Raw genomic sequence first — 144,179 nt, 5'->3', positions numbered from 1 at the left:
CGTGGAGAGGGGGAGGGAACAGCCCGGCCCCGCGTCCCTCTGGCTTTCTAGTAACGAACTCAGGCGAACTCTGTGCTGGGGCGACGGCGCGCGTGCCCACAGAGAGGGCTCTGAGTGCCCCCTCTGGCACGCGTGCCATAGGTTCGCCACCACTGGCCTAGAGCATCCCTGACAAGTGCTTGTCCAGCCTCTGCCAGGGAGGGGGAGCTCACCGCTTCCCTAGGGAGCCGATTCCACTGTCAAACAACTCTTACTGTAAAAAAAATTTCCTAATATCCAGCCAGTACCTTTCCGCCCTCAATTTAAACCCATCATTGTGTGTCCTATATTCTGCTGCCAACAGGAACAGCTCCCTGCCCTCCTCTAAGTGGCAGCCCTTCAAATATGTCAAGAGAGCCATCCTGTCCCCCCTCAACCTCCTCTTCTCCAGACTGAACATTCCCTTCCCACCTTCCTCATCCTTTCCTCGCAGGGCTTGGTCTCCAGGCCCCTGATCATTCTCGTCGCTCTCCTCTGCACCAGGTCCATTCTGTCCACATCCATATATATATATATATATATAATTTTATTGATTTTTCAAATGTATATATCACAATTTGACAACAACTATAACAAAGAAAAAATAGTAATAAGAGAAGAAAAAAAATCAAAAATGGTTGTTAAGAAAGTAAATTAATTAATTAATATATTGACTTCCCCATCACCTTCTTCTACCTCAAAATAAAATTCTAAGTTCTAGCGTTGATTATTTTCTGATCCTAACATTATCATTGCACATCCTTTTTGAAGTGAAAAGAGGAGGTTCAAGAATTCACCCATTCAGGACATGGGCAGTTCGGCTCCAGGAAGCATTGCCTTCAGCAGATTGGCCTTAGCTGCCTTCAAGTGAGATCATAATGTCATCAAAGCTAATTGGCTATCTTATGGGCAACATCATGACATTTGTTATGTGGTCCCTGTTAGCCTGGGACTGTGTAGGGAAGTAGAAAGAGGGCAGGGGCAAGTAATGTTGCAGGAGCCACAGACCTGGGGATGGAAACTGCAAACACGTGCGAAAAGCATTCTGTGAGGTCAAGGGTTTTTCAACTAGAATTATGGGATTCTTCAATGGCTTGCTCCCCCCACCCCGATCCAGAGCAGTCAAATGTTCCGCCCTAAACAAAACAATATGAAACAGAGAAGTCACATACTGGAAAGACATCACGGCTGTTGTAGACCACTCTCGTTGCTGTCTTCACACTCCGAATCCCTAGGGTTGCCGGGTCCCTCTTCGCTACTGGCGGGAGGTTTTTGGGGTGGAGCCTGAAGAGGGCAGGGTTTGGAGAGGGGAGGGTCTTCAATGCCATAGAGTCCAACTGCCAAAGCGGCCATTTCCTCCAGGGGAACAGATCTCTGTCGCCTGGAGCTGAGTTGAAATGAAAGAGTGTCTGGAAAAGAAAAGAAAAGAAAAAAGAAAAGAAAAGAAAAGAAAAGAGGGTGTGCTGGAAACGGAAAGGAAAGGAAAGAGTGTCTGGAAAAGAAAAGAAAAGAAAAGAAAAGAAAAAAGAGAAGAAAAGAAAAGAAAAGAGGGTGTGCTGGAAACGGAAAGGAAAGGAAAGAGTGTCTGGAAAAGAAAAGAAAAGAAAAGAAAAGAAAAAAGAGAAGAAAAGAAAAGAAAAGAGGGTGTCCTGGAAACGGAAAGGAAAGGAAAGAGTGTCCTGGAAAAGAAAGAGTGTTTGGAAAAGAAACCTGTGAGCAACACTCAGTTTACACCCTACCAACTCTTAAACCGTATTAGAAAGGTTCCAGGCAACTACAGAGGACCATGAGGGAAGTGAATACAACATAATCCCAAACATAACAAAACCCTGAGTCTAGGATCTAGTTGCCTCAGAGCTTCATCCTACTCAGCCTCCTCCCATAACAGCCACAGCTTGGTACAACAATTTGCCAGCAACATGGACTTTGCCTCAAGAGAAACAGTTTGAAGAACAGCAGTTAGGAGTCTAACAGCTTCGCAGGCAACCAAATCACACAAAGAAGGGCAATTTGCACATAAGAGTTTGATTCCCTGTTTTTTTTTTTAAAACGCAACCTAGACAGATTGCAGTGTTAAATTCCAGAACAATTGAAGCCACGCTCGGTGTCTAATGCCTCGGCTATTTTGATAGAACCCAAGGGATTATAAAACGCAAATCATTGTAGGCTGGTTTTTCATTGCTTTCAAATAGGATTATAATTTGTAAAGGCCCTCTGCGTTGGGGGGCATAGCCATGTCAGGCAGCAAGATAAAGAATAAAAGGGAATGGCTGATGTTCTTGAACTCGGGGGAGGAGTTGGGTTACTTCGAAAGGGCAGTGCTGAAGGACTAGCCGGAGCACAAAGGAGACAAAAGGGAATACGGTTGCTCGGTTTCAAAGCAAGGGCAAAAGGGGGATTGATCAGATACAGGAGGGAAGGATCATGGAACATACAGCTTTTCCCCTGCTGGCCGTGGCTCTTCTTCGCAGATCAGAGGATCGCACGGACACAGAGAGAAGAGATAACACCAGCCTCTCTGTCACCATCTGGAAACTCTTTCCCTTTCTTTGCATCGGACAAAAGGCGACTAACCGTTTGTTTATTTCATTTATCGATCCGGATATATTATCACCCCCTCCTTTCAACGGTGGAGAAGAAAAGGACCTGGAGAAAAGGAAATGGTTACTTCAGCCATGAAGAGAGCCAGTCGCAGCACCAGAGAGGCGTTGTTCCATCTTCATAGATAAGAGGGAATTTTGGAAAGAATGATGCTCCTTCCATTGCCAGACACATACAAGGGAGGGGCTGTGGCTCAATAGTAGAGCATCTGCTTGGCATGAAGAAGGTACCAGGTTCAATCCCCGGCATCTCCAGTTAAAGGGACTAGGCAAGGAGGTGATGTGAAAGACCTCTGCCTGAGACCCTGGAGAGCCACTGCCAGTCTGAGTAGACAATACTGACTTTGATGGACTAAGGGTCTGATTCAGTACAAGGCAGCTACATGTGTTTCATGTGTTCATCCCAGAGATGTCAGCACACAGTGAATCAGCAGCTCCTTTGACACATAAAATGACAGAGAACAGAAGATCATGGAGAATTTTAAGTCACCCAAGTCTGTCTGATTGATGAGTGGGGAGAAGTGATGGTTTAAAAGGGCTCTGCTATATCACACCCACAGTCCCCGTGGGGTTTCTGCCACTTCCCCACGTCTGGGGAGGGGCGGTGGTGATAGCAATCTCAGAGGCCTCTAAGACAGGGATCAGCAACCTCAAGAGCCAGCATGGTGTAGTGGTTAAGAGCGGTGAGTTGGAGTGGTGGACTCTAATCTGGAGAACAAAGGTTTGATTCCCCACTCCTCCACAGGAGCAACAGACTCTAATCCGGTGAACCAGGTTGGTTTCCCCACTCCTCCATATGAAGCCAGCTGGATGACCTTGGGGTAGTCAGTTCTCTTAGAGCTTTTTCAGCCCCCCCCCTACCTCACAGGGTATATGTTGTGGGGAGGGGAAGGGAAGGTAATTGTAAGCTAGTTTGATTCTTCCTTAAGTGGTAGAGAAAGTCAGCATATAAAAACCAACTCCTTCTTCTTCTTCTTCTTCTTCTTCTTTGATAATTAAAGAGTCTCACCATCCCAGAATTCATATCAAGAGACCATCAAAGAGCTACTATAAGAAAGCCCGTTTGCTAATGGAAAGTATACATCACTGATAAATGACTTGTGGATTAATGATCCCTAAAAATTCCACAGCTCAGACAGTGGTTGCTGCCAGTCCTTTATTAGGAAGCAGCACACACACAGTCTCATGATAAGTAGCAAAAATACACAGGAGCCCCCTGTGCAATGGTTTTAGTTCAATGATATAAATCTACACATGATTTGCTCTTTGATCACTGGGAACTGTTCATCTCTATCCTGTCTCTTTCTGCAAAGCATCTCTAAGAACCCCTTTGTGTGTGTAAAGTGCCGTCAAATTGCAAACGACTTGTGGCAACCCCAGCAAGGGTGAGAAGCAGAGGTGGAGGGGACCGCCAGGGTCATCTAGTCCAACCCCCTGCACAATGCAGGAAAGTCACAACTACCTCCCCCCCACACACACACACACCCAGTGACCCCTACTCCATGCCCAGAAGATGGCCAAGATGCCCTCCCTCTCATGAACAGCCTAAGGTCACAGAATCAGCATTGCTGACAGATGGCCATCAAAAACCTCCAGGGAAGGAGAGCTCACCACCTCCCAAGGAAGCCTGTTCCGCTGAGGAACCACTCTGTTAGAAACTGTTTCTAACTGTTAGAAAATTCTTCCTAATGTCTAGACAGAAACTCTTTTGTGACAAGATACAAGATGTGACAAGGTCAGGCTATACCATGCCGCCTTCCCTCCAAGAACCCCTTTAATGTCATAACAATCATTATCTGCCATTCCTTTCACATGCTGTTGATTCTAGTACCCAACCTACCCTTCCAATGTACCTTAACTTAAAGACTTTATTTTTCTTTTTAAATAGCTATATTTGGTTCTGTACTGAGCCATATTTGATTCTGGGATGTAGCATTGTTATTGAGAGTGGAAACCCTATAGGTTTCACCATAAGGTGAGTGATAAGCAGAGGTGGTTTGCAACCGGCTGCCTCTGCGTAGCAACCCTGGACTTTCCTGGTGGTTTCCCATCCAAGTACTAACCAGGGTCAACCCTGCTTAGCAGCTGAGATCCAGTTCAGGACTGCCTTGCATTGGTAGGGTTGCCAACCTCCAGGTATTGTATTCAAAATAGTAAAAGCAACTGTTAACAATTGGTAGTCAAAAACAAATAGTTGTGGCTATATTTTATATTTTACAACATCTATATAACTGAAACAATGTTAATAGATGGTCTTGAGTATGAAAAGAAAATATTTAAAGGTGCCTTGTACCAAGAAAAATTCTTTTATTTTCTGAATCAGTGTCACAATTCTTAACAAGTTATTTAACAATATTAACAGACAGCGTGATACATATATTCAAACTTCATATATATATAAATTATATTTCAATCCTTATAAAGGTAGATAATCTGCTTGGCAGTAGAACAGGTTGTTGAATAGTTGCCTGTTTAAAATTCTTCATCAGCTACCCCAAATTATGCGGAAAAAATCATGCAGGCTAGCTACAACGTCTGTGATGAGAGGGGTAGCATTATTTGGGGTAGCTGATGAAGAATTTGAAACAGGCAACTATCCGGCAACCTGTTCTACTGCCAAGCGGATTGTCTACGTTTATAAGGACTGAAATATCCTTTTTATATATATATATGAAGTTTGAATATATGTATCACGCTGCCTGTTAATATTGTTAAATAACGTGTTAAGAATTGTGACACTGATTCAGAAAAAAGTAAACGAATTTTTCTTGGTACAAGGCACCTTTAAATATGTTCTTTTCATACTCAAGACTATTAACATTGCTTCAATTATATAGATGTTATATATATAGATTATATAGATGTTGTAATTATATAGATGTTGTAAAATATAAAATATAGCCACAACTGTTTGTTTTTGACTAACCTCCAGGTATTAGCAGGAGATCTCCCACTATTACAACTGATCTCCAGCCGATAGAGATAAGTTCACCTGGAGAAAATGGCTGCTTTGGCCATTGGACTCTATGGCATTGAAGTTACTCCCCTCCCCAAACCCCACCCTTCTCAGGCTCTGCCCCAAAAACCTCCTGCTGGTGGCCAAGAGGGACCTGGCAACGCTATGTATTGGGGTACAGCTTTGCAAACAAAAGGAATTTGTGTTCTAAGCTCCTGCCATTCCAACTGTGCCTCCTTCTTTCACAATGGACTGAGGTCTGCGCTGCTTCCGTCAATGGCTCAGCCCTTTCCTGCCTCAGTAACTACTGATTTACAGCCGCAGTTTTACAGTTGTTGTGGTTTGGAGGTAGGGTTGCCAACAGTCAGTTGGGAAATTCTTGGAGGTTTGGAAGTGAAGCCTAGGCAGAGCAGATATGGGCCCGAGAGGGAGCCGGACGTCCGCCCTCCAAAGCAGCCATTTTCTTCAGAGGAACTGATCTCTGTAGTCTGGAGATCAGTTGTAATTACATAGGGTTGCTAGGTCCCTCTTCACCACCGTCGGGACGTTTTTAGAGCAGAGCTTGAGGAGGGTGGGGTTTGGGGAGGGACTTCAATGCCATAGAGTCCCATTGCCAAAGCGGCCATTTTCTCCAGGGGAACTGATCAGTTGCAATAGCAGGAGATCTCCAGCTAGTACCTGGAGGTTGGCAACCCTTTAATTACAGGAGATCTTCAAGCCCCACCTGGAGGTTGGCAACCGTATTTGGAGGTAATGCTTGTGTGGGTTTCAGGTTTAATGCTGCCTTAAGCTGTAGAGGAAAACAGGAGAGAAAGGTTTTAAAAAACTGCCTCCGCGTCAGAAACAAGTCATGTGTGAACCAGCCATCTTGGAACCCTGTGGGAGCTAGCCTGTGCGGGGCATTTAGAATCTGCCATAGTAGCAATGTGTCGATGATAACGATAATATGTCTCTGTGGGTCCCTGAGTCCCAGCCTCTATTAAGAGAGAGGGTAAACCCTCCAGAGTGTTGTGAGGATTAATTAGCTAATGTTTGTACAAGTGCTAACTATTAATTATTAAGTCCGTCTGCTGCTAAAGGGAACAGAAGACTTTTGACTCTCTGGAAAGCAGTGGGGGAGGTCCATTTTGTGGAAAACTCCCACAGCTTCTTAGACAGATGTGTAGCATGAGGCGGCATCTGAACAAAAGGGAGAATGAGCTCATGCTCATTAAGAGAAGCCACAAACTTTGTGTTTTGTTGGTGGGAAGGCATTATGCAACTCTGATTTCCAATGCAGGCTTGGGTAGAAGCACAAACCCACCGATTCAGAGATGGCATCCTGTGAATCACCTAACAAAGGAGAAGAAGGGTTGATTTTTATATGCCAACTTTCTCTGCCTTTTAAGGAGAATCATACCGGCTTGCAATTGTCTTCCCTTCCTCTGCCCTCAACAGACACCTTGTGAATAGAGTTGCCAGCTCTGCGTTGGGAAATACCTGGAGCTTTTGGGGGTGGAGCCTGAGGAGGGTGGGATTTGGGGAGGGGAGGAACTTCAATGCTATAGAGTCCAATGGCCAAAGCGGCCATTTTCTCCAGGGGAATCCCATAAAATAACTGAGAAAGCACTTTGACTTTATAAAAGCATCCTTCCTCTCATGTAGGTGCCAGTGAATATTATTGCAAACTGATTATCCTTCGCTACCTGAACGAATGTTTGAATGCTCTTCTTCTCCATCTCCTTCTCTCTCTCCGTCAACCAAACCTTTCTTTCTAAACACCAAACCCTGTACATTGATTAACATGACCTGATTAACTTTGTTTTATTCAGCAGTTATACTTATTTGTTCGCATACACAGGCACACATTTTCCAGCTTCTTTCAACTGGAAGGTGTGACCTTCTCCATGTTCCCATAGATACTTGACACGAGCATTAATGAACTGTCTCTGAGTAATTACTGCCCATGGAGAGTATAACAACCAATCATTTTGACCCATTAACTTTAAAAAGGCACAATTATCCAATAACTACAGCAACACTATTACATGTCACAACTGGATACGTGGTATATGGAAACACACTCAGCTGGCGGAGAATCAAATCAGCTTACAATCTCAGAGAGAACTGTGACTAGCCCAAGGTCACCCAGCTGGATTCATGTGTAGGAGTGGAGAAACCAACCCAGTTCACCAGACTGGAGTCCATCACTCATGTGGAGGAGTGGGGAATCAAACCCGGTTCTCCAGATTAGAGTCCACCGCTCTTAACCACTACAGCACACTGGTGGAAGAATGGAGAACCATGTGATAGCACACTCTGATTATGGAGACAAATGGGCTGTAAACAAACAAACAAACAAACAAAAATAATGCAATCCATCTGGCCTTAAATGAACACAAGGCCTTTAAGAAATGACATCCAGTGTTTGAAACTTGTAAGATTAAATATAATGGAATCCCTGCAAAAAGTGAAAAGTCTTTTGGGTATTGAGAGCATTTGAATCTGTTAATGTTGAAAATTTAATTCATTTACACCATGGTCAGATAGGAGCAATAGAGCAATGTAGATTCGGCTTCCCTCAGGAAGAAACTTGGAGACTAATCAAATCATCAGTCTTTATCCAGGTCTTATCATCAGCTGAAATTCCTAAACATTTTCCCTATAAATATTTAAAAGGGGGTTTTTAATATCAAAATTCCTTATCAATATGTATAGTGGAAAGAGTACATCCCCTTTCCTTAGAGTGAGCGTCAAGACTTCCCATGGAGAATATCTTCTCTAAATTGTTTGGGGAACTAATCTTTGGAAGAGAAACAGTACAATCCTGAGCAAAGTTACTCCGGTATTCAGACCATTGATTTAAATAAACTCATACTGAAGTAAGTCTGCATAGGATTGCAGTGAAAACGGCGTACCCAAAGATATTGACATCAGAGTGGAACCCAGCCCTGCAGTATCAATCCAATATCCTTTTGTGTGACGAAGCAGCTGTTTATCATAACATCCATTAATCTGGAGATGTTTTCCCAATTACAAAATTCTCCAAGGTTGCCATCTAGATTCAATTTACCCAGGCTTAATTATTTCTTTATTTATCCTGTGTTTTTTAATAATTGGTGGGGCACAACCCTTCTAAATCTAATGTCGCTATAATTTTCATCCAACCATGGGATCGCACCTGGAGCTGTCAAAACAAATGTTAGCTGTAATTTATACCAGACGGCTTTCTTCTCTTGTCTGACCCATTGTCCTGGCCAACAAAGATGAGCAACATCTTAATGATACGTGAAATTAGAGACTACTACAGCTCCTAGATCATTTTTTGCTGGTTGGTACTGTTGTTTCTCTTCGCTATTCTAGCTCCATTGCCTTTCACTCCATTCTCCCTGCTCCTTTCTTCTTCCTGGATTGCCCACATGGATGATTCTCAGCCAATCATAAGATTGACAGCTGAAAAGGTTTATGTCGTAGAATCATAGGATCATAGAGTTGGAAGGGACCACCAGGGTCATCTAGTCCAATCCCCTACGCAATGCAGGAAATTCACAACTACCTCCCCCCCACCGCACACCCCAAGTGATCCCTACTCCATGCCCTGAAGATGGCCAAGAGGCCCTCCCTCTCATGATCTGCCTAAGGTCATATAATCAGCATTGCTGACAGATGGCCATCTACCCTCTGCTTCAGAACCTCCAAAGAAGGAGAGCCCACCACCTCCCGAGAGATCCTGTTCCACTGAGGAACTGCTCTGTTAGAAAGTTCTTCCTAATGTTTAGCCAGAAACTCTTTTGATTTAATTTCTAAGTAGCCAATCAGGACAGCTACGCTTATTTCTTTGAACTGTGGGCTGCTTTTCCCCAAGCAGTGGGCAAGAGCCATTCACAGCATATGTAGGGGAGGAAATTATAACTTCTTCCATCCTTTGCAGTCACTGGGTTATTGGTTCTGTAGGTAGAGAGCCCCATGGCACAGAGTGGTAAGATGCAGTACTGCAGTCAAAAGCTCTGCTCATTACCTGAGTTCGATCCCGATGGAAGTCGGGTTCAGGTAGCCGGCTCAAGGTTGACTCAGCCTTCCATCCTTCCGAGGTTGGTAAAATGAGTACCCAGCTTGCTGGGAGTAAAGTGTAGATGACTGGGGAAGGCAGTGGCAAACCACCCCATAAACATAGTCTGCCTAGAAAACGTCATGATATGACGTCACTGCATGGGTCAGTACTGACCTGGTGTTTTATCTTTTTTTTTAGGTAACTTCTATGGGCTACTGAGAGGCAGCAAAAAGTAAAAAGTATTATTAGACATTTCTCCCAGTCTGTGCTATGAAGTATCTCTCTAAGCTGTCGGAGCTTTGACTGCTTGCGCTAAATTTTTCTACAAATGAGCAGGGCAAAATCCGCCCTTAAATTACATTTTCTTTCATGCCAACTTTGCATAGATATATTTATTATTGTGAGCATTCGTGTTAATGTTATTATTAGTATTGTTTTCTGTGAATTATACTCTTTTCTATCCTTCTGATGAGTTCTGGAAGGTTACCTACAATTACAAGAGGTAATATGTCTTATTGATAGTACGATTGAGGGGGGGAGTTTCTCTCCAAAGTATTTTTAAAAAACTTTGGAATAGATGTCATTTTTGAGCAAGAGTTATTTTTATCCAAGCTTTACTTTGAGTATCAAGACATTTTCAAATAAAGAAACATTTGTAAGCTCCGGTCCGCAGTTTTGAAATTTGAGGTGCTTTCTTTCTGTGCAATTCCATGTCTTCTCTTCCCCTTATTTGCACTGTTTATTGTATCCTATATTCCACATTTTTTAAATCTCTCATTCTCAGTTTTTTAAAAAAAAATCCTAGAAGGATTTACAAAAGATGCATATATGGAAAATTTAGGGGAGGGGCTGTGGCTCAGTGGTAGACCATCTGCTTGGCATGCAGTTGGTCCCAGAGGCAGCGAGGTATAGTGGTTAAGAGCAGTGGTTTGGAGCGGTGGAGTCTGATCTGGAGAACAGAGTTTGATTTCCCTCTCCTACTCCTGAGCAGCAGAGGCTAATCTGGTGAGCTGGATTTGTTTTCCCACTCTGACACATGAAGCCAGCTGAGTGACCTTGGGCTAGTCACAGCTCTCTCAGCCCCACCTACCTCACAGGGTGTCTTTTGTAGGGAGTGGAAGGGAAGGTGATTGTAAGCAGGTTTGAGTCTCCCTTAAGTCTCCCTTAAGTGCCCCGTGCTGCAGAGTGGTAAGCTGCAGTACTGCAGTCCAAGCTCTGCTCATGACCTGAGTTCGATCCCGATAGAAGTTGGTTTCAGGTAGCCGCCTCAAGGTTAACTCAGCCTTCCATCCTTCCAAGGTCGGTAAAATGAGTACCCAGCTTGGTGGGGGTAAAGGGAAGATGACTGGGGAAGACATTGGCAAACCACTCTGCAAACAAAGTCTGCTTAGAAAATGTCGTGATGTGGTGTCACCCCATGGGTCAGGAATGACCCAGTGCTTTCACAGGAAACCTTTACCTTTTAAGTGGTAGAGAAAGTCAGCATATAAAAAACAACTCTTCTTCTTCTTCTCTCCACGGCATCTCCAGTTAAAGGGATGAGGCCGGTCGGGGATGTGAAAGACCCCTGCCTGAGACTCTGGAGAGCCGCTGCCGGTCTGAGCAGACAATACTGACTTCGATGGACCAAGGGTCTGATTCAGTAAAAGGCAGCTTCATGTGTTCATACTGGCAATAGCAAAGAACATTTCTAAGCATTCGCTTCGTTTGACCTCTGTTAGTTCTGTTTGGAGTCAGGTCTCGCTGGCCATATGGCCACTTTGCTGTTTGCAGGAAGAGAAGAGGTGTATTTGAACAGAAAAATGTCAGTGCAGCAGATGATCTGGGGCTTTTGTAGGCAGGGTTTTTGATGCAGCTCAGCCTTTTTACTGCACCGGCTTTCCCCTGTCCTGACAGACTGTTTGCTAGTTGCTCTGCTGTTGTGGGGGGGGGGGGTTTTCACACCGTTTCAGATGGTTTGAAAAAACATGGGGGAAACTCGAAGAAAAATCAAGAGAGCAGCAAGCAATAATGTTTGTAAGGGAAGGGGGAAGCTGATGCAGTTAAAAAGTCGAGCTGCATCAAATACCCTGTGTAGAAAAACCCTCAGGATGAAGAGAGAAAAAAGACTGTTGTATGCAGTATCACCACCTCCCGAATAGATGAGAGTTTTGCCACAGCCCAGAACTTTCTTCTTGAACATTGTCAAGTTGGGGACACTTCCAGTCGGGTGCAGGTTGTACAGTATGACAATATTGTTAGACATGTCTCCCCCCTCCTTAATTCAGTTCAAGCCCCCTCAAACATAAACTTGAATGAAAATGGCTAGGGAAATCTCAACACTCAAAACAGTAATGAAAAGGAACACTTCCAAAATTCTCATCATCCAAATTTCTCCAAGGCTCTAAATTGCTTGATGTGTCTTCCGAAGTGGAAACAACTTTTGATACAGAGAATGCTATCCTAAAAAATTACAACAGTATTGATTTAGTTGTAGGTAGAAGTGCACAAACACACACTGGTTTGGCTCACACTCTGCTGGTAAGCAAGCAGGGAGCTAATTTTTTCTTCAAGCAGTTTGTGTGTTCATGAGCAGCTTGCGCCTGTTTGGCAGGTTGGTGGTGGGAAGGGCCATCAAGTCATGGCCATCTTATGGCGACTTCTAGTTTTTGAAACAAGAGATGAACAGTGTGTGTGGGGGGGAGGGTTGCCATTGCCTGCTTCTGCATAGCAACCCTTGTCTTCCTTGGTGGTCTCCCATCCAAGTACTAAACAAGGCCAACCCTGCTTAGCTTCTGAGATCTGATGAGATTGGGCTAACCTGATCAGAAGAAAAAGAAGAGTTGGTTTTTATATGCCAACTTTCTCCACCTTTTAAGGAGAATCGAACCAGTTTACAATCTCCTTCCCTTCCTCTCCCCTCGACAGACACCTTATGAGGCGGGGCTGAGAGAAATTGAAGAGATTTGTGACTACGCCAAGGTCACCCACTTGGCTTCATGCGAAGGAGTAGGGAAACCAACCCGGTTCGCCTGATTAGAGTCTGCTGCTCATGTGGTGGAGTGGGGAATCAAACCCAGTTCTCCAGATTAGAGTACACCACTATCCATGAAAGAAAAGCAGGACTGAAACAAAGGTCATTCTCAGTTCTTTACAGCCCCCTTTTCTATGTGCAAGATTTGAAGCCTTTTTTTAAAAAAAAAGTGCAAACCTCTCCAAATCCCCCCTCATGCTTCATGCGCATTCCAGCACAAAGCACATCGGCAAACAAGTCCGACTGTTGTGTTTTGAATGAGAATGTTTTTTTTTCCTTGCGCTTTGCCACAGTGCAGGGTAATGTTATGAGTATTGATTTCTTGAAAGCCTGAAGCGAAGGACAGGGACAAATCCTTTCTCCTCCACCCCACTCCAATTTTAACTCCTGTTTTCTTTTTTTATCCCTGCAGCCTCCTGCTCAGTTCCCTGCATGCCACACAGAATGTACTGACTACGAACCTCAGGAATGAGCCACCTTCCCGTGAGCTTCTTTTTTTAGAGCCATTCACTCCGCCTCGCTTTTTATCTCATCCGACTGACTCCATCGGCTGAGGTTAATTCCTGCAGGGGCTCTGGGAAAGCGTTGCCCTTTTCCTCTAAACAGGGAGGCAGAAACTGCGATCTTCAGATCTCATAAAAGCAGAGCAATTTCAGTTCTTCTAAATACAAGAGGAGTAGTCATGGGGGGGAGCAAAGAATTGAATATGTTAATTTATGCTAAAAGCCAACGCTGTGGTTTCAGTGTCCCAGGTGCAGTTGTATTGGCCTGTGCTTGTGGTGATGAAGCTTTTGACCTCAGTTGCCTGAGTGGTGTGAGGGTATGGAACTTTCACAAACATTCCAGCTTCTCAGAGGACAAAGTTGCCAGCACATTTGAAGACACACTTCTATAGCCCTGTTCACATGTTACAGCACATGTGCGTATATCCTACCTCTTTCTAAGAAAGAGCCAACACATGTTCACATTACAAATGAAACTGGTGACCAGTACCTGGATTAGGGTTGTGCATATCGATGAAACCGAACCAAAAATAAACCCGTAATTAGTCATTTTCGCAATATTTGAGTTTCAGGTATACCAAACGCCAAAACCTGGGGATCTCCCCGAAACCGAATAAGCAAATCCTGAAAAAGCCAAATAAATATTTGGCTTTTTGGGGTTCGGCTATTCTCCTTTGCACAGCGGCACAGCTTTGTGCTTTCTCCCATTTTTCTATCTTTTTTTTTAATTGGTTTTATTAGGGCCCCATAGTTGGGGCCCTTTTGAGGTCGTGTAATTGGAGCCAACTTGGTCTGACCAACCATTCAGTGGGTTGATATGGATCAAGCATAAGGGTTTTATAAAAGACGGGGCTTACCTAGTCCCATCCCGAGGGATATACCTTCCAACTAGAAAGTACCAGCTTCACCAGCTGCTGCTACCATCAGTTGGATGATCTTGGGCTAATCATAGCTCTTAGAGCTCTCTCAGCCCCGCCTACCTCACAGGGTGTCTGTTGTGGGGAGGGGAAGGGAAGGTGATTGTAAACCAGTTTGATTCTTCCTTATTAAGTGGTAGAGAAAATTGGCATATAAAAACCAATCCCTCTTCTTCTTTTAGATGAAATTCAGGAGCAACTCAATTTCTCTCTCTGCAAGCTCATTTCAGTGCCAATTTAATGATGCTGACCTAACTGCCCCCAAATAATTCCTGAGATGCAAATTATGATGGGGTTTTTTTTAGAGATCTCTGGTCCCTTGAGCAGAATGTACAGTTCCTAGGGTTCCTGCTCTGGCCATCTTTGTAACCATTATGGTGATCATATTATGGTAGGCCAGGGCCCCCCAACTAGGGTTGCCAGCTCTGGGTTGGGAAATACCTAGAGATTTCTGGGGCAGAGCCTGAGTAGGGTGGGGTTTGGGGAGGGGAGGGACTTCAATGCCATAGAGTCCAGTTGCCAAAACGGCCATTTTCCCCAGGTGAACTGATCTCTATTGGCTGGAGATCAGTTGTAATACCAGGAGATCTCCAGCTAGTACCTGGAGGTTGGTAACCCTACCCCCAACATGGACTGCCACCGACTCCTTTCGTGACACTCACCAAGTGTTTTTAAAAGTGGGTGGGTGGGGCCTAATGGGGCTTTCGGTCAGCAAGACTTCTGATTGGCCATTGTAGATTTGACTGGCGGTGCAGATTAAAAAAAAACATTGCTTTGGCAAAAGCTGACACTACAGAACAAGGATCTTCACTGTGTGACTGAAGCGAAGCCATTTTGTGGCTGTCCCCACCACCCTGTGTCAGAATTCCTAAGGAGCCCACATGGTCAAAAAAGTTGAGGATCCCCATGGGAGGCACTATATTGGCTCTTGACTAGCTGTCTGCAAATTCTTCTTGCCAGTAATTCCTTGAGCTGCTGTAATGTCATAGAAGTACAAAAAGAGGAGGCGTTTTCCACCTCCATGGGGAAAACGACCAACAGAAGGCTAACAAGTATGACCTCGTCTACATATGAAATGAATGGCCGCTTTGAATGACACAAAGACTTCCAAGAGGACCAAAGCACAGGGAAAGCTGTGTTTTGTTAGCAGGAAGGGAAGACAGAAAGATGTGACAGTCAGGTAAGCAGATATTTGAATTTTAGTGATTCAGGAAAACAGAGAGTTAAGGAGGAGAGGAACGGCAGTTGAAAGCTGATGTTTGTCTGCATCTTGAAATGGGTTTCAAAACAACATGAGTTAAGTCTGCTTGGCGTGCAGAAGGCCCCAGGTTTGATCCCCGACATCTCCAGTTAAAGGGACCAGGCAAATAGGTGATGTGGAAGACCTCTACCTGAGACCCTGGAGAGCTGCTGCCGGTCTGAGTAGACAGTACTGACAGTACTGACCAGGGGTCTGATTCAGAATAAGGCAGCTTCATGTGTTCAAATCTATGTCATAAATCTTTATCTCACCCTTCCAGGGCAGCATATGTTGTTCTTCCTTCTCCATTTTATGCTCACAGCATCCCTGAAAGGTAGGAGAGGCTGAAAAAGAAAGAGACTGGTCCAAGGTCACCCTGGTTGCTTCATGGATGAGCAGGAATTGGAACTGATAAATGCAGTCATTATTATTATTATTATTATTATTATTATTATTATTATTATTATTATTATTATTTGAACACCCATCCCTTGGTTTCCAGAGCATCTCTTACTTGGAAGCATACTGCTTTTGAACATGGAGGTTCCATAAGCCCTTCCTTGATTGACCTGATTTGTGGGTCTCACTCTATATAAGGCAGCTCCATATATATCTGCAAGATCCCACTCTTTTGAATTGATTACTTAGACTGTCTCAGGTCTGATTTCTTTGGGAGCAAAAATAACGGATAGGGTTGCCAAAAAAAAATTGCAGAGGAGTATGTATTTTTAAAGCTTCTTATTGTACCCCCTCCCCAGACATTTCTTCGACATTGTTGTGTAGATCTTGTCGTTACATTTTCATTACTCTGAAGATTCTAGTTAATATTTCTTTCTCCAGCATCCATTCTTGGTACCACATTGGGACATTGCCATGGAAACCGTCATAATCGGGAAATAAAGGCAAACTTGCTTTTCTTATTTTTCAGAGGAATGCTCATAGAAGTATTTTTTTTTAAAAAAAAAACCTCTCATCCCATAATCATATTTCAAATCAAATAGGATTATTTCTTTCTCACGTAATGCTCTCTCCATAATTTCAGGTGCGTTTAGGTCCAAGGCAAGGCACAGCTCTTGTCTGAGGAGCTCTTTGCAGATTGCATTTTCAGGTACAGATATGAAAATGTGAAGCTTAATGTTTATTTGTTTTCTCGCATTTACTGAATTCAGCAAGTATGAGCTTTAAAAAATCCTATCTGTGCAGACAGACTTAGCAGAGGCTAGCTTCCGAATGTGTAACCTGGTGGCAAACCCTGTGTCTTTTTATGTGTGTGTGTATGTGTGTGTACCGTCAAGAGCCAGCGTGGTGTAGTGGTTAAGAGAGGTGGACTCTAATCTGGAGAACCGGGTTTGATTCCCTACTCCTCCTCATGAACGGTGGACTCCAATCTGGTGAACTGGGTTGGTTTCCCCACTCCTCCACATGAAGCCAGCTGGGTGACCTTGGGCTAGTCACAGTTCTCTTCGAGCTCTCTCAGCCTCATCTACCTCACAAGGTGTCTGTTGTGGGGAGATTGTAAACCAGTTTGATTCTCCTTAAAAGGTAGAGAAAGTTGGCATATAAAAACCAACTCATCTTTTTCTTCACAGCTGACTTACGGGGACCCCATTGGGTTTTCAAGGCAAGAGACATTCAGAGGTGGTTTGCCATTGCCTGCCTCTGCATGGGCAGAGAGTGTTCTGGAAGAACTGTGACAGGCCCAAGGTCACCCAGAAGGTGGAGGAGGAGTGGGGACTCAAACCTGGTACTCTAGATTAGAGTCCACCATTCATAACCACTACACCACACTGGCTCTTTGTGTCCTGTTATGGAATGTGTGAATTGGCAATCAAGCTTGTGATGTAGTTCAGCAGAGGTATCCTCCTACATTCTTATGGTCTACAATGGAGGTCAAGCCAGGGAGTGCAGTGAAAGGGCAGGAAATACAAGCTGTCCATGTGGTAGTAGAAAGTGCCATCAAGTCACAGCCGACTTGTAGTAACCCTGTAGGGTTTTCAAGGCAAGAGACATTCAGAGGTGGTTTGCCATTGTCTGCCTCTGCATAGCAACCCTGGACTTCCTTGGTGGTCTCCCACCCAAGGACTAACCCAGGCTGACCCTGCTTAGTTTCTGAGATCTAACAAGGCCATCCAGGTCAGGATCCAGCTGTCTTTAATTTGCATTGAACCACCCAATTCCTATCCCAACATGGTTGTCAAGACAATCTGCATATCTAAAGTCCAGAATATTGCCAAAGCAGCCATTTTCTCCAGGGGAACGGATCTCTGTTGGCTGGAGATCAGTTGTAATAGCGGGAGATCTCCAGCTACTGCCTGGAGGTTGGCAACCCTACACAGCGTCCAATTGCCAAAGTGGCCATTTTCTCCAGGGGAACTGATCTCGTTCACCTGGAGATCAGTGGTAATAGCGGGAGATCTCCAGCCACTACCTGGAGGTTGGCAAGCCTAGGTTGCACTGGATGGCCTCTTGGTCGATTTCAACTGTATATCTCCATCAGGCTGCAGACGACCTGGGGGACTTCGACAGGTCTTGTCCATCCTGCTCTTGATTAAAGGCTTTTTTGTTATCCTTTGGGTGCCAGCTGCAACTGTATACTACAGTCTCTGTTGTAATCAGACAACCGTCCTAATGATCCACATGCCCTTACTGCTATGACAAGTGATTATCGGTGGTGGCTGTGAGAACAAAAGCCCCCAAAAGTCCCAAATGCTCAGTCATCCGTGGTTCGGCAGTCTTGAATGATTAATGTCTATTTGTGCTTGTAAGAGTCAAAGTATAACACTCCTTAGGAGGCCTCAGTGCCTGCAGGCAAAGTGTGACAGGCAAAATGGATGGATCCCAGTGGGATATGGGCACATGGGTGGTTGGAGCATGAAAAGCCCCCACAAACTCTGTCGTAGGGGAAGAAATACAGCAAAGTTGGCTGGAGCTGTAGAACTTAGAATCACAGAATCATAGAATTGGAAGGGACCACCAGGGTCATTTCTAGTCCGACCCCCTGGACAACGCAGGAAATTCATAACTACCTCCCCCCACACACACACACAAACACATCTCGGGTGACCCCTACTCCATGCTCAGAAGATGGAGGGAACCCCTCCAGGATCCCTGGCCAAACAGGCCTGGAGGAAAATTGCTTCCTGACCCCATAGTGGCAATCAGCATTACCCTGGGCATGAACCACACTGGCATATTGGACTTACAATCACAAGGCATATTGGTAGGGTTGCCAGATCTCTCTTTCTCTACCACTTAAGGCAGAAACAAACCGGCTTGCAATCACCTTCCCTTTCCCCACAACAGCCACCCTGTGAGGTAGGTGGGGCTGAGAGAACTGTGACTAGCCCAAGATCACCCAGCTGGCTTCATATGTAGGAGTGGGGAAACAAATCCAGTTCACCAGATTAACATCCGCCGCTCATGTGGAGTGGGGATTGGAATCAAACCCGGTTCTCCAGATCAGAGTCCACCGCTCCAAATCACCGTTCTTAACCGCTACACCACACTGGCTCTCCCTCGGTGGGAGGTTTTTGGGGTTGAACCTGAGGAAGGTGGGGTTTGGGGAGGGGAGGGACTCCAATGGCCAAAGCGGCCGTTTTCTCCAGATGAACTGATCTCTATCAGCTGGGGATCAGTTGTAACAGCAGGCGATCTCCAGCTAGAACCTGGAGGTGGGCAACCCTACATATTGGACTTAAAATCACATAACCCCAAAGGTCAATGGAAACGCCTTCAAGTTGCATCATTAGGTAGAGGGATAAAACTTGGTTAAAACTTGGTGGCATTAATTAATATATGGTCAAAAGAATTGTAAGCAGCCTTCAAGCTGGGACGCTGTTGAGAGAAGAAGGCTTCTTTTGGCATTCAATGAGTAAGGAAGGAGGAAATAAAGGAGGGGGTCAGGTTGGAGAAAGGGCTGGAATTCTCCAGCCTCCACCTCCCACTCATTTGTCAAGCTCTGACATCCCCTCACACTGAATTAGCCCTCAGAGATGTCATTACATAGCCAGAATGATTCACTTGTTCGTAGGAGGAAAAAGTCATATACATTTTTAAAAAAATGGTGCAGCAACCAATCAGGGCTGCAAAAATTCTCCTTGCAGAGCAATGTTTTTCAGCCTTCCCAGACCCGGGCAACAGCAAAGCGCCCAGTGAGCTGCAAGCATGGCAGAGGAAGTGATGTGGCATCACAGCCACCTGACAGGAAGACATGTGATGTCACAGACCTACGGCCCCACTTTAACATCCTGGGAGAAGTAGCGTTGAGGACAGGTGTTTGTCAAGATCTGGACCACTGGCCACAAACGGAGAGAGCTGGGGACAGGAAACATAAGACCAGTGCCAAGAGGTGTACCATACTGATAGGGTTGCCAGGTCCCTCTTCGCCACCAGCGGGAGGTTTTTGGGGCGGAGCCTGGGGAGGGAGGGGTTTCGGGAGGGGAGGGACTTCAATGCCATAGAGTCTAATTGCCAACGTGGCCATTTTCTCCTGCTGAACTGATCTCTGCCAGCTGGAGATGAGTTGTAACAGTGGGAGATCTCCAACTAGTACCTGGAGGTTGGCAACCCTACGTACTGAAGAACAAGCTGGTACAGACAGATTCAGAGAAACCATGAAAAAATTGTCCTTTGTCTCCTCTTGGTCCGCATCCAGCTCAGCCAGAACTGCCCCTCTCCCCCCCCCCCAAGACATGTTTTCAATGCTCCGATATGCACTTCTGGTGCAGAAACCGGGTTTGATTCCCCACTCCTCCACATGAGTGGCAGATGCTAATCTGGTGAACTGGGTTGTTTTCCCCACTCCTCCACATGAAGCCAGCTGGGTGACCTTGGGCTAGTCCCAATCTCTCAGCCCCACCTACCTCACAGGTTGTCTGTTGTGGGTAGGGAGGGGGAAGGGAAGGTGATGGTAAGCCAGTTTGATTTTTCCTTAAGTGGTAGAGAAAGTCAGTGTATAAAAAGCAACTTGAAATCGAAAAGGATCTGAGTCCCAGCCAGACATCTTCAGCTTTACGGTCATCATCGTCATTTTTCTTGGATGGTTACTGTAGATAGCCAGCATGGCACAGTGGCTAACAGCGATGGACTCTGATCTGGAGAACCGAGTTCGATTCCCCGCTCCTCCTCATGAAGCCTACTGGGTGACCTTGGGCTAGTGACAGTTCTCTCAGAACTCTCTCAGCCCCACCCACCTCACAAAGTACCTGTTGTGGGGTGGGGGAAGGCAAGGCAATTGTAAGCTGCATTGAGACTCCTTATGGTAGAGAAAAGCAGGGTATAAAAACCAATTTTTCTTCTTCTAGATTTTTCCATGTAATTTTATCCTAGTGTGGTACGGTTTTCTTTTTTACAGCATCGCCTCTACTCATTCCACTTGCCTAGATTTGCAAATGAGCTGCCATAGATCAACCACAAAGAGAACTTTGATATCACATCACATAATCTCCATACATAATGCTTCCTAACTCCATCATCAGCATTCAGTTCTGAGCAGTGGTGTTATGGGGAAGAGAACTTCTTTTTCCAAATGTTGCTGTTTTAGGTATAGCCACTGATATCTCTTTTTCTTGTGTTTCTTTGTTTTAAAAGAGGGACTTCTCTTTCATTTCTCTTTGAAGAGAAATCAAGGCAAGCTTTTTGTAAGTTCAGCTCCTGTAGCAGTTTAATGTTACACAGGATGGTGCTGTACCAGGAGCACAGGAAGGTTTGGGAAGACGTTGCCTGCCTCTGAGCATCTACTGAGTGAAATTCTGTAATTTTGCAGAAACTTCCCCTTGCCCCTCCCTTCTTTAAATTTCTCTTTGATCAAAGCCAAATTTATTAGAAACGTATATATTTACTGGAAATTTATTAGAAAATTTATTAGAAACTTTGTTCTGGTTAGACATCACCTAGAGTATTGCGTTCACTTTTGGGCACTGCAAGCTGGAACGTGTCCAGAGGAGGACAACAAAGATGGTGGGCGTCTGGAGACCAGGTCCTATGAGAAAAGGCTGAAGGAGCTGGGTATGTTTAGCCTGAAGAGGAGAAGACTGAAAGGGGATATAATAACCATCTTCAAGTACTTGAAGGACTGTCATATAGAGGAGGGTGCCAAGTTGTTTTCTGTTACCCCAGAAGGTTCAATTGCCAACTCTGGGTTTAGAAATACCTAGAGATTTGAGGGTGGGGCCTGGGAGAGTGGGGTTTAGGGAGGGTAGGGGCCTTGGTAGGGCTTAGCGCCATGCAGTCCATTTTCTCAAACATCCGTTTTCTCCAGGAGACGTGGAATACATGTTTTAGACAGATAATTAAGTGATTTATGTAGTCTGGAGATCAGTGGTCTAATAACATCACTTCTTATGCCCACCAATACATAATACAACAAGCGAAACAGTGTTGTAGCAGGATTATAACCACCCAGGTATGTATGCAGGGATGTATTCCAATTTGACTCTGTGCCCAATATTTTCTATAAAATTTATAAAATTAAAGAGCCCACTGGCGTGGAATACTTTCTGATGGTTCTTTTCTGGGCTGTGTTAGCCTTCCATAAAAGGTGTGCCTACCAGTATCAACCAGATTAAATAAGCACCTTAAATTTATATATATGTCTATACATAATTGAGTCTTTTTCCACCCAACCTTTGGCTGGTAACCCTAGGACCGGTCAAAGTCCAATTCCCTTTAAGTGTGACTGGAACATTCAGGGAGCTAGTAACAGCCAATCAGGGACCTTGAAACCTTGACGAGCAGATGGTGGGGGGAGCTGAAGCCATTAAACCCCCATTTTTCTTCAAGTTAGAGGTTTAGCTACCCACAAGGCATCTTTGGTGTTAGGAGACAGTGTTTATCTCAGTGTGTCTTCAAGGGAAGCAGGATGCAAAACACACACACACACCAAAATTCCCTTGGCCTAGCCCTCCTATCTTGAACAAAAGTTGGTGCTGACTTTGTGTTTCCACTCTCATTGCTGGATCCAGCCCATAGACATCTACTCACCATGGAAAGACTTGTCTTGAACAAAGCATATTAGTGCTAGAAGTAGTTAAGGGGAGACATGATAGAGGTCAATAAAATTATGCATGGTATGGAGAGAGTGGTATGGAAACGGTTTTCTCCCTCTCTCATAATACCAGAATGCGGGGTCATCTGCTGAAGCTGGAGGGTGAGAGATTCAAAACAGATAAAAGGAAGTGTTTCTTCAAAAAAGGCATAGCTAAATTTTGGAACTCCCTGCCCCAGGATGTGGTGATGGCTGCCAACTTGGAAGGCTTTAAGAGGGGAGTGGACATGTTCACAGAGGAGAGGGCTATCCATGGCGACTAGTCAAAATGAATACTAGTCAGGATACATATCTATTCTCATCAGGATCAGAGGAGCTGTTAGGTGCTGTGGAGCACAGGCAGGACGGTGCTGCTGCAGTCGTCTTGTTTGGGGGCTTCCTAGAGGCACCTGGTTGGCCACTGTGTGAACAGACTGCTGGACTTGATGGGCCTTCGTCTGATCCAGCAAGGCTTTTCTTGTGTTCTTATGTTGTCCGCAGTTTCGTTACCATTTCCTTTGCATCTGTTATATAAAAAAACCATAGCCATTTGAAAACGTGCCATAGGATTTTTAATGAAAAAATTAGAAAAAGTGCATTTATTTTACAACACTACAGTAAATGATTTCTCTCTGTGTATATTATTTTTTTCTCTCGTTTTGTAAAGACATTGTAAAATATATACAGGGTTGCTTAGTGCATTTATTACAAAAAAAGAAAGAGGCAATCCCTTGCATAAATTACATATATTTTACAGGGGTTTGCTGTCTGCTTGGACTTGTAAACATTGGTGTGGTATAGTTTTCATTCTTTAGCTAAGCTGCAATACATCATTTTGTGTTTGTCCGCCCGTTAAGCCACTCTGCTGAATCAAGTATGGCATTCAAAGGCCGTGTGTGCAAGCCCCTCTCCCATCGGGGAGGAGACCAGCAAAAGGAAATGAAATCGAGAACTTAGCATCACTGAATTTGGTTCACATGCTAACATGACTCCACTTATTGCAGTCGGATGCATCTGACCTGATTCTCCACCACTGAAAGGATCACCTCAATATTAATTTTGAATAATGCAAAAAAAAAAAAAGAAAGAAAGAAACCACCCAACAACAAAAGCAAACCCCAAATGGTGGATCTCTTTCTCCAGCTTGGTTGCTTCCTGGAAAGCAAAATTGACCGAAGAGACCTGGTGGCATCTCAAAGACAAACAAACGTATTGTGATGACAACTTACATAAGCTACACAAGTGGGCAGGATCACCCTCAGAAATTGGTGACACCTTTTTGAACCTTTCTTCCACCTTCTTTCAAAATCTTTGGATGTTCCCTCTGAGAAGGATTCATCACATTTTGCCTTGAAGTTTCATCATAGGCAAAACTCATTGGCAACCCAAAGATCTGTCAAGGATATGCCTGAACAGAAGCTTCCAAATTCACCTTGAAATTTTGCTGTAGTCAAAATTCAGCAGCAGCTCTCCAACCCACATAACAACGTTTGCAATGGCCCATGATACCTTCCACCACAATGTGTTTGTTTGTCTTTCAGGAACCTAGAGATTCTTCTGCTGTTTTTGCCCCACAGGCGAAGAGTTAGGCTCCATGATATACGTGCCATGGAGAAAATGGTGTCCTCACTGGCAGGTTCTCTCCCCCAGAACATCTAGGAGCGCCCACTGCATGGATCAGAGCCATCGTAGTGCAAGCTTTGTGAGCTGTGGCTTGGTGGTAGAGCATGTGCTCTTGCATGCAGAAGGCCACAGTTTCAATCAATGGCATCTCCGTCAAAAGATCTCAAGCAAGCGTGTGTTGGGAAAGACCTGAGATCCTGGAGAGATATGACAAGTCAAAGGAGACAAAAACAGATGGACCAATGGTCTGACTCAGTATAAGGCAGCATCATATGTTGACGTTTCCCCACCCTTGCCCTGTGCCATTGGCACAGGTGATGCTCTGATCCATGCAGTGAGCGTTGCTGATGTTGAGAAGGGAAGAACAAAACGGGAAGGCTGTTTTCGTCACCAACCTGTGTGTAGCCTAGCTCTAAGATGGCCGCCCTTCTGAAATGTGTTCCTGGGTATAGATTTCCACACAGTTCATGATAGGGTTGCCAGTTCTCTCTTTGCCACTGGTGGGAGGTTTTTGGGGTGGAACCTTAGGAGGGTGGGGTTTGGGGAGGGGAGGTACTTCAATGCCATAGAGTCCAATTGCCAAAGAGGCCATTTTCTCTATAGAATTGATCTCTGTCAGCTAGAGATCAGTTGTAATAGAAGGAGATCTCCAGCTACTTCCCCGAGATTGGCAACCCTAGTTCATGATCCCACATTCCACCCCCCCAGATCAGTGGTTTCCATACTTTTCGGGCCACTGCCCCCTTGGTTCAAAAAACTCAACCCCAGTGCCCCCTACCCTATCCTATCAAAAGCATTATTCAAAATAGGGGTTTGCATGACTCACTAAAGAAGATAATAACAATAAAATTTCAAACCAGTAACAATTAATTCCACATCTTTTCAAAATCAAATTAAAACTTTTTAGTTGAAATTTATTCAACAAAACCAATGAGCTTGATGCAGTGGTACCAGCTCTTCAAAGTCTGGAGGGGGGGGGGAATCTGATAGTTTCCACCAAATTTGCCAGCATGGGGCCATAGCTTGATCTATTGTAAATTAGTAAACAACACAGTTGAAGGGGCCCACCTCTAGCGCCCCCTCTTGCCTCTTGGTGCCCCCCTAGGTAATCCCACCACCTCCCAGGGGGTGGTACGGCCCACTTTGGGAACCACTGCCCTAGATTCTGTGCAGAAAATTTACCACTCAGGTTTGGTCAAGTGATTCAACAATGCCATTTCTCAGGCTGCCTTCCACACACATTTTGCTGGAAGGACAAAAATGCACCCAGAGAGTCAAGGGAGACAGAGTCAGCACATATATGTGCACACGCACCCTCACACCCCACACGTAGAATACTTGCAGGCTCCGCCAGGAGCATGACATCTCTCCATTCAGTTGTGTGTTTGTTTAGGAAGAAATCCAAGAACGTCTGTATAAAGCTCATTTGGGACACAATGGGAGCACTTTTTATCCCTGCTTCTCCTAGAAACTACAGTAAACAGATAGAAGAAATTGCACCTTAAAGAGACAGTATCTCTGTGCTTTTGGCCTTCTGGAAACGACCACCCATAAACTGCTATACTGACCACTAATACTCAATATCATTATCCTTCACACTAACGTATAATGATAGCAACAGAACACAAGAGAACAGAAGTTGTTCACTGGGAATAATAATTGGAAGAAGAAGAAGAAGAAGAAGAAGAAGAAGAAGAAGAAGAAGAAGAAGAAGAAGAAGAAGAAGAAGAAGAAGAAGAACAACAACAACAACAACAACAACAACAACAACAACAACAACAACTTCCTGGTGGGGAAACTCGTGGAGATATGGGAGTGGAGCATGGGGAGGGTGGCATTTGGAGAAAGGACAGAGCTCAGCAGGGTATATCGTCATAGAGTCCACCCTCCAAAGCAGTCATTCTCTCCAAGGGAATTGATCTCCATAGTCTGGAGATCAGTGGTCAATCCAGAAGATCTCCAACCCCTGCCTAGAGGTTGGGTTGCCCCAGCTGGAAGCAATCAGAGCTCTGTTTCCTGGTCAGGGAGAAGAATAAGAGTTGGTTTTTAAATGCCGACTGTCTCTACTTCTTAAGGAAGAACCAAACTGGCATACAATCACCTTCCCTTCCCCTCCCCACAACAGACACCCTGTGAGGTAGGTGGGGCTGAGAGAGCTGTGACTAGCCCAAGGTCACCCAGCTGGCTTCACATGTAGGAGTGGGGAAACAAATCCAGTTCACGAGATTAGCCTCCGCCACTCATGTGGGGGAGTGGAGAATCAAACCAGAGTCTCTCCAGATCAGAGTCCTTCACTCTAAACCACCACTCTTAACCGCTACACCACACTGTCAAGCACAGCCAACTTGTAGCAATCCCATAGGGTTTTCAAGGCTAGAAATAAACTGAGGCAGTTTGCCATTTGCCTGCCTCTAAATTAGGGTTGCCAGATCTGGGCTGGGAAATTCCTGGAGATTTGTGGTTGGAGCCTTGGGGAAGGCAGGGTTTGGGGAGGGGAAGGACCTCAGCAATTATAATGCCAAAGTTGCCATTGTCCAAAGCAGCCATTTTCTTCAGGGGAACTGATCCCTGTTCACTGGAGATAGTTGTACAGAATGATATAGTGCTTATAGTTAGGGTTACCAGGTCCCTCTTCGCCACCGGCAAAGGTGAGGTTTGGGGAGGGACTTCAATGCCAAATGGCGAAAGCGTCCATTTTCTCCAGGTGAACTGAACTCTATCAGCTGGAGAGCAGTTGTAATAGCAGGAGATCTCCAGTTACTACCTGGAGGTTGGCAACCCTACTTAGAGTGGTGGACTAGGATCTGGGAGATCCATGTTCAAATCACCATTCCAGCATGAAATTTGGGCCACATACTCTTGCAGCCTAGCCTACCTTGCAAGACTGTTGTGAGGACAAAATGGGAGAAGGAGAACCAACTTTACTGCTCTAAGCTTCATGGATGTTGGGATTAAAATGTCCTAGATGGAGAATTCTCTTCCCTCAGGAGCTCATTCCAGATGACATTCATAGATGAAGGTGTGGGGCAGGAACCACAAAAATATAAATGTAATGTAATAGGGAGAATGTTAGGCCCAGATAGAGAATGAGTTCAAATCCTGACTTGGTAGACATGTGTGCATGTCATTGTCTCTTAGCATGGCCTATCTCATGGGTTTATTTGGAAGATAAAATTTGGGGGAATTCATGAATGAAATAAAATTCTGGTACTTCCTGCTGGGGGAAAAAAAGATTGTGTCAATAGCTTTGTTGTTGATTAAAATATGTTTTCTTATAGGTTTGGCAGTGTATTCAGGACACCTCTCTCAGTATGAGCCAACAGGTCAATTCAGGTCAAGCCAACAAGGATTCTTCTTGGTTCCATTTTTGCATCAGGTTGTCAAAACGTGCCAGTCAAAGAGCATTTCCAGCCCTCTGGAAATCTCTTACAGAGGCAGTTAGAAGGTTTTTTTTTCCTCCTGTGAATTTTCACAGCCTTTTTGTTTCAGTCTAGCTTTTCACTGATTTGCTTTTATGCATCCTAACAAGTAATTTTTTTGCCCCTGAGGCCGAATCAGGCTGTTTCCGTGTTATGTTTGTGTTTTTAAAGATTTTGTTGCCAATTTTTTAATCTGCTAAGAATTGGTTCTTGTAGGTTATCCGGGTTGTGTAACCGTGGTCTTGGTATTTTCTTTCCTGACGTTTCGCCAGCAGCTGTGGCAGGCATCTTCAGAGGAGTAACACTGAAGGACAGTGTCTCTCAGTGTCAAGTGTGTAGGAAGAGTAATATATAGTCAGAAAGGGGTTGGGTTTGAGCTGAATCATTGTCCTGCAAAAAGTATCAAAGGTAATGTGCTAATCATTGTCCTGTAAGTACCAAGATAATGTGCTAATGAGGGTATGGTATGTTAATATGGAACCATTGTATCCTGAAGTGATCTGTTAATGTGTGAAATCCAAAGCTAATCTGCATGGCTATTGTTGACTGTAGTCTTTGTTAGTCTGGAGGTTTTCAGGACAGGAAGCAAGCCTTATTCATTCTTAAACTCTCTTTTTTCTGTTAAAGTTGTGCTGATGTTTATGACAACTTTAACAGAAAAGAAGAGAGTTTAAGAATGAATAAGGCTTGGCTTCCTGTCCTGAAAAACTCCAGACTAACAAAGACTACAGTCAACAATAGCCATGCAGATTAGCTTTGGATTTCACACACTAACAGATCACTTCAGGATACAATGGTTCCATATTAACATACCACACCCTCATTAGCACATTATCTTGATACTTACAGGACAATGATTAGCACATTACCTTTGATACTTTTTGCAGGACAATGATTCAGCTCAACCCAACCCCTTTCTGACTATATATTACTCTTCCTACACACTTGACACTGAGAGACCCTGTCCTTCAGTGTTACTCCTCTGAAGATGCCTGTCACAGCTGCTGGCAAAACGTCAGGAAAGAAAATACCAAGACCACGGTTACACAGCCCGGATAACCTACAAGAACCAATGAACTCTGACCGTGAAAGCCTTCGACAATATTCTGCTAAGAATTGTTTTCCGCGTTGGTCAGACTGGAATCCCTTAGGCAGAGCTGCTCCTATTGAAATCAATGGTCTTCGAATGGAATAACTTTGCCTAGTACTGTCATGCCAATTGCCTTGATTTTAAGAAAGGCAACATATTTTAAAAGGAAGTCCATTGTTACACAACATGGCTGCGGCTTAGTGGTAGAGCATCTGCTTGGCATACAGAAGGTCCCGGGTTCAATCCCAGTTTAAAAGATCAGGAAATAAGTAAAGATTGCAAGCAGTTTGGATTGCAAATGTAGTTTGGTCAAGAGAAAGGGGGGGGGACAGCTGAACGTATGAAGCTGCCTTATACTGAATCAGACACTTTCTCCATCATCTATGATTCTAAGATCAGGAAGTAAAACGATCAGGAGAGCCAGCATTGTGTAGTGGTTAAGAGCAGTGGTCTCTAATCTGGAAAACCAGGATTGATTCCCCGCTCCTCCATATGAAGTTCACCAGATTAGCCTCTGCCGCTCATGTGGAGGAGTGGGGAATCAAACCCAACTCTCCAGATCAGAGTCCACAGCTCCAAACCACCACTCTTAAGCACCACACTACACAGGGTTAAGAGGAAGGTGCCAAAAGCAAGGATTATATAAAACCCCACATTGTTACTTTTGCTTACATGGCTTGCTTTCATCTGAGCTCTGCAAAACACATCAAAAAGGCCTCCAGACAAGTCACATTCGATCCCTCTGATGCGATGCTATGATGTGAACTGGATTTGGAAACGTCATGCTGAAAATGTCTTTTCCTTAACCAAAAACAAACCCACCCCCCAGTAATATAGAATAGGCATTAGTAATAATGGCAAAACAAATTAGGAAGTGACAATCCTCTCCGGGATGGTTTGTTCACCTGTGTAGCATATCCTCTTAAACTGCACTTATCTAGTGCGGTGGTTTGGAGCGGCGGACTCTCATCTGGAGAACCGGTTTTGATTTCCCACTCCTCCACATGAGTGGTTGACACGGGTGAACATGGTTGGTTTCCCCACTCCTCCACATGAAGCCAGCTGGGTGACCCGTAGAGAAAGTCAGCATATAAAAAACCAACTCTTCTTCTTCTTAAGTGGAGATGCCGGGGTTTGAAAGTGGAAACTTCTGCCTGCAAAGATGATAAATGCTTACACTTTGGACATGAGGGCCATCCCAGACACAAATGGACACACTTCTTCCCATCGGGGATGGCACATGAAGGTGGGGATCTTGTTCTTTGTGGTTAGCAAGGCGTACAAGTGATCCTTGTGTGGCTGGCAAAATATTTTATTGAATATTGGCCAAGTGTACATATGTGCATAAGTACTGTCTAGTTGCAACTGACCTATGGTGACCCCAGCAAGGGTCTTTCAAGGCAAGTGAGAAGCAGAGGTGGTTTTCCATCACCTTTCCCTGCAGAGTCTTCCTTGGTGGTCTCCCATGGCATGGGAGGGCCTGATCTCCTCAGGTCTCGGAAGCTATGCACGGTCAGCACTTGGATGGGAGACCACCAAAGAAGGCTCTTCCAGGGGAAGGCAATGGCGAACCACCTCAGCTTCTCATTTGCCTTGAAGGCCCCTTGCTGGGGTCATCAGAAGTTGGAAGCTAAGCAGGGCCAGTTCTTGGATGAGAGACCACCAAGGAAGACTCTGCAGAGGAAGGCAATGGCCAACCACCTCGGCTTCTCATTTGCCTTGAAGGCCCCTTGCTGGGGTCACCATAAGTCCGTTGTGACTTGACAGCAAGTAGAGGGAAAGGAGAGAGAAAGACAGAGGTGGGCAAAAAGGGGATAAAGAAAAAAATGTGTCTAGTCCCACCTCCGTTTAACAAAGCATGCATGCAAATGCATCTGAAGAAGAACTGAGGCAAAGCTAAGGAACAACCAGGCGGGCATGGAAAATAGCCAAGCATGAAACAAAGCGACAGTTGGTAACCTGGTTAAAAGAATCTGCCTTTCACCTCCCTGAGCTCCCACTGGACGCCTTTCAGCAAGCTCTCCAGCATGCCGAAATGGGGTCTTTATCAAAGCTACCAGACTAGTAGGATCAGAAGTTAGGTCAGGAAAAGATGCGTTTCAGAACACATTTTCAATTACAGGAGACGCAGCTCCATCTACTCCCAAAGAGCCAGCAATGATAAATCCCATCACTCTGCCGGATTGGATCCGCTTTCTCAAACTGAGCCTAGACATCACGCCTTGCAACGGCAAATATTAAATCACCAATGAGACTGCGCCATTAATCTCCGTTTAAATTCTTTTCCTCTCCCTCTCTCTTTCTCTCTCAAGAAAAAAATGTCTGACCTGGGCCTCCATGATCCGCTCACAAGGTGGAAACAGGTTGACACAACAATTAAGCAAAAATGAAATGCACGGAGATGAGATCTTGGTTAATTACAATATCCATTCATCATAGACGTAAGGAGGAGAGGGAAGAATAGACAGTACGGAGAGGCGGCAGGCTCCAGGGAAAATATTTCCAGTACTCTTGCTAGATTTGAGGTGGTCTTTTTTGAGGAGGAGGAGGAGGAGGAGGAGGAGGAGAAGAAGAAGAAGAAGAAGAAGAAGAAGAAGAAGAGTTGGTTTTTACATACTGACTTTCTCTACCACTTAAGGAAGAATCAAACTGGCTTACAATCACCTTCCTTTCCCCTCCCCACAACAGACACCCTGTGCAGTAGGAGAGGCTGAGAGAGCTCTAAGAGAGCTGAGACTAGTACAAGGTAACCCAGCTGGCTTCATGTGGAAGAGTGGGGAAACCAACACGGTTTACCAGATTAGCATCTGCTGCTCATGTGGAGGAGTGGGGAATCCAAACTCAGTTCTCCAGATTAGAGTCCACCACTCCAAACCACTACTCCAAACCACTACCTCATGCTGGCTATCCATGGTTTTCTTTTTAGTGTGTTTCCAGTTTCCTCTAAAATCATGAGGACTAGTAACATACATTGTTTGGAATGACAGCTAGTGTTCTCATAGAATCATAGAATCGTAGCGTTAGAAGGGACCACCAGGGTCATCTAGTCCAGCTCCCTGCACAGTAACACGAGATTTTTTAAAACCACATGTCTGCTTTTTCACTGAATATTTCCAAGCAAATATCAGTGCTATTTAAATGATAATTCCATTTCTGTCTCAATTTATTGTCGAAGGCTTTCACGGGCAGAGTTCATTGGTTCTTGTAGGTTATCCGGGCTGTGTGACCATGGTCTTGGTATTTTCTTTCCTGACGTTTCGCCAGCAGCTGTGGCCGGCATCTTCAGATCTTCTCCTCTGAAGATGTCTGTCTCAATTATCCACAATTTATAAGAAGAATATATTTTTCAATATTCAGACTAAATAGCAAAGGATTCATGGTATATTTAATTTTTAATCAAATTTTCTCTATTCTCTGTTATGATTCTTGCAAAGTTTATCTCCTATCATTTCCAATAAAAGACTGATATTTTACACGGATGCTGTTATGCGAGCTATTTCTCTTTTGTTGCTTCAAATCCTGAAATTATATTACGTTCCACATTGCGGAAATTAGCAACGCTTTGATTTAAATTTGTGTAATATCCCAGTCAGCAACAGAACCTCATTAAAACCTAAATTAGAAAGTCCATAACATTAGCACGATGGACACATTCCAGCATCTCCTTCCTATCTGCCATTCCCGAGTAAAAGGTTTTAAATGTCTTAATTAGACCCCAGATATTAGGAAGAACATTACACAAAGTGAAATTGTGCCATAAACATCAGATCTGGTCTATTTCCCTAAAAATCTTCTACTGCCCTCTATGATTTTAATAGCTGGACAAAATTTCTCTTCTCTCCAGACTATCTATTGTCATCAATCTTTCTAGTTTTTCATTATAACCACTTTGATTTTGATCAATGGCCCATCTGACAGCAATGCTGATTCTCTGAATTTAGGCAGATCATGAGAGGAAGGACAGGAAGGGTTGTGTCAGTGGTTGACTCTTTGTGGACCCTCCTTACATGCCCAGGGAAATGCCAATCTCCATTTTGGGGTCAGGAAGCAATTTTCCTCCAAGCCAGTTTGGCCAGGGATCCTGGAGGTTGTTTTTGTTTTTTGCCATCTTCTGGGCATGGAGTTGGGGTCACTGGGGGTGTGGGGGGGTAGTTGTGAATTTCCTGCCTTGTGCAGGGGGTTGGACTAGATGACCCTGGAGGTACCTTCCAACAACTCCATGATTGTATGAGGCAGCAGGAACCCTGAACTGGTGCTTGGAGAACTTAAATAGTTTTATGTGGATAACCAAACCAAACCCAAAAAAGATGGACAGGTTATAGATCAGGATTTGTTGAAGAAAAGCATGTCAGTAAGGGTTGTAACTGAAACCAATCAATGTTGCATCAACTCCCCTCGTCCTCAGTTTCTTCATGGGTTATGGTTGCCAACTTCCAGGTACTAGCTGGAGATCTCCTGCTATTACTACTGATCTCCAGCCAACAGAGATCAGTTCACCAGGAGAAAATGGCCACTTTGGCAATTGGGCTCTATGGTATTGAAGTCTCTCCCCTCCCCAAACCCCGCCCTCCTCAGGCTCCACCCAAAGAAAATCCCGCCGGTGGCGAAGAGGGACCTGGCAACCCTATCATGGGTCCAGTGTAAAGTGCTGGCATTGAGCTTTAAAGGATCAGAAGTCACAGCGATGCCTGCCATTCAAAGTTTTAAAAAGAGACAGGGTGGAGTTGATGAAGGGTACTTTTTCTCCCTCTCCCGAAATGCTAGAACTCCAATGAAGCTGATGGGTAGTAGACTCAGGACGGACAAAAGAAAATACTTCTTTATGCTGTGACTGATTAAAATGTAGAGTTCCCTGCCAGAGGATGTGGTGATGGCCACAGGCATAGATGGCTTTAAAAAGGGGATTAGACAGGTTCATGGAGGATAGGGCTATCAGTGACTACTAGCCATGGTAACTATACGGAACATTAGGGTTGCCAGGTCCCTCTTGGAAACTGGCGGGATGTTTTAGGGATGGTGCCTGAGGAAAGGGGTTGGGGAGGGGAGGGACTTCAATGCCATAGAGTCCAATTGCCCAAGCAGCCATTTTCTCTAGGTGAATTGATCTCTCTCGGAGGGAAATCAGTTGTAATAGCAGGAGATCTCCAGCTAGTACCTGGAGGTTGGCAACCCTAGGGAACATCCACGTTAGAGGTAGTCAGTCTCCGAATACCAATGCCAGGAGGAAACACCAAGGGAAGGTCTCAGCCACTATGCCCTCTTTTTAGCCCTTCAGATTAAATGGTTGGCCACTGTGTGAAGGAAGATGCTGGACTAGATAGACCACTGGTCTGATCCAGCAGGGCTCTTCTGATCTTATAGGCAAAGATGACAAGCACATGAGACAGGACGTTCTCAGCTGTTGCTGGAGGGTCGCCAGGTCCCCCCTGGCCACCAGTGGGAGATGGGGGTAGGGTTGCCATATCCAGATTGGGAAACTCCCAGAGATCTGGGGATGGAGCCTGGGGAGGACAGGGGCCTCAGTGGGGTACAATGCTATAGAGTCCAATTGCCAAAGCAGTCATTTTCTCCAGGGGAACTGATAGGGTTCCCAACCTCCAGGTACTAGCTGGAGATCTCCTGCTATTACAACTGATCTCCAGCCGATAGAGATCAGTTCACCTGGAGAAAATGGCCGCTTTGGCCATTGAACTCCAGGGCATTGAAGTCCCTCCCCTCCCCAAACCCTGCCCTCCTCAGGCTCCACCTCAATAATCTCCAGGTATTCCCCAGCCTGGAGCTGGCAACCCTAAGAACTGATCTTTATAGTCTGGAGAGGAGCTGCAATTCCAGGAGATCCCCCGGTCCCACCTGGAGGCCGGCATCCCTATGTTGCTCCCAGGCTATGGAAACTTTACCAACTGAGGTTCATTTGGCTCTCTTCCTCTTAGAAATGTGAAGGCTTTTTTGTTCCCAGAAGCCTTTGCTGAGGGGCAACATCTCTTGTCTTCTGATTCTGATGGCCACTGATTTGATTCTTTATGATCGAGGCCTGCTTGTTACGGCTTTAATTGCAGATGTTTTGACTGATTACAAATAGCATTTTTCTGATTGCAAGCCAACGGAGAGGATTTTGGCATAGCAGAAGGCAGAATGAAAAATGGCCTGGATATAATTAAATCGAAGAAAACATCGACATAAAGAAGATATTATTGGTCTTAGAAATAAGGGTTGGATTTTAAGCTTCCACACATATAAAGTGCATTTCTGTCTATGCAAGATTCCCATCCTTTTCTTCCTTCTACCGCAGACCCCCATGATGTACCACTACACTGATTCTGAGTGTCCACTGAGCCCTATGAGCAGGGCCGTAACTGGGGGGGGGCGAGGAGGGCAGCAACTGATCTCCTGCCAATAAAGATCAGTTCGCCTGGAGAAAAGGGCCGCTTTGGCAATTGGACTCTATGGCATTGAAGTCCCTCCCCTCTCCAAACCACACCCTCCTCAGGCTCCACCCCCAAAATCTCCAGGTATTTCCAAACCCAGAGCTGGTGACCCTATGTCCAGCCCAGTTAGGGTTGCCAGGTCCCCCTTCGCCACTGGCAGGTGGTTTTGGGGACAGAGCCTGAGGAGGGCGAGGTTTGGTGAGATGAGGGACTTCAATACCATAGAGTCCAATTTCCAAACTGGCCATTTTCTCCAGGGGAACTGATCTCTATCAGCTGGAGATCAGTTGTGATAGCAGGAGATCTCTAGCTACCACCTGGAGGTGGGCAACCCTAACTGGACAGGAGATCTCCGGGTCAGTGAAATGCCACAGGAAAGGCCAGGATACTGGGCTGGACATAGGGTTGCCAACCTCCAGGTGTTTAGCAAACAAAAACAGCAACAAATTGCACAATACAAGGAAAGTAACAATAGTGGCATTAATATATCATAGCCACTGTTACATATAAGCACATATACAACAAATTCTGTGCATAACACTCTGATACAAACAGTATCTAAAGGTACAGTCCTTTCAGGGATGTCAAATATGTTCCATTTTTCCGGAAAATTACTAAGCAAAAATGCAAGTGTTGCACATCCCTTGTCCAAGAGGTATGTTTCAGGTTCATTCTACAGAAGTCCGGTAACCATCTGTTTCGGCAAGTTATTAACAGCAAGCATTGGTCCCTGAGGAAGGCTTTTATAAGCTGAAACAGACTGTACCTTTAGATACTGTTTGTATCAGAGTGTTATGCACAGAATTTGTTGTATATGTGCTTATATGTAACAGTGGCTATGATATATTAATACCACTATTGTTACTTTCCTTGTATTGTGCAATTTGTTGCTGTTTTTGTTTGCTAAGTTCTTTTCAGCACGCTAACCTTAGTTTGCCAAACCTCCAGGTGTTAGCTGTAGATCTATTACAACATCTCCAGCCAATAGAGATTCGTTCACCTGGAGAAAATAGCCACTTTGGCATTTGGACTCTATGGCATTGAAGTCCCTCCCCTCCCCAAACCCCACCCTCCTCAAGCTCTGCCCCAAAAACCTCCCACCGGTGGAAAGGACCTGGTAACCCTAACTGGACAACCCACTAGTCTGATCTGGCATGGCTATCCCTATGTCCTTATACATCGATGACATAAAAAAAAATGTTAGCAGAAGAAAACAGAAAAATAGCACAAAATTAAAGACCCGTGGGTTTAATTTGCACAGGGGGACAAATAACACAGCTGGGATTTTTTTTTTCAAGCGGAAAGAGTGAGGCCATGAAGCTTCCCTACTTCTGAGAGGGAGAACGGTGGTTTCTTTTCCCTAACCTTCAAGCCTCCATCTTTACCCAGTGAAAAAGATAAAACTGGCCATTTGTTACAAAGCCCCCTGAAAGCCTTTGGCGGGTGCCGAGATTCCAGCAGCTGGTGTAGCTGTCTGCCCACCAAGTTTCATTACACTTCGCCTCTGGTTGCCATATTACAGCTTCCTCGTCGGTCGTAGCTATTTCAGTCCTGCCTTGAGCAAACTGATTTCCTCCCCTCTTGGATGCCGGCGTCTAGTACGAGAGGGTAAACAGGAACGTTATGTAAGCATTCGCGTCCGGCCCCTCGATGCAAAAGCAGAGCTGGTAAGACAAACTAGACAATAGGGCCTGCAACAGAGTTAGGGTTGCCAACCTCCAGGTACTAGCTGGAGATCTCCTGCTATTACAACTGATCTCCAGCCAACAGAGATCAGTTCCCCTGGAGAAAATGGCCTCTTTGGCCATTGGACTCTATGGCATTGAAGTCCCTCCCCTCCCCAAACTCCACCCTCAACAGGCTCCACCCCAAAACCTCCCGCTGAGGGTGAAGAGGGGCCTGGCAACCCTAAGCAGAGTCCTGTCCAGTGTAATTTTGGCTGACTTTTCTTTGATGTAGGGTTGCCAACTTCCAGGCAAGACCTGGAGGTCTCTCAAAATTACAACTGATCACCACATGGCGGAGATCCATTCTCCTGGAGAAAATGGCTGCTTTGGAGGGTGGATTCTATGGCATTATACCAGACTGAGGTCCCTTTTCTCTCCAAACCCTGCCCTCCCCAGGCTCCACCTCCAAATCTTCCAGTATTTTTCAACCTGAAACTGGCAGATTAATATACCGTATGGTACCATAATGGGCATCAGTAGGGTTGCCAACTCCAACTTGGGATACTCGTGGACATTTGGGGGTAGAACCTGGGATAGGCAGGGTTTGGGGAGGGAGAAGAAGTTCAGCAGTGATTTAATTCCATAGAGTCCTTCCTCAAAGCTGCCATTTCCTCCAGGTAGGGTTGCCTGGTTCCCCCTTGCCACCGGTGGGAGTTTCGTGGTGGTGGAGCTGGGGGGGGGGTGATCCACACGTAACATCACTTCCACGTTTACCCCAAAGTAACAGGGATGCTCTAGCACATTCCTCCAAAAGAGTTTTTTTGCAGGAATGTGCTAGACCATCCCCATCACTTTGGGGTAAACCCGGAAGTGACATAAACCACCCGAATTCTAAGACAATGTGCTTCTAGATGATTGCTCTTGGCTGACGGTCTTCGGGACAACTTGCTTATTACCAAATCTGGATTAAAAGCTATAGTTGCCTTATATATATTTTTGGAGCTGAAGAAAGCCTTTGAAATGTGCACCAACGACTAGCCACACGTTCTCCTTTGTTTCCTTCTTTTGGATTTATATATTGCCACTACGGACTCTTAAAACTTGAGACTTGGACTTTGATGACGGGAACATCCCGTCCGTCTTTGACTTTAACTTTCAACATCGGGAGCCTCCTGCCCCGCTTGATATTTTGCGTTTTTGCTGCTCTGGTTCATGTTTATATTGAATGTTTGTGCTGAGCATGTTTATTTTTTTCTTTTTCTGTACTGTTTATGCATGAGGTAATGCTGTTCAGTATAATATATGATTTCTGTTAAAACTCCAGTGTGGTTTTGTATTTGAGCCCTCGTGCCGCCATTTTCTTTAACGTAGTTAAATACGGCACAGGTGTATTCATTATTGTAGTACCTGGAGGTTGGCAACCCTAGAGGACCAGCAGGCAGCCCCCTTCATTGGCAGGCAATTGCCCGCCGTTACCAGGCATCTGGCAACCCTACCTCTATGAGAACGAATCTCTGTGGTCTGGAGATTAACTGCAATTCTGGGAGATCTCCAGGCCCCACATGGCGGTTGGCAATCGTATGTAAATTGCTGCTTGAGCTCGCTTAATTGAATGCTCCTTCTCACCAACATATAATCCCTGCATACAGAAAAGTAGCTTATCATGCAGAAATCTGGAATAGAACTTGCTAATTTTATACGGGGGTGGGATTTTTGTACGGACCACTGATCAGCCATGTCATCCCCTCCCAAAGCACCCCCACAGACAGCCCTGGTGCACATTTAGCTCCTCAGTGAGAACTATGCACCTGATGGCAAGATGGCAGAAATATCCGTGCAAATTGTGACATGCCTCCTCCTGGCCCTGAAATTATCCCTTCATTTAAAAAACAACATTTATTCCAACCTTCCATGTCTCTTTCATACTTGCAAAGTTAGTGTTCAGCCAAAGCCAGCAGCCTCCCTTGGCACCTTTTAAAAAGTTGACAATTTTAACACCTAAGATCTCGATGAAACGCTGCTGCTTGCTGAAATTCACTTAAGGATTTTTTGTAAATATAATTATTATAAACAGAGCTGCTGCTGCTGCCCCCTTCTCCTCCTTTGAAAGGGGTTCTGTCCGGCAAATCCAAAGCATGGAGGAAAGGCATCATGGCAAAAAAAAAAAAAAAAATACACACCGAAAGAAAGGAAGCATAGCACATACCTCCACACTACAATCCCCATGTTGCAGCACGAGAGCATGCAAAAGCAAAAATAAAACGGCAAACAGATTTAGAGCTTTTGATCAAAAGCCATCTTTAGTTTACAAAAAAAAAAAACATTAGCAGATTCTGCTAGAAGTGTCTGATCTAATTACAATTAGAGCTGCAGAACGGTCACTGGGTCGTCTCACAACTGCATGAGCTACAGGGTCGAAATGAGAATGGAAAGACGTCATTCCAGTCACTGCACAAACAGACATCAACAAGGGAGCAGCTGCAAAAAGCCTTGTGGATATGGCTGTTATCTAGGGTAGCCAGCTCCGGGTTGGGAAATACCTGGAAATTTTTAGGGCAGAGCCTGAGGAGGGCGGGATTTGGGGAGTGGAGGGACTGCAATGCCATAGAGTCCAATTGCCAAAGCGGCCATTTTCTCCAGCTGAACTGATCTCTGTTGGCTGGAGATCAGTTGTAATAGCAGGAGATCTCCAGCTAGTACCTGGAAGTTGGCAACCATAGCCCATGAAGAAACTGAGGATGAAGGGAGTTGATGCAACATTGGATGGTCCCTCTGCGCCACCGGCGGGAGGTTTTTGGGGTGGAGGCTGAGCATGCCGGGGTTTGGGGAGGAGAGGGACTTCAATACCATAGAGCCCAATTGCCAAAGCGGCCATTTTCTCCAGGTGAACTGATCTCTATCGGCTGCAGATCAGTTGTAATAGCAGGAGATCTCCAGCTAGTACCTAGAGGCTGGCATCCCTATGGTAATCAGGGATCATGGCTCAATCATTAGTACAGATAACCTTTAGAATCTGTATGGTTTCTTTTCAAAATCCATAGGTCCAATGGCTGCTGTTTGACATAGCAATTAGCTCTAACCAAATAGCTTATTGACCCCCAGCCACCGCTGTGCTGAACAGGATCGTCAACTCTGGGTTGGAAAATTCCTGAAGATTTGCAGCTGGAGCCTGGAGAGGGGAGGGGAAGGGCTACAGCAGGAAGGACCAGTTCTGCAATGGAGAACTGCACGGCAAAAATAGTTCAAAATCCAAGCCATAGATATTTGCAGCATTTGTATTTAGCACTATTGAAGGAGACTTCCTTATCAGTTGGGGAGCAGGATTGGAAGTGCTATTGGTTTACAGGAATGCCTAATTCCTTTGAAATGTAGATTCCTTTGAAATGTGGTGTTGGAGGACAGTGTTACAGATACCGTGGACTGCCAAAAACAACGAATCAGTGGGTTATAGATCAAATCAAGCCTGAACTGACCCTGGAAGCTAAAATGACTCAACTGAGGCTGTCGTACTTTGGTCACATTATGAGAAGACAAGAGTCACTGGAAAAGACAATCATGCTAGGAAAAGTGGAAGGCAGCAGGAAAAGAGGAAGACCCAACAAGAGATGGGTTGACTCTATAAAAGAAGCCACGGCCCTTAGTTTGCAAGATTGTTAAGGATAGGACGCTTGGGAGGACACTGATTCAAAGGGTTGCCGTGAGTCGGAAGCGACTCAACGGCACTTAACACACAGAGACATACACAATGCCTAATTCAAAGTCCTTCCCTGAGTTTTTGGCCAAAAACGCATGGTCCCTTAACCCACTTTATTCCCCGTTTCAGGCAGGATCAAATTTACCCAGGCTGGGGAGGGGGGGGGGGGAAACTGTGCGCATTACCTTGAAAAGCAGGGACAAAACTGTGCCAATCGATCCATGTAAACAGAAAATGTGGGAGACATGATGTTCCTGTTTTGTTTGGCATAAACCCCACACCCCCGGTGATTGGTCGTTTCAAATTGACCAATAAGGGCCTTCCCTGCCCCAAGAAACGACCAATCACCGGGGTTGGGGGTGTTGCAAGCTAAACAGGAACTGTGCACATTTCCCGCATTTTCTGTTTACATGGATGGATTTGCACACAGTTTTGTCCGTGCTTTTCAAGGTAATGCGTACAGTTTTCCCCCAGCCAGGGTAAATTTGATCCTGCCTGAAATGGGGAATAAAGTGGGTTAAGGGACCATGCGTTTTTGGCCTTTCCGTAAATGTCTTTGCTGATACTAAGGATGATACCATTCGAACTATGCATTTTCATCACTGTGATTATTTTCCCAAGTTTTCAGTGTGTCAAGCATTTTTAAATCCAAACACCTAAAGGGAGTTTCCACGTGTGTGTGTTTCAAGTGTGTTAATTTAGTACACCCACATCCCATTCTGATTCCTGGTCATCGATACACCATATGTATCAAGGAACTTCTGGTACTACATACTTCCCACTGGAAATATGCGGAAACTTTCCGAGAGCTTCCTGCTATTGAAACTTTCTAGATTTCTCCAGCATTTCCTCAGATGTTCCACCTAATGGGGAACAACCAAATTTGCGCTGAATTTTGCTTTGGGCAAAATTTTGGTGATAAACTGGAGTACACAGAAACCTCCTGAGAAATGTTGCTGAAATCTAGGGTTGCCAGGTCAATCTTTGCCACCTGTGGGAAGTTTTTGGGGCAGAGCCTGAGGAGGGCAGGGCTTGGGGAGGGGAGGGACTTCAATGCCGTAGAGTTCAATGGCCAAAGCAGCCATTTTCTCCAGGTGAACTGATCTCTATTGGCTGGAGGTTGGCAAGCCTACTGAAATCCCTTAGATGTTTTGCCAGAGGAGGATCTCTGAATTTCACTTAAAAGTGGTCTGTGATGGAGGAAAGGTACCGTCAAGTCACAGTCAATTTACGGGGACCCTGTAGGGTTTTCAAGGCAAGAGACGAACAAAGATGGTTTTCCATTGCCTGCCTCTGTGTAGCAACCCCGGACTTCTTTAGTAGCCTCCCATCCAAGTATTAACCAGGGCTTGCCCTTCTTAGCTTCTGAGATCTGACAAGGTGGGACTAGCCTGGGACATCCAGGTCAGGGCAAAAGCAGTCTATGCTTTCGGCCAAAACAATATTACCTCTAGGTTTTTGAGACACCAAGTATGAGTCAGATGAAAATGATTCACACTAAACTCTAGCAGCTAAAGACATTCAAGATGACCATCAACAGAGTGGAAAAATAAACAGGCTTTCATCTCTGCCTTTGGCTAAGGTTGTCCGTAGTCAGGGCCATATGTAAACAGATCACAAAGGACATCCCAACAGTATGCAGTGAGGCCAAGGGCAGTGAGGGCAAATGAAGGTATAGGCAAATGAGGTCAAGGAAAGTGAAGACAAGAAAGAAAATTGTGCCAAGAAGAAATGGCAAACTGGGAGACAAAAGGCTGCTGAACAGCATCAAAATTACAACATTGTTTGGCATGGTGAGATCATTTGCTCGATTGCATCAAGCGTGCTAAATTTTAGCACATTCTCCAGCAGAGGTTGATTAGAAGAAGGAAGGGAACAACAGAGACACAGCATGCAGCCTCCTCTGTGGGTGGGTACTTAGGACTCTCTAGAAACCTAATCTTTTCTTTAACCCATTTGCCTTTTCACACAGTTTGGCAATTCTTGCATGATAGGTATGACTCAGCCGTACATCTGCATGGCATATACTTTCAATTCCTTGAACAGAACTCCCCCCCCCCCCAAAAAAAGAGATGCTATTTAAGGCTTATCTAGTTAAAGAAAGCCAATTTCAATGCAATCATTCAAAACGGTAGAGCAGAACAAGTCTGGACATTGCTTCCAATACTCACATCAGCCAAAGCTGAAAGAGCTGAAAGGTCTAAGTACCAAAGTTCCCAGAAGGCCAAAGCACAAGACACGGACATCTTGAATTCTTCCTGAGACCAGCAAAGGCTTCCGTTATTTACAAATTAAAAGCATTTATAGACGATCCCCAGATTCTTAGCTAAAACAAGGAATGCCCTGTCTTTGTTTATAGAAGAGAAAAATATACATCCACCTCTTTAGAGACCAGCTTTATCCAAGCATTCCCCTGGGGTTGCCAACCTCCAGGTGCTGGCTGGAGATCTCCTGCTATTACAACTGATCTCCAGGTGATAGAAATCAATTGCCCTGGAGAAAATGGCCGCTTTGGCAATTGGACTCCATGGCATTGAAGTCCCTCCCCTCCCCAAACCCCGCCCTCCTCAGGCTCCCCCCTCAAAATCTCCAGGTATTTCCCAACCCGGAGCTGGCAACCCTACATTCTCCCCAAAATAGGATTCCTATTTATTAGGGTTGCCAACTCTGGGTTGGAAAATTCCTGGAGATTTGAGAGGTGGAATCTAGGGAGGACAGGGTTTGGGAAGGGGAAGGACCTCAGGGGAGTATAATGCCCTAGAGGCCTCCTGCCAAAGCAGCCATTTTCTCCAGGGAAACTAATCTCTGTCACATGGTGATCAGTTGTAATTCCAGGAGATCTCTAGGCCCCACATGGAGTTTGGCAACCCTACTATTCATGCAGGTAGTTGCTAAACACTCATACACACACACACTGACACTCGCATACCCATAAATAAAAATAAAATAGAACTCAATGTTGTAAGAATTTGTAGTCAAGAAATAATAAAATAGACGCTCTTTAATTGCAACTGTTCCCCCCTAAAAATCTCTACGATTGTGGCAAATTGTCGAAACTGTAAGAAAGGGTTAAAGCAATTGTGTTTAAAAATCCATGTTATTTGCTTCTTCTTTTCCCTACAGCAGTTCCATTGCTAGGTTTCTCGTGTCCCTCTTGTGAGTTTTCAAAATGCATACCAGTTTTACAAAATGCATGCTGTGTTTTTAATATATTATTAAAGGATTCAACCAGGCAAGCAAAAGCAGTCTTTCTTTCCTGCCTTGTTCCTTTTTTCCCCCCTTAATGTTAATACAATCTAATAAAATCTAGCATTAAAAAAAATTTGTCATGATACACTCTGAATATTGATTGTTTATGGCGCATGCTTGATTCAGCAAACGAAAGAAATAATAAGAACTGCAGCTTCTCCCCCCACCCTCCTTTCCCCCATTTCCCCTTCTTTTGGAAGCCAAAAAGCAGACCAAAGAAAACGGACGGAAGAAAAAGAAAGGGAAATTAAACCCAACACCTGATGCCTCGATCAAGACTCTCGTTAGGCACATGGCACTCCTCGCAGAGTTGCGCGTGCGCACCCATACCCACACGCTCCACCCACGCATACACACCCGTGCTCACACACACAGCGACCTGCTTGTGGGGGGAGGGGGGAAGAAATAGAGTTTATTAGGAATAAGTGCCATGGGGCACCTGAAGGCTCCCAGCTAGGTGTGCGACTTTGGAATTTGGGTACCCACTTCCCGTCACCTCGAATCTACCGACTACCGAGGGGGGGATAAATGTAAGGCATACGTTGCTGGAAAAAAAGGGTTCATCCATGCTTCATGCTCCAGAGCTGAGTCTCAGAGGAGAGGCGTCTTCCCCCCCCCCTTTCGTTTTATCCCCATTATCCTCACTCTGGCTCACTCGAGGGATTTCTTTTTTTTTCTCTTTAAAAACAATTTTAGGAATAAAAGAGCGAAACCCCCCGACAGACACGCGACTTTTCAAATGGACTTCCGCCGTCTCATGAGCCTCCGGCTGTCTGTAAAGCTGTGCAAACCGGGTGAGATGGAGCTGACGGGAGACGGGAAAAGGCTGTTTTTCAATGTGCTTGGAGAAATCTCCTCGATCTTGTACGAGATGGAGTGAAAGTACTGGAGGTTCAGCTTGGAGCTGAAGGAGTTTTGGTGGGACACCACCCGGCTGGTGTATTCGTGGGACCTGTAGCACATGCAAGAACAGTCGGACTGGAGGTCGGTGACCTCGGCTTTGTACCGGGGCCGGCCGTGCTGAGAATCCTCTTGAATATGGATGACCATGCTGTTATGGTTCCCGGCCAGGGATGCCCGCTCCTCGGCCTCCCGCCTCTCCTCCTCGATGTTCATGAACAACCTGAGAACAACCAGATTGAGGAAGGCCCCGATGACTGTCAATCCCACCAGGATGTACATAAAGCTAAAGGCCACATAGAGCGGCTTCTTCTGGAGGGCTCCTTTCGACTGAAGGGCCACATAATCCCCAAACCCGATGGTAGTCAATGTGATAAAGCAGTAATAGAAGGCCTGGAAAAAGGACCATTCCTCGCACTGGGAAAAGGCTGCCGCTCCGATGCAAAGAGTCCCAATGCAGGAGAAGAACCCGACGGCCACCATGTTCTCCATGGAGACGTCCGTGGTCCTCATCCGGCAGCACTTTTTCATCCGTTGCAAGAGATACTTGACAAAGGTGTTCATGCGTTCTCCGAGGCTCTGGAACATCACCAGTGTCAAAGGGATGCCCAAGGCAGCATAGCACATGCAGAAAGCTTTCCCGGCGTTGGTCCCGGGGGCAGCGTGCCCATACCCTGGAGACACAAAAGACAAAATAAGGAAGTAACATAGGTTTGCAATCTGAAAGACGCTTTCCAGGAAGCAGGCCCCATTGAGTAAAGTATGGATTACTTCTGAGTAGACCTACATTGGCTTACTCCAGGGTGGTGGTGGTGGTGGAGGAGGAGAAGGAGAAGGAGAAGGAGAAGGAGAAGAGGCTTTTATATGCTGACTTTCTCTACCACTTAAAGAAGAAGCAAACCGGCTTACAATCACCTTCTCTTCCCCTCCCTACAACAGACACCCTGTGAGGTAGGTGGGGCTGAGAGTTGTTGACTAGCCCAAGGTTACCCAGCTGGCTTCACGTGGAGGAGTGGGGAAACAAATCCAGTTAACCAGATTAGCCTCCGCCACTCATGTGGAAGACTGGGGAATCAAACCCGGTTCTCCAGATCAGAGTCCACCACTCCAAACTACACCATGCTGGTACTTGGACTCTATGGCATTGAAGTCCCTCCCCTCTCCAAACCTTGCCCTCTTTAGGCTCCAGCCCCAAAATCTCCAAGTATTTCCCAACCCGAAGCTGGCAACCCTAGCACCTACCTGTGTGTGTGTAAAGTGCCTTCAAGTTGCAGCTGACATATGGCAATCCCTTTTTGGGGTTTTTATGGCAAGAGACTAACAGAGGTGGTTTGCCAGTGCCTTTTTCTTCACAGCAACCCTGGTATTCCTTGGTGGTCTCCCATCCAAATACTAACCAGGGCTGACCCTGCTTAGCTTCTGAGATTTGACGAGATCAGGCTAGCCTGGGCCATCCAGGTCTATAAGACCTTAAATGTCATTGCCACTTACTGTTCTTCAGGGCAGGAGCTTCCTTGAAAATTCACAAAGCACAAGGGTGGGGCATATGGGAAGAACCCTTCCTTCAAGCAGCCATTCCATCTGCCTTAAGATGTGGCTCCACATGTCTGGGCTAGGGTTGCCAAGCCCCTCTTCGCCACCAATGGGAGGTTTTGGGGATGGAGCCTGTGTTGGGCGGGGCTTGGGGAGGGGAGGGACTTCCATAGAGTCATATGCAATAGAGTCCAATGCCATAGAGGCCATTTTCTCCAGGGGAACTGATCTCCATCGGCTGGAGATCAGGTGTAATAGCAGGAGATCTCCCTAGTCTGAGCCAAGGCACCAATCAGGGAGGGAGTCTTTTCAGGCATTTACAAGCTCAGTTTAACAATCCCAGGTGTGAGCCGAGTGCGCTTCCCAGCATGTGGGGCTATATTATCCCCATAAACTTTAACAAGAGGCCTGTAAAGTAGGATACAATTATCACTACCACCAGTCGTAAAGGTAGCTCATGCCAATCACAAACAGAGCATTCACAGTGGGTAGCCGTGTTAGTCTGTTTGCAGTAGTCAAAAAGGGCAAGAGTCCAGTAGCACCTTAAAGACTAACAAAAATATTTTCTGGTAGGGTATGAGCTTTCGTGAGCCACAGCTCACTTCTTCAGATACAGCTAGAATGTGAATCCATCGGTCTTTAAGTAGAGGAACAGTATGTAAATGTGAATAGCAGGCTTGATTGGATTAGGTGTGATATGCAGAAGAGTCTGTGATGTCCAGGGGAGAGATGGGTGTGGAGAAATCAGCATTAGTAATGGGCCATGAATGCAAGGTCCTTATTCAGCCCAGGTAAATGCATTGAAACAGAGCAGTCAGGATTGGGTTTCTACATAGGAGAACTCCTTGCAGAAAAGAAGATCTTTAAAAAAGCTACCGAAAGAGAAGGCTTACCAGGTCCCCCTTCTTCTTCGGCAGGAGGTTTTTGGAGTGGGGGGGGGGAGGTTGCGCGTGCTTGGAAGTGCTTCATCACTTCCGGTTTAGACTCAAAGTGGAAACCGACCCTTTGCGATTCGACGCTTCCGGATGTAAACCGGAAGTGCCATGTTGCTGTGTGCACTGGTTGCCCGCCGACCCTCAGCTGGTCAGCTGGCAGCCAGGTGGATTGGCGGGGGTTTGCCCACCACCACCTGGTACTTGGCAACCTTACGAAAGAGAGCATGAAAAGGCATGTTGGAAACTGAATATGCTCCAAAATGCACACCGAATATTGAGTCTGAGAGAAAGGTAAGGCATTCGCCTCCTTAAACTCTTGAGATCTTACAGAAATCTGAAGAGATTCTATGGGTATGGAGGTAGGGTTGCCAGGTCCCTCTTCGCCACCAGTGGGAGGTTATTTGGGGTGGAGCCTGAGGAGGGTGGGTTTTGCCATAGAGTCCAATTGCCAAAGCGGCCATTTTCTTCAGGTGAACTGATCTCTATCAGCTGGAGATCAGCTGTAATAGCAGGAGATCTCCAGCTAGTACCTGGAGGCTGGCCATCGTAAGTCTAAGGAGGGCGGGGTTTGGAGAGGGAAGGGACTTAAATGCCATAGAGTCCAATTGCCAAAGCGGCCATTTTCTTCAGGTGAACTGATCTCTTATCAGCTGGAGATCAGCTGTAATAGCAGGAGATCTCCTGGGCCGCACCAGCTGATCTGAAAGGAATTTAAAAGAAGGTTAAATAAGCCCTCGACCAGACTACAGCTCTCTCCAAGAGATTAATGGCACGAGCTACAGCCCCCCCCCCTTCCCGCATCAGCTCTGTTGGGTCAGACGCTGACTGGCCTCAGCTTTTTTATTTGGGAGGCTAGAAGGCCAGGCTGCCTCTCTGAGCAGTGTGAGTCAGAAGAAGGATGGTTGACTCCCCTTGAAATGGACACCCACCCCCGGCACTGGGATGTCTGGAAGTAAATCAAATCGACTTCGTGAAATGCCTCTCAGCAAATCAAACAGACGGCAGCAAAGAGGCAGAGTCTAAGGGGTCAAGAAAGATAGAGATGCTGCCCACAGATTTCAGCAAATCCTGGCCCTGTGGAGAAGCGGGCTCCGTTTTGCAATCACAGAGTTGCTCAGCAACAGTATCTGCTTCTATTGTGTGATACTCTCTTGCATAATTGAGGGCTAGCATGGTGTAGTAGTTACGTCAGACTAGGATCTGGGAGTCCCAGGTTCGAATCCCTACTCTGCCATCAAAGTTTTCTGGGTGATAAACCTACCTCACTAAGTTCGTTTACGCATGGGAGTTTTACCTGAGGTTCACTGCGCGCTGGACCCACACTGGCCTCTTGGGAGCCTATGCACCAGCAGTCTCCAAGCTCAAATCAGGAAGTATTTGAATCCCTGCCCTTTGAAATGCTGGTTTTCAATTGGCTGCAGTGAGAGAAAAGTTCCTCCCGCCCCCCGAAACCCAACTGCCACATAAAAATGCATTTTAAGAGCATTTTAAGAACATAAACAAAAAAGGAGCTATTTGAAAAGAGCAGAGTGGGGGGAGAAACCCAAGCCTCATTATAAAAAGCCTTCTGCTTTGAAAGAACTCAGAGGAAGCAGGAAGTATTTGAATCCCCACCCCTTGACATGCTGCTTTGTAACTGGCTGTCTGCTTGCTGCGAGAGAAACCAAGCTTCTGTGTCCCGCGCTTTGCTTTATGCATGGGGATCTCAGCCGGGCTGAGCTCAAGGGAGAGGGAAGAATCAGGTTAACAGAGGGACGGAAAGTCCCGGGATTTGTGATGGCTGGCTGTGCGGTCATCTCTAATGGAGGGAAAAGTTATGCATAAGTCCAAGGAACAACTGAGACAGTCGGGGGTGAACATGAGTGAAAGTACCCATGCATAAACGACCTTGTGCCGAGACAGCCCGCAGCCCTGGCTGTCCGGCGCCATCCAAGCCCAAGGGGAACCCAGGCGGCGCAGCGGGACCAGGAAACAAACCGGAGCCAGAGACAACGGCAACCAAGGACGGCGTTGGGAAGCCGAACGACCCCACCCCGGGGGGAAACATCACGGAGCGGGCAGAGGGACAGCTCGGCGGCGGGCCGCAAGGGCACGGCGGCACTGCTCCGATGCTCAGCTACAGATCCGCAGACCAGCTGAGAGGCGGGCGGGCCTGCTCCGGGCACGGCCGCGCCTGCGCCTGGCAGGGGCTGCGTCCTGAGACGCCGGGGAGAGGGGAAGGCTGATTAGCCCTGTCAGGGCGGCAGGGGGGCGGAGCAAAGGGGGGCGGGGACGGGGTTAGGGAGATAAAACCGGCCAAGGGAGCTGAGGCCGAGGAGGAGCAGAGGCAGAGGCCCTATCACTGGCGACTGACAGCAGTGTGGCTGCTGTCAGAGAAAGCAAATAGATTTTTTTTCCAGACTGAAAACTTTCAAACTTTCAGGCACCCACTTTAATTTATTGATAGTGACTCGTGATCAATGTTTTAAAATGAAACTGCCTTGTTTCACTGCTCTGGCAAGTTGTTGTTAAGTGACTGAAAGCTGGCAGAAGGAAAAGAGGCAGAAGAAAATCAGCAGTGGAGCTTTTAGTGGAAAGAGGTTGGGGGTTCATCCCTTATATTTGAAAATATTCCCTCTTCCCAACTATGCGGCCCTAACAAAACCAGTCAAAAAAAGAAAGGACAGGGGGAGAAAGCACAGAGCCGTCACTCTGAGCAAAGGCGAATAGCCGATAATTATTCAGCTTTTTCGGGAATAGCCTATTTGGCTTCGGGGGGAAACCCAGGTTTTGGTGTTCAGTAAACCCAAAGCCTGGAAATTACCAAAACAGCTACTTCCGGGGGGTTTTTTTGGTTCGAGTTTATCGATATGCACAACCCTATTCCTCACTACGGAACCCCGGGATTTCCTGGAGCACCGTTGGAAAGCCAGAACCTCATAGGAATAGTTTGAACAAATGGAGTGGTAGGGTTCCTCACCGCAGTCCTCAGGGAAATCTATTATACCTCCTTGTACTGCCTGCCGTTAGGAAGTTTTCCTTAAACACAGCCCACGTCGCATTTCTCTGCTCCATTTCATCCCATTACCCTTTGCCGCGCACCCACACATCTCTCCTTCCCTGGTATTAGCAATGCCATCCAAAGACTTGTAGTTAGTCATTAACTCATGCCTTAGGCAGAACCCTCCCGGTCCAAAATCTGCATCCCTGACCTCTTTCTTCCTGCAAATGGCTCAGTAGGAAGAGGTCTTTGAAAATGAACCACAGCTGCATCAAGATCATAAAACAGGGCCCTGATCTAAAGTCTTTAGGGACCTTTGCCGCCTGCTGTACCCATCAGCCACTGCTGGAGGAGGATTGATCATGACATTTACAAGGTCATTGCAGTGAGATCCCATGAACATCTCCGGAAGATTTTTGGGGGCATTTTCAAGAAATAATGGCTCTGTTGTAGGGGAGCACAGGGGACCTAAAAAGTAGTATGGTTGCAAATGGCCTGGAGAGGGGAAAAAATCCTGCCTCTTTAATAAAGGCTTAATGTAGGGGTGTTGAACCCATTTGTTACAAGTGCTGGATATGACATAAAGGTCACTTGGTCAGGCCAGGCCAGGCCTCGCCAGCCCAGATCAGGAGTGGGGAGGGCGACTGCCTGGGCATATGAAAGAGAAAGTTGCCATATAAAAACCAACTCTTCTTCTTTTCATGAGAAATAAACACATTCTCCACCTCCTGCATTGGTCAAGCCAATGAGGGAAGTCGAAGACATGTAAGGACAGCTGTGATATCCTGCTTTGTTTCAGTCGGCTACATGGTGACCAACAAGAAAAATGGATAGTATCAAGTCTTTCCCACCCTTGTGTCAATCAAAGCATTTGCTCTTTTGACTATCAAAGCTTTGTTTTTGCAGCCTAAATCATAAGAAAATAAGAAAGGCCCTGCTGGGTCAGGCCAAGGCCCATCAAGTCCAGCAGTCTGTTCACACAGTGGCCAACCAGCTGCCTCTGGAAGCCCACAAAGAAGACCATCCTGCCTGTGTTCCACAGCACCTAATAGAATAGGCATGTTCCTCTGATACTGGAGAGAAGGGAGGGAGGGGGGGAGAGAGAGAGAGAGAAAGGAAGGAAGGAAGGAAGGAAGGAAGGAAGGAAGGAAGGAAGGAAGGAAGGAAGGAAGGAAGGAAGGAAGGAAGGAAGGAAGGAAGGAAGGAAGGAAGGAAAGAAAGAAACAGCCTACTGGATCAGACCAAGGCCCATCAAGTCCAGCAGTCTGTTCACACAGGGGCCAACCAGGTGCCTCTAGGAAGCCCACAAGGAAAATCTTATTTTCAATGAAGACAAGGTAGAGCTATGTGATTTTTAAAAGAAAGTACTCTATTTAGAGAAATGCAAGACCAGGTATGCCACACAAAAAAAAAACAGGAGATTTTCTTAGCAGCAAACTGTCATGAATTCAAGCCTTGGGAGTAGGGTTGCCAACTCCAGCTTGCAAAATTCCTGGACATTTGGGGATGGAGCCTGGGGAGGGTGGGGTTTGGGAAGGGAAGGGACCTCAGCAAGGATGTGATAGCATAGAGCCCACCCTCCAGAGCTGCCACTTCCTCCAGAAGAACAGATCTCTGCCATCTGGAGATCAGTTACAATTCTAGGAGATTCCAGGCCCTACCTGGAGGTTGAGTAATCAAAAACTGGCTCCAAGTGCACAAGGAAGGCAAGGAATCAAAATAATGCACTTTGATTCCTTGCCTACCTGGAGGTTGGCAACTCTGCTTGGGAGAAAACACAGAGGCAGACACTGCGATTTGTGTATTCAATGAGCCAATACTCGGCCATGCAACACGAACATGGAACACAGAGGATAAAAGAACTTTCTACATCTCTCCCTGGCAAGCATGGCTTTAAGCCAGAGCAAATCCTAACAGGACAGGGTTGCCAACCTCCAGGTACTAGCTGGAGATCCCCTGCTATTACAACTGATCTCCAGCCGATAGAGATCAGTTCGCCTGGAGAAAACGGCCGCTTTGGCATTTGGACTCTATGCCATAGAAGTCCCTCCTCTCCCCAAACCCCACCCTCCTCAGGCTCCGCCCCAAAAACCTCCCACCGGTGGCAAAGAGGGACCTGGCAACCCTATGGCAGGAGGGGAAATGGTCAGGAAGAGAGACTCCTTTTCATCATCTTCCCCCCCCCACCCCGACCCAGACTTTTTGTGGTAGTTGCCAGGAGAAGACACAAAGCAGCTGGGAGACAATGTCAGCGTGAGTGCTCTTGATTCGAGTCATCCACTGGTGTCCTTTGCAAAGTAGACTGTCCAAATTTGGAGAACTGGAATTTAGTGACCCTATTTGTAGTGTTGACCATCCTCTTGGTATAGCTCTATTAAGCCTCATTCTCAGAAACAGTACAGGAGAGGTTAAATAGTTCCTTGGACTGTCTCACTTCAGGCTAGGGGGGTGGGGATAGAATCATTGAATGAATCTTAAAATAACAAAACTCCTTCCTCCAGGTGACGGGGAGAAAAGTTTAGCCCTATTGGTTCCCCGATACATTTATTTGTTTGTTTCATTTATACCCTGCCTTCTCTCCTCTATTTTATCCACACAACAACCCTGTGAGGTAGGTTAGACTGAGAGTGTGTTACTAGTCCCAGGTTATCCTGTGAGTTTCTGTGGCAGACTGGGGACTCGAACCTGAGTTTCCCGAATCCTGGTCCAAAATTCTAACCACTACACCACACTGGCTGTCAAAAATGTTGGCATTGAGGATTTTGTTTCTAGGGGGGGAGCAGCAGTTTGAGCACCTCTCTGGCTCTTTGTGTACGCTTGGCATTCATGTCGCAGAGAATCACATTAGCCTTTGTTGCTGCAGCATTTCCACAAGGGCTCGCAGTTTGGCCGTCTCCGGCCTGTAGAGTTTTCACTCTCCCTCTTTATCGGAGCTTCCGTCGCCCTTCCTTTGTATTTCACTTCCCTCCCGCAGGAGCAACAATCCTGTTTTAATAGAATTTCAGATGGAAAGGGTAAACAATTATTAGGAAGGGAATAGGAAATCTTGTGGAGTAACGAGCCCTGACGATGACTTCAACAGAAGGGACCCACTGGGCTTTTTCCTACCCCTGGTTTCACTGCTGTATAATAAAGTTTTGCAAATTGAGAGTTTGCACAAACAAAAAATTCCCAGGCTGCCCCGGGAAACTCTTTAGAAGCTATTGAGTGACACAAAAGTTCGGAGGGTTTTTTTAACACTAAGAAACAAAAAGAGTATTTAACCTTAACTCAACCTACAGCAAACTGTCAAGCTGGAACATGTCCAGAGGAGGGCAACAAAGGTGGTGAGGGGTGTGGAGACCAAGTCCTATGAAGAAAGGTTGAAGGAGCTGGGTATGTTTAGCCTGAAGAGGAGAAGACTGAGAGGGGATATGATAACCACCTTCAAGTACCGGAAGGGCTGTCATAGAAAGGATGGTGCTGAGTTGTTTTCTGTTGCCCCAGAAGGTCGGACCAGAACCAGCGGGTTGAAATTAAATCATTAGGAAATTAAATCATTAAATTAAATCATTAAATCATCTAGAGATTAGGAAGGATTTTCTAACAGAGCAGTTCCTCAGTGGAACACGCTTCCTTGGGAGATGGTGAGCTCTCCTTCCCTGGAGGTTTTCAAGCAGAGGCTAGATGGCCATCTGTCAGCAATGCTAATTCTATGGCCTTAAGCAGATGATGAGAGGGAGGGCATCTTGGCCATCTTCTGGGCATGGAGTAGGGGTCACTGGGGGCGTGGGGGGGAGGTAGTTGTGAATTTCCTGCATTGTGCAGGGGGTTGGACTAGATGACCCTGGTGGTCCCTTCCACCTCTACGATTCTCTGATCCTGGCTTTCTTAAGAAAACATTCCACACAGGCCTCATTCCAAGTTTTGTTTCAGATTCACTGTTGATACCCTGAAAAGAATGCTGAAAGAATTCCTCACTCAACATTTTACAAAATAATAATAAAATTTCATAATAAAATTAACATTTTAATAACATTATAATAAGCCTTGTTTACACATAGAGAGCCAGTGTGGTGTCGTGGCTAAGATGTCACACTAAGAACTGGGAAACCCAGGTTCGAATCTCCACACTGCCATGGAAACTTGCCAGGTGGCCTTAATCCAGTCACACACTCTCAGCCTTGACCCTGGCAAGTATTTGAATGGGAGAACGCCAAGGAATACCAGGGGCGTGATGTGGAGGCAAACAATGGCAAAGCACCTCCCGACGTCTCTTGCCTTGAAAACCCTACAGGGTCACTACAAGTCAGCTGTAACTTGACAGCCCCCCCCCCAAAAAAAATAGTTTTGACACTCTGTGACACTTTCTCTGACTTGTGGCTGGTGGGGCTTTAGGATTGCCAACCTCCAGGTGGTAACTGGAGATCTCCTGGGATGACAACCGATCTCCAGGTGATAGAGATCAGTTCACGTGGAGAAAATAGCTGCTTTGGAAGGTGAACTGTATGGAATTATGCTCTGTTGAAGTCCCTGCCAGATCTTGCGTCCCTGGTGGCTCTCCCAAACTTTTTCTGTTTTGTTTAAAAATATTTCCCATTTTTCTCCTTTTGCAAACAAGCTGCTATGACATTCCGTTGGGGGTGTTGCAATCCTTTCTCCAGGCCAATGCAGTGGAGGAAGTTGTTCTGTCTGGTTTCATCTGGAAATTGATCCGCACCTCCTGGTTAGCCACCTCGAACGCAATTTGGCTCATCGATAGGCGGCTGAAGGTATGCCCAAAACGATTCCGTTCCTCCATTGTTTACAAAGAACAGACTTCCCTCACGTTGCTGGCTGACATATGCATCCCATGGTAAATTTGCCAGAGGCAGCGGACGTTGGCATCCCATTTCAAGTTCCTGACTGGGCATAATCAGGGTGATCCATCATCTTTGTTTCCTACTACACTGGGACTCAGCAGAGGAGCCTACAGAACAGAAGCAGTTGCTCGCAAGACCTTTGTACAAAGCCACGAGGGCAAATTCACAAGGCCAGCCGTAACCTTTCATGGCCCTGGGTGCCTGTCAAAGGCAGCATGGGCGGAGGAGGGTGAACAACTCACTGTTGGCCTTGCGGTTAAAGTGCTAGACTGTGGTCCACGAGGGTATGGGTTCTAGATCCAGGGCAGTCTCTGCACTTCGTTGTAATATCAAGGACCCCAACAGAGAAGGGCCTACATGTTCGCTAAATTTAATGCCCTTCCTTCCGCCTTGCTCTATGGAAGATTCAATAAGGTCTCATATTCGGATAGGGCCTGTCCTTGCAGGGAGGGCGAAATAGAATCAGTTCTTCATGTCCTCCTTAACTGTCCATTTTGCTCTAGGGCCGCTCTCAATTTATTGACCCGTTATTTGCGGACAGGGGATGTTACCCACCAAAATTAAGGTGTCTCTCCTTATGACCACCCAGGACCCCATAAAAATTGAATCAGTGGCAAGATTCCTACAGTTTGCAATTCAAGAACGTGAGCACTTGTGTACCAAATAAGACTGGCCTGCTACAGTTAAATTAACTAATGCACTTAAATTGAGTTTACTGTAAAAACTATGGAGATCCTTGTATTGTATGGATTCTATGTATTTGAAATATTGTCAAAGGCTTTCACGGTCAGAGTTCATTGGTTCTTGTAGGTTATCCGGGCTGTGTAACCGTGGTCTTGCTTTTGTACATTTTATCTTATGCCAATAAATGCTTTGTTGTTGTTGTTGTTGTTGTTGTAATAAATAAATATTACATTTGGAGGAATAAGAAAGTAGAATCACTGAAAGGAGTTGGCTATGCTGATACAATCCTCCTAAATGAGAGGTAGAAGAACATGGTCGGATCAGGAAGATGTGGTCAGGCTGTACTTGGTTTGCTGTGGCTCAGTGGTAGAGCATCTGCTTGGCATGCAGAAGGTCCCAGGTTCAATCCCTGGCATCTCCAGTTAAAGGGACTAGGCAAATAGGTGATGTGAAAGACCTCCACCTGAGACCCTGGAGAGCCGCTGCTGGTCTGAGTAGACAAGACTGACTTTGATGGACCAAGGGTCTGATTCAGTAGAAGGCAGCTTCATGTGTTCATGTGTTCAACCTTCAGGTCTTTGCCGCTGTCTTCAAGGCTAGTCTAAACTAGTCACTGCTGTAAATAGCTCCAAAGGCTTCATCTCTTTCTACAAATGCCCCTTCCCATTTACAGACTGTGCTGGAGCTACAACTAAATATTGGGATCACAGGTCAGGAAGGATTAGGAAGGATGGGGGGCGGGGCGGTGGGCTTTCAGCGGGGTTGCATGTTCCCACTTCATTGCTCCGCGTGAGGAACACGTTTTATTTTTATAATCCGCCGTATAAGCGGATCCTCTTACCGCGGAGAAATTGTGCTCTGGAGACATCCTTGGAATCCTTCGGGTGAGATGAAGTGGGAACATGCAAGGAAACCCCACAGAAATCGGAGCGACAAATGTGCAGTGCGGACACGGCCCAGGCTGAGCTCAGGGAACAGGGAAGAATTGGGTTAACAGAGGAATGGGAAGTCCTGGGATTTGTGAGGGCTGGCAGCGAGGTCATCTCTAATGGACGGAAAACTCATGCATAACTTCAAGGAACAACCGAGACAGACCAAAGGCAAACATGAGTGAAAGTACCATGCATAAATGACCTTTGACAGGCAAACTACAGGCTGAAAGATCAGCCATATTGAACCATCTATAGACAATACAAATTGCAGGCCTTGGCCACCTCAATTTGCCCTGGGTTTGTGCAGGAGAAGGAGAGAAGGTTTAACTCTTCAACCTCCATTCATTTTCAGCAGTCAAAACTGGCTCCCCTGTTTCACGATTAGCATTTTGCAGGAGGGAGGAATACCTCATTTTTAAAGGACCCCTCACTTTTTCTTTAAAATGCTAATCGCAAAGTGTGGGAGCCAGTTCCAAATAGCAAAACTGAATTTGAAAGGTTAAACCACTTTTCCATTGCCAGCACAGCCTGAGGCAAACTGATGCTTCACAAGCGTGCCTTTTGCATTTTCTGGATGGATTGAGACGCATCATCTGTTTCAACCCTTAAGACGAAGCTAGACAGGAATCTGGGTTTCCATAACTGGAACTCCATGTGTGTTATCTGTCCTTAAAAACAGCCTCAGGAACCCACCCACCAACCCTCATCCTGGCAATATTTTATTTATTTGAAGCATTTTTATATTAAAGGTAAAGGTTTACCCTATGCAAACACCGGGTCATTACTGACCCATGGGGTGACATCACATCCCAACATTTCCTAGGCAGACTATGCTTATGGGGTGGTTTATCATTGCCTTCCCCAGTCATCTACACTTTACCCCCAGAAAGTTGGATTCTCATTTTACCGACCTCGGAAGGATGGAAGGCTGAGTCAACCTTGAGCTGGCTTCCTGAAACCGACTTCCGTCGGGATCGAACTCAGGTCGTGAGCAGAGCTTTGACTGCAGTACTGCAGCTTACCACTCTGTGCCATGGGCTCCTATTTTTATATTGCCTCTCCATATATAGTCTAAGCTGAGAAGAAGAAGAAGAAGAGGAGGAGGAGGAGGAGGAGGAAGGGGAGGAGGAAGAGGAGGAGGAGAAAGGGGAAGGGGAATCAAACCTGATTGCCCAGATTAGAGTCCACTGCTCTTAACCACTAGACCACACTGGGTCCCACTAACCACTACATTACACTGGTCAGTCCCTAGATAGTTAGTAGTCCTCCTGGGAATGCCATGCCACCTCAAGTTCTGTGAAAGAAAAGAGATGGGGTGTTAACATAATAAGAATATAAGATCTTTCTTTCTGGAATCCACCACTGTCCATTTGGTGATAGAATGTGCCATCAAGTCACAGCTGACTTAGGACAACACTGTAGGTTTTTCAAGGCAAGAGCCATGCAAAGGTGGTTTGCCATTGCCTGTCTCTGAGAGCCAGTGTGGTGTAGTGGTTAAGAGTGGTGGTTTGGAGAGGTGGAGTCTGATCTGGAGAACCGGGTTTGATTCCCAACTCCTCCACATGAGCAGCGGAGGCTAATCTGGAGAACTGGATTTGTTTCCCCACTCCTACACGTGAAGTCAGCTGGGTGACCTTGGCCTAGTCACAGCTCTCTTAGAGCTCTCTCAGCCCCACCTACCTCACAAAGTGTCTGTTGTGGGGAGGGGAAGGTAAGGTGATTGTAAGCTAGTTTGATTCTGCCTTAAGTAGTAGAGAAAGTTGGCATATAAAAACCAACTCTTCTTCTTCTTCTTCTCTGCATAGTGACCCTGGACTTCCTTGAGGGTCTCCCATCCAAGTACTAACCAGGGCTTCTGAGATCTGATGAGATTGAGCTAGCCTGGGCCATTTAGGTCGAGACAGTGTCGATTTGCTTTTAAATAATTGTTAAAAAAATCTATGCTTATCACAAAAGTACCATAAATTCAGTATCACAGAAACAGATGGAGCTCTCCAAGGTGGAAAGCATCAATGGGACAATATTCAGATTAAACTACGCTTGGTTCGACTCCCCAGTAATAATTATTAAATTGTCTCCATGGCAGGGAACAGCAATTGATTGAACGAGTTTGTAATGAATCTGAAAAGCTGCTGAGGCAAACAATAAACGAGCCTGTAAGGAATACATTTATCCATAGCACGGAGCAAAAGACAAATCTTGTCTGCTCCTTTCACTCCAGCATAGCTGTCAAGGATATCTTTCCAAAACCTGGCACTCGGACTATTATACAGGGAACAATGTGAGATATAACATACAATGTGTTTAATTTTCTCTTGGCTACAAAGACATTGCTCCGTTGGAATTTTAGAGCGTTCTCTATCTAAAACAATGTCTTATTAAAAAAAATTGTTGGAGTGCGCAAAGTGTTAACTCTTGTAGAAATATCAATGTAGATATATGGTGGTGGAAAGTGCTGTCAAGTCAACACAGATTTAGGGCAACCCTATGTGGTTTTCAAGACAAAACAGAAGTGGTTTACATAAGAACACAAGAGAAGCCATGCTGCATCAGGCCAAGGCCCATCAAGTCTGTTCATACTGTGGCCAACCAGGTGCCTCTAGGAAGCCCATAAACAAGATGATGGCAGCAGCACCATCCTGCCTGTGTTCCACAGCACCTAATATAATGGGCATGTTCCTCTGATCCTGGAGAGAATAGGTATGCATAATGGCAAGAATTCATTTTGACTAGTAGCCATAGATAGCCCTATTCTCCATGAATATGTCCATTCCCCTCTTCAAGCCTTCCAAGTTGTCGGTCATCACCACATCCTGGGGCAGGGAATTCCACATTTTCACTATGTGTTGTGTGAAGAAAGACTTCCTTTTATCTGTTTTGAATCTCTCACCCTCCGGCTTCAGCAGATGACCTGGTATTATGAGAGAGGGAGAAAAAGTTTGCCATTGCCTGCCTCTGCATAGTAACCATGATATCCCTTAGTGGGCTGACCCGGGTTAGCTTCCAAGATCTGATGAGTTCAGGCTAGCCTGGGCCATCCAGGTCAGGGGGTACACATACAGATGCACACAAGAGAGAATGAGAGAGATTAACAACCTAATACCAGACAAAGAAAAAGGAATTCTGAACAATCTGCCCATCTATGGGAATCCACAGAATATCTTTTTTGTCTCTATCATCCTTAAAAGCACAGCTTCTGAATTTGGCAGACTTTGCATAGAGTTGCCTGGAGTTCTTCTGGAATTACAAGTGACCTCCGAACTACAGAGATCATTTCCCCTGGATAAAATGGATGCTTTGGAGGGTGGAGTCATTGCCCTGTTGAGCTCCCTCCCCCTCAAACTCTGCCCTTCCCAGGACAGCCCCCCCCCCAATCTCCAGGAATTTTCCAAGAGGGAGTTGGCAAACCTAGAGTGTAATATCAATGGATCTACCAGAAACACAGGTGTCAAACAAGCAATGAACTGGATCAAGGCCCCAAGTATATTGTAAGTAGGGTTGCCAGGTCCTTCACTACCAGCAGGAGGTTTTTGGGGTGGAGCCTGAGCTGGGCGGGGTTTAGAGAGGGGAGGGACTTCAATGCCATAAAGTCCAATTGCCAAAGTGGCCATTTGCTCCAGGGGAACTGATCTCTATCGGCTGGAGATCAGTTGTAATAGCAGGAGATCTCCCGCTACCACCTGGAGGTTGGCAACCCTAATTGTAAGCCTGCTAGATAACAGCTGTATCCTCTTCAATGCCAAGCAGACCAGCGTCACTAAGGATCTCAATGGGTCGTGTTGTTTTAGAGATCATTTATAATAACACAGCACTTAAAACAGACATGAAAATATTGTAAATGGAAATTACCAGAGCAGTAATGTTGAAATGGCAGCAGATAGGAATGAGGTTAACCTGTAAGAGTGAAACCGCTTGACCTTAGAAGCCATAATGAGCAAATGAACTACCTCAAGAGCTCAGCGTCTGGCCCAGAAACACATGGGGATTTACGTGCTGTCAGTGGAAACCCTGCTCTGTTACAATGCACACACCCAGCCGTCAAGGGAGAGTTAGCATTCCTGTGCCCCTCTGCCTCCAAGCCCATCTCAAACACATTTCTGCCCTGTTATTTAGGCAATTATGGTTCTGACCCATGTCTTTTCCCGAGGTGATAATGACTGAGCGAGATTACTGCATTCACGCACCATTAGAACCAAGCTGTCATTAGCTGCCATCTTTGCTGTGTATCTTCGAATATAGCTCTCTGCAACTCTCCTCCAAAATTCACAGGCTGTGTCTGAAGGAAGCCCAAGATATCAAAGGCATTACGATGCATTCAGAAATAGACACATCTGCTATGGAAGACAGCATTTGTCTTCCTGGTGTAATCTGAAAGTGTGGGATTGTAATTAGCAACCAGGAAAAGAATTCTCATGTATAGGTAGCATTTAGGGTTGCCAGCCTCCAGGTGGTGGCTGGAGATCTCCAGGCAATAGAGATCAGTTCCCCTGGAGAAAATGGCCGCTTTGGCAATTGGACTCTAAGGCATTGAAGTCCCTCCCCTCCCCAAACCCTGCCCTCCTCAGGCTCCTCCCCCCAAATCTCCAGGTATTTCCCAACCTGGAGCTGGCAACTGTAAGAATGAGGCAGAATTTTAGACATCGTCTGGGTCAATTTGAATAACTCCACTTTGATTGTGCTTCTCATTGTTGAGAATAATCCTATTGGCCTTTGTTATTCATACCATTCCTCTTTCACCCATGCCAAATATTCACTGGCAAAAATGGTGTAAAATGGCATAAAGTGGAGTGCAAATGGCATGGCGGAACAACATAAAATCAATAGTAGCGATGAAAACATGGTGAACTGAAACAGAGGACAGTAACAGCATACAAAATCAAAAAAGAAATGAAAATGAATGTATCGTCTTGTACCTAGCAGATCTTTTGTCAACAATCCAACTTCTGAATTTCAGCAGCAGCATTATGAAAAATTTGAAGTTTCCCCAACCATTCCCTGCCAATTCAAACAACTTTCAAATTAGCAGGAAAGACACAACTACAGTGGATTAGTTCTCCTGTCCACACTATCTATCTGTCCATCTGTTAGGGTACCTGGAGATTTTGGGAGCGGAGGGTAGGGTTTGGAGAGGGGAGGGACATTAATGGCATAAGTCCAATTGCCAAAGTGACCCTTTTCTCCAGGGAAACTGATCTCTGTCGCCTGGGGAGCAGTTGTAACAGCAGAGGTGGTTTACCGTTGCCTTCCTCAAGATATCAGATCCTTTGAACACATGAACACATGAAGCTGCCTTCTACTGAATCAGACCCTTGATCCATCCAAGTCAGTATTGTCTACTCAGACTGGCAGCAGTTCTCCAGGGTCTCAGGCAGAAGTCTTTCACATCACCTACTCTAGTCCCTTTAACTGGAAATGCCGGGGATTGAACCTGGGACCTTCTGTGTGCCAAACAGATGCTCTTCCACTGAGCCACAGCCCCTCCTTAACAACACAGTGCTAAAGTGGAAGAATCTGGGCCCAGCATTTGCTGGTCAAAGAATGCATCGCCACCTTTAGGTAAAAACCGTAGTGAGCTTTGGCTCTTCTCATTTGCTAGCTCTTTATTTTCTTTTCCTATGCCTGGAAGGGAAAGGCATTATTTTGATAAACCTTTAAATGCAGCAGTGAAGCCGCTTCCTGACAGCCTGAATTTGTGCTTTACTTTAGACACATCAGCAATCTAAGAGAGTGGAAATTTTAGCCCAGTGAATCCATTACCTGCATTGCTAAATGAAGTTTTGCTGACATAAGTGGTCTGTGATCAGGGCAGTCTGTTGAACTCTACACACTTTGGGTACAGACAGACTTTCATATTACACCCTTTCGCTTTAAATCCACTATTATTGGATGGAGGAAAAGGCAGGATAGAAATATTTTAATGAACTAATCCTTAAATAAATTATGTTGCTATTTGGGTCACCTAGAGTATTGCATTCAGTTTTGGGCACCGCAATTTAAGAAGGATATAGACAAGCTGGAACTTGTCCAGAGGAGGGCAACAAAGACGGGGAGGGGTCTGGAGACCAAGGGCAAAAACGCATGGTCGCTTTATCCTCCTTTAATCCATGTTTCAGCCAGGATTCAGCCAGGATTCACGCATGTGTTTCGCCTAATGTGCGTTCAATCTTGGCTAAAACAGGGATTAAAGGAGGATAAAGCGACCATGCGTTTTCACCCCATGTCCTATGAGGAAAGGTTGAAGGAGATGGGTATATTTTATGCTTTTATTGTATTCATATCTGATTATAGATAATGTTGTGACCTGTCCTGAGTTCGACCTGGCCGGGGATAGACGGCGGGGTAGAAATCAAAGAATAAATAAAAGAAAAGAAATAAAACCTAGAAGTGATGTTTCCCCATTGCTGCTTGGAGCAGTGTCTGGCAACGAGAGCTTGGAGTGGACGGTCCCTGCCCCCATCACGGGCTTGGTAGCCCTACTGGCAACCCTAGTTGCTATACTTATTTAGAGATCTTTACAATTACAATTACCCTTCCCTAGATTTAACAGCCATTGATTATTCATCTACCATTTCACGCTTTTCTTTAAAAAAGAGAGAACTTAAAAAAGGAAAGTTAAAATAAATGCTCTTACAATGCTAGGGTTGCCAGGCCCCTCTTCACTAATCCAGTTCACCAGATTAGAGTCCTCCGCTCATGTGGAGGAGTGGGGAATCAAACCCGGCTCTCCAGAGTAGTGGACACCACTCTTAACCACTGCACCATGCTGGCTCTGGAAGCCGAATCTATCTAAGGACATTCTTCTCTTCCCACATCCTCCGAATAGCATGCATGGTTTCCTCTCCTCTATTTTATTCTTACATCAGCCCTGAGAGATTGAGAGATAGGGTTGCAAGCTCTGCATTGGGAAACACCTAAAGATTTGGGGGATGGAGCCTGGGGAGTGCGGGGTTTTGAGAGGAGTGACACCTCAGCAGGGTATAATGATGTAGAGTAGACCCTCCAAAGCAGCCGTTTTCTCCAGGGGAACTGATATCTGTCACCTCGAGAGCAATTGTTATAGCAGGAGATCTCCAGGTGCCACCTGGAGGTTGGCAACCTAGTGGGGACCCAAAGAGGTTTACATCATTCTTTTTGCCCTCCATTCTCTTCTCACAACAACCCTATAATGAAGGCTAGCCTGAAAGCATGTGACTGACCCAAAGTCACACTGCCACGGCAGAGCAAGAATTCGAACCTGGGTCTCCCAGACCCTAGTCTGACAACCTAACCACTGCATAATAGTGGCTCTCACTAGGTGACCAGGAAAGCTAACCGCATTGGCAAATATCCAGTGATATTTATTTTTCTGGTACCTGACTTTCTGGTTGAGAGAGTTACACCTGAGTTCCTTCTCAGAAAAGGAAGATAAGGCGGCTGCCAAGAAACGTTTGCAGTCAGCCGAGTAAAATACATCTTCTTGACAGAAGAAATTGTTTTTTCCCCCCAATATTTCCCCCAGTCTTTGGAGACTTGGTGAGGGCTTTCTTGATAAGTCCAAGATTCTCCCCACCCACTAACACACACACACAGAGTCACTCTGACTGTGCTATGACTGTTCTCATAGCAACTGTGCATTTGCGAGCTCTGGCACTTCACAAATGGCATTGATGCTATGTGTGTGATGACCCGGGTGTCGGAGACCAGGCCCGATTGATTGCTGTTTTAGTGTTCCCTTTTACTTTACTAGCCTGCAAGATTTTCCCTTATTCCCCTACTCCATCACTCTAGCGTTAGTCTATCTGTGGGGATAATTCCGATCTCCGTTGAGTCTCACTGGCCATTTATGCATGGGAGTTTTTGCCTTGGATTTGCTGCTCCCTAGACGCACATTTTCCCCATCCAAGTTCTCAAAACTCTGCATGGGGGCTTATTGTTGAGTTTTGAGAATTTAGATGGGGAAAATGTGCACTTAAAGAGTGGCAAATCCAAGGCAAAACCTCCCAGGTATAAATGGCCAAAGTGTGTGTTACTGTGATTATTTGCAGATTTTTTTTAAAAAAAGCATTGAACACCGTGGATCCAGAGCCAGCGTGATGTAGTGATTAAGAGTGGTGGACTCTAATTTGGTGAACCGGGTTGGTTTCCCCACTCCTACACATGAGCGGTGGAGGCTAATCTGATGAACTGGATTTGTTTCCCCACTCCTCCACAGGAAGCTGGGTGACCTTGGGCAAGTCACACTCTCTCAGCCCCACCTACCTCACGGGGTGTCTGTTGTGGGGAGGGGGAGGGAAGGTGATTGTAAGCCGGTTTGATTCTCCCTTCAGCGGTAGAGAAAGTCGGCATATAAAAACCAACTCTTCTTCTTCATCTTCTTCTTGTTGTTGTTCAGTGGGAGGTTTTTGGGGTGGAGCCTGAGGAGGGAGGGGTTTGGGGAGGGGAGGGACTTCAATGCCATAGAGTCCAATTGGCAAAGCAGCCCTTTTCTCCAGGAGAACTAATCTCTGTCACCTGGAGATTAGTTGTAAGAGCAGGAGATCTCCAGCTAGTACTGGAGGTTGGCAACCCTAATTCAAGGGCAAAACTCTGAATACAGCTTGCATTCTCTTCTTTACTAAAAGCCTTTCGTGCCCCTCCCCAAATCTTAAATGACAACCATGCCCCTAACCAAATCCTGGGTTAAGCTGCAGTAAAGCTATCAGTAATAGTACTCCTCTTAGTAGTAGTAGGGAAGCAGAGCGAAAAGCCCAGAAGTATCAGTAGCACCAAATGTCTACCCCGCTAGAAGTCAAGGACTTGGGCATGCTGCCCAAACGCCTCATGTCTGACAGTGTCACGGAGCAGTCAGGATTATTGCTCTGTCAATAAACTGTGATAATTAAAAGAAAGGAAGAGAAACAAAAGCCTCTTTTGTATCCTAAACATAGCTGTTAAAGCTCAATTACAGTTTCCTGGTAAAATTCCCAGACTTCGTTCTGTCATTCCTTTAAAGACCAAGGGCTACACTCCTACTCAGAGACAAGATGAAGGATCCATGCAGCTGCAGAAACATCTGGGGGATAGAGGTGGTGGCCAATGTGTTTTGCATAAATCTCTCTTTTTTTAGGAGTAAATGATCTTTATTTTTTTAAATGTCACAACCAACTTATGGCGACCCCAAAGGGTTTTAAAGACAAAGGTGGTTTGCCATTCCCTGCCTCTGCATTGCAACCCTGGTATTCCTTGGTGGTCTCCCATCCAAGTCCTAACCAGGACTGATCCTGCTTAGCTTCTAAGATCTGATGAGATCGTCTAGCTTGGGCCATCCAGGTCAGGGTGGATGACCAGAGGTGGTTTGCCATCATGTGCCTCTGCATAGAGACCCTGGACTGCCTTGTTGGTATTAACCAGGGCCAACTCTGCTTAGCTTCCAAGATCTGATGAGATTCAGCTAACCTGGACCATCCCAGTCAGAGTACAGTAGACATAAGTGACCTTGATAGGGGAGGGGCCGTGGCTCAGTGGTAGAGCATCTGCTTGGCATGCAGAAGGTCCCAGGTTCAATCCCCAGCATCTCCAGTTAAAGGGACTAGGCAAGTAGGTGATGCGAAAGACCTCTGCCTGAGACCCTGGAGAGCCACTGCCGGTCCGAGTAGACAATACTGACTCTGATGGACCAAAGGTCTGATTCAGTATAAGGCAGCTTCAGGTGTTCAATGGTCTCAGTCAATATAAGGAACTTCATGTGTTCATGTACTACTTGCAAGTGCCTGGGAGCCCTGGCTAAATCCAGATTCCCATACATATGTACACATGCACTTAAAGATGCATGGACCTACATGTATAGTGATTAGAGAGTTGGACTAGGAACAGAGAGTGGTGGGGGAAAGTGCCACAGCTGACTTATGGAGACCTCACAGGGTTTTCAAGGCAAGAAACCTTCAGAGGTGGTTTTGCCACTGCCTGTCTTTGCATAGCTACCCTAGACTTTCTTGGTGGTCCCACATTCAAGTATTAACCAGGGCCAACCCTGCTTAGCTTCCGAGATCTGAGAAGATTGGGCTAGCTTCGGCCATCCAGGTCAGGATGAATTCTCTCCTGACCAAAACAGGAGATCACTTTTATGACATGCATCTAAATAAAACAAAGCCTCATGCTTTTGTCCCATATCCTTTTAAAATATGTGCATGCACCTCTCGAACGTTGATGATGAACAAGGGAAAGGGCTGCATTATGCCGCAGACAACTTGACCAGGGGGAGCAGCATGAAGTGCAACACGTTTTGTGATGGAACTGTAATGCCTCACGTCCATCAAGCCAGAATTCTTGTCTTGTCATATAATCTGCCATAAATAGCCAATAAATCCCCCCAAACCGGCTGGCTGGTTAGACAGCTGCTTGGAGAAACAGACGCGCTGAGCTGTCCCTGCCGTACTGTTTGACATTAGCTCACATTAAAATGGCATTTTCTATTTATTGCCTCACACACCTAGAGGAATGCTCCAAATGCATGCTCGATATGCGTGCAGCTTGATTATCGTAGGAAGTTGGGCTCAGGGGCTTATCAGTTGTGTTAACCATCCCCTCAGGAAGATGCTCGTTCCATCTATTCCCCAGCACTCGGGCGATTAGTCTGACAGCGATGTCCATTCAATGGCTTTGATGAGTCTGTCCTTTGAATTGAACTGCTAAAGTATTGAGAGCCACAAATGGGATTGCGCTATAAAGCCAACAAGAGCCAGCATAGTGTACTGGTTAAGAGTGGCAGACTGTAACCTGGAGAACCAGGTTTGATACCCCACTCCTCCACATGAAGCCTGCTGGGGGACCTTGGGCTAGTCACAGTTCTTTCAGAACTCTCTCAGCCCATATGGAGGCAGGCAATGGCAAACCACCTCCAAATGTCTCTTGCCTTGAAAACCCTACAGGGTCACCATAAGTCACTTAAGAAGAACCCAAGAAAAGCCATACTGGATCAGACCAAGGTCCATCAAGTCCAGCAGTCTGTTCACACAGTGGCCAACCAGGTGCCTCCAGGAAGCCCACAACCAAGACGACTGCAGCAGCATTGTCCTACCTGTGTTCCAAAGCACCTAATATAATGGGCCTGCTCCTCTGATACTGTAGAGGATAGGTATGCATCATGACTAGTATCCATTTTGACTAGTAGCCATGGATAGCCCTCTCCTCCATGAACATTCCCACTCCCCTCTTCAAGCCTTCCACTTGTGACTTGGTGACACACAAACACAAACACACACAATGCCAACCTTTCCTGGGCTCTTCCCGCTGGTCACATGGAGGCGAGGGCAAGAAATGACAAAACCTTTGACCAAGATGAGAATGAGAAGCCACAACGGAGGAGGTCGCAACCACATTACTTTGAGTACATGTAAAGGAGTGCACATCAGAAATCTGCCTTCCCAGAGACATACCATGGTAACTTTTCCATTGGTAAAGGGTTGTTTCTCTCCACATTGACCAGTGAACTTCCCCATGCCTTGATTAAAAAACTGGGCTCAGCATAGGGTTGTCAGCTCCAGGTTGGGTAATTCTTGGAGATACAAGGATGGAGCCTGGAGATGGTGTGGTTTGGGGTGGGGAGGGATCTCAGCACGTTATAATACCATAGAGTCCACCCTCCAAAACAGATGTTTTCTCCAAGGGAACTGATCTCAGGAGTAGGGTTGCCAGCTGCAGGTTGGGAAATACCTGTAGATTATGGGGGGGTGGAGCCTGAGGAGGACTGGGTTTGGAGAGGGGAGGTACTTCAATGCCATAGAGTCTAATTGCCAAAGCAACCATTTTCTTCAGGGGAACTGATCTCTGACGCCTGGAGATCAGCTGTAATAGCGGGAGATCTCCAGCAACCCCCTGGAGGTTGGCAACCCTACTCAGGAGTCAATCCTCCTAAATGAGAGGTAGAAGAACATAGTCGGATCAGGAGGATGTGGTCAGACTGTATTTGGTTTCCCTACAATTTTTAGGGGAGAGGCTGTGGCTCAGTGGTAGAGCGTCTGCTTGGCATGCAGAAGGTCCCAGGTTCAATCCCCGGCATCTCAGGAGTAGATGTGGAAACTGGGAGGTTAAAGGGCTGGTTTGTATATTCACGGTACTGGAGGAGGAGTAGGAGTGAAGGAGGCTCTCTGTGAAGGCTCGGAGGAAGCCTTGCAGACCAGTTCAGGGAGATGTAATTCAGAGAGATCTCCAGGCCCAACTTGGGGGGGGCTGGCAACCCTAGCAATAGGGCTCCAAAGCCCCCACTCAGGCCAGGGGATCCCCAGCCCCAAGCTCCCCTTGCTGGCCACTGCTCCAAGGAGTGGGGAGGGGGGTTCTAAAAACTCACTAGGGTTGTGAGCATGTTTACATCATTTCTTGGGTTTTGCCATAGAGTTTCCGGTGATTCCTAGAGTTACTGACATCTCAGGTTTCCCCCGGAAGTGACATCATCATGCTTCAACAACCTCTTCCCTCCATGCCCCATGCCCAACCCTCCTGCTGGTTACCTGGCAACCCTACTCAACAGCCCTTCCCCCCCCAAAAAAAATATCCAGTCCTAGAGTGGGAAGTGGCCACTAAATCTAATCCAACTCAGTGCAGAAAACCCAGTGCTAGAGCATCCCTGAGAAGAAGAAGAGTTGGTTTATATACCCCGCTTTTCTCTACTGAAAGGAGTCTCAAATATCTTACAATCACCTTTCCCCCCCCCCCACAGCAGGCACCTTGTGAGGTAGGTGTGGCTGAGAGAGTTCAGAGAGAACTGTGCCTGGCCTAGGGTTGCCAGCCTCCAGGTACCAGCTGGAGATCTCCTGCTATTACAACTGATCTCCAGCCAATCGAGATCAGTTCACCTGGAGAAAATGACCGCTTTGGCAATTGGACTCTATGGCATTGAAGTCCCTCCCCTCCCTCAAACCCCGCCCTCCTCAGGCTCCACCCCAGAAACCTTCCACCAGTGGCAAAGAGGGACTTGGCGACCCTAGCCTGGCCCAAGGTCACCCAGCAGGCTGCATGTGGAGGAGTGGGGAATCAAACCGGGTTCTTCAGATTAGAATCCCCAGCTCTTAACCACGTAACCAGCCTCTGCATGAAGACCTCCAGTGAGGTCTCAGCCCATCTACCTCTTAGCAATCTGAGCCGGAGAAGAACTCTCCAGTGGTAACATTTGGCCTACATTAGAATTAGGGCTGCCAACCTCCAGGTGCAGAGATCTCCCAGAATAACAACTCATTCCCCAGACAGAGCAGAGATCAGTTCCCCTGGGGGAAACGGCTGCTTTGGAGGGTGGGCTCTATGGCATTATACCCCCACTGACCTCCCTCTCCAGTCTCCACCCCCAAAACCTCCAGGAATTTCCCAACCTGGAGTTGGCAACCCAAGTTGGAATCAAGTTATATGAGCCTTCAGCATTCATAATTCATCATGAACTTCAGGGACCACCGTAATTTCTGTCTAAAAGTAGTTGGGATTTCGATTTAAGGCTCCAAGTTCTACAGGGTAATAGTTTGGGGGAAAGGGAGGCGGCAATGCATCCAAGGCTATGTGACGTGCCTTAGAATGAGGACAAACACTCACTTCATGGTGGCTGAGTGCATTAGTGCAGCATGACTTACAAAATAAGGGGGGGAGTATTTCATGCAGATAAATACACCGTTGCCTAACGCTGCCTGTGTATTGCTTAGCAAGCATCCGCAACAGCTGTTGGCTTTCAGAGAGTCCCCCGCCCCGTTTTTACCTCAGGTAACCTCTGAAGCCATTCCTAGCAAAATCTTGGAGATAAAGGATGGCCAAGCAATAATTTGGACAATGGTTAACTGGCAAGCTGAAAGGCTTACATTTTTAAAAATTACTTAAAATACCCCTTTTCTCCTCAGTATTCTAGATTATACCAGAAGCTTCAAAGAGGCTGTTAGGGTGTTATTTTGGAAACACATTCAGAAAAGAAAACTTTCTAAGAAAACATGATCCACCTGCACTGCCCAGGGCTGAAAGTTTGTCACTTATTCAAACGTTCCATTGAGAAACGTAGAAAAAAAATGGGATTTGAAACAAATTAAATGCTGTAACCATAAGTCGTAACATAACATAAAAAGAAGAGTTGGTTTTTATACACCGCTTTTCTCTACAGTAAGGCGTCTCAAAGTGGCATACAATCACCTTCCCTTCCTCTCCCCACAACAGACACCTTGAAAGGTAGATGGGGCTGAGAGAGTTTGGAGAGAACTGTGACTGGACCAAGGTCATCCAGCAGGCTTCATGTGGAGGAGTGGGAAATTGAACCCGGCTCTCCAGATTGGAGTCCCCCACTCTTAACCACCATACCACATAACCTAAACATCAGATATAGACACAAACAAGACCATACCATAAGTGAATAACATTAGAACACATCAAAATAAAAGTGTAAGCTATAAATCCCATCCAATCACTATTTAAAATATGCCCAGTACTCAAAACATCTTAAAACTTAAGGCTACAGTTTAAATTAAAAAAACCTTATTAAGTAGAGGACACTGTATGAACTTCTTCCTAATTTTAACAGACAGAAACGTAAAATTCAGGATTTGCCACAATGGAGAAAGACAAGAGGAAGATGGACAGGGAGATCAGGCCTCCTGTACTGTTCTTTAACAACAACATGGACCCTCCCTTTGTGAAAACCTGGGGCCATAGACAGTGTGGTGTGGTGGTTAAGAGCAGTGGACTCTAATCTGGAGAATCAGGTTCGACTCCTCACTCCTCCACATGAAGCCTGTGGGGTGTCAGTTGGGCTAGTCCCAGTTCTCTCAGAACCCTCTCAGCCCCACCTACCTCACCAGATGCCTGTTGGGGGGGAGGGAAGGTGATTGTAAGCCACTTTGAAACTCCTTACAGTAGAGAAAAGTAGGATATAAAAACCAATTCTCCTTCTCCTCCTCCTTCTACTTCTTCTTCTGCATTGTCCCCTGTTTAAAGGCCTGATCAGCACCCCAAAAGAAGCCTTCCTCCCCCACTCACACCTGAAGCTGCCTTCTACTGAATCAGACCCTTGGTCCATCAAAGTCAGTATTGGCTACTCAGACTGACAGCAGCTCTCCAGTGTCTCAGGCAGAGGTTTTTCGCATCACCTGCTTGCCCAATCCCTTTAACTGGAGATGCCAGGGATTGAACCTGGGACCTTCTGCATGCCAAGCAGAGGCTCTACCACTGAGCCATGGCCCCTCCCCATGAATTCTCTTGCATTCTCCACCCTACCCCATTCAGCACTACACACTTCCACTGTGCTCTGAAATGAACTTTTCTAGGGCTGCCAAGCCCCTGCTTGGGGCAGGGAACTGCTTCCCCCGGGTCCTATTGTCCGCCATCGCTCCAAACAACGGTGGGAGAAAAATTAAAGAATGCAGCCTTGTGTACTTACTGGAACTGCTGACTGGAAGCGCCAACAGGTAACTCTAGGAATCTCTGGAAACTGTATGGTTTTACCATAGAGTGTTACCATATGGTTTTACCATAGAGTTTTACCATAGAGTTTACCATAGAAGTTCATACCAGAGTGGCAAAGGTTTTACCATAGTTTACCATAGAAGTTCATACCAGAGTAGCAAAGAGTAGTTCTAGCAATCTGCAGAAACTCTATGATTTTACTATAGAGTTTCTGCCAATTCATTGAGCTACCCTTTGCCACTCTGGTATGAACGTTCAGTAAGTACAGAAGGCTACATTTTTAAAAAAATGGAGGCTAATTTGGCAACTGTTTGTACAAGCGTGTGTTCGCTTTGCTTAAGTTGCTTCTTTCAAATTGTGCCTCCTTACACTTGGTGATGGTGAGATTCATCGGCCGCCGTGCCAGCAATTCCTGAGATTTATTGGCTCTTTCCAGACTTCCTCGCCTCGACCACCCTGATCCCTGTGGGTGTCTTTCTATTAACCTCTGCTCGTGCTGAGAATTGAACTTTCCCTCCTATTGTTTGTTCCCTGCCTCTTAACCACTGTTTTAAACATCCCCAGCCGTGTTTCACCTCTCACCAGTGATTGCTAAACTGCTCGGAGAGCTTCTGGGAAGGGACTTGATCAAAAGCCTTATTAAAGAGTCAGAAAGAAGTCGGCAGCAACTCTGCCTCCATACTGGGGAAGGTGAAAGTTCTGTCTGACACCAAGAGGGACGCTCAACAAGGTATTATGAAACAGCTGGTGAGAAGGCATAAAAGCACCAACAGACAAAAGGAAAAAATGCTGCTTGATTGTAGTAGAGGAAGATCAGGGAGGGGCCGTGGCTCAGTGGTAGACCCTCTGCTTGGCATGCAGAAGGTCCCAGGTTCAGTCCCTGGCACCTCCAGTTAAAGGGACCAGGCAAGTAGGTGGTGAGAAAAGACCCCTGCCTGAGACCCTGGAGAGGGGCCGTGGCTCAGTGGTAGAGCATCTGCTTGGTATGTGGAAGGTCCCAAGTTCAGTCCCCGGCATCTCCAATTAAAGGGACCAGGCAAGTAAGTGATGTGAAAGACGTCTGCGTGAGACCTTGGAGAGCCGCTGCCGGTCTGAGTAGACAATACTGACTTTGATGGACCAAGGGGGGTCTGATTCAGTAGAAGGCAGCTACATGTGTACATGTGTTCATCTGCTTCAGTGTACATGACATTCCCCCTGCACACATGAAGCTGCCAAATACTGAATCTGCCCATCACTCCCTCAAGGTCAGTACTGTCTACTCAGACTGGCAGTGGCTCTCCAGGGTCTCAGGCAGAGGTCTTTCCCATCTCCTACTGACAGGTCCTTAACTGGAGATGGCAGGGATTGAACCTGCATGCCAAGTGCAGGCCCTATCACTGTGCCAGACTGGCTCTCCAGGATCTCAGGTGGAGGGGGATCTTTCACACCACCTACCACCTGACCCTTTTAAGCTGGAGATGCTGGGGATCGAACCTGGGACCTTCTGCCTGCCAAGCGTATGCTCTGCCACTGAGCCAGAGCTCCTCCCCCACCTTCACAGCCCCTTCCCTGAAGGTGATTTTAAGCCACTTTGAGACTTCTTAAAAGTAGAGAAAAGTGGCATAAAAACCAAACTCTTCTTCTTATTCTACTTTGGAGTTGTAAATGCTCAAGGTTTCTACCTATGCATTGGCTCCCCTCTCCATATTATGGCATTCATGGTGGAGAAACCAGAAGAAAACATGGGACATCACTCTAAACATGTGACATCAAACTCGGTTCTCCAGATCAGAGTCCACCACTCTTAACCACTGCTCTTAACCACTACACCATGCTGGTGTATCTGACAAAGGGAGCTTTGACTCCTGAAAGCTCATACCCCGAAAATCTTGTTGGTCTCTAAGGTGCTGCTGAACTGGAATCTAGCAGAATTAAATGAAGCAATGATGGGACCTGGCATTAGACACTGCATCTGCTATCTATCAGAGTTGTTCTATGTTCATCTGCCTGCCCACTATTTTACCATTCATCAGATGCACAACTGAGAAATGTAGCAGCCTAGGACACTAGCGGTTGATTTCTCTTAACTTGCTTTTTTATCATTGCCCTTTTTAACTAAATGGGATAAAGCTGACTGTTACAAGGCCTTTCTGCCCATAAACTGCGGCTCCAATCGAGCGCATCTTAATCAGAACATTCACCAGGCTGTTTCAGAGAATATGAGGCCAAACTACATGGGTGGCAACCCAAGGAGAGGGCCTTCTCGGTCATGGCACCAAAACTCTGAACTCTTTCCAGGGAGACTTGCCTGTCTCCTTCTGTTTCCATCTTCCGCCAGCAGTTGAAGACTTTATTTATTTCATTTGGTGTTCCCTCAGTGATCCCTCCTTCCTGCCCAATGTTTTGATTGTTGCTTTGATGTCTTTGTGTGTATTTTAGCCCCAGTTTTAATTGTTTTAATGATGGAGAGTTTGGTTTAATGGCTTTGGGGGTTGGTTTAATGGTTTTATAATGTGACAACCTGAGTTCGATCCCGACAGAAGTTGGTTTCAGGTAGTCGGCTCAAGGTTGACTCAGCCTTCCATCCTTCCGGGGTTGGTAAAATGAGTACCCAGCTTGCTGGGGGTATAGGGTAGACGACTAGGGAAGGCACTGGCAAACCACTTTGTAAACACAGTCTGCCTAGTAAACATAGGGATGTGACGTCACTCTATGGGTCAGGAATGACCCGGTGCTTGCACAGGGGACCTTTACTTACTTTACTAATATGATTTTATCATGCACGTTTTAATGTGTTTGCTGCCTTGGTGGCCCTTATGAGGGCAGAAAGGCTGGACACACTACGCCAGCTTTTATCATTCCCTTTTTTTTACTAAATGGGATAAAGTTGAATGTTACAAGGCCTTTCTGCCCATAAACTGCAGCTCTGATTGAGCGCATCTTAATCAAAACACTCACCAGGCTGTTTCAGAGGATATAAGTCCAAACACGTTTGGGAAGAAGGCGGCCTTTGAGCCAACACATCTAGCACTGCCTCAAAAATCAAATAGGCAGCAACGTTTTCTGTTGGCTGGGGGTGCGTTAATGAAGTTGTGAGGATGCTTGTGATTCTCTCGGTGGCTTTTCGTGAATTTCTGAGGCTGCTTGACTGTTTTAAGTCTGGGGAACATTTTCTGCATTACGTGGACAGCTTAATAGATGTCCTGAAAATGGAATGGATTTATCTGGGCAGACAAAATTAAAACTCCTTGTTTCTGACATGGGTTTCTTTTTTTAGGGTGTTTTTCTCCCTTTCAAACTTTGTATTACCTCTCTAAGAGTAACAATGTTTCTTACCTAGGCAGGATTTCACAAATGTGAGGCTGGGATCCACACAATTCCAGCATCAAGTAAATTTCATCTATTTTCAGAAGAAGAAGGAGGAGGAGGAGGAATTGGTTTTTATATGCTGACTTTCTCTGCCACTTAAGGGAGAATCAAACCAGCATACAATCACCTTCCCTTCCCCTCCCCACAACAGACACCCTGTGAGGTTGGTGGGTCTGAGAGAGCTGTGACTAGCCCAAGGTCACCCTGCTGGCTTCATGTATACAAGTGGGGGAACAAATCCAGTTCTACAGATCAGAGTGCACCGCTCAGCACCACCGCTCTTAACCACTACACCATGCTGGCTCCATACAACTATTTCATGTGACATCATCAGGCCCCTCTTCATGACATCATTGGATTCCCCATCTCTGACATCATCAGGCCCTGCCTAATGAACCTTGAGGTTTGGAATGATGGGGACCTAGCAACCTTAGCTCCTCCACTAATGTCCTCACACTCTTCTCACCATAACATTTCTGGCTATGGGCTGTCCAAGAGCTTGAAAAGAAAACACACAAAAAGAGAGAGGAAACAGCTTATGGGCATGTATGCCATGTGCCAGACCCACTGAGTAAGCCTATCCCCACTCTTGCAGACACCTGCAAGTAAGGTTGCCAACCTCCAGTTGGTAATAAAACAAGTATATCAACCGTACTAAACTGTTAGTTGTACAAACTGAAAGTACGCGCTCAAATGCAAAGGTGTTTCATTATAACATAGTAATCAAATATACACAACCTTAACAATGTGACTAAACCTAAACTAACTTATCTAAGGTGTCATACTACATACATAGATACAATTTTTACACAATGGAAAAAAGCCTCATAACATAACACAAGGTCTTAGTTCAACAATAAAGCTTATTCCAAAGGGTGTATACATGAAAAGTTCATTTCTACCAGCATAAAGTGAAACACAACTAATAGACAATGTAACACTGCGAAAACAAGCTCTTTAGGACAAGACACCTATTGTAGGCGAAGCAGCGTAGGCTCAAAGCTCAACAGAGCGTGTACTTTCAGTTTGTACAACCTCTAGCTGGTGGCTGGAGATCTCCCGCTATTACAACTGATCTCCGGGCGACAGAGATCAGTTCCCGTGGAGAAAAATGGCTGCTTTGGCAATTGGGCTATGGCATTGAAGTCCCTCCCCTCTCCAAATCCTGCCCTCCTCAGGCTCCACCCCAAAAATCTCCAGGTATTTCCCAACCCAGAGCTGGCAACCCTACCTGCAAGGTTAGCAAACATGACCTTTATGCACCCTCCCGTTTTGAGAGATTAAGCCCCATGCGTGCGCTCTGTGTGAAATGATTAACAGATCCCCCAATCTCACTTTTCCCAGCCCAGTTATCATTTTGTATATTTTTGATCTCCCCCCCCATAATATGACTTCTTTTCAATCCTTTCTCCCATCTTACTTGCTGTGAACCCTTCCTCACTCCCAATCAATTTTGTCTCTTGCTCTTTGTTCACCTTTTTGTTCCCATTCTCTTGTATCTTCTTCTTTGTCGTTACGGGGATCAATAACCAAGACACATGATTTTTAAATGAGCCTGCTGGCAGACAATGGAATAAAATGGGAGGAGGGTGAGGGGCGGGACCATGACCTTTCAAGGGTCATGGGTTTGTGGAGATGGAACTGGAAAACAAATTCAAACAGCAAAGCTCACCATGACTGTGGCGGCTGTAACACTGAATGATGCATTATGATAGTGCTACCAGTATTAGCAAAATTACTGCATTTGTTATACATATTGGGTGAAACACTAGCCCCAATCTGGCTCTGGTAGTATACAATTAATCGTGTCTCATTTGGATGGGGGAGGGAAGGCAGCATGGTAGAACCCAATCTCGTCAGATCTCAGAAGCTAAGAAGAGACGGTACTTGGATGAGAGGCCACCAAGGTTCGATTCCCCACTCCTCCACTTTGAATCATAGAACCATACAGTTGGAAGGGTTCCACCAGGGTCATCAAGTCCAACCCCCTGCACAATGCAGGAAATTCACAACTGCCTCCTCCCCCCCACACCCCCAGTGACAAACTCCATGCCCAGAAGATAGCCAAGATGCCCTCCCTCTCATCATCTGCTTAAGGTCATAGAATCAGCATTGCTGACAGATGGCCATCTAACCTTAAAAACCTCCAGGGAAGGAGAGCTTACCACCTCCCAAGAAAGCCTGTTACACTGAGGAACCTCTCGAACTGTTAGAAAATTCTTCCTAATGTCTAGACGGAAACTCTTTTGATTTAATTTCAACCAGTTGGTTCTGATCTGACCTTCTGGAGCAACAGAAAACAACTCGGCACCTTCCTCTATATGACAGCCCTTCAAGTACTTGAAGATGGTTATCATATCACCTCTCAGTCTTCTTCTCTTCAGGCTAAACATGCCCAGCTCCTTCAGCCTTTCCTCATAGGACTTGGTCTCCAGACCCCTCACCATCTTTGTTGCCCACCTCTGCTTCTTACTTGCCTTGAAAGCTCCTTGCTGGGGTTGCTGTAGGTCAGTTGCACTTTGACCACCCTGACCTGGATAGCCCAAGGTAGCCTGACCTCATCAAATCTTGGAAGCTAAGCAGAGTTGGCCCTGGTGAGTCCTTGGATGGAGGACCACCAAGGAAGCTACACAGAGGCTGTTGTGAGCTCTCCATGGTGCTGACCATAGAACAGGGTTAGTCACTAGTAAGGAAATGATAATATCCTTGAAGTGCTGATCTAGATGGCCCAGGCTAGCCTGATCTCACTAGATCTCAGAAGCTAAGCAGGGATGAGAGACCACCAAGGAAGTCCAGGGTTGTTATGCAGAGGCAGGCATTCAGAGGCGCGGTGCCTAATCAGATATTGTAATTGAATTACTAAGGTGATTTAAGAGGTTTTAACATTGCCCTTCTGTGAATGTGGCTGCATCTCATCTGTTCCCTGGAACAACAGTTCATCGAATGGGGCCATGAATCAAGTCTAAAGCAACTGCCCATGTTAGACATCTGTTAAATAATCAGAGTACAGAGTGCAGGCAAGATGTTTGAAAAGTACCATATAAATATGCATTATTAAACCCATATATTTTCCTCCTCTCTCTTGTAACTACACTTTGCTTGCCCCTCTAGGGATGGAAGGCAAGCTTCTATTTATGCCTCACCAGCTAGCGATATCTGTGCAATGTTTCCCTGCTAAACTTTCCACTCATCAGGCGTATGAAAGAATGATCTCGGTTATGATTAAGGCTCTGAGGTGTAATTTTCTGAATAGTCAAATCAAGACGAGAAGGGAAAGAGGGTGTCTACTGATGAATGGAGGGATCCGTCAGATGAAGGGATCTGTTGCATAATTTCATTCATCTCAGGAGGGGCTGGGTGGGGGAAATTGATATTTCTTTCCCCTGAAAATTCTACCAGGCAGACAACAACATGGTTGTGTGTCTTGAAATAGCAACGATCTTATTTTGGAGAGTCTCTTTTCTTGAGCAATCTGACCTAATTAGAGGGAAATTTTGAAAGATCAAAAATAAACTGTCTTGTCTGCTCCATTGTGGTATGACAATGATTATTCTTCCTCCTACACACAATAAACATTGAGCAAATTCTCCCGATTATGTGTCTAATTAATTTCCTTTTTTTCCCCCCATTTACGTTATTTTTACACCACTGGCAGACGCAGCTCACGAGGCACTCTACAAGAAAAATGCACACAAAATAAATAATCAGCAAAATCAATCAAATCGGCAATAATCGATCCAGAACAAGAAAAGAACGGGGTACATCAGAAGTCCGCTAAGTGACGCCCGTGGGTGACCGCCGACACCTTTCCTGGTGTCCGCAAAGTGTTTTTAGAAAGTGGGTGGAGACATGTGGGGTTCTTCCCCAGCAGGGCTTCTGATTGGCCATCGGAAATCTGATTGGCTGTGCAGAATAAAATAACTGTGTTTCCAGTTGCAGCTGCCACCACTGGGTTGGGTTTATTTTCTCTCGCTCCTCTCTCTACTGTATTTTTAAACTTCTTCTCTTCTCCCCTGCACGTGGGCTTCTTCTGTGCATATGGCTCCGCCTCCCGCAGCAGTCATTTTGCTCTTGACTCCACCTCCTGTGGAAGCCATTTTGTAGTTGCCCTCACCACCCTTTGTCAGAATACCACAGGTACCTAAAGGCTTTAAAACCCCTTGGGTGTAGAGTTACCAGGTCCCTCTTCACCACTGGAGGGAGGTTTGTTGGGCAGACCCTGAGGAGGGTGGAGTTTGGGGAGAAAAGGGACTTCAAGGCCATAGAGTCCAATGGCCAAAGCAGCCATTTTCTCCAATGTGAACTGATCTCTATCGGCTAGAGATCAGTTGTAATAGCAGCAGATCTCCAGCTAGTTCCTGGAGGTTGGCAACCCTACTTGGGCATGGATCTTTTTCTGCCATTCTTTTCTCTCAGCAGACCCCAAAGATTCCCCAAAGGCCAATACTAAGGGTCAGGAGGAGAAATTTGGTGAACTCTGCACCCATGTCTTCCCTTCCACTGGCAAAAGAAGCATGAAGGACCAAGCTTTCCATTGGTGCAAGAATATGCACCTATGGAGCATCCCTTCTCTCCCCCATCGCAGAACCCCATGCATCACAAGTCTCCCCCAACCTGCAAGTATTGGCTTTTCATGTTTTTAGCAAGCTGCTAAATAATTCAGGTGGGGAAAATCCACTGTGGTGAGCATCTCTCACTTCCGGTTGCCAGGATCAAAACCAACAACATAAAATACCTAGGCTGCAACACATTTGATAAAAATGCAGTCCAGCAAAGAAAAGAGGTACGGCAAATGTTTTAAATGTGTATATATTGTATTCTTGTGATTGTTAGCCACTCTGAGCCCAGAGATACAGCAGGATAGAAGACTAATAAATAAATAAAACATTGACCATACAGTATTCAACAAACGCACATGGAATCAGGAATACCACACAGTTGGATTTGCTTGGCATTTCACTCATAACTCTGTTAGAATCACAGAATCATAAACTTGGAAGGGACCACCAGGGTCATCTAGTCCAACCCCCTGCACAATGTAGGAAATTCACAACTACCTCCCCCCCAACACCCCCAGAGACCCCTACTCCATGCCCAGAAGATGGCTAAGATGCCCTCCCTCTCGTGATCTGCCTAAGGTCATAGAGTCAGCATTGCTGACAAATGGCCATCTAGCCTCTGCTTAAAGACCTCCAGGGAAGGAGCGCTCACCACCTCCCGAGGAAGCCAACTGGGATTGTAGGGATGCCAACTGGGTTGGGAAATTCCTACAGATTTGGGGGGTGGAGCCTGGAAAGATGGGGTTTGGGGAAGGCAGGGACCTAAGCAGGATATCATGCCATGAAGTCCCCCCCGCCAAAGCAGCCCTTTTCTCCAGGGGAACTGATCTCTATAAACTGGAAATTGGTTGTAATTCCAGATGATCTTCAGGCCCCTCCTGGAGCTTGGAAGCCCTACTCTATTGTAAACAGGTGAGGTCTAACATTGCTGGAACTGAACTATCAAACAATACATTCAAGCATTCAAGTCATATAAATCCTATGTACCAGAGGGAAGCAGGATTGCACCTCCTGGCCCCGTGCCCTGATGTCCAAATGTATGCGGCAAGCCACAGTGATCATGACCACGCAGAGAGGCTTTGTAGGTGGCAGAGGGTCCATTTTCGGCAGCCTTCCCAATTGAAAGGCTTGGATAGGCCATTGTTGTTAACTATATTAACCTTCCCCATTGCAAGAGAAGACCATGGAAATTAAACCAAAACACTCACCCCTCACAAGCTTAGAAGACCATGGAAATTAAACCAAAACACTAACCTTCCACATGCATGTGCCAGCTTCTACTAAGGGTTTGTACGTACCTGAGTAGCACTTGGTGAAAGCCATGTCATCGGATTACTCACATGTGTGAAAGGCCCATTAAAGCTGCCATGCTGTCGTCAGACTTTTCAAATCACCCCTTGCCCCATGCTTTCTCACCCTTTCCTGGATGGACCAGGCTAGCCTGATCTCCTCAGATCTCAGAAGCTAAGCAGGATTGGCCCTGGTTAGTACTTGGATGGGAGACCACCAAGGAAGTCCAGGGTAGCTATGCAGAGGCAGGCAATGGCAAAAATCCCTCTGTGCATCTCTTGCCTTAAAAACCCTATGGGGTCACCATAAGTTGACTGTAACCTAACAGCACTTGCCACCCCAACCATACGTTCTAAGGGAGTCAGTTCACACATGCTGCTGTCAGTTCTCAAGTGTATATTTCTGAAAGGTAGAGGAATCAAGATACATGAATACATGTATGAATATATGCATGAATACTTGTATGCATCAATCTTTCGTGAACACACAAAATTGGAGTGGACATGTTCATGGAAGAGAGGGGTATTCATGGCTACTAGTTAAAATGGATATACTAGTCATGATGCATACCTATTCTCTCCATGATCAGAGGAGCATGCCTATTATCTTAGGTGCTGTGGAACACAGGCAGGATGGTGCTGCTGCAGTTGTCTTGTTTGGGAGCTTCCTACAGGCACCTGGTTGGCCACTGTGTGAACAGACTGCTGGACTTTGATGGACCTTGGTCTGATCCAGCATGGCTTTTCTTATGTTTTCTTATGTGTGCTAACCTGAGCCCCTTGGAGGGTAGGCCAGATAAAAAATATTATAGATACCCATCTGGCTGATTCACACATCCAAGTCATTACTCGATGTTTCAGTAATCGACTGATAAAACCTGCATGTCTGAACAAGGCCCGACTTATCAAATGTAGCACAATTAAGTAATGCACATGCCTGTATGTGTATACCAATGCTTTGGTGCCAGTTCAGCTGTACAGTGTTTCCACTACCAAAGCGACTTTAGACATCACAAGGATGCAGAAGGAGCACATTATTTTGTGGACGCTTGACTAGCCAGAGCAAAGAGAACACATGAACACATGAATCTGCTTTATACTGAACCAGACCCTTGGTCCATCAAAGTCAGTATTGTCTACTCAGACCAGCAGCAGCTCTCCATGGTCTTAGGCAAGGGTCTTTCACATCACCTACCTGCCTAGTCCCTTTAACTGGAGATGCCGGGGATTGAACCTGGGACCTTCTGCATGCCAAGCAAATGCTCTACCACTGAGCCCCTAATGCTTGGAGAGAACACTAGACTTTCTTACATGGCTCTCCAAAGCCCCATTCATCATTAAAAACTAAAATACAAAACCCAAGTAAGGCTCATACCCTCAAGAAATTTTGCTATTCTTTCAGGTGTGACTGGATTCTTGCTCTTTTCTACAAGTAAGGCAATGTAAGAGCGTGGTCCTAGGAGGCGCACTTACTTGAGAAGAAGCCCTGTTGAATTCAGCGGGACTTTCCTCTGTGAAAATATGTAATCACGCTGCACGGGTTCTTTTAGATCAGGTGTTCAAGGTCAGCTTAAATGTGCCAGTTCTCCTTGAAGCCTCTAGAGGGAGCTCTAGAATCATAGTTCATTCCCCGGGGGAGAACTCTATTATCATAGCATATTCACCCCCCTACCATCCACACTTAAGTCTTTGACGTTTCAACCAAAGAGAGATTATTAGCTATAAGTCTCTCCCCCCTTCTTCTCTTCTTGAACTGTTTGTAAAAGCAAAGGTTTCGATGTTTCTTTTATAAAAGAACAAAGGTAAACTATCTCTGCCTTAATAAGATATAGATATTTGGTAATTAATTCTCACATGCAAACAGAAGGCACCTGCATTTGTTTGAAATGAATGATCAGTTTACATAGAGCATTCTTGTGTGAGAGCGGGCATGCCCAAATATCCCTGGGGACACCCTTACTTTGAGAAATGTAGAATTGAACCAGTGGGTCATACACAGAAGCAGCAGAAATTCCAGACCTTCACATCTGACAAAGAGCTCTGGAGAACTTGAGAGCTTGCACATTTGTCCTGTTTCCTTTTGGTTGGTCCCAATGAAAGAATTGCCCTGACCCAGATAGCCCAGTCTCATCAGATTTTGGAAGCTAAGCAGGGTCAGCCCTAGTTTGTACTTGGATGGGAGACCACCAAGGACAGGGAGAAACTTTTCCCCCTCTCTAATAATACTACAACACAGTGTCATCTGCTGAAAATGGAGGGTGAGAGATTCAAAACAGATAAAAGAAGGTCTTTCTTCACACAACACATAGTTAAATTGTGGAACTCTCTCCAGGAATCAGAGGAGCATGCCTATTATGTTAGGTGCTGTGGAACACAGGCAGGATAATGCTGCTGCTGCAGCCGTCTTGTTTGTGGGCTTCCTGGAGGCCCCTGGTTGGCCACTGTGTGAACAGACTGCTGGACTTGATGGGCCTTGGTCTGATCCAGCATGACGTTTTTATGCTCTTATGTTCTTAAGTGCTGAAGGCATACTACAAATAAATTACAAATGTAAACTTAACAATAGCATTCAAAATGGATTTAAAATAGTTTTGCACAGAATGTACACCCAAAGCAAGAAAATGCAAAAAACTTCTGATATCTAGGCTATTCTAGTTGTGGACTGTGGATTGCCACAGCACACCCTTTGTGGATAAGTATGGGCAGCTACACACAGGTGGAAGTGTTCTATAAACCCATCTCCACTCCTTTATGGGTCAAACCACACAAGGTGGTGAGCATCTATCAGCAAATCTCTGAATGGTTAATTTAGCCACAAGTACTAACCTTTGAAGGTGGAGTGAAAATTGGAGGGAGGAACATTAACAATTTGAGATATGCCGATGATACTACATTACTGGCAGAAAATAGCGAAGATTTGAAACGACTACTGCTGAAAGTTAAAAGAGAAAGTGCCAAAGCAGGGCTACAGCTGAACATCAAGAAGACAAAAGTAATGACTACAGGAGAATTACCCAACTTTAAGGTTGACAATGAGGAAATTGAAATTGTTGAAGACTTTCTATTCCTTGGCTCCATCATCAACCAAAAGGGAGACTGCAGCCAAGACATCAGAAGGAGATCGAGACTGGGAAGGGCAGCCATGAAGGAGCTAGAAAAGATTCTGAAGAATAAGGATGTCTCACTGGCAACCAAGATTAGGTTAATTACTATTTATGGGTGTGAAAGCTGTACAATGAAGAAAGCGGATAGGAAGAAAGTAGATTCCTTTGAAATGTGGTGTTAGAGGAGAGTGTTATGGATACCGTGGACTGCCAAAAAAACAAATCAGTGGGTTATAGATCAAATTAAGCCTGAACTGACCCTAGAAACTAAAATTACTAAACTGAGGCTGTCGTACTTTGGTCACATTATGAGGAGACAAGAGTCACTGGAAAAGACCATCATGCTAGGAAAGTTGAGGGCAGCAGGAAAAGAGGAAGACCCAACAGAAGATGGATGGACTCAATAAAGGAAGCCACAGCCCTCAGTTTACAAGATCTGAGCAAGGCTGTCAAAGATAGCAGATTTTGGACTTTGATTCATAGGGTCGCCATGAGTCGGAAGTGACTTGATGGCACTTAACACACACACACTAACATTTGAGAGCCGGTGTGGTGTAGCGGTTAAGAACAGCAGACTCTAATCTGGAGAACCGGGTTCAATTCCCCACTCCTCCACATGAAGCCTGCTGGGTGACCTTGGGCGAGTCACAGTTCTTTCAAAACTCTCTCTGCCCATGCAGAGGCAGGCAATGGCAAACCACCACTAAACATCTCTTGCCTTGAAAACCCTATGGGGTCGCCATAAGTCAGCTGTGACTTGACGGCACTTTCCACCACCACACTAACAAGGACAGGGGAGGGGACATGGATTGGAACAGTAGCATTAGGGAAAGCAGGGTGTTAAACCTTCTCTGATTTCCCTAATCAAAAATGGCTCCCCAGGCTTATTTAAATCCAGGTGTACGTTCTTTTCACTTCAACCAGTCTAAAAGGGTGAATCTTCACCCTCCTATCTAATTTGCAGTGTGCAGGATATTTGGGAGAGAATGAATATTGAGTCATATATTTCCTACCTATTTGGGAGAGAAGGAATATTGAGTCATATAATTCCCACCTAATGTGAGAGTCCCCAACCTAGCTGGGCAAACTTCGCCAAATCAATTGCTCAGACTTGGATGCAGAAACAAAAGATTTATTGAAGGCTTCAGATAGAGAAGACAGGCTCATGGATTCAAAGTTGCGAGTGACTAGCTTATCGGGGTTACAGTATTTATCTACTACAGGGCACGAAGGTTCACACGCATGGGAGGCATGGGAGGTTACAAGGCAAATCGGTGCAGCACAAAACATCAAACAGCCCTAGAGAGACAGTGAGGGCTATCTGCATTTCAAGGCCGGACTCGGCCCGAGGGAGTGAAGGCAGAAAGCACAGCAGGGGAGGAGAGGTGGCACCTGGGCAAGATGGACGAGGCGGGGGACTCAGGAAGACACATAGAGGTGCGAACTGCTGGTACGAGTTCAAAGGGGTAGAGATAGAAACAGATAAGAACTAAAGCCAGATGGCCCTCACATTCTGCCCCCCTTAAGGCCCCCCTCCCGCGAGTTCGGGAGGTCGAGGCTTCTCGGGATAAGCGCAATGGAATTCGTGTACGAGCCGGGGGGCTGCCATATGGGGGGCTGCTACCCATTCATCGTGCGCAGCGCCCAGATGTTTCCACCGTACAAAGTAAAACAGCTTTCCCTTCTTCCACTTGGAGTCCAAGACCTTGGATACTTCCATGTGGGTATCCCCTCCTACAACAGTGGGCACTTCTGGCTTGGAAGGGGGGTGGAACTGGGGAGCGGAGACGAACGGTTTGAGCAGACTAATGTGAAAAACGGGGTGTACTCCCCGAAGAGTTTTGGGTAGATCCAGCTCCGCAGTTACCTCGTTTATCACCCGGGTAATGGGGAAGGGGCCCACATAACGGTCATTGAGTTTTTTACAGGGTCGGAGGGAACGCAGATTTTTCGTGGAAAGATAAACTTGTTCGCCCACCCGGAGTACCCATCCCTGCGACCGGTGTTTGGTCGGCGAAAGGTAACAGGTCTACCCAGTCATCCTGATGGTAATTGACATAGCACCGGAGGTAGCACTCGACCACGGCATTCACCCGTTCGGTTTGGCCATCAGTTTGAGGGTGGTAGGCGGACGAGAGACCCTGTTCCCCCACCCCCATAAGTTTCAGGAAGGCCCGCCAGAATTTGGCAATGAACTGAGCCCCTCTGTCGGAGAGGACCTTCCTAGGGATCGAGTGAAGCCTGAGGACATGGGTGACAAACATCTTGGCCAACCCCAGCGCCGACGGGAGTCCAGTGCAGGGGACAAAGTGGACCTGCTTGGAGAAGAGATCTGTAACAACCCACAATACAGTTTTGCCCCTGCTAGGGGGTAGAGCGGTGACGAAATCCATGGCGATCACCTCCCATGGCCGGGTGGGGATCTCCAGAGGTTTCAGAAGCCCTGGGGTTTTGCCCCCCCTGTTTTTGGCAGTGGCGCATATGGGACAACTGCGAACGTACAATTCTACATCTCCTCTCATGCCCGGCCACCAGAACTGCCGTTGTACCAAATGCAACGTCTTGACAAACCCAAAGTGACCGGCCAGCTTGGCTCCGTGGACCAGTCCCAAAACCTCCTTGCGAAGGGAGGCTGGGACATAGAGCTTCCCTCCTTGCACCCACCAGGACTCTTGCTGTTCCATACCGGATGGGAGCGTCTGCTGCTCCGCTTCCTGTAGGGACGCTTCTCGGAGGCGCTGCTGAAAAGCCTCTGGGATTCCCTTGAGCGAGGGACCACTGGGGTGGCGGGTTTGAGACCGGGTAGAGACCGCCAAACCAGGGATCTCTCCCCTTTGCTCAGGAGTGAATAGAGAGTCCACAGGACGGTCAAAATCGTTGCGGTACTGGGGCAGTCGGGATAGAGCGTCCGCTAGGGCGTTTTCCTTGCCGGGCACGTGTTTGAGGGTGAACCAAAATTTGGCAAAGAATTGAGCCCAACGTATTTGCTTGGCGTTGAGCTTTCTAGCCCCTTTGAGGGCCTCCAGATTCTTGTGATCGGTACACACCTCAAACGGGAATTCTGCCCCCTCTAGAAAATGCCTCCACACGGTGAGGGCGTGCTTCACTGCCGCGGCTTCTTTCTCCCAGATGGCCCAGTTGATTTCGGACTGGGTAAACTTCTTGGAGAAATAGGCGCATGGCCTTAAAGCGCCACTTTCGTCCCGCTGCAGGAGGGCCCCTCCCATAGCCACATCGGAGGCGTCTACCTGGACTACAAACGGTTTGGTGCAGTCCGGGTGGGCCAGAACCGGTTCGGACGAGAAGAGTAGCTTCAAGTCCTCAAAAGCCTGTTGGCAGGGAGGGGACCACTGCAACCGGGCCGAAGGCAAAGCGGCATTGGCACCCTTTCCCTTAGTGTGCAGAAGGGAAGTGAGAGGAAGGGCCACTTGCGCAAAGTTGGGAATGAAATTGCGGTAGAAGTTGGCGAACCCCAAGAACTGCTGCAGTTGCTTGCGCGTAGTAGGGGGTTCCCAATCCCGCACTGCCTGAACCTTTCCGGGATCCATTTCCAACCCCTGGTGGGAGATTACATAGCCTAAAAAGGTAATGGAAGGCTGGTGGAATTCACACTTAGATACTTTGGCATATAACTTGTGGTCCCGTAACCGCTGAAGGACCTCCCGCACCAGCCGGACATGCTCTTCCATGGTTTCAGAATAAATGAGTATATCGTCCAAAAATACCACCACCCCCCGAAACAGCAAATCATGTAACACTTCATTGATTAACTGCATGAACACACTCGGAGCCCCAGAAAGTCCGAACGGCATTACTAAATACTCAAACATGCCAAAACAGCTCGAAAAAGCCGTTTTTGGTTCGTCCCCCTCTTTTATGCGGATGCGGTGATAGGCTTCAACTAAATCCAGTTTGGTGAAAATCCGGCCCTTCTTCAATTGTGCTAGCAGGTCTGGAATGAGAGGGAGGGGGTAAGCGTTAGACTGCGTGACAGCGTTGAGTCTCCGAAAGTCAATACACAGTCTTAAGTCACCCGTTTTCTTTTTGACAAAAAAGGCGGGGGCGGAGTACGGAGCTTTGGAGGGGCGGATAAAGCCCCTCGCCAAGTTGGTGTCCAAATAGTCCCGCAACACTGCCTTTTCACTGGGGCTCATGGGGTACACCTTTCCCTTGGATAACTTGCCGTCCCCAACAATTTCAATGGCACAGTCGGTCTCCCGATGCGGTGGCAGTTCGTCACACTCCCGCACGTCAAAAACATCCGAATATTGGGAGTATTCCGAGGGCAGGTTGGGGGTCTTGGAAACGGGTTCTGGGGAACCCACTAGGGCGGCCGCCGGGGTGCCGGTCATGCGGTCCCTGTCATGCATGGTGCAGGGATCCTCTGGGAAGGTAAGGGTCCGCTTGACCCAATCAATGGAAGGGTTGTGGCCCCGCAGCCAGTTCATCCCCAGAACTACAGGGGCAACTATGGGGGCAATGGTAAAGTACAGCTGTTCCCAATGCTCCCCTACAGTCATGACTACCGCGGTAGTTCGGTGAGTGACAGGCCCTTTTTTAAAGTCACTCCCATCCATCTGGGAGAAGCGGAGGGGACCCGGGAGGCGCTTGCGGCGGACTTGCAATCTCCGGGCCGCCTCCTCACTAATTAAAGTGCGGGCGCACCCCGAGTCCACGAGCGCGGGGAACTCTAAAACTGGACCCCCCTTGGATAGGGAGAGGTGAACCCGGATATAAACATTATCTTCCTGGGCGCTTACCATCGGTGGAGCTCCTTGCACAAAGGACGGTGCGGTCTGCTGAGGAGCCCCCTTTACAGCAGACCGACGGCGTTTTTTGCCGGCACATCCCACTCTTCCTCCTCGCTGGACGAGGGGGACGAGGTATTTGTAATCCGTGACTCGGCGGAGTCAGAGGTTGCACTGGTAATCCGGGGTCCCGATGGACCGGTCGAGTTGGCGGCCCCATCCAGGGCGTGCGCGTGTAGTGCCGAGAGAGTGCTCCGTCGTCCTGGAGCGTTGCTTCGGCGTCGCGGTTGACCCTCTGCGGGGGCTTTCTCAGGTTCGCTTGGAACGGGACGAATGGAAGCCGGGCGTCCGGAGCGGGATGGGCATTGGGAGGCGAAGTGACCCTTTCCTCCGCAGACCAGGCACACCCCCGCTTCGAAGCGCTTGCGGCGCTCCGCTGACGTGGGGCCGCCGCCGCCTGGGGTGCGAGGGTCACGGATCCCGCTTGGCTTGTCTCCTCTCGGTTTCAGGTCGCGACCGGAACGTTGCTTGGACAAGTTCAGGAGCTGCTTCCTATTTTCGATATCGGCGGCGTGGCGCACCCAACCCTCAACGTCAGGGGGGTTACCTTGCATAAAGGCCCAATGCTGCAGGTCCGGGTTTAGGCCCTCCCTGAACAACTGCACCCGGGTAGCCTCACTCCAGTCCAGAATCCGACTCGATAAGGACTGGAACTCGCTCGCATACTGCGCCACTGACTTGGTCCCTTGGCGCAGTTGCATCAGAGCGGCTTTGGCCCGCTCCCCCAGATTCGGGTCCTCGAACCGGTTACGGAGTGCGATCATAAAGTCATCCAAACTCCGTAGCACAGGGGAGCGGAGCTCGTACTGTAACACCATCCACGCGGCCGCTTCGCCTTGCAGGAGGGAGGCCACATACTGGACCTGGGACTCCTCGGAGGTAAAGGTCCTGCCCTGCTCCCGCATAAAAATGTCCACTTGGACCATGAAAAAGGTCAACTGGTCCCCCGACCCATCATACGTGATTTTCAAGTCCCGGCGGGCCGGGGTGCTGGGAGGAGGCGCGGGGGGAGCCGCCGGTGTTCCACCCGGAGGGTTACCCGGCGGGGGCTGTACCTTCAGCGCGTCCATGGCCGCGGCCATCTCCTCCATCACAAGCTGCATGGCATCTATGCGCTCCACCATCGCTTGGCGTTCCTCCTGCCACTGTCTCCGCTCCTCATCCATCAGAGCGTCTCGACGCGCGGGGTCGTCCTCGAACCCCGTACCAGTTAAGGCCAAGCGGCGGTGCTTTGCCTCCGTCCGGGAAAGCGACCAACCTTTCGGCGAATCCAGCCAAGTGTTAAAGGTGGTCTTGGGACGCGTGCCCGGACCCGGTCCCGGGTGGGGCATGCCTGGCACCTTCTGGTCCGGTTTGTCCTTCGGGGCCGGCTTGTCCGGTGCACCGCTTCCATCCGGCGAGGCCGGAGGGGTAGTTTTTTCCTCGTCGGCTGACATGGCTGTCCCGTAGGGTACAGGTGCAGAACGAAGAGGCAATGACTCGCAACTTAATGTGAGAGTCCCCAACCTAGCTGGGCAAACTTCGCCAAATCAATTGCTCAGACTTGGATGCAGAAACAAAAGATTTATTGAAGGCTTCAGATAGAGAAGACAGGCTCATGGATTCAAAGTTGCGAGTGACTAGCTTATCGGGGTTACAGTATTTATCTACTACAGGGCACGAAGGTTCACACGCATGGGAGGCATGGGAGGTTACAAGGCAAATCGGTGCAGCACAAAACATCAAACAGCCCTAGAGAGACAGTGAGGGCTATCTGCATTTCAAGGCCGGACTCGGCCCGAGGGAGTGAAGGCAGAAAGCACAGCAGGGGAGGAGAGGTGGCACCTGGGCAAGATGGACGAGGCGGGGGACTCAGGAAGACACATAGAGGTGCGAACTGCTTGTACGAGTTCAAAGGGGTAGAGATAGAAACAGATAAGAACTAAAGCCAGATGGCCCTCACACCTATTTGGGAAAGAAGGAATATTGAGTCATATAATTCCCACCTATTTGGGAAAGAAGGAATATTGAGTCATATAATTCCTACCTTGCGGTCTGAACTAGTACACTGCAGGGTCAGGTTTTCCATCATGTGTCACATCTGCCGTTTGTGTGAACTAGCACATTATTTGGTTCCAAAAACAAAGCGTTTGGGAGTTCCTGTGCATCTTTTTCAGCATTTGCAAGATTTGTAAGTGGAACCAGATGGATGATCAGATGGATGATTCTGGCTGTCAAGCTTTTTAAAGCAAAGCTCTGTGCAGTTGGCATCAAAACAATCCCAAGTCTATGCTCCGTGGCCTAGTTCTCACTGAATAAACTTATGTCAGGACAGCTTTTCATCAGATTGATCAGGGGCTCACATGACTCAATGCCCTTTTCATACCAAAAAAAGAACTCTCCAAATAAAAAGAAATCGTTTGTCAAAAAGAAGGGGCCTATCCATCTCTCTGATATCTACCGAGTAGATTTTTACCTCACCCTTCCTCCAAGGAGCTCAGGACAGAATATAATTCTCCCTTCTCCAGTAAGGGTTTGAAGCTAGAACAGGGTGTGTGAAGAGTCCATGCAGATTGCAGACTAGGGAACTAGAAGAGCCAGCATGGAGTAGTGGTTAAGAGCGGTGGTTTGGAGAGGTGGAGTCTGATCTGGAGAACAGGGTTTGATTCCCCACTCCTCCACATGAGTGGCGGAGGCTAATCTGGTGAACTGGATTTGTTTCCCCACTCCTACACAACAAGCCAGCTGGGTGACCTTGGGTTGTCACACACTCTCAGCCCCACCTTCTTCTTCTTCTTCTTCTTCTTCTATGCACAAAGAAAGTTCACCCCTAAGCGAAGACCTGGCAAACACCTCTTGTGACATATGTCCAGACAATCTCCAGTTACAACCTGCACATTTGCAAGTTGTTAACCAAAACTGTGACAAGTAGGGTTGCCAACTCCTAGTTTGGAAATTCCTGGAGATTTGCCGGTGAAGGGGAGGGCAGAATTTGATGAGAGACGGACCTCACCGGGGCATAAGGCCATAGAGCAGCCGTTTTCTTCAGGGGAACTGATCCCTGTATTCTGGAGATCAGGTGGAATTACAGGAGACAGTCAGGCCTTACCTGGAGGCTGGCAACACTAGTGACAGCTCACCTACACTCTTCGAGAAATTCTACACAGTGTAGTCATTACAAAATAGTCCCACATTCCTCCGTAGTCCACCCATGTGCTGCAAGCCCCCTGCTTCTCCAACTGGGAATGCTTGGGAATGCTGGTTTTAATTAATGAATTGGTTTTAATTACAATGCATAGTTCAATTGTTAAATTGTGAAACTCCCTGCTCCAGGAGGTGGTGATGGCTGCCAAATTGGAAGGCTTGAAGAGGGGAGTATTCATGGAGGAGAGGGGTATCCATTGCTACTAGTCAAAATGGACACTAGTCGTGATGCATACCTATTCTCTCCAGGATCAGAGGAGCATGCCTATTCTATTTGGTGCTTTGGAATACAGGCAGGATGGTGCTGCTGCAGTTGTCTTGTTTGTGGGCTTCCTAGAGGCACTTGGTTGGCTGCTGTGTGAACAGACTGCTGGACTTGATGGGCCTGGGTCTGATCCAGCATGGTCTTTCTTATGTTCTTATGTTCTAATTAATTACTTGTATATAACTGAGCCCCATGGCGCAGAGGGTTAAGCTGCAGTACTGCAGTCCAAGCTCTGCTCACGACCTGAGATCGATCCCAACGGTTTCAGGTAGCCGGCTCAAGGTTGACTCAGCCTTCCATCCTTCCGAGGTCGGTAAAATGAGTACCCAGCTCGCTGGGGGTAAAGGGAAGATGACTGGGGAAGGCACTGGCAAACCACCCCGCAAACAAAGTCTGCCTAGAAAACGTCGGGATGTGATGTCGCCCCATGGGTCAGGAATGACCCGGTGCTTGCACAGGGGACCTTTACCTTTATATAACTGAATGTTTTATTGTGTTTTATGATATATTGTCGTTGTTAGCCGCCCTGAGCCCAGCTTTGGCCAGGATTAGGGTTGCCTGGTCCCTCTTTGCCACTGGCAGGAAATTTTGGGGGTGGAGCCTGAGGAGGGCGGGGTTTGGGGAGGGGAGGGACTTCAATGCCATAGAGTCCAATTGCCAAAGCAGCCATTTTCTCCAGGTGAACTGATCTCTGTCAGCTGGAGCTCAGTCGTAATAGCAGGAGGTCTCCAGCTAGTACCTGGAGGTTGGCAACCCTAGCTGAGATAGAGGGCAGGATATAAATCCAATAAATAAATAAATACCCTTTATCCCAGTGTCCCTCCTATCCCTGGGCCGTGTCTGAAACTTTTTCTTAACCATCCCTTGCAATAACTGCAGTGTTAGTCTCTTTTTTTTTTTGGCTCCAACACTGTTGCTGTGAGAAGGGTTCATACTATGATATTTTACAGATCCCCCCGATGAAGCGTACATGAAATGCTTAGGGATCTCAGAGTGAATTAGAATTCATTCTCCCACTGCACCAATTGTCTCTTTCTTTCATTTGCTCCCTGTAACTCACATCGGGCACGCTGAAAAATGTTTGTGAACATTCCATAGCATCCAGGAAGTTTTGTCAGTGGTTTGGAAAAGTTTGCATGCGCATGACAGGGAAGAGCTGATGTTTAGCCTATTGTATATTGGATTCTTGGGGCTGGAGAGCCTAGCAATCAGGCACTTGTTAAGAAGGGGCAACTTATTTCATTCAGGCCTCATGAATAATCATGCACCCAAGACATTTTTGAAAGCAGAGGTGACAATATATACAGAATAGCTTCTCTACTCATTTCTGGCACTGGATATAAATTTTAATGAGGAGGAGTGTGTAGGTCTGAAGGAGCTAAATATTTTAATCTATAATTTTTCCCTCCTTCCTTGTGGTTTATTAGATTATATCCAGTGGAAGGACTGACTGTTCTTTTCCTTGCTGTCCTTTCTGGCAACCACATCTATACCTAGCCGAACGTGGGTGGTGATACTCCCCCAAAGTCTCTTGTGCATGCAAGGCGAGAGATCGAATGAAATACATAGCTGTGGCTTGCCTCCAGCTAACCGGGAGTGGCAGTATTTGGGTGCAATGAATCACACAAGTGAAGAAAATACACTTACCAGAAGTGCGGAGGCTGGGGAGTGGGGAGTGAGGGGTGGGAAGAAGGCACTGGACCCAGGACGGAACATCATGCGAAGTCAACATGCACATCTTTCCTGAGCAAACTACACTCAGCTCCTGTCCTAGCACTCCTTCTGCATCCATTTCATCAGCTGAGGGGTCCCCAGCCTTCTTAAGCCTGCGGGCACTTTTGAAATTCCAACACAGGGCAGTGGACATAATCACAAAATGGCTGCCACAATAGGTGGAGCCAATCACCAAATGGGTGCTGCAGGAGGCGGAGCCTGTGTGCAGTTCAGGATATTGCAGCGCTTGAGAAGGTACAGAAAAGAGCGACCAAAATGATCAGGGGGCTAGAGCAACTGCCCTATGAGGAGCAGTTAAAACACTTAGGGATGTTTAGCTGGGAAAGAAGGCGGTTAACGGAAGACATGATAGAGGTCTATAAAATTATGCATGGTGCAGAGAGAGTGGACAGGGAGAAGCTTTTCTCCCTCTCTCATAAGACCAGAACATGGGGTCCTCTGCTGAAGCTGGCGGGTGAGAGATACAAAACTGAAAAAAGGAAGTATTTCTTCACACCACGTATAGTTGAATTGTGGAACTCCCTGCCCCAGGATGTGGTGATGGCTGCCAACTTGGAAGGCTTGAAGAGGAGAGTGGACATGTTCATGGAGGAGAGCCTTCCAAGTTGGCAGCCATCACTGCATCCTGGGGTAGGGAATGCCTAACCGAGATGGAGTAAAGGCAACTTTGTACAGACTCTGAGTTACTTTGACACAAAGTCGACAACAGTGCTGGCTCTGACTCTCTCCAAAGAATGGGGATCCACCTTCCCTGCACCCCAAATCTGTAGTCATGGTGGATCCTTGCTCTGAATAAGAGTATCTGGAATAACAATTTTTATATACATCTTTCACCCCTGATATCAGTGGTGAGCTCTCCATGGTGCTGACCATAGAGCTGAGCTGGCCACTAGTAAGGGAAAGATAACATCCTTGAAGCGCTGACCTGGATGGCCCAGGCTAGCCTGATCTCACCAGATCTCAGAAGCTAAGCAGGGATGACAGAGCACCAAGGAAGTCCAGGATTGATTGCTACGCAGAGGCAAGCACCTCTGTTCGTCTCTTGCCTTGAAAACCCTACGTGGTCGCCATAAATCAGCTGCAAATTTCAGCCCAAATCTGGATAAATCATTTTACAGCGCTATTTTATGATCCAAATAATTTGAAGTCTCCCCCTGGCGATCTGATCTCATTAGGGCTTCCTATGTGGCCCCCAGTTGAAACTGAAGAAATTAGATCCCTGATAGCTAAATTGAAACCTAGGAAGGCCCCGGGTCCCGATGGCCTTCCTGGCAAAACATTTTCTGTATTCCCAGAGAGATTGGCCCCAGTTTTGGCCGCTCTTTTTACTAAAATCGATAAATGCGGCCAAATACCTGAAGCATGGACTACGGCTATTGTGACCCCAATTTTAAAAAAAGGGGACCCAATGAATCCGTCAAATTTTCACCCTATTAGTTTGCTCTCAGCGGCTGGCAAATTACACGCCAGCCATTTATTGTCTAAGTTGCTTATATGGTCCCCCTCCCAGATAGGCCGGGAACAAATAGGCTTTTCCAAGGGGAAATCCACGCTAGACCACTGTGCTGTTGTTTGTCACTTGGCCAGTAAGTACAGCCACCAAAAGGGGGGGGGGAATAATATGTGGCCTTTCTTGATTTGAGAAGTGCGTTTTACTCAGTCCCCAGAGAGCACCTTTGGCGCAAATTGGCTGGTATGGGAATTGATCCTTGCCTATTTCTTCTTATTCGAAACCTGTGCTTCTCTACCAGCTGCCAAATTCAGTATAATAGGTCCGACCAGCTTACTTCCTATATAAATTCTAACAAGAGAGTCAAACAGGGCTGCGTTTTGGCTCCCCATCTTTTTAATTTGTATCTGCAGTAGCTGACCTTGCCTCTTATTTGGAGAAAGTTGATGGTCATCCCCCTATTTTAAATGCCCAGGCTTCTCTATGCAGATGATGCAGTACTTTTATCCCGCACTAGAGTAGGCCTAAATCGCCTTTTGCAGGCTTTTGCAATTTTCTTTGTGATGAAAACTCCTTAATTATTAATTTTGACAAATCAAAAATTCTAGTGTTCTCTAACTCCCGTAAGACCTGGTCTTGGGTGCTGAACGGAAATAATATTGAGCAGGTTAAATTGTTCAAGTACCTTAGTGTCAACTTCCAGAGCAATTTAAAATGGAATAGCCAGGCCATTAATGCAATGAGACATCAATCCGGTGCTGTCGCAAAAGATTTTTATTCCAGGGGTGGTCAATATGTGCCAGCCGCTCTCAGAATCTCTCTTCCCTTGTTACTTTACGGAATTCCCATTTGGGGGGTAACCCACCACCAGAAGCTAGAGTCAGCCCAGTCTTCCTTTCTGCGGCGAATATTGGGAATTCCCAACTGTGTCCCGTACCCCGCTCTTTGTCTAGAGACAGGGCTAGGCCTATTAGAAACTAGGGCCTGGTTACTTATTTTTAAGTTCTGGTTGAGGCTCCACTATAGAGCCACCCCTCTGAGTCTGATGTGGCATATGCTATCGGATCACTCTGTTTCACCCTGGAGCAAGAATATCAGTGAGAAAATCAAATCCATGGGGGTATCCTTCGAGGCGCTACTCCCCCTAAATAGGCGCAAGCCTTTAGAACTCTAGAACTAAGGATTACTGACATTGAAAAACAAACACTCCTTGCTAGAGCTACAAACTCTTGCTCACCCTTAGCCCTTGGTATCTATTAGGCTCTGGGCTCACTACCTAGCTACTTCTGCACCCTGACCTCCCCTTTTTTGAGACGTCTTTTTATGCAAGCCTGTCTAAATTTTCTCCCCACGGCCTGGACCACGGGCAGATATGCCAGAGTCTCCTATGAGAAAAGGCTGTGTTCTTGTACCTCTGGGCAGGTTGAAACCGTGGCCCATGTTCTGCTACATTGCAAGCATGGCTCACCTTTACGGGAGCAGATTATTGAACCCCTTCTGACAGATTGCCCCGGTGGCACTGATAAGGAGTTAGTTTGATTTCTTTGAAGTGATATTTATCCCCAGGGGTTGCTAGCTTTCTGGGACTTATATTAAAGTTTTAATTTTTAATGTAAGGAAGAAATGTCCGTTCAAAGTTTATAAATCTCCTTTCAACCTCAATATGTATTTACTTTTATGCCAATAAAGGTGTGCAAGAAAAAAATCAGCTGGAACTTGACGGCACTTTTCACCACCAATATCCTTGAAAGCCCTGTTGCAGGGCACTAAAATGGGTCTTGCCACTCTGCTGAGGTATAAAGCTCCAGAGGCCTCACTTTAAAAAGAATGTGGACAGAATTGAGCAGTTGCAGAGGAGAGCAACGAGGATGATCGGGGCCTGGAGACCAAACCCTACGGGGAAAGGATGACGGAGCTGGGAATGTTCCATGTGGAGAAGAGGAGGCTGAGGGAGGACATGATTGCTCTCTTGAAGTATTTCAAGGGCTGTCACTTAGAGGAGGGCAGGGAGCTGTTCCTGTTGGCAGCAGAGGATCGGACTTTTCAAGAATGGGTTTAAATTGCAGGCGGAAAGGTACTGGCTGGATATTGGGGGGGGTTTACATTAAGAGTTGTTCAACGGTGGAATCAGCTACCTAGGGAGGCAGTGAGCTCCCCCTCACTGGCAGTCTTTAAGCAGAGGCTGGACAAGCACTTGTCAGGGATGTTCTAGGCTGATCCGGCATTGAGCAGGGGGTTGGACTAGATGGCCTGTATGTCCCCTTCCAACTTGATGTTTCTATGATTCTAGTGGGATATTTTAATAAACCTGTAGATCAGAAGCAAATGCAACATAGACAAATGGCAGAGTGCTTAGTGACACACTCGATTTAGAATCCTAGTAGGTTCTTTCACTTCTAAAGAGTGTGAGGTGCAGGTGGATGCCCCCTTTTTTAGAAACCAGGTCTGCTCTGGAGCATTGCTTTTTTTAATCACTTTGGTTTCTTGGACAGGATTTTCAAAGAACTTCATTGTGTGCACTTTCATTGTGTGCACTTGAATCCGAGACACGCTCCCCACCCCCCACCCTCCGAAGCAATCAGCTTTCATAAAAGGCTGTGTGGGTTGAGTTTTGTTTATTAAGCACTAGTCATTGACACATTAATTATTTTTAATTAAACAAGATAAAAACACCACGACAGGAGACAGCTGCAAACCTGTCCCAGCCTGCTTTCTAGGTGCCTTTTCTAGGTGACAACCTTTTGCCTTTTCAAAAAGTATTCTATTGCACTTAGATTCCCTTTAAACAAGCCTTTAAACATTGTTTTAAGATTATATTTTCAACTGAGAAGGATGGCCTTATATATGAATTAAACCAAGACCAGTTCAACTCCCACTAGATGCAAGGAATTGATTTTTAAAATTATCACTTTTAGGCCTATCTAAGGATATTTATTAAGCATGGGGAAAAAGAAATCTATATTAAGAGCTATACCCAAAAAATGGATTATTCCAGCTCTACAATGTGTGCTTGAAGAGTATGCTCCACTCAGTTCTTAGGTATCCTTCCTCCTCTGTGAACTCCACCATATTTCAGTGATTTAACAGTCCTGGGTGTCTTGGGGCAGCACTACATGAGTTCAGTTGTGCCCTGCTGGCACAATGTAACCCTAGAGAGCCCTTCCACCTTGAAGTGGTGGGCTCTGATCTAGAATCTACACCACTACACCATGCTGGCTCTCATTGGCGAGACCACACTTGAGTCACACTTCAAAGATTCCTAGGTTTGCTTAAACCTGCTTCAAACCGGAGAAGGGGATATCTACCCATTCATATATTTTTGCTCAAATAGGGCTTAACTCCCATGACAGATTCGCCACTCCCTCGAATGATTCAGCGAGTCCTGCATTCTGTGTGAACAGGCTGTCCGACAGCCCATTCACTGCATTTGCCATTCATGCAGATCCATCACGCCAGTGAATGCCGTTGGATGGTTAGCACAGCTGTTGCTTCGCAAGCCGTGCCGAGCAGAATGCACACAGGCTGCAGGGCTCTGCTTGCTTTTCCCCTTCACCTGGGAGCAGAGGTCTCGCGCAGGCCAGTGCCAGTTTGCAAGGGAATCAATAATGCAAAGCAAAAGCTGGGCAGGCAGCTGTCAAACCCGCTTTAGCTCAACGTTCCCCCAAATGACTGATAGCAGAGGCCCATGTTTTCCTGAATTACGACAAGAGGCACACTTCAGGCGAAATAAGAACAGGAGTCCAGTGGTGGCTTAAAGATGAACAAAATTTATGCCAGCATCAACTTCAGCTAGAATAGAAGTTGTTAGAGTTTTCAGGTGCCACAGATCGCCTTGTTTTATTTTGCATCTGCAGACGGACGTAGGCTTGCCAACTGCCCGGTGGGGGCGGGCAAAAGCCCGCCAATCCAAAATAAAATGGAGCAATCTGAAAGGAAGGGAGGGGAGAAATCCAAGCCTCATTTGTAAAAAGCCTTTCTTCCACTCAGAAGTGGAAGCTCTGAGGAAGCAGGAAGCATTTGAATCCCTGCCTCTTTACACACTGCTTTGTAATTGGCTGCATGCTTTCTGTGAGAGAAACCAAGCTTGCTTATTCTGTTGCGTGTCTCATGCTTTGCCTTATGCATGGGGATTTCACCCAGGCTGAGCTCAGGAGAGAGGGAAGAATAGGATTATCAGAGGAACAGGAAGTTCCGGGATTTGTGAAGGCTGGCAGCGAGGTCATCTCTAATGGAGAGAAAACTCATGCATAACTCCAAGGAACAGCCAAGGCAGACCGGGGCAAACGTGAGAGAAAGTACCCATGCATAAAGGACCTGGTATCTCTCTGCCTCATTCCCCCCCACACACAATATGAGTAAAAAAAATGGCCCCACCCTCTTCAGGCTCCACCCCAAATCTCCAGGAATTTCTCAACTTGGGGTTGGCAACCCTAAATTGAAGCAATGGACTCTAATCTGGGAAAGCTCATCCTGAAACAAAATTTGCTTTATCCTTAAAGAGCCACAAGCCTCCTGTTTATTTCCCCTCCGAAAAGAGACATGGTTGCTCTGGTCTGAAGTGCTATATAAATAAAAACTAAGTGTTGTTATGATTCTATAAACCCTCATGCAACTGTTTCCAAGCACATCACTTCTAGGGTCCTTCAATGTCTTTTTTTTTTAAAGACACTGGTGCTATATTTACTAAGACAAATAGCTACGCGGCGTGTTCGTTTGGAGAGGACATGATGTCCGATATGGGCATCCCTGCTTAAATAAAAAACAATTAAAGATGTAAGCCTGTTTAGTGAATTATCCTCCTCTCCCCCTCGGTGATACACACAAATAATCCCTCTGGCTTTAATGGGTAATTTTATGGCTCCTAATAACATTTGTAGCTAAGATAATGAGGAGGATAATCGAATCCCATGCTTCAGGGCATATGCCAATTGCCACAGGGGTGAGGTAGGCAAGAAATCACCCTCCTTCTGTGTCGCTCGGGTGTCCTGTGGAACAGCTGTGCCACCTTTGAAGTATGCCATGTATCAGACACCAGGTTGAATCACAGGATCTTATGACCCGGGTCGATGAACGCTACCCTGAGTTTCCTCGCCCGTAATGGAACGATGCTCCCAATGTTTCCCCCATCCCCATATTTCCCTGGATTTTGGACTCCCAAGTACCCTTGACAACCAGTGTGGTATAGTGGTGCAGAGCAGCGGACTCTAATCTGGAGAATCAGGTTCGATTCCCCACTCCTCCACATGGAATCATAGAACCATACAGTTGGAAGGGTTCCACCAGGGTCATCTAGTCCAACCCCCTGCACAATGCAGGAAATTCACAACTACTCCCCACACCCCCAGTGACCCCTACTTCATGCCCAGAAGATAGTTCAAGATGTCATCCCTCTCATCACCTGCTTAATGTCATAGAAACAGCATTGCTGACAGATGGCCATCTAGCCTCTGCTTAAGAGCCTCCAGGGAAGGAGAGCTCACCACCTCCTGAGGAAGCCTGTTCCACTGAGGAACCGCTCTGTTAGAAAGTTCTTCCTAATGTTTAGCGGAAACTCTTTTGATTTAATTTCATCTCGTTGGTTCTGCTCTGACCTTCAGGGGCAACAGAAAACAACTTGGCACCATCCTCTACATGACAGCCCTTCAAGTACTTGAAGCCTGTTTGGGCCAGAACTCTCTCAGAACTCTCTCAGCCCATGACGGAAGAAGGCAATGGAAAACCACCTCAGAATGTCCCTTGCCTTGAAATCCCTACAGCAGGGGCGGCCAACTCAATTGTTACAAGGGCTGGATATGACATAAATGTCACTTGGTCGGGCCGGGCCCTGCCTCACCAACCCAGACTGAGAATGAAGGTGGCTACTTCGGCAGGCTCGCAGACCGGATAAAAGCTCTCAAGGGGCTGGATCCGGCCTTTGAGCCTTATATTTGACACCCCTGCCCTACAGGGTCAGCATAAGTCAACTGTGACTTGGTGGCACACACACACACACACACACACACACACACACACAAGTACCCTAAACCTGTTGCTAAAAAGGAACCAATGCCTTAGGAATTCTCTGTTGTTCAGTTTCATTCCAAATTTTGCACGACCACCGGCCTTGTGTTATTAGCAGCAACTTTCAGCTCATTGGCATAGTTTCCAGCGTGGTGTCGTGGTTAAGAGCGGTGGTTTGGAGAGGTGGACTCTGATCTGGAGAACTGGTTTGATTCCCCACTCCTCCACAAGAGCGGCGGAGGCAAATCTGGTGAACTGGATTGGTTTCCCCACTCTTATACACGAAGCCAGCTGGGTGGCCTTGGGCTAGTCACAGCTCTCATAGAGCTCTCTCAGCCCCACCTACCTCACAGGGTGTCTGTTGTGGGGAGGGGAAGGGAAGGTGATTGTAAGCCGGTTTGAGTCCTCCTTAAGTCGGCATGTAAAAACCAACTCTTCTTCTTCTTCTTTCCTCCCTCTGTGTTACTGACATGCACAAATATGTTGACAAATCACTGCAGGGAAGCAATCCTGATATGATGCCGCCATTGCACCCTCTCCTACAGCCTTCCAGAAAAAATGGAGAGCATTCATTGGGCCGAATGTAGGGTCGCCAGCTCTGGATTGAGAAATTTCTGAAGATTTGGGGGTGAGCCCTAGGGAGAACAGTGACTTCAGTGGGGTACAATGCCATAGAGTCCAACCTCCAAAGCAACCCTTTTCTCCAGGGGAACTGATCTGGGTTGCATGATCACTTGTAATAGCAAGAGATTGCCAGGTGCTACTTGGAGGGTTGGCAACCCTACCAATTCCTGACCCTTGGGCAGGCCCACCCAGCTCCTCATTTGGATTCACTTTGATTCCAGTTCTACCTCGTGCTTGCAGCTCCCACAACCACCGCTGTGTGCAGACAACATGGTGTGAGAGCCAGCGTGGTGTCGTAGTTAAGAGTGGTGGTTTGGAGCAGTGGAGTCTGCTCTGGAGAACTGAGTTTGATTCCCCACTCCTCCACATGAGTGGCAGACTCTAATCTGGTGAACTGGATTTGTTTGCCCACTCCTACACACAAAGCCAGCTGGGAGACCTTGAGCTAGTCACACTCTCTCAGCAATACCTACCTCACAGGGTGTCTATTGTGGGGAGGGGAAGGGAAGGTGATTGTAAGCCGGTTTGATTCTCCCTTATGTGGCAGAGAAAGTCAGTATAAAAACCAACTCTTTTTCTTCTTCCTTGACTAAGGAGAGGTAAACTCCCACCAGCTTGATTTGGAATCAGCTGAGCATTTACAAGCATTTTCAGAGAACTCTCAAGAAAAAAAGATCTCCCTTTCCCCCTCCCCATGCCCGAGACCGCTCTTCGGGGTCACGGTGTTGGCTGAACATTATCTTATAGCCCCGTGTTGGCGAACCTATGGCACGGGTGCCACTTCCGGCACGCGTAGCCCTTTCTGCCGGCACTCACGGTTCCTCCAAGCCGCTGGCCTTTCCGGCTCTGCCCCACCCCGGATGGGGGAGGCTGTAGCCCAGGGGTGGGGAACCTCCGACATCATTGGCGGTGGCCCCCGGACTCTCCCACAGAAGCTGCCGCCATTGCTGCCGCTGGAGCGTGCGCGGCCAGCCAGGCGGGTGGGAGAGCGGGGAACAGAAGCCGAGCGCCCACACTCGGCATGGCTGGCGGCTTCTCCGGAGCCCTCTGGGCCTGTGCGGGCGGAGGGGCATGGCTGGTCGGTGGGTGCGAAGGAGGCGCCCTCTGCCCCACCCTGCTCGCATCTCACAAGCCTTGCGCCGCGCCCCACCGAGTGGCAAATCCAAGGCAAAACCTCCCATGCATAAATGGCCTCTTTCTTTTTCTGTCTCCCTCTGTCCTTTTCTTTCTCTCCCTTGCTCCATTTCTTTCTCCCTTTCTCTCTCTTTTTCTTTCTTTCTCTCCCTCCCTTCCTTCCCTTTCCCCCTCCCTTCCCTTCTTTCCTTCCTTCCTTCTTTCCCTCCAGCGGCTTCTCCAGCACCCTCTGGGTCTGTGCGGGCGGAGGGGCGTGCAGTCCTATTCCACCTTTGAAGTGCCCACAAGCTATCCTCCAAACACCTTTCCATTTGTCTTGATATGTAGAGAGAAAACACTAAGGAACTAGTTGCCAATCTCCAGGTACTAGCTGGAGATCTGCTATTACATGTGATCTCCAACCAATAGAGATCAGTTCCCCTGGAAAAAATTGCCACTTTGGCAATTGGACTCTATGGCACTGAAGTCCTTCCCCAAACCCTGCCCTCCTCAGGCGCCACCCCAAAAACCTCCCACTCATGGCGAAGAGGAACTTGGCAACCCTAGCCTCTCCCTCTGGGCCCCCTCTGGGGGTGGTATTCAGGTTAAATTGCCGCATTGGCACTCGGCAATAAATAAGTGGGTTTTTGGTTGCAGTTTGGGCACTCAGTCTCTAAAAGGTTCGCCATCACTGTTATAGCCGCATCAGTCTCATCTGCCACGCTACATTTCGTCTCTCTTTTTCCCCAGCAAGTCCTGGACGCTAATCACAGCTCAGACGAAACTGTGCAAATGCTTGCCAAGGGTCATTGCCCGGGCTTGCCCACAGTTCCCTCGAGCCTTAAAAATCGCCCTGGGGATTTTTTGCATCGCTCTGTCAGAGCTGTGATGAGTGCCCACGTCTTGGACAAAAATAACAGAATGAAACTAAGAAGAGAAAGAAGCTTTTTTGGGCGCAACTTGATTAGCTGCGTGATGCAAACGTCTCTTTCACTGGACAGACTTTTTGGCCGTGCAACTGTGAAGAAGAGGAAGAGGAAGAAGAAGAGTTGGGTTTTTTATATGCTGACTTTCTCTACCACTTAAGGGAGACTCAAACCAGCTTACAAACACCTTCCCTTCCCCTCCCCACAACAGACACCCTGTGAGGTAGGTGGGGCTGAGAGAGCTCTAAGAGAACTGTGACTAGCCCAAGGTCACCCAGCTGGCTTCATGTGGAGGAGTGTGGAAACCAACCCAGAACACACATAAAAGCTGACTTCAATGCCATAGAGTCCAATTGCCAAAGCAGCCATTTTCTCCAGGTGAAGTGTTTTCTGTTGCCTGGAGATCAGTCGTAATAGCGGGAGATCTCCAGCTACCACTTGAAGGTTGGCAACCCTACTAATGGAGAAGAAAATGTGACTAGACCAGCTGACCTGGCTCCTTCAGCCAACAGCAACCTAACCTCCCCTGGTAGTTAAAAGTTTACACTCCAAACATTGAGTAAATGCCCATAGGCATGTGAAGAGTTCCCTTGCTCTTTATTTATTTTGAATTTAGGGGGAAATATGCCTTCTCTCCAGGAACCTGCCTGACTAGCCACGCATAGTTAAACTGCGGAACTCCCTGCCCCAGGATGTGGTGATAGCTGCCTACTTGGAAAGCTTTAAGAGGGGAGTGAACATGTTCATGGAGACGAGAGCTACTCATGGCTACTAGCAAAAATGGATGATGCATACCTATTCTCTCCAGGATCAGAGGAGCATGCCTATGCCTATTATATTAGGTGCTGTGGAACACAGGCAGGATGGTGCTGCTGCAGTGGTCTTGTTTGTGGGCTTCCTAGAGGCACCTGGTTGGCCACTGTGTGAACGGACTGCTGGACTTGTTGGACCTTGGTCTGATCCAGCATGGCTTTTCTTATGTTCTTATGTTCATCCAGTTGGCATGCACAATACGAAGAACTCTACCAAACCAAGAGTGAAAAGCAGAGAACTCAAACCAATGAGTCTAAAAACTAAATTGGGAACATTGTGTCATCCTTACTTCATGCTCCACCGACGTCAAGTCCCTAAGATTTTGAAGATGGATTATGGGGTCAGTTGGTCCACCCACAACTCCAGCCTGGCTAGCATTGCCAGTGCTGGGTTGGAAAATACCTGGAGATTTCGGGAGGGGGGAGCTTGGGATAGGACTGCAGCAAGGTACAATGCCGTAGAGTCCACCCTCCAGCCATTTTCTCCAGGGGAACTGATCTCTGTGCTGGGAGATCTCCAGGCCCCACCATGAGGTTGGCAACCCTAAGCCCAGCGCTGACACCCTAGCAGTGCTGTTTAACAGCTAGCCTTCTCCACTTCACAGGCATTTCCCAAGCGCAAAGGGGTGGGGCTGTGGCTCAGTTTGTAGAGCATCTGATAGGCATGCAGAAGCTCCCAGATTCAATCCCCAACATCTCCAGTTAGAGGGACTAGGCAAGTAGGTGATGTGAAAGACCTCTGCCTGAGCCATTGCCAGTCTGAGCAGACAATACTGACTTTGATGGACCAAGGGTCTGATTCAGTAGAAAGCAGCTTTATGTGTTCGTGTGTGAGTTTGAAGAATTTGATGTACAAGTAGTGTGTAGGTTATGCATTGCAGTCAGATGTAGCCCTTTAGCACACATGAATTACTTTTAAGGGGAGGGGCTGTGGCTCAGTTTGTAGAGCATCTGCTTGGCATGCAGAAGGTCTGAGATTCAATCCCCGGCATCTCCAGTTAAAGGGACTAGGCAAGTAAGTGATGTGAAAGACCTCAGCCTGAGACCCTGGAGAGCTGCTGCCAGTCTGAGTAGACAATACTGACTTTGACGGACCAAGGGTCTGATTCAGTATGAGGCAGCTTCATGTGTTCATGTGAAGATTTGTTTTGGAGGGGCCGTGGCTCAGTAGTAGAGCATCTGCTTTGCATGCGGAAGGTCCCAGGTTCAATCCCCTGCATCTCCAGTTAAAGGGACTAGGCAAGTAGGTGAGTAAAAGACTTCTGCCTGAGATCCTGGAGAGCTGCTGCCAGTCTGAGTAGACAATACTGACTTTGACGGAGCAATGGTCTGATTCAGTATAAGGCAGCTTCAGGTGTTTCATGTGTTGAGCTGGATTCTGCTACCTCCCTGGCTAGAGAAACATCTAATTTCCCTGAAACAGAACAGGAGAAATGAGACAGAGCCAAATATTATCAGCAAGTTGTTACTCTCGTTTGTGTGCCTGAAGCTCTCAGGCATAAAGTTGACGCTGAAATGTGTCCCACTCCCTGGCGCAAAGCAGAATGAGAGAGAAAGAGAGAAAGGGGGGGGAAAAGCTTTCTGTTGCCTCTGTTTGTTTTCTGGGAACGCGACTGATCTCATTTTAACCATGGCAACTGTTCAGTGGTGCAGAAGCCCAAGACGGCACACGCCAAGGAAGAGATAATAGGGGGACTGTGTCAACGGCCGCAAGGATCCCAGCAGTGTCAGCACTTCGGCATTGGTGGCCAGGGAGGAAATGGCTCGGGGGGTGGGGAAACAAATCATCCCCTGTCTATCATAATCCTGAATCAAAGACCAGACCAAAGTTCAGAAGCCCAGCGCCTACCATCTGTTCCTGACCACTCATATTTTCTGACACATTCCAGTACAGACTTGACTTCAGTTAAGGCTGCTAGATTCGAGTCCAGTCGCACCTTAGAGACCAACCATATGTCATAAGAACATAAGAAAGGCCATGCTGGATCAGACCGAGGTCCATCAAGTCCAGCCATCTGTTCACACAGTGGCCAACCAGGTGCCTTTAGGAATCCCACAAACATAGAATCATAGAGTTGGAAGGTACCACCAGGGTCATCTAGTCCAACCCCCTGCACAATGCAGGAATTTCACAACTACCTCCCCCACTCACCCCCAGTGATCCCTACTCCATGCCCAGAAGATAGCCAAGATGCCCTCCCTCTCATGAACTGCCTAAGGTCATAGAATCATCATTGCTGACAGATGGACAACTGAAGCAGCATTGTCCTGCCTGCATTCCACAGCACCCAATATAATAGGCATGCTCCTCTGATCCTGGAGAGAATAGGTATGCATCATGACTAGTAACCATTTTGACTAGTAGCCATGAATAGCCCTCTCCTCCATGAACTTGTCCACTCTCCTCTTCAAGTCTTCCAAGTTGGCAGCAATCACTGCATCCTGGGGCAGGGAGTTCCAGGTTTCAAAGTCAAGGCAGAGGTAGGTAAACCTGATGAAGGGAGATTTGACTCGTGAAAGCTCAGACCCTGAACATCTTGTTGGTCTCTAAGGTGTGACTGGACTGAAATCTCACTGCTGTACTGCAGACCAACACAGCTATTCTCTGAAACAAGCTTCAGTGAATACTGGATACAAGGGGGGGGGGAATAAAGCAAAGTAGAGAATCTACCTGGTTCCTCAGTCGCTAGCAAGTCCTTGTTAAGCTGTAAGGTTCCTCTACGGGTATTAAGGACACAAGAGCATTATAAATATTTTCCCTAGCCTCCCATTCCATTGTGTCATATCTGTAGGCTGGTGCTTGTAAGATGTCTTCTTCATGCTGCCACCATAATGTTTGAACTGGACCAGCCCAGCATAATCATTAATGGATCGAGCTGTGAGCTAGAAAATTTCTAGATGGAGCTAATCTGGATTCAATTCTGGAGAACTGGGTTTGATTCCCCACTCCTCCACATGAGCGGCAGAGGCTAATCTGGTGAAGCAGGTTGGTTTCCTCACTCCTACACATGAAGCCAGCTGGGTGACCTGTTCTCTGAACTCTTTCAGCCCCACCAACCTCACAGGGTGTCTGTTGTGGGGAGGGGAAGGGGTGATCAATAGTTTAGCTTTATTTCTGTCATTCTGATTTCATAGAATCATGGAATCATAGAGTTGGAGGGGTCCACCAGGGTCATCTAGTCCAACCCCCTGCCCAATGCAGGAAATTTACAACTACCTCTCCCACACACACACCCAGTGATCCCTACTCCATGCCCAGAAGATGACCAAGATGCCCTCCCTCTAATCATCTGCCTAAGGTCATAAAATCAGCATTGCTGACAGATGGCCATCTAAGCTCGTCTTAAAAACCTCCAGGGAAGGAGATCTCACCACCTCCGGAGGAAGCCTGTTCCACTGATCACCAGCAGCATTGACACTGTGTACCATATGCCTTTTTTAAGTGATGTTAGACAGCTGGGTGCCTGGGAGACAGAGCACTCAAAGCAAACCAATGGGGAAGAGCATGCAGACAGGTGGAAGGAGAGGTGTGTGGGTGGGGGGAAGCAGCAGTGGATCCCACCAAGAGCCATGGGCCCAGGAAGCTGCCCCACCTCAGGGGCAGAAGATCAGGGGATTCAGTGACTTGCAACGAGGAAGCAGGAAAGTCATAGAATCATAGAGTTGGAATGGACCACCAGGGTCATCTAGTCCAACCCCCTGCACAATGCAGGAAATTCGCAACTACCTCCCCCCACTACCCCAGCGACCTCTACTCTATACCCAGAAGATGGGGAAAAACCCTCCAGGATCCCTGGCCAATCTGGCCTGGAGGAAAGGTGTTTCCTGACCCCAAAGTGGCAATCGGCTTTATCCTGGGCTTGTAAGAAAGGGCTACAAGAGCCAAACACTAACACAGCGGTTAGGACGCTTAGGGCTGTTTAGCTTGGAAAGAAGGCGGCTAAGGGGAGACATGATAGAGGTCTATAAAATTATGCATGGTTTGGAGAGAGTGGACAGGGAGACATTTTTCTCCCTCTCCCATAATACTAAAACACGGGGTCATCTGCTAAAGCTGGAGAGCGAGAGATTCAAAACAGATAAAAGGAAATATTTTTTCACACAACGCGTAGTTAAATTGTGGAACTCCCTGCCCCAGGATGTGGTGATGGCTGCCAGCTTGGAGATGCCTGCCACAGTTGCTGGCGAAACGTCAGGAAAGAAAATTCCAAGACCACGGTTACACAGCCCGGATAGCCTACAAGAACCAATGAACTCTGACCGTGAAAGCCTTCGACAATATTTTAGCATGCCTATTATTTTGGGTGCAGTGGAACAAAGGCAGGATGGTGCTGCTGCAGTCGTCTTGTTTTGTGGCTTCTAGAGGCACCTGGTTGGCCACTGTGTGAACAGACTGCTGGACTTGATGGGCCTTGGTCTGATCCAGCAGGGCCTTTCTTATGTTCTTATGTTCTAACCCTTCTTGTCCTCCCTCTCATGATCTGCCTAAGTTCACAGAATCAGCAATGCTGACGGATGGCCATCTAGCCTCTGCTTAAAAGCTCCAAGGAAGGAGAGCCTACCACCTCCTGAGGAAGCCTGTTCCACTGAGGAATCGCTCTAACTGTCAGAAAGTTCTTCCTAATGTTTAACCGAAAATTCTTTGAATTTAATTTCCACCCATTGGTTCTGGTCTGACCTTCTGGGGAAACAGAAAACAATTTGGCACCATCCTCTATATGACAGCCCTTCAAGTACTTGAAGATGGTTAAAGTTCTTGAAGATGGTTGAAGTCCTCCATAGGCAATGCTTTAGAAGAAGTTGATTTTTATATGCCAGCTTTCTCTACCACTTAAGGAAGAATCACACCAGCTAAACTATTGATTGGTCCTTGCCACCGAACGGGTCTCAAGGAGATTCAGCTCTGACTCCTGGTCATCGGCCAGTGTGCGAGCTCCCTAATGAATGCACCCATGTCATACTAAGAGTTGCGTAACCAGTGATTTTCAATAGAAGGAAATTCTACAGAAGAATTTTTATTCCATTTGCGTTCCAGCCCTATGTTCCCGTCTCCCTGTTTGCCCAACTTCCTCACACCCACTTCAATTCATCAGAGACACGATAAGATATATTTTTAAGTGGCCCTTTAAAAGAACCTTCTTCTTTTTTGAATCAGCAACACAAATTCCTCCAAGAATCTTGGCATTTTTTCAAAGTTATTGCTTCTTTTTTTTCCTTCGCAGCATTACATAAACTTTTAGTTAATGTTTGGATGTTTGCCACCAGAAGGTTATGCAACTTCCAATTGGCTAAAGGGTTCCTGGCTCACAAGCCTCATTTCAAGCGGGGTTAAAGCTGCTGACTCCGAGATGGCAATATGACGGCCAAAAAGGCAACTTTTTTTTTTTTGTTAAGGGCCGTCTTTGCAGTTCTCACTTGATTAGATGAGTAGAAAGGAAAGGATTTTCTGGCTGGCCTGTGGTGTGCTTCCGACAGGGTGCTGATGTAGTGGAAGAGGGAAGGTTTTTGGAAAAGAACAAGTTTGCTACCTGACCGAAAAGATTGGATAACATCCAAAGGAACCAACTCGATTTCATGGAAGCCAAATCTACTTTCAGCACTTGGCTATGGCACTAGAGGGTGGAAAGCCATGATCAAAACCAAATTTGGGCAGATTGGGAGTCCTTATAGAATCATAGAGTAGGAAGGTACCACCAGGGTCATCAAGTGTAACCCCCTGAACAATGCAGGAAATTCACAAGTACCTCCCCCACACACACCCAGTGAACCATTCCCCATGCCCAGAAGATGGCCAAGATGCCCTCCCTGTCATGATCTGCCTAAGGTCGTAGAATCAGCATTGCTGACAGATGGCCATCTAGCCTCTGTTTAAAAACCTCCAGGGAAGGAGAGCTTACCACCTCCCAAGGAAGCCTGTTCCACTGAGGAACTGCTCTAACTTCCTTTTCCCTCTATGTACAGAGAAAGTTTTCAGATCCTATGTATCAGGAGCAGCTTTCGGAAGAAATAACGTGAATTCTGAGCCAGCCTGTGCCCCGGGACTTTGGGACACTTAAGATTAGTGATTTTGCAAACCACAGGTTCTGCATGGTGAGAACCACAGCAGAATCTGTTCTAACAATCCTTCAAATAGGGCCTAAAAAAAGGTAAAGTGTGCTGCCGAGTCTCAGCCGACTCATAGTGACCCAAGAAGTTCCACCACATGGGGTCTTCAAGGCAAGAGATGAGCAGGGGTGGTTTGCCATTGTCTTCCTCTCCATTGCAGCCCGAGCTTTCTTGGTGGTCTCCCATCCAAGTATCAATGCTGCTTTGCTTCTGAGCTCTCCTAGAATCAGAGAATCATCAAGTTGGAAGGGGCCATAAAACCCATCTAGTCCAACCCCCTGCTCCCTGCAGGATCAGCCTAGGGCATCCCTGACAAGTGCTTGTCCAGCCTCTGCTTAAAGACTGCCAGTGAGGGGGAGCTTACCACCTCCCTAGGTAGCTGATCCCAACTATTGAAAACTCTTAATTAAAAAAAATCCCTAATATCCAGCTGGTACCTTTCTGCCCGCAATTTAAACCCATTATTGCGAGTCCTATCCTCTGCTGCCAACAGGAACACCTCCTTGCCCCCCTCTAAGTGACAGCCCTTCAAATACTTCAAGAGAGCAATCATGTCCCCCCTCATCCTCCTCTACTCCAGACTAAACATTCCCAACTCTCTCAGCCTTTCCTCCTAGGGCTTCGTCTCCCAGCCTCTGAGAGAGGGCTAGTCTGGGCTTTTACAGAATACGGCCTAAAGGTCTACAAACTGATGCATGGTGGAGAGATCCACTAAGTATTTCTCCCCTGCTCTAATCAAGCTGAGTATGTTTTGTATTGACCCTCTGTATCCTGACTCCCTTCTTTGCAACACCTCTCCTGCCTTCAGACTGGGATAGAAGTACTCAGGGATCTCCTGCTCCTACTTGTATCTGACGAAGGAAGCTTTGGCTCTCGAAAGCTCATACCTCAAAACTCTTGTTTGGTTTCTAAAGTGCTACTGGACTCGTATCTCGATGATCAGCAAGGGCATCCTCTTAGCTTAAGCACCCCTCATTTATCACTGGCCACCAGTATCACCCTTCACCCTGTGCCAGGGATATGGCCAAACTGTAAGTGTATTCGATAAACTGGACCCACCCTGTAAGACGTACCTGAAAGCAGTAATGACTAGGGTCGTGAAAAAATGTTTCTTTTGGTGGCAAATAACATCCTGTGAAAAGTCCTTTATTATAGTCGTTAAAAATTTGATTTCAAGAGATGGTCACGGTGTGGGGAAACGAAGCCTCTACTCGGGGCGACCTTCAGTATGACAGCAGGTTTTTTTGGGGGGGGGTGATATTGGAACCAGACGAAGTCATGACCAAGGCAGCTTTTCTGAAGGAGATTGCTCATCCACGCGGGTGAGGAGTCTTCTTCAGAAGCCTGGTAAGTAGCTGTAGAAGCTGCCATTTTTTAGTTGGCGGGTATATCCCTCCGGACAGGACTGGGTGAGCCCTGTCTTTTAAATAACCCTTATGCTTGATGCAGAATTGCAGATCAACCCACTGAATAGTTGTCAGACAAAGTTGGCTCAGATTACATGACCCCAACCTCAAAAGGGCCCCAACTATGGGGCCCTAATAAAACCAGTCAAAAGATGGAGAAATGGAAGAAAACACAAAGCTGTGCATCTGAGCAAAGGCGAATAGCCGAACCCAAAAAAGCCAAATAATTATTTGACTTTTTCGGGAAACACATATTCGGATTTGGGCAAATTGCCAGGCTTGGGAATTCGGTCTACCTGAAAAATCACCAAAACAACTAATTTCTGGTTTATTTTCGGTTCGGGTATATCGATATGCACAACCCTAGAAATGACATTTGGTCATAAATGGTTAAAAACTAGATGAAACCTGAGTGGGTTTCCATTATTAAAGAACTGGGAAGGCATCTCTCAGTCTGCATATAAATTCCAAACTTCTAAACCTTTACAATGTCCTCATCTTTGATTGCTTCAAGCTCTAATTATGAAATACAAGAGCTCTCTTTGTGGATTCCTGTCTCCTGGGGTGCTACATAACCTTTCGGAAATGTCCGCCTGCTTGTCAGAATGCGCAGCCGGATCTGGGACATCTGCAGGATGTACACATGACGACGCCCTTGATTTAATCCAGAAGAAATATCGCTCCCTTTTCTACATGCACGCTCACCAGTACAGATTGAAACTCTTGCTTTAACTGTCCACACTGGAAGGGGAGAACCCATAAAATTATTGCTCCAATGATTATCAGGCCGCGAGTTCAGGGAGTTGCTTGCAAGTGGTGGACTGTCCACACTGGAAGGGGAGAACCCATAAAATTATTGCTCCAATGATTATCAGGCCGCGAGTTCAGGGAGTTGCTTGCAAGTGGTGGACATGGCAGCAGTACAAGATCATGTTTAAAAAGGAATAAGGCAAATTCAAGGTGGTGGAAAGTGCCATCCAGTTGCAGCCAACTTGTGGTGACCCCGTCGGGTTTTCAAGGCAAGAGATGTTCAGAGGTGGTTTGCCATTGCCTGCCTCTGCATAGCGTTCCTGGTCTCCCATCCAAGTACTAACCTGGGCTAACCCTGCTTAGTTTCTGAGATCTGATTCTATTCTCTCCTGGATTAGAGAAGCATGCCTATTATATTTGGTGCTTTGGAACACAAGTAGGACAGCGCTGATGCTGTTGTCTTGTTTTTGGGCTTCCTAGAGGCAACTGCTTGGCAGCAATGTGAACATAGCCTTAACGGGCCTTGATGGGCCTTGGTCTAATCCAGAGGGCATTTCTTATATTCTTATGTTCTTATGATGTGATCTGGGTAGCCTGGGGCCATCCAGGTTAGGGGAGGATGACACGTCAATTAAAACTGATCAGCCAAGAGGACTCGATGTTATCTGGACTCTGCAATGTAGAGGTTCCTCTACGTTCAGAGGCATTGTAGATCTGAACTCCAGCAAAAGCAGAGAAGGCCAGTCATCATCCTGCCCTGCTCATGGGAACAATCTGGATGGCTACTGCCTCAAAAGATATTGTCAGATCCAGCAGGGCTTTTCTTAGATCTTTAAATTGGCTCGTAGCAGAATGTAAAATGTTTGCACAGTGTCCTCAGAGAAAAGCGCTTTTTGGCATCCTGTCTAACTTTAGCTGCTACTTTAGATGCCTTCACTCCAGCCTTTTGAAAGATCAGGGGAAACCACCAGCATTGATTTCTTTTGGAACAAGAGGGAAACTACTCTCCTAGCATTCAGGCCTCCAGAAATATTCAGTGTTGACTAGAGTTCGGGGGTGTTAAATCAAGTACGGCTATCACCTCTAAAAGCCCGAGAAACCATTGAGTGACATCCATGGTAGGAACACATTGTGGCAGTATCACTTGCTCACTTTTGACAGAGGACTGAAAACTGGCATCTCCATATGAAGAAACAGCACGCATGGCTGCTTGGATTTCCGAATATCAAAAAACGGCTTACCTCCATTGCATGAAGTGTACTGGCTATCCACACAGACAGATATCCACACGTACGGTACTTTCTCCCACTCCCATATGAACCTACCCAATCATAGAGTCATAGAGTTGGAAGGGGCCATACAGGCCATCTAGTCCAATGCCCTGCTATCTAGTCCAACGTCCTGCAGGATCAGCCTAAAGCATCCCTGACAAGTGAATGTCCAGCCTCTGCTTAAAGACTGCCAGTGAGGGGGAGCTCACCACCTCCCTAGGTAGCCGATTCCACTGCTGAACTACTCTTACTGTAAAAAAAAAAATCCTGATATCCAGCTGGTACCCCTCTGGCTGTAATTTAAACCCATTATTGCGGGTCCTATCCTCCGTTGCCAACAGGAACAGCTCCCTGCCCTCCTCTAAGTGACAGCCCTTCAAATACTTCAAGAGACAATCATGTCCCCCCTCAGACTCCTCTTCTCCAGACTGAACATTCCCAACCCCCTCAGCCTTTCTTCGTAGGGCTCGGTCTCCAGGCCCCTGATCATCCTCATGGCTCTCCTCTGCACCCGCTCCATTCTGTCCACATCCTTTTTGAAGGGGGTCTCCAGAACTGCACACAGTACTCCAGGTGCGGCCTGACCAATGCAGTGTACAGTGGAGCTATGACATCTTGGGATTTGAATGTCATGCCTCTGATAATCATCAGAGGCCCTACTTCAGCCCCCTGCCCACCATCTGAAACTAGACAGACAGACATCCAAGACTGGGCCTTGTTAGACGTGGCACCAAAGTTACAGTACTCCCTCTCCAGAGAGATTCATCCCTCACTCTGCAGCACTGTCTTCTGCCAGCAGGTGAACACTATCCTGTTTTGTTTGGCATTCCCTCACTAACTTTCCGTATAAACCCACCTGTTTATGTGGTTGTATGTTTATACACTTTATTGAAATGTTTTAAATGTTTGTGTGTGTGTGTGTGTGTATTTGTTTGTATCTTTATTGTTCGTTTTCATGTTGTGGTTCTTCAGCAGCTTCAGTGGAAAGGAAGAAGCATACAAGAAGAAGAAGCAGAAGAAGCAGAAGAAGAGTTGGTTTTTATATGCCGACTTTCTCTCCTACTGAAGGAAGACTCAAACCCGCTTACAATCACCTTCCCCCTCCCTCCCCACAACAGACACCCTGTGAGGTAGGTGGGCTGAGAGAGTGTGACTAGCCCAAGGTCACCCAGCTGGCTTCATGTGGAGGAGCGGGGAAACAAATCCAGTTCACCAGATTAGTCTCCACTGCTCATGTGGAGGAGTGGGGAATCAAACGCGGTTCTCCAGATCAGAGTCCACCACTCCAAACCACTTACACCACTCTTAACCACTACACCATGCTGGCTCTCCCTCTTTATCCCTCTTGATAGTTATGATAGCTAAATGGATCTTCCATGTACAGAGGCAACATACCTATGTCTCCAAATGTGTGGGAAATGCACCATCTTTATGCTTCTGAGCATCCCTGAAAAAATCTGGCTTGTCACGGCCAGAAAAAGAAAACTGGAATCTGGTCTAAGCTAGCAAGGCAATTCTTATGGAAGAGTCGCTTTAAGAAACAGTGGGGAAGAATAAACAAGATGAAGGCAGGTAGGCGGTGGGCTGGGCAGAAACCAACAGTTCTTGGGAACAGAGAAAAACATTGGGGTGGTGTGCAGTGGTCAGACAACGATGCACAGAAGGAAAACAGAACAGAATAAATTAAAAAAGCAAAGCCCCCGTCATCCCTCAGAAACTATTTCGAACCACCAAATAATGAAAATTTCATGAGAAGTCACTTCGATACCGCCAGTGGTATATGATGATTTATTTTCTATAAGGCGCTAAGGACACTTTGGAAGCTAGCCCACACAAACCTCTTGACACAATACATTTGAATTAAAAGAACCTCACAGTTTAGAGTTGGGGAGAAAATGTCTCGGGATATGGAATAAATATTTCAAGCCGGCGTTAGAGCTCTCCTGAGTGCCAAGGTGGACAAGTTAGGCAGGCTTCTCCTCTCCCTTCTGTGCCCGGAATCTCTCCATCCTTGCTTAATAATGAAGACGTAAATGGGTTCAGTCATGTTAAATCTACAAAACTGGCCCCATGTTATTACTGCAACTGAGCTTGGAGGTCTTCTGAAGTTTCTCCCCTACTTAATTTGCATTATCATCGAAACTGTGATAGAATCATAGAGTTGGAAGGGACCACCAGGGTCATCTAGTCCAACCTCCTGCACAACGCAGGACATTCACAAGTTCACAACTACCTCCCACACACACACACACACACACACACACAGTGACCCCTACTCCATGCCCAGAAGATGGCCAAGATGCCCTCCCTCTCATCATCTGCCTAAGGTCATAGAATCAGCATTGCTGACAGATGGCTGACATGTTCCAGCTTGTCTACATCTTTCTTACTGCGGTGCCCAAAACTGAACACAGTATTCTAGGTGAGGTCTAACCAGAGCAGAGTAAAGTGATACCATCACTTCACATGATCTGGACACTGTGTGGTTTTCAAGGCAGGAAGCATTCAGAGATGATTCGCCATTGCCATTGCCTGCCTCCATGTCACGCCTCTCGTATTCCTTGGGGGTCCCCATCCAAATACTAGCTGGGGCCAGGGCTGAGAGTGTGTGACTGACCCCAGATAACCCAGAAAGCTTTCAGGGCATGAGTGGGGGTTTGAACTTGAGTTTCCCAGGTCCTAGTCTGACACCATAACCGCTAAATAATTAGCAGTGGCCTTTCTTGTCGCAGATCAGCTTGGAAGAATCTTTGAATACTTTCACCCAGTGGGCAGAGTCTGAGGAGCTGTCCGGTTCAGCACCGTAACTTAGATACTGAGGAGGCAGAATGACTGTCAAAGAGCAATCCGGACAATCTTTTGTTGTATCAGCAGGAATTTATCTAACTATCTCCTCTAGTTAAGTTGTGGAACTCCCTGCCCCAGGATGTGGAGATGGCTGCCAACTTGGAAGGCTTTAAGAAGGGAGTGGAGATATTCGTGGAGGAAAGGGTTATTCATGGCTACTAGCAAAAATGGATACTAGTCATGATGCATACCTATTCTCTCAAGGATCAGAGGAGCATGTCTATTATATTAGGTGCTGTGGAACACAGGTAGGATTGCCAGGTCCCTCTTTGCAACCAGCAGGGGTTTTTTGGGGTGGAGCCTGAGGAGGGCAGGGTTTGGAGAGGGGCAGGACTTCAAATTCACAGAGTCCAATTGACAAAGCGGCCATTTTCTCCAGGTGAACTGAACTCTGTCGGCTGGAGATCAGTTGCAATAGCAGGAGATCTTTAGTGGAGGCTAATCTGGTGAACTGGATTTGTTTCCCCACTCCTCCACATAAAGCTAGCTGGGTGACCTTGGGCTAGTCACACTCTCTCACCCCACCTGCCTCACAGGGTGTCTGTTGTGTGGAAAGGAAGGTGATTGTAGGCCGGTTTGATTCTTCCTTAAGTGGTAGAGAGTTGGCATATAAAAACCAGCTCTTCTTCCAGGTAAACCTGGGTTTGTAACTGCACTACATATGAAAATTCTGCTATCTTCATGGATTACAAAATGAGGTTTTTAATTAAAGCATCCTGTAGAGCATCTATGGTGCTCCATCTCTCTCTATCCCCCCCTCTCTCCCTCTCTCTTTCCCTTCAAATCTCTTCTCAAAAACACATCTTATAAAGACCTTGCTTAACTTCTCAAACTTCATGCCCAGCCTCAAAAAAGTTGAAGTGCGTGGATTGGCATCAATTCACACTCACTCCTTTTAAGCCTGGTCTCTGGCCTCCCTTCCTCCTTCTTTTCTCTGACCCACTGCAAAGCCTTATTTTATTTTTTATATATTTATACACCCCCCTATTTTATCCCCCCCCCCAAAAGGACCCAAAGTGGCTTAGACCAGAATTATCCCTCCATTTTATTCTCCAAACAACAACCCTGTGATGTAGTGAGAGTGACTGGCCCGAGTACACCCGGCAAGCTCTCATGGCAGCATGGGAATTTGAACCTGGGTCTCCCAGATCCCAGCCTAAAGCTCGAACCACTACACCATGCAGACTCAGCAGAATAGGAATCTGTAACCTGTTTTTGCGTATATAGTAAAGAACCAAATTAATTAAAGGTGTGTGTTTTTTAAGTAGCCAGTGTGATATAGGATAAAACACTAAATGCAGGCAGAACTTTGGAACATCTAAAAAGCTGTTATTTCAGATGTGCTAATTCCACTGGAATATTTATAACACCCATATGAGAAATCCACAAAACTCAGCCACTTGTCTTCACTGGGAAATACAGAATTCTGAACTGATCCCTCTCTGCGAATACTGTATCCTGCCTTTCCTTCTAGGAACTCAAGGTAATGCGGTGGACTCTGATCTGGAGAACAGGGTTTGATTCCCCACTCCTCCACATGAGTGGCGGACGCTATCTGGTGAACTGGATTTGTTTCGTCACTCCTATACATGAAGCCTGCTGGGTGTCCCTGGGCCAGTCACAGCTCTCTCCAAACTCTCTCAGCCCCACCAACCTCACAAGGTGTCTGTTGTGGGGAGAGGAACGGAAGGTGATTGTAAGCCGGTTTGATTCTTCCTTAAGTGGTAGAGAAAGTCGGCATATAAAAACCAACAGAAGCAGCAGAAGCAGCAGAGTTGGTTTTTATATGCCGACTTTCTCTCCTACTGAAGGAAGACTCAAACCGGCTTACAATCACCTTCCCTTCCCCTCCCCACAAAAGACACCCTGTGAGGTAGGTGGGGCTGAGAGAGTGTGACTAGCCCAAGGTCACCCAGCTGGCTTCATGTGGAAGAGTGGGGAAATAAATCCAGTTCACCAGATTAGCCTCCACTGCTCATGTGGAGGAGTGGGGGATCAAACCCGGTTCTCCAGATCAGAGTCCACCACTCCAAACCACTGCTCTTAACCACTACACCATGCTGGCTCTTCTTCTTCTTTTCCCCTCCTCCATTTTAATCATCCCAACAACCGTGTGAGGTTTGTGAGGCCAGGAGAAAGCCACTCGCTGAAAGTCAACCATATAAGCTTCCTGGCTGAACGAAGATTTGACCCAGCCCCCCCCCCCATTCTCACTTGACATTCCTTCGCCTTCACAGCTCCGGGTCTCCTCAATAAGCTCACCTTGGTGGCGGGGGGGGGGGGAGACCTCTTTGTTGCTTCCTAACCTTTGAAAAGGAGGTGATGTAGTGCAGTGCAGCAACCAATGTAGTCTCCCTTGACAGGTTGTCAAAATTCTACATTTGGAATGGCGTTGCCAAGACCCATCCCACTATAACACTTCCATACCTGGACCATCTGGTGCTTCAATGCACAAAGCATGAATTCTACTGGGGTGGTTTCAGAAAGAGAAGACAGTGTCTGAGCGATAGCTTTAAGGTTAAGTTAAAAATAGATCTCACTACAAACTATTCCGTAGAAGCAAAATCCCACCCCGTTGCTGAAGAGTATCTTTAGAAACTTTTTACGGCATGTCCTCTAAAAGTGTAAAATCCTGGTCATGCAACACAGAAAACCGGAAAGCTTCTTCTATTATAAGGTAGCCCAATAGTGTGAGAAAGGGCAAATAAAAATGTGTGCGTTCGGTGAGTTGATTATTCTTAACATTGAGCCAGCAAATCACTCATCAGTCGGAGTCAGATTCATGCAATGCACAACGCATCGGTAAAAGTCTTAATCTGAACATTTGAAGCTGCTTTATACTGAATCTGATCATTAACATAAGAACACAAGGAAAGCAGTGCTGGATCAGACCAAGGTCCATCAAGTCCAGCAGTCTGTTCACCCAGTGGACAAGTCATATAAGATGACTGCAGCAGCATCCTGCCTGTGTTCCACAGCACCTAATAGAATAGGCATGCTCCTCTGATCCTGGAGAGAATAGGTATACATCATAAGAACATAAGAAAAGCCCTGCTGGATCAGACGAAGGCCCGTCAAGTCCAGCAGTCTGTTCACACAGTGGCCAACCAGGTGCCTCTAGGAAGCCTACAAACAAGGCGACTGCAGCAGTATTTTCCTGCCTGTGTTCCACAGCACCTAATATAACAAGCTTGCTCCTCTGATCCTGCAGCGAACAGGCATGCATCATGACTAGTATTAATTTCAACTGGTAGCCATGGATAGCCCAAATTTCCATGAACTTCTCCACTCCCCTCTTTAAGCCTTCCAAGTTGCCAGTCATCACCATCTCCTGGGGCAGGGAGTTCCACACTTTAATAATGTGTTGTGTGAAGAAATACCTCCTTTAATCGAATTTGAACCTCTCGGCCTCCAGCTTCAGCAGCTTCATTGGTCCTTCCCTGTTTCTGCTCGGTCCAGAAACAACTCTAGAAGGATCTGTGCTACCAGAAATTCCTTTAAGTGGAAATTGTGGGGGGGGGTGGACATCCAGGGCCTCCTTATGCCAAGCATCGACTCAACCAGTAGGTTTTCGGCTCTCCCTAACTTGTGCTAAAGTTCAACAAACCCGATCACCAGATGGGCCCACGGTTGCATATCCCAAAGCTCCAGCTTCACTCAAAACTATCTGGACCTTTTTTAACCTTCTCCAGCTTCTCTAATGCTTTTGAGCATGTACAGTGTATCATTTCTCTCACAGGTTGATTAGCCACAGCTGATTTCCACCCCTCCCCAATGGCTTCCAGGCTGATACTAGCTTGGCACTTGTTATTTTACAAACGAAGCAAAGGAAACACTTTGGGCGCAATCCAAATCACTTGACGTCCCATTGATTTTGCACCTAACATGCTTCGTTGGCCCGACAAAAGCAATGAGACGGAGATATGGAACTTTGGCTGGGTCATATCTTTGGTTTATTGTAAGTCATAGAATCATAGAGTTGGAAGGGACCACCAGGGTCACCTAGTCCAATCCCCTGCGCAATGCAGGAAACCCACAACCACCTCCCCCCCACACCCCAGTGACCCCCACTACATGCCCAGTAGTGACCCCCACTACATGATGCGATCCCTCTCATCAACTGCTTAAGGTTATAGAATCAGCACTGCTGACAGATGGCCATCTAGCTCTGCTTAAAAACCTCCAGGGAAGGAGACTTTGCCACCTCCCGAGGAGGCCTGTTCCACTGAGGAACCGCTCTAACTGTTAGAAAATTCTTCCTAATGTCTACATGGAAACTCTTCTGATTTAATTGCAACCCATTCTTTCTAGTCTGACCTTCTGGGGCAATACAAAACAACTCGGCACCCTCCTCTCTATGACAGCCCTTTAAGTACTTGAACATGGCTATCATATCCCCTCTCAGTCTTCTCCTCTTCAGGCTAAACATACCCAGCTCCTTCAACCTTTCCTCATAGGACTTTGTCTCCAGACCCCTCACCATCTTGGTTGCCCTCCTCTGGACACGTTCCAGCTTGAATACATCTTTCTTAAATTGCAGTGCCCAAAACTGAACACAGTACTCCAGGTGAGGTCTAAGTCCTCTTTCCAGCAGAGACTTTCCCCAGTCGCTCAGTTTACCCGCACAGTGAAAGTTCTTTGCTGAGCTTTTCATCCATATATCTGACTTCCAGTTGACGTCCAAACCACTGGGTCACCAGAGAGCAAAATGAATGAACCAGCCACTTACACCCTTTTCCAGGGGACTACAGCAGACTATCAAAACTTTCCTTTGTACTGCATGCATATTTGAGTCTGTGGGTTCACTGGAACTCCCAAAAGGAAATTAAGCATTATTGCTGGGTAGATATGAACTGTAAAGTGTTAAAACTTGGAGGGGAATGGTTTTTTTTTATTACTCCCACCAACGCCACCCAAAAAAACATGCACAGAGCTTGTTCCAAATCTGTATTATTACAGAGAAGGTTTTTGGGTAAGGTATGAAGGGTAAATCTACAATATATGCAGAAAGAAGCTTTTTTAACGCAACCTCTATAAGCTCCAGATCGCCTCTCAAGCAAACCAGCAGGCTACCTCAGGTAAGTCAAATCCTAGCACCTGTAAGCAGCTGCTTCTGACGGCTTGAAAGGAAAGGAGGAATGGATGTTCTACTGAAAGCTGATGTTGTCTTCATGAGGCAGTGGTCCCCTGGGAGGGAAGGGGATCCAACAGTCAAAAGATAATGTCTCTCTGGATTAATAACATTATTCTGGTCCTTTACATCCTGGTCAGTAAGCGGGTGCGCTCTTAACCAGCTACCTCAACGAAGTGCCATTCTTGGAGCTCTGCCAACTTTGCTGAGCGGTGTATCTTAAGAATCTGAGAATTGCAGAATCATAGAGTTGGAAGGGGGGGCCATACAGGCCATCTAGTCCAACTCCCTGCTTAGTGCAGGATCAGCCTAGAGCATCCCTGTCAAGTGCTTGTCCAGCCTCTGCTTAAAGACTGCCAGTGAGGGGGAGCTCACCACCTCCCTAGGCAGCTGATTCACCTGTCAAACAACTCTTAATGTAAAAAAACTTTTCCAAATATCCAGCTGGTAACTTTCCACCTGCAATTTAATCCCATTATTGCAAGTCCTTTCCTCTGCTGCCAACAGGAACAGCTCCCTGTCCTCTTCTAAGTGACAGCCTTTCAAATAACTTCAACAGAGCAATCATGCCCCCCCCCAACCTCCTCTTCTCCAGACTAAACATTCCCAGCTCCCTCAGCCTTTCCTCGCAGGGCTCGGTCTCCAGGCCCCTGATCATCCTGTCGTTCTCCTCTGCACTCACACAAACCAGAAAAACGATAAAGAAGCCACAGAAGAAGAGATCGGACCATCAGGCCAGATACAATCTAGTGTCTAGAAATTGTATCTTTTTTGAAGTTACCTTCCTACTATTACCTACCTTCCCACTATTACCTACTATGGGATTAAGTGGGTGACATGTTGAATCCGTCAGCCTATCAATCAGCATCAAGGGTGCAAAACTTTCTCTAGAGACTCCGAGACTCCAGCAATTTTGCCAGGAGCAAAGTACGCTCTTGCAAAAGCACCTCTTTTTTAGGCACTGTCAACCAAACTGCCTTCCTCAGAATAGTTAGGAGCATTACGCTGAATGAGAGTGACAGCAACGTTCACTAATGATGATAGTGCTTACTGGACTGCTTACTTTCCCTTCCTAAAATGGGGGGGGGTTTGATTCTGAGCCAGAAGGGGAAAAAAGGACCTGTTCATATCCATACCACAACTGGTGTTGGGGCAGGGGGACTTTTGAGACTGATTCCCCCCTTTTCAGGTATAAAAAGTTAAAAAAAAATCCATTTTAATTGGATTAATGGCCAACATTTTCCTTCCAAAGTTGTTTGCCTGAGCATCTTCCGAGCCAAAGACTCTGGGCCAAGAACGACTTCATCTGCCTGTCACTTGTAAGGATCCCCATGCTGTTCCATCACTTTACTACCGCCCATTCATAGAATCATAGAGTTGGGAGGGACCACCAGGGTCATCTAGTCCAACACCTGCACAATGCAGGAGATTTGCAACTAACCCCCCACCCCCCCAGTGACCCTTTACTCCATGGGGTCATGGGGGGCTGCCTGTGACTCTTAATATCACTTTAAAATCTCCCCACTCCCCAGTTCTACTCCTCTCGATAATGCATCCAATCTTGTAAAAGTTTAATCCAGATGGGGCCGAAAGAGAGACAAACAGAAAATGACAGTTACAAGCCAGAGTAGTAAAGAGGATGTGTGGGGGACCATATTTTATCTTTGCGCATCTCAACAGCGCTGCAGTTTGCAGGGGGGAGATCCTGCTTTGCATGCTTTTACCTATGCAACCCTTGAAATCCTACAGCTGCCCAACTCCTGAAGCCAACCCATCCTGGTATGGGCAGAATCTACTCAATTTTTCTCTTCCATCTCCCAACTTTCAGATACAACTCATCACCCGCCTCTCCATCCTTTCTTTGATTCTTTTGGAGAGGGGGGTGTTTTCCCCAGCCACTGACAGAACCCCAACTTTGAGAATCAACCCGCTAGGTCCACGCTCCCTTTATTTCATCCCCCACAGAATCATAGAGTTGCAAGGGACCACCAGGGTCATCTAGTCCAACCCCCTACGCAATGCAGGAAATTCACAACTACCTCCCCCCCACACACACACACACCCCAGTGACCCCTACTCCACGCCCAGAAGGTGGCCAAGATGCCCTCCCTCTCATGAACTGCCTAAGGTCATAAAAACCCCATTTGGGAACCCACCCCTCCGCACCCCAGCCCTTCTTGGAGGGGCTTACCGAAAAACTTAGTTTAATATCGTTAGGGAGCTGCGGTAACCAGTTTTAGTCCTTGATTTGAATTTATAGAGCGAATTGAAAACTGGAATGCGTAGAGGCCAGCGGGAAAGCAACGGGGCTACCCTTTGAAAGAGGGGCAGGCCCCTGGCACGAAAGGAAGTCAACGGGGGCAACTTACCTATGGTGGTGATCACCGTGATGGCGAAGTAGAAAGACCCGGCGAATTTCCACTGGACCCCGGCCCGGTGGGGCTCCGACTGCATGATGATCAGCTCCAGCTGCTGGTAATCCTCCCGGGTGATGTTGTACTTCCCCTTGAGCCGGGTCTCCTCGGCCCTCAGCTGCTCCTCTTCCCGGATCTCGTAGTCGGACTCCAGGGCGTCGAAGACGGCGGCCCCCACCAGCAGGTAGGTGAAGGTGCAGGCGATGAGGGAGAGGGTCCTCACGTTCTGCCTCTTCATGGCCGCCAGGAAGGCCCCTCGGAGGGGACCATGTCCCCCCCTGGCCTCCTGGGGGTCCGACAGGGTGCGGCAGAGGCAGCCGCCGCCGAGGGGGGCGAGCTGGGAGGGGGGGCGGGGGCGGGGGCGCTGTCCTGGGTGCTGATCCCGCCTGGGGGGCGGCTGGGGCGGCTCCCCGCCTCCCTGCTGGGACTCCTGGGCGGGGGACAGGCACAAGAGGCTGCTGGAGCGCCTCGCCCACGGGGCTCGGAGCCGGCGCACTCTACCCCAGACCTGCCCAAACCAAGCTGGCCCTGCGCGCCTGGCCATCAACGGCGGCTCCAGGGGAAGCCAGGGGTTGCCCGCCGGGAGTCGGTGTTGACCCCCAGACCCCCCCTCCCCAGGGGCTAAGGAGGCACCGGAGCCCAGCCCACCCCCGCCTGCCCCCCAACTCTCTAAAACCCCCCCCCAACTCCCTACCACCTGTCCAAAGGGAGTCCAGAGGACCGGGAAAGGTCCGCTTTCTCCGCCCCGTCTGGAGCGCGGTTCTGCTCCTCCTGGGGCTCTTCTTAAGAAGCACTTTTCCTCCTGGGGCTCTTCTTAAGAAGCACTTTTCAAGCCCCGGGAGGGGGGAAGGGGTGGGGGGGTCCCATCAGAGAGGCAGCGGTGGGGGGAGGGCCGGCACACCCCCTTGCGGTCCAGGCGAGGCGCGGACGGCGCTCCGCCAGGAAGCCTCGACGGTTTGGGGGTCTTTCTTCTCCAGCTGCGGTGGGTCCAGATGCCGGCGTTGCATCAGTCGCATCCCAAGACGGTTCGGGGGCGCTGTCTATTTTTTTTTGGGGGGGGGCAAGAAGAACTTGCGGGAAGCGGGAGGCAACCGGCCAGCTGGGGGTCGCTCCCCCCCCCGTCCCAAAAACCAGAAGCAAAGAGGTTGATTCGGAGAAGCGCGGAGTCCCCACGACCCAGGCTCCCGACTGGCGTCGAGGCGGGGTTAAGTCCTTCCAAAGAGGCGAGACGAGGAGGGCTGGGGGGCGCGGCGGCGCCGGGAGGGGGGGCAGAGGCTCGGATTCGGATCGACGGGTCGCTGGCTAACTTTTGCAGGCAACCTGCGGCTCCTTACTTCTTCAAAGGGGGGGGGTTGCTGGGGAGAAGAAATTGATGGTGGGGGGGGGGATCCGGTCTTGGCCAGGCGCGCTCCAAAGGGACCCCTGGAAGTCCGATGCGGGCGGCAGGCCTTGGGGAGGGGCGTCGGGGCGAGCCTGGTCCGACTCCGCAGCTCCCTGGGGCCGTTCAGCCTCCTCCCCGGAGTCCGGGCGGGCGCGATCCTCGCGTCTGTCGTTGAAACGCTCCGGAGGCGCTGGGAGGGGCGGAGAAAGGGGGGAGCCAAGACCCCCGCCTGGCCAGCCCCGGCTCTCCCCCCGCGCGGCCCTCCGGGCAGGCGCCTGGGCAGGGGGGGCGTCCGGATCCCGAAGCTGGAGGGGGGCAGAGGCGGGTCTCCGGCTCGCATTCCGGCTGCAGGGAGGAGAAGAAACCCCAGGCGCGGTTAGGGAGCAGGCGAGAGAGCCGGGCTGGGGGGGGGGATGTTGGGCGGCTGGGGGGGGGGGCAGAGAGACCGGTTGCCTTTGCTTTGCCGGCAGAGACCCCCCCACTCCACCCCAATCATGGTTAGGGAGTAGGCAGGAGAGCCAGGGGGCGGCTGGGGGGCAGAGACCCCCCCAATCTTGGCTAGGGACCAGGCAGGAGAGCCAGGGGGCGGCTGGGGGGCAGAGACCACCTCCAGTCTTGGTTAGGGACCAGGCAGGAGAGCCAGGGGGCGGCTGGAGGGCAGAGACCCCCCCCCCCAATCTTGGCTAGGGACCAGGCAGGAGAGCCAGGGGGCGGCTGGGGGGCAGAGACCACCTCCAGTCTTGGTTAGGGACCAGGCAAGAGAGCCAGGGGCCGGCTGGGTGGGGGGAGACCAGTTGCTTTTGCTTTGCGCACAGGGAGAGAGAGACCCCCACACACACACTCATGGTTAGGGGCCAGGCAGGAGGTCCAAGGGGGACGGCTGGGGGGCAGAGAGGCCGGTGGCCTTTGCATTGCGCGCAGGGAGACAGGCAGAGACCCCCCCCCCATGCCCCAGGTGCAGGAGTCGATGCTGCTCCTCCCCTTGGGCTTGGCTGCCGGGGTCCCTCTCTGGGGCGTTGGGGGGGGGGGTCGCTCAAGCAGAAGCCTCCACGCCCAAGCTCCCCGGCAATCCCCCCGGAGAGGGGGGGCACAAGCCGACCCCCCCCGCTCCTTCCTCCCCCCCCCCCCCAAGGCGGCCACGGGGATGCTGGAGTGAGGAGTTCGAGTCCGGGTTTCCCCAGCCAGCCTCCCCCGCCGCCGGGCTGACTCCGGGGCTCGCCGGATCCACCCACCTTGTCTGGAAACAGCCGGACTCGCCTCGCTGCTGCCCGCCCGGCCGCTGGCGCCGGCTCTGCCAGGCTCCGGCTCGCCCCCCCCCACGGCCCCGCCCCCGGCCACGCCCCCACTCCCGGCCCCGCCCCTTCTCCCGCTCCGGCGGCTCGATTCCTGGCGCCGGGGTCTTGGTGGCCCGCGCGCCTGGCGCCCCGGGGTTGCATTGGCAGCCCGCCCTCGTGCCCAGAAAGCGGGGCTCCGTCGGAAGGGGGACCCCGCAGGACCCTCGTCACAACACCCCATCCAAATGCCACACCCAACCCCATCACGCCTGCGGTTCACAGCTGCCTGCTGTGAACATTTGCAGACGAATGCTTGTCGGAATTCCCTCTCCTCTACTTAAAGACCGATGGATTCACTTTCTGGCTGTATCTGAAGAAGTGAGCTGTGGCTCACGAAAGCTCACACCCTGCCAGGAAATATTTTTGTTGGTCTTTAAGGTGCTACTGGACTCTTGCCCTTTTCGACTACTGCAGACAGACTAGCACGGCGACCCACTGTGAATAAAAACATCAGTTCAGATAGACAGATAGATATACATGTATGCATACATATGTATGTATGTATGCATGCATGCATGTATGTATATTCAGCCCTGGTTAGTATTTGGATGGGAGACCGCCAAGGAATACCAGGGTTGCTGTGCAGAGGAAGGCACTGGCAAACCACCTCTGTTCATCTCTTGCCTTGAAAACCCCAAAAAGAGGTCGCCATAAGTCGGCTGCGACTTGACGGCACTTCACACACACACACACACACATGTATGTATATATGTGTGTTTCTATACATACAAACACACACACACATGTACACACATGTGTATATATATACACATATGTATATGTGTGTGTGTGTGTATATATGTATATACATATGTGTGTGTGTAAATATTCACATATGTATGTGTATATATACATATGTGTGTATATGTGTATACACACACACACACGTGTGTGTGTGGATATGTGTGTGTGTTTGTTGTCTGGGACTTTCCCATATATATGTATACACATATACATACATACATACATATATGTATGTATGTGTATATATATATGTGTGTGTGTGTTTATATATGTGTGTGTGTGTGTGTGTGTGTGTGTGAATACAAGAAGCTGCTAATTGTAGAAATTTATAGATAGGTAGGTAGGTAGGTAGGTAGGTATGTAGGTAGAGAGAGAGAGATAACAAGAAGCTTCTAATTGTATCAAATTAGTGGGGACCCAAAGCAGCTTACAATAGCATTCTCCCTTCCTCAGTTTTATTTAGAGAACAAGCCTGTGAGGTAGATCAGGCTGAGAGTACGTGACTGCCCCCAGGTCAACCTGTGAACTTCTATGGCAGAGGGTAGATTCGAACCTGGGTCTCCCAGATCCTAGCCTGGTGCTCTAACCACTATGCAACACTGGCTTGGCTCAGAAGCATCAGCACAGAAGGAACCAGCAGGATTGCGTACTCTCGTGGGTTATAAGGATCATGTAAGGTCAGTAGACAAAGAACGACACCATCTGCCAGGACTTCGGTGGCCCTCGTTGAAGTGGGAAAGGCCCAGTCAACTGAACTTGCTGTATGGATCTGTGCTTAAAGCCAGCCTATCAGATTATGTCATAAAGTTCCCAAATGACCTCAGCTGTCACCAGACCAGGAATTAAGGAAGCCTGAATTTAGGGATTTGGAGTTGGAGGCAATGGGACAGCACACGTTGGCAAGAATCATCGAATCCTAGAGTTGGGAAGGGCCATACAGGCCATCTAGTCCAACCCCCTGCTCAATGCAGGATCAGCCTAGAGCATCCCTGACAAGTGCTTGTCCAGCCTCTGCTTGAAGACTGCCAGTGAGGGGGAGCTCACCGCCTCCCTAGGGAGCCAATTCTACTGTCAAACAAGTCTTACTGTAAAAAACCTTTTCCTAATATCCAGCCGGTACCTTTCTGCCCTCAATTTAAACCCATTATTGCAAGCCCTATCCTCTGCTGCCAACAGGAACAGCTCCCTGCCCTCCTCTAACTGACAGTCCTTCAAATAACTTCAAGAGAGCAATCATGTCCCCCCTCAACCTTTTCTTCTCCAGACTAAACATCCGCAACTCCCTCAGCCTTTCCTCATAGGGCCTAATCTCCAGGCCCCTGATCGTCAGTATGTTTGTGTAAAGTGCTGTCAAGTTACAGCCGATCTATGGCAATGCTGTTAAGGTTTTCAAGGCAAGAGATGAACTGAGATGGTTTGCCATTGCCTGCCTCTGCCTGCATAGCGACCCTGGGCTTCCCTGGTGGTCTCCCATCCCTGTACTAACCAGGGCTGACCCTCTTACCCTAAGTAGGCAATCTCCACTTAAGTTGAGGGAATTAGCTGGGGAGACAGAGTGAGAGGGGGTAACTGGGATCAATAGCTTATGCACACCAGGATAGATCACGATTGGTAGCCATATGCCAGGATAGTTCTAGATGAAAACTCTCAGATGAGCAGGCAGTTGTATAATTGAATGGGTTTTATTAAAGAATAAAGAATACTAAAACAAGTAAGGGACATACGCACACAAAGCGAAGAGGAAGAAGAAGAAGAAGAAGAGTTGGTTTTTATATGCCGACTTTCTCTACCACTTAAGGAAGACTCAATCACCTTCCCTTCCCCTCCCCACAACAGAAACCCTGTGAGGTAGGTGGGGCTGAGAGAGCTTTAAGAGAGCTGTGACTAGCCCAAGATCACCCAGCAGGCTTCATGTGGAGGAGTGGGGAAACAAATCCAGTTCACCAGATTAGAGTCCACCACGCATGTGGAGGAGTGAGGAAATCAAACCCGGTTCTCCAGATTAAAGTCCACAGCTCCTCCGCTCTTAACCACTATTCCACGCTGTAGAAGCCTCAGTCCCATTCTAGAGGTTAAGCTCCCATGAAACCTCCAAAGCAGCCCCCCCCTTCATGTCTCAGCTGCAGGTTGGCTTTCCTTTCAAGATCTCTATAGAAATTCAAGGAGGAGGGATTTACAACTTAGGTGTATTTTTCCCCATTTATAGAAGCAGCATCTGAAGTTTCAGGGTGTCCATACAATTAAGGCGCCACTTAATACATGTGTTCAGCAATCCCTCTGCCAAGAAGCTGGGGAGCAGAACAAAGGCAAGACACAACGAAAGCGGTTTTTTCCCCCTGCTGCTTAATTGTAGGCGACATTTGGCTGGCATAATAGAGGAGGTGCTTCTACACAGTCCTTCTCGTCGAGAAATAAAGGGAGTGTGGAAACAAGGATCTCCTTCAACCCATCTTTCATTGCCCTCAGAAATATATACAGGGCAGGGGTGCCAAATAGACAACAGCCATTTCTCCCGGAGGAAAAGGGAAAGCTTGAGAAGATCCCGGGGATTGGGGAGGGCTGTGGTTGCATTTAGAAATGATGGGGTTTGCTGTGGTGTTGCTGGCACCCTTTAGAGGAGTGTGCTGTGGGCACTGCAGAAAGGTAGCCATATTCAGGCAGGGGCTTGATTTGCCGAAGAAGGAACTGCTGTCTTCCATGTGTGTGTGTGAGTTAAGTGCTGTCAAGTTGCTTCCGACTCATGGTGACCCTATGAATCAATGTCCTCCAAAGTGTCTTATCCTTAACAGCCTTGCTCAGATCTTGCAAACTGAGGGCATTGGCTTCCTTTACGACCCATCTCTTGTTGGGTCTTCCTCTTTTCCTGCTGCCTTCAACTTTTCCAAGCATGATTGTCTTTTCCAGTGACTCTTCTCATGTGTCCAAAGTACGACAGCCTCAGTTTAGTCATTTTAGCTTCTAGGGTCAGTTCAGGCTTGATTTAATCTACAACCCACTGATTTGTGGGGTTTTTTGGCGGTCCATGGTATCCGTAACACTCTCCACCAACACCCTCCCCACAACAGACACCCTGTGAGGTAGGTGGGACTGAGAGAGCTGTGACTAGTTCAAGGTCACCCAGCTGGCCTTATGTGTAGGAGCAGGAAAACCAACCTGGTTCACCAGATTAACATCTGCCGCTCATGTGGAGGAGTGGGGAATCAAACCCCGCTCTCCAGATCAGACTCCACCGCTCCAAACCACCGCTCTTAACCACTACACCACGCTGGCTAGTTATGCTGCTAGCATTTCTCTCTCCTTCCCCACCCATCTTTTCAAACCTCAGCATCTGATTTATGCCAGCCATTGCTGGTTTCCCCCCATCGGAGAGCAGGGCAGAGAGGACAGTCTGTATATAGTTGGCAACACCAGAGTAAAACTTGTGGTGCGGATCGATCACTTGTCTGGAGGAAGGGCTCCAATTTACCTCTCCCAGGGATGGAGGGTGCTGAAGGGAATTGATAAATGAGTTGCAAATGCCGGGCGTGTGTTGTGTGTATCTAATTAATGGAGGGTGACCAGGGATCAATAGCAAGGAAGGAGCTGAGCTAAAAATAGCCCTCAGCCGGGGAATGCAACCTGCGGGCAGCTGCCTGGAATGAAAATGTCCCCTTGAATGATTACCCATTCCTGCTGAGAAGGGAAGCTTAAGGGCTCATTGGAGGTTTGGCCTGCAAAAAACACTCAGGAGCTCCCAGAGGGGATCGCCGGCACCCTCCCAGGAGATACAGCACAGGACGTTCAGTTGCCCGAGATAATGCCATTTTTCCCCCTCTCTCTTTCTTCCCTGGGAGAAGAAAAACACATCACGATCTGACATCTCTCATTCTCTCTCTGCTCTTTCGGCAGCATCAGATTACCCGGCTCGGCTCCGGCTTTTCCTCTGGAGCGAAACGTATTGATCGATCAATCAGCGTAATTGGTTAATCGTAGATTTACGACATGGGCCGCCAAAGTTCAGGCCTTTGTTACTGCTCTGTTCCCATCTCCTTTTTTTTTACTTGTGGTTGTCAGCTGGAAGCCCTTCAACTGAGAGACCCCAGGCCCTGCCTAACTCTTTACTTACAAATCCAAGGCAGATTTCAGACATGAGGGCCTTTCCACAGCTCTGATAGCAATGAGAACATAACAAAATAAGAAAAGCCATGCTGGATCAGACCAAGGCCCGTCGAGTCCAGCAGTCTGTTCACACAGTGGCCAACCAGGTGCTCAAATCATATGTTAATATGGCATGGAGAAGGAGGAGGAGGAGTTGGGTTTTATATGCTGACTTTCTCTACCACTTAAGGAAGAATCAGACTGGTTTACAATCACCTTTCTTCCCCCTCCCCACAACAGACACCCTGTGAGGTAGGTGGGGCTGAGAGAGCTCTAAGAGAACAGTGGCTAGCCCAAGATCACCCAGCAGGCTTCATGTGTAGGAGTGGGAAAACAAATCCAGTTCACCAGATTAGCAGCCACCACTCCTGTGGAGGAGTGGCGAATCAAACCCAGTTCTCCAGATCAGAGTCCACCGCTCCAAACCACTGCTCTTAACCACTACACCACACTGGCTCTCAAGGGTTCCCAGGAGATTTCCCACCAAGGAAATGAAGTGACTGCAACACCCTAGCGCCTCCACCCATACCTTGACTGAGTTTTCCTTAATGTGCTAGGCATAAGTATCACAGCATATGGTCGGCAAACCGCGGCTCGCGAGGCGCATGCGGCTCTTTGGCCCCTTGAGTGCAGCTCTGCCACAAATGACCTTGCCAAGGCCGGCCCCCTCGGTCTGCGCCAGGGCCGGGCAAGCGCGCTGCGCCTCTCCGCCTCACCCGCCTCGCCCGGCCCCGCCACCGCGAATGCTCCGTCTGACCCCCCCGGTCGCGCCATTGCCATGGGGGGGGGAGAACGAGGCGGAGAGTCAGCAGGGCCCCGGTGGCGAGAGGGCTGCCGGCAAGGCGCCGCTCAACCTGTTGGACACTTGTGGGGTGTGCGGGCAGCACATCCAGAGCCGCCAGCCCCGCCTGCTTCCCTGCCTCCACTCGCTGTGCCCCCGCTGTCTGCCCCCGCCGCACCGCTACCTCATGCTGCCATCCCCCCGCCGCCCCTTCGCCCAGCAGCGGCGCCCCCCCCCAAAGACGCCCCTATGCTGCCGCCACTCCTCCAGCCGGCCCCGTCCTCGCCAGGCTCCGCGCTGCCCGCTCCGCTGCACTGCAGCCCGGGTAGGTCGACAACGGGGACTTGGGGGGGGGAATCTGCCAGCCAGCGGAAGGCTCCATCCGGAAAGGAGAGTCCCCGGGAGGGACGGGAGTGAATTGGATGGGAGGGGGTGTTTGTAGCCTTCCCTCCTCCCCCTCCCTCCCTTTCCTCACCCCTCCGCCTGTGCTGCAGCTGCTGCTGCTGCGTTGCATGAGGGAGCGCAAGCGAGTGACGCAGCCAGCGACCACAGCCTCCCCGGGTGGCGTGAGGGGGGAGAGCCTACAGGAAGGTGGGGGCGGCTAGGCTTTTGGGGGGAGGGGAGCCGCGGCAATCCGGGGGGACGGTGGCGGCACCACCTGCCTGGTGTCGTTAGCAGCGGCAAAGAAGGCCTTGAAAATAGGGCACGATCCAGCAAGGGTCTAAATGGGGGGGAGGGGCTTGACTTGGGGGGGCATTGACGGCCCTGGGCCTTCTTGTAGCCCTCTAAGTGAGCCCAGGAGCATATATTGTGCTGCCTTTTCAAAGAATGGAAAGGTTAGCACCCTCCTCCGTCCCCCATAACCCTTCCTGTTTGGCGCCTTTCTCCGGTGGATTATCGCTAAGTAGGTGGGTGGGCTGTGTGGGGAGGCTGTACCGGGTGCACGCGTATGGGAAAGGGTATTATGGGAAGGCCGTAATCATAGGCCGGGAGGCGCAGATCTCTTTAAAGAGCCCCCCGCACGCCTTCAGGGAAGCCCCGTGAAGGTGCGCGGGGGGGAACAGATCTGCGCCTTCCAGCTGGAAGGCGCAGATCTGTTTAAAGGGCCCGAATTTGCCGAATTTATTCACAAACACCCCGAACTCGTGAATTCGGCTCCCTGTTTTCCTGCCTTTTTTGAGTTCGGTTCAATCAGAACCGAAAAACCGCCGAATTGGGGGAAATTCGGCTGTTTTTCAGTTCAGGACGAACCAAATCGACAGCCCTATACTCAATTACAAGTCTACAATATCTACTGCTCATGAGGAGATTCTCCTATATATGAGATATCTGTATAGAGATATTATCTGATGTATTCTTCAGAAGCTATTAGCTGGATAATACCTATTGCTCCTCTGGGGAAGGCAGTAGATGTAATGTGTTTGGTGTTCTGTTCATTTTATTCTTTGATCAACTGAATATATAGTACATGGAGATTGCTCTGCATGAGTTAATTCAATGGTTCCTTTGCCGTATCAGTAAAGAGATTTATGTACAGTAGGGCCATTTTTTATTTTTATTATTAGTATGGTCTATTGGTTATCATTTTAGAGTAATTCAATAATGATTAACATTCATTTTTAGGGGGGTTGTACATAATTTTGAGCCCTGTTTACTTAGCCCTTTTGGTTATTCGATGTAGATTTGCAGTAGATTCAGGAAAGAGCAAATCAACTACTTCTTTATACAACATGTAGAAAGCACTGCCACAAGATGTAATCCTGGCCTCAGATATCTTTTCAAGGGACCAAGCCCTGACCTGGATGGCCCAGGCTAGCTCGATCTCATCAGATCTTGGAACCTAAGCAGGGTCACCCTGACTTTCTCTACCTCTTAAGGAAGAATCAAACCGGCTTACAATCACCTTCCCTTCCCCTCCCCGCAACAGACACCCTGTGAGGTAGGTGGGGCTGAGAGAGCTCGAAGAGAACTGTGACTAGCCCAAGGTCACCCAGCTGGCTTCATGTGTAGAAGTGGGGAAACAAATACCAGTTCACCAGATTAGCCTCCGCCGCTCATGTGGAGGAGCGGGGAACAGAACCCGGTTCTCCAGATCAGAGTCCACCACCCCAAACCACCGGTCTTAACCACTACACCACGCTGGCTCTCTCAAGTGCTCACACATGTGATTTCATACGCGTGAAGTACCTCTGTGATCCCAAGCCAAACGTATCAGCGTGCAAAACACACCAGCAGACCTACGCCAAGTATTTCGCATCTGCTTACAAAACTGAGCTTTTTTAAAAAAAACACCCCAAACAGGGATATTTCCTGCTTGTTTCTTACATAATTTCACCATTGCAATCTTCAAAGGCTTCAGTCTACTTAGCACTTATCGTTTCTCTTCTTTTTTTTCCTCCGGTTGAAGCATGCCTGTATTAAATCAGCCTAGGTGGCAGCAATTTGAGCATCTGGTCTATCCTGAATTGTCTCTCCTGTTCTATTTTTATATTCCTGTATCTTTTCTTTTCTTTTTTTTTGGTATCATTCTGCCGAGAGGGCATGTGGCAGGAAGACTGACATCACCTCTCGGTCACCCAGCCAAAGGTCTCCTGAAGAGGTAGCCTGACAGAGTTGGAAGATCATCCTGAGAGGTTAAAGAAAGGGGCTTTTGCAACGATTCTCAACACCCTCCTCTGTGCGTAAAATATTGTGTGCGTAGTTTGTGCGATAATGCTAAGGCGCAAGATGCCCTCTGCATGGTGACCAACAAATAGAGCAGTTCTTCAGTGGAACAGGCTTCCTCGAGAGGTGGTAAGTGCTCCTTCCCTGGAGGTTTTTAAGCAGAGGCTAGATGGCCACCTGTCAGCAATGCTGATTCTATAACTGATTCTATAATTTTTATCCCGGCATAGCGCCTTAAATAAATTATATTTTCTTTATCTATTTATTGTATTTATCCCACCCAACCAGGTACCCAGCTTTTGCTTAGAGGTCTCCCATCCAAATACTTGCCAGGGTCAAGGCTGAGAGTGTGTGGCTGGCTGAGCAAGTTTCCATGGCAGAGAGCGGATTCCGTCCAAATGTGCCTTTGCTTGCAAACCGTTCCTCTTTGGCATTCTAGCATGCATCAATCACCTTCACAAGCATGAGGAGGGTTGGGGTGGCTGAGTGGTGCTTTTTGGGTCATGTGGACTTACACTTGAGCTTAGACATAAGTATCTCCTCATTCTTTTATTACTCCCTATCCATCTACCAGGGAGGGAAGGAGGCATGGTATAGCCCCATCTCGTCAGGTCTTGGAAGCTGAGCAGGAATGGTACTTGGGTACTCTGCTGAGGAAGGCAGTGGCAAACCACCTCTGCTCATTTGAAGAAGAAGAGTGGGTTTTTATGTGCCGACTTTCTCTACATTTTAAGGAGAATCAAATCGGCTTACAATCGCCTTCCCTTCCTCTCTCCTCAACAGACACCTTGTGAGGTAGGTAAGGCTGAGAGAGTTCGGAGAGAATGGTGACTAGCTATGATGAAGAATGAGTTAATCTTTGAGAGAAGTTCAGAGAAAGGGAATGGGCGGAGCTAAGGAACTCACTCGGTTCTGGAGAAAGGAACTGGATTCTGGTTTTGGTAACCTGTGTGATCAGAAGCTGGGTTTGACTCTGGGAACCTGAAGGTTCAGTCTACACCTAAGCTGGTGTAAAACAAATCCTGTGGAGTGACAGGCAGAGATTGGGAGGGAAAGGGCCCTTTCTCAGGTCACTAAAGGGGAATAGGCTCTGAGAAGGAGATATTCAAGATATTCAGCATTTTGTTAAGGGATTACTGCCACTGGAGCGGGTTAGTTCTGTAGTGAGAACAGGTTTGAGGAGAAGCCTCTGTGTTCTCTGGGAAAGAGAGGTTGTTTAATCTCTACCTTTCCTGACAGCTAGGCAGCAGAGTCTGAATAGGAACATCTATAAGAAGTTCTGGGAACTGAAAGGAATTTGGGAACTTGAGGTTAAGAATTGTAATTCTGTACCATCTAAGATATCTAAGATCTATGCCTTCTCTGAAGTGAAACGTATAAAATATCTTTTGGTTCTATGCTTTTCATATCCACCATTTCCCCTCCGAATCCATCCCTTGTACAGTGTTCAATAAATCTCTGTTATTTGATTGTTAACTTGAAAAAGCCTCTGGTGTCTCATTTCTATTGAGGTAAAACAAGTAAAGGGGACTAAGGAGAAAAATCAAAACTCCAAGTAGGGCTGTCAAAAAAAAAAAAATTCGGTACAGTTCGGATTCGGCCGAATTTGGCCCTTGTGGCTTCGGTACGTGCCGAAGTCCGAACTCCCCCACTTCGGATCCGTTCAATTCGGCGGGAATTCAAAGTTCGGGAAAAAAATTCGGCCGAATAAAGCCATTAAAAACACAACCGCGCCTTTCCGCGGCTCGGGGGGGGGGATTTTTGGGCTTAGAGGTCCCAAACTTTCAGCAGAGCTTCAAAGGACGTATATTGAAAGACTCCCCAAGTTTTGTAAAGATTGGGTCAGGGGGGGCTGAGATATGGGCCCTGAAAGGGGTCCCCCCCACCCTTAATGTGGATCTCTCCGCAGAGCTTGCCGCCCACGCACAAAGCTCCCGGCCCGACAAACAGCTGATGAGAGCAAGGGCGGGGCAGGTGCTAAGAACTTTGCAAAGCAACACAACTGCAGAGCAACCCCTTTGCAAATATGCAAAGGGCGGGGCAGGTGTGAAGAATTTTGCAAAACAATACAACTGCAAAGCAACACAAGCACGCAATGCAAAACCTTTGCAACAGTGCATAGCAACACCTGACACCTGGGAGTTTGCATACCATGGAAAGGGACAGAGGCAGCTAGCTATGCATAATGAGCAGGAGGGGGTGGAATGTCTCCTTTTGCATTGGACTTGGGACCAGGCAGATGCATTCTTTAAGTCACCATTTGAAAACCAGTTTTGAGCAAGCATCAATAACCTAACTGATCTTATGAATGAGGAAAAACCTGAAGAATAAAAATGAAGCCCCCCCTCAAACCAGGGAGAGAGAGACTGGAGGGGGAACACACACCCCAGGCAGAACCGGCAAAAGCCCCCTTTGGCTTCCCCCCCCCCACCCACAGAAACTGCTCCCTCCCCACACACACACACAGACTCTGCTTTCCCCCCCACACACACACAGAAAAGAAAAAATATAGATTAAAGCCCCCAAAGGGGTCTTACTGTGGCTGTCTTCTGTTCCAGCAGGAGGGGCTGGGAGGCTGGGTAATCCAATATGATTCCATTTGTATCCAATATAAGATCCATATGTATGCATCTCTCGAGGGTGATCCATTCATCCCAATAGGGGAAAGGGGAAAGCCCATATCTCGGGGGGCCCTGACCCAATGTTTAAAAACTTGGGTGGTCTCTTAAAAAGCCTTGACTGAAGCTCCGCCGAAAGTCTGGGATCGGCACACCCAAAAATGCGCCCCCTGCAGCCATGGAAAGAGAAAAGGGGGGGAGCCAATATTTCAGCCCCCACTGAACCCATCTTTACAAAACTTGGGTGGTCTCTTAAGAGGGATTCTCTGAAGCTATGACAAAAGTTTGGGGGCTGAACCCCCAAAAAAGCGCCCCCTGCAGCCACGAAAATGGAAAAGGGGGGAGAGGAAAAAGGGGTAGAGCCCATATCTCGGGGGCCCCTGACCCAATGTTTACAAAACTTGGGGGGTATCTTAAGAAGCCTAGTCTGATGCTCCGCTGAAAGTTTGGGGTCGGCACACCCAAAAATGCGTCCTCTGCAGCCATGGAAAGAAAAAAGGGGGGGAGCCCATATCTTGGGACCCCCTGACCCAATGTTTACAAAACTTGGGTGGTCTCTTAAAAAAACCTGTCTGAATATCCCCTGAAAGTTTGGGGTCGGTACCCCAAAAAATGCGCCCCCTGCAGCCACAGAAAGGAGCGAATGTGCATAAGCACCCCCTCACACACACATGAGGATTTCCCTCTCTCTCTCTCTTTCCCCGGCGGGCCGCACATCAGCTGATTCCTCCAGCACTCAATCCTGACTGATTGGCCAGAAGAAGACCCAGCTTGGCCACCGATTGGCCGGGGGAGGAGAATGCTGCTTACTGACGGTTATGCTGCTTACTGACGGCCGAATTGGCCGAATTTATTCGCCGAACTCCCGAACTCGCTGAATTCGGCCCCCCCGGTTGCCCGCCAGTTTTGAGTTCGGATCCGTCCGAACTAAAAACCACCGAATCAAGGGAAATTCGGCTGATTTTCAGTTCGGGCCGAACCGAATTGACAGCCCTAACTCCAAGCAATCATTTTGACAAGCAGTCTCTCTCTCTCCCTCAGCACGCACACGAGAGATCATGATATATTTGGTGTCAGAAGAACTACCCCACTCCAGTGGCAGTAATCCCTTAACACTAGCCCAAGGTCACCCAGCTGGCTTCATGTGGAGGAGTAGGGAAACCAACAGATTAGAGTCCACCGCTTATGTGGAGGAGTGGGGAATCAAACCTGGTTCTCCAGATTAGAGTCTGCTGCTCATGTAGAGGAATGGGGACTCAAACCCGGTCCTACAGATTAGAGCCCACCACTCTTAACCAATACACCTTGAAAGCCCCTTGCTGGGGTCTCCATAAGTCAGTTGTGACTGGAAAGCACTTTACACACACACATCCAGCTACCAGGGAGGGAAGGTGGCATGGTATAGCCCGATCTCGTCACATCTTGGAAGCTGAGCAGGGTCAGTGCTAAGCAAAGGGGCAAAGCAAAGAACATTAAAATGAAGCAAAGATGTCTTTCGGGCCTATCTTCCCGACAATATCACAAAACCACACCAGTCACTTTTTCAAGCTATGCAGTACTTTGCTGAGAGTTTTTTGACCCACTGATAACAAAGGTCGTTTATGCATGGGTACTTTCACTCACGTTCACACACACCAGTCTGACTCAGTTGTTCCTTGGAGTTATGCATGAGTTTTCCCTCCATTAGAGATGACCTCGCTGCCAGCCCTCACAAATCCTGGGCCTTCCTTTTCCTCCATTAACCCAATTCCTCCCTCTCCCCTGATCTCAGCCCGGCTGAAATCCCCATGCATAAGGCAAAGTGTGGGACACGCAAGCTTAGTTTTGCTCACAGCCAATTACAAAGCAGCATTTAAAGAGGTGGGGATTCAAATGCTTCCTGCTTCCTGGGAGCTCTTTCAGAGCAGAAGAAATGCTTTCAAAAACTTAGGCTTGGATTTCTCCCCCGCCTTTCTTTTCAGATTTCTCTTTTTTTTTTATGTTCTTAAAATGGTTTTTTTTTAATGTGGCAATTGGGTTTGTGGGGGGGGAGGAACTTTTCTCTCACTACAGCCAATTATGAAGCAGCATTTCAAGGGGCAGGGATGCATAGACTCCCAACAGGAAAGTGCAGGTCCAGCAAACAATGAACCTCAGGTAAAACTCCCATGCATAAACGACCAAAGTATATCTGTTTATTCAGTTTATACCTCACATTTCTCCCCAGTGGGGACCTAAAGCAGCTTATATCATTCTCCTCTCCTCCATTTTATCCTCACAACAACTCTGTGAGGTAGGCTAGTCTGAGAGTGAGAGACCGGCCTAACTAGTCGAGCTTCTATAGCAAAGCAGAGATTTGTACATGGGTCTTCCAGATCCTAGCACTATGCTCTAACCACTACATCACACTGGCTCAATATCTCCTTCATTATTATCATGCCGACAACATCCAGAGGGAGGGAATCTGCCTTTAACTACTATGACTGTGAATAAGCCAGGGTGCTTCAAAAAGGAATGGGGTAACCTATTTAAGGAAAGTGTTCATTTTTACGGAGATAAAAAGCTTTGGAGCTCAAAAGTACCTGTATTTGCTCAGCTGATATATTTTCGAGCTAACAATTCATAGACACTAAAATACACAAAAACCTGAGCTCAGAAAGAGGCTTACAGAAGTTTTTTGGTTGGGATTAAATTGATGGATTTCATTCATTTCACTGAGATTCCAACTCGATATATGGCTTCTCCAGTAAGGCTGGAAGGCTCTGCATAGCTATGCATAATCTGGACACAAATCCCACTGAAGTTCAACAGGATGGGATCAGAACGCAGGTCCAGCTTTCAACCAACTATATCAGAGATCCCCAGCCTTTTTGGGCCCATGAGCACTTTACTGATTCTGACATAGAATAAAGGACCCAACCCCAAAATGGCTGTCATGAGATATGGCTCCAACTACAAAATAGCTGCCATGAGATATGGGGTCAGTTACAAAATGGTTGCCATGAGATACAGAGCCAACTACAAAATGGCTGCCATGGACGGTGGAACTAGAATACACAGAGCAAGGCCAAGCTCAGAGGAGAAGAGGGGGATTTTTAAAAAAATACATTGTGAAAGAGGATTGAGAGAGAAAATTAAAACACTGCAGTCACAGTTGTCATCAAAACAATAAAAGCCCCATCCGGTCCCATCCACTTTCTAAAAGACTTGGTGGGCACCATGAAAGGTGTTAGGTGCCATGTTGCCCACAGGCACCACGTTGGGGACTTATCCATAGAACTACAGACTTGCTCCTTAATAACCGTACTGAGTAACTGCTTGAGAAGGTGCAAAAAAGAGCAACCAAAATGAGCAGGGGGCTGGAGCAACTGCCCTATGAGGAGCGGTTAAAACCCTTAGGGCTGTTTAGCTTGGAAAGAAGGTAGATAAGAGGAGACATCATAGAGGTCTATAAAATTATGCATGGTACGGAGAGAGTAGACAGAGAGAAGCTGAAGCTGGAGGGTGAGAGATTCAAAGCTGATAAAAGGAAGTACTTCTTCACACAACACATAATTAAATTGTGGAACTCCCTGCCCCAGGATGTGGTGATGGCTGCCAGCTTGGAAGGCTTGAAGAGGGGAGTGGACATGTTCATGGAGGAGAGGGCTATTCATGGCTACTAGTCAAAATGGATACTAGTCATGATGCATACCTATTCTCTTCAGTATCCGAGGAGCATGCCTATTCTATTAGGTGCTGTGGAACCCAGGCAGGATGGTGCTGCTGCAGTCGTCTTGTTTGTGGGCTTCCTAGAGGCACCTGGTTGGCCACTGTGTGAACAGACTGCTGGACTTAATGGGGCTTGGTCTGCTCCAGCATGGCTTTTCTTATGTTCTTATATTCTTACAAGACTTCCCATTAAGTCATGTCTCCTTTACTGTAGATTTAGCCAACGACCTATGGCTATTTAGGAAGTGTCCTGCTCAAAATTGTGGAACTTCCTTTTCCGAGCCAAGCTCTTTAGGGCTGAGGAGCAAAAACACTTTGGTGAGTAATCATAATTATCTAAGCTAGTCTTGATACCCCCCCATTCCTTCTGTCCATCAACCAAAGGCCATAATTGGTGTTTCATGGGACAACAGTATTAGCGCCACCCGTAGGTTACACTAAGGTTCAGGCCTTGGTGCTTTGTCCCAGGTCAAATAGCCAGACACACAAACTAGTTTACGAAAAGATTTATTGTGCACAATAGGCCACTGCCAGCAACACAATGGATTGCTAGGACAATGAGCATTGAACAAAGCAAAATGTCATCTTATATATATTTTTTGCTGGTATGTAGTAATACAATATTATGACACATACATGACATACAGCAGTTGCTTAATATAATAATAAAATGTGCTAATGACACATGAGTTAGTATCAATACATTGGAATGTGGACTGGCAAGACATTGGCTATTGGGGTCTCTTTGAAATGCGTGGACACTCTTTGAGATGTGTGTTGTACTGATATGCATAGATGTCAGATTGTCATCATTGCTTTAGGACATACATTCTATTAGCATGCCCTCCGGATTCTCTCTGTACTAGTCCTTGTGATGTTCCATAAACAATAGACATCAGATCTCTGTTGGCGCTTATGCATATGTGCTGTTCTTTACACAAGCTCCCTTTGGCAAGTTCTCAAGGAACTTTCCTATCAGCATTCCTTTCCCCCAATATTCCACCCCAGTAGGGCAGGGTGTAATCACAGCATGGGTTAGTACAAAATCTAACACAGACAAGGATTGATTGAACATCTAATATGGCGTACCCCTATCAACAGGGGCAGGAGAAAAAGGAGAGACCGCATCTTCACCATGATTTAATAAGCACACCATTCCAGGAATAGCTTGGTCACCGAGTCTTCAATTTTGTAGCTCGCAAGGCAGCTTGTAAACACACAGGATACTCTAACAAGGACAGATGCTGAGTAAATCGGAGGAGCAGGGTCTCCTATTGTTAGATATAAAAAGAAAGGTTTTGTTAAAATAGGTTATATTTGCAGGGAACAAGTAGGAGGTTGCAATATTGAGTGCTTGTTTCAGCTTTGTAGCTTGCTGGCTATTCCGCTGAAGGAACAGAAGCTTTGTTTGCATGAAAATGGGGAGGAACTTTTTGGAAGGGAGCAGCCAAGGATGGTATGCACTGTGCAGCTTTCTTCCTAACTCCAGTACTGATGGACATGCCAGTTGGCCCAGGTACTGGAAAATCCCAAAGTCCCCAACCCCAAAGCCTTAGGCGCTGGAAAGCCCTTGGAATCTTGACCCTAATAGACAATAGAGCAGAGTTATGGAAAGTCCCAATCACCCTGTCACCTAGGCTGGTGCTGAGTTAGCTGGTAACAGGAATAGAAATAGCAATGGAACAAACAGGATGTAGGGTGAAGGTCAAGATGCCTGAAGTTCAGTTACTAACCGTCAAGTAAGCAAAACCACTAACCACAGAGTTGGCTAAGTCACTAATCGCTGATTTTGCAATAAGCAGATTGCTGACACCTTGGGACCATATTAGTACCCAGACATAGACATAGCCCCCTGCTGCGACCCACAAAAATTCCCCGAAATAGCAGAAACCATGGAGACAAAGAAATGACAAGGGATGAAGGAAATGTGTATCATCCAATAGAATGTGTAAGGTAAGGGGGGCCCCAAATATGGGCAATGAAAAACTGTATAATTGCTTGAACCTTGGGCGGAAATCTTTGGAGAACTGATTT

The 144,179-nt window shown here is 47.3% G+C and overlaps 1 protein-coding gene across 1 annotated transcript; it reads right to left on the bottom strand.

Annotated features, from left to right (window-relative positions):
- Positions 1-44,203: 44,203 nt before the first annotated feature.
- KCNK9 (potassium two pore domain channel subfamily K member 9) lies at positions 44,204-125,340 on the bottom strand. Its single transcript, XM_056854607.1, has 2 exons — positions 124,752-125,340; positions 44,204-45,042 (listed from the first exon to the last, which is right to left on the bottom strand). The coding sequence occupies exons 1-2, from the start codon at positions 125,338-125,340 to the stop codon at positions 44,204-44,206; spliced, it is 1,428 nt and encodes a 475-aa protein (XP_056710585.1).
- Positions 125,341-144,179: the final 18,839 nt, after the last annotated feature.

Source organism: Euleptes europaea, chromosome 8 (assembly GCF_029931775.1).
Source record: "Euleptes europaea isolate rEulEur1 chromosome 8, rEulEur1.hap1, whole genome shotgun sequence".
Classification (NCBI taxonomy): domain Eukaryota; kingdom Metazoa; phylum Chordata; class Lepidosauria; order Squamata; family Sphaerodactylidae; genus Euleptes; species Euleptes europaea.
This window is presented reverse-complemented; position numbering and strand designations above follow the sequence as displayed.

What these genes read in the sequence shown, in the direction of transcription:
- KCNK9 (XM_056854607.1), bottom strand. Translation starts at nt 125,340, where the DNA reads ATGGCCAGGCGCGCAGGGCCAGCTTGGTTTGGGCAGGTCTGGGGTAGA. An exon ending in CACGGTGATCACCACCATAG is followed by an intron (nt 45,043 to 124,751) that starts GTAAGTTGCCCC and finishes TTGTGTCTCCAG; the next exon opens with GGTATGGGCACGCTGCCCCC.